This window comes from Bos taurus, chromosome X (assembly GCF_002263795.3).
Source record: "Bos taurus isolate L1 Dominette 01449 registration number 42190680 breed Hereford chromosome X, ARS-UCD2.0, whole genome shotgun sequence".
NCBI lineage: Eukaryota > Metazoa > Chordata > Mammalia > Artiodactyla > Bovidae > Bos > Bos taurus.
The window spans coordinates 43,816,953-43,961,131 of NC_037357.1; positions in this window are offsets into that span (position 1 = coordinate 43,816,953).

Sequence of the window (144,179 nt, forward strand, 5' to 3'; positions counted from 1 at the left end):
ACCAACTAGACCAAGTATGTAAAACACATGCATTTTCATTTCACTAAAAAGAACAGGTTCAACAGAGCATTAAAGAACATATTACTACAGAGACAGGCCTATGTCAGCATATCAAATCAGGATATCTTCCTGATTTATGGGTCCCACAGCATCCTTCTGCCAAGGTTGAGTCCAATGAGAAGAGAGGCAGATTAACCCTAAAGGCATAAGTCATCTTTCATTTTTCCCCCATTCTCCAACAATTATAAATGAGATACTAACATCTAAAGGATGATCAAATTAAGAGCTATAAATACTGCAGGCCTGGTCTAGATCTCAGGAAAACAAACCTAAATCGGGTATACCATGTTCCCGAAAATACAAATATTATGACAGTCTGCATGCATTATAGCACTTGGTCTCCCTACCCTCAAAGCAGAAAATCCTGACTTCATATCTCTAGCTTCTGTGTCACTTGTTCTGTGATTTATTTTGTTTGCTTTTACAAGTAGTCCACATTTGTAAAAATACCTTTGATGACTGTCTGGGTGCCGAACATTTATTCATTCATTTATCCACTTCCTAACAAAGAAATCTCCAGTTCCTTCAATTCTCCAATATACATATTTTGATTTAATGTGGAATAAGAATAAATTACAAGTCAGAATTATGGATACTGTACTGCTCATAAGGAAAGTTAACATTAGGAACTTGATGCCAATATTTCGGTACCTAAAATATATTAAGTTGTGTGGCACTGTTGCCATGGGAAACTAAAGCTAAACAGTATAGATTTTAATTTCTTTAGACATGGCAGTTGGAAAGGAGTCATTTTAAAACATTTTAGACAGTTAAAGATCATGGATCATGTTGTGTGGGAAAAGAGTACCTCAGTGAGCATAATAATTCTCATTAGGGGACAAGGTGTAGACACAACCTTTTTAAAAATATTCTTTTTTACTGCCTCAGAAGTAATTACAGTAGTGATGTATTGTCTTTTGGTAACCAAGATGACACTATTGACCCAAGATCAGTAGGTTAAATGCTTTGAATTGTGTATCCAGAAGTGAGGACTGTCTTTTCACTGGTTCATTTACATGTAGCCCTCTGACCCAGCATCCCCAGGAACAAGCATTTGCAAGGCTAAGGACTAGGGTCATGAGTGCAGCCTGTAGCCATGTAATTGAATAAAGCTAACCAACCCACAAAGGGGTCAAACTATGACATCAGCCATAGCCTAATTAGAAAAAGAGCCAAGGTAAATAAGCCATCAGGGTGTCTCATTAATTTAGAAACACAGAGGGTAAAATGCCCCTAAGATTCTCATTCTAGTGAAAGCAGGAGCTAAATGGAGCTTTGGCTTCTTTGTGGTTATTTCAATTGGTTTACAAATGACCCCAAAATAAGAAAATTTCAATAGCATAGCCTCTTCCATAAGAAGATAGGTCAGCTCTCCAAAGGGAAAGTAAAAGTTGCTCAGTTGTGTTTGACTCTTTGTGATCCCACACACTATACAGTCCATGGAATTCTCTAGGCCAGAATACTGGAGTGGGTAGCCATTTCCTTCTCCAGGTGATCTTCCTAGCCCTGGGATCGAACCCGGGTCTCCCGCATTGCAGGTGGATTCTTTACCAGCTGAGCCACCAGGGAAGCCTGAGAATACTGGAGTGGGTAGCCTATCCTTTCTCCAGTGGATCTTCTAGACCCAGAAATCAAACTGGGGTATCCTGCATCACAGGCAGATTCTTTACCAGCTGAGCTACCAGGGAAGCAGATCTCCAAAACTGTGGCAAATCAGCATTCAAGAAGTAATCTGCAACAGGTTCATCCTCCCAGAGGCCAGTTAAACCAAGTATTTATTAAAAATGTGGTCCTCAGAATTCTAGTGTTTTGTTTATTTCAACAAGCATTTAGTGAGTTTCTTAAAAACAAACACACACACACAAGAAAAAACTGTACCAGATATTATATATATATATTATGCTTTGTGTTGAAACCTTTAGGTTAAGTATGGCACGGTGTCCATGAGAAGCTCACAAACAGACACATACATATGCACCTTGATGAAAATGTATAAAAGGGATGTAAAATGTTCACAGAGGGAAGCTATAAAGATTAGGCTGACAGGATGGGGATAGGGTGGTTGGCTGAGGAGAACATAAAGGCATTTGAGGAAGAATGTTCAGAATGAACAAAGGCATAGGTGTGTGGAACATCTGAGATATGGGAGCAGCTGGGGCTTCAAATAGTTTATAATTAAGGTGTGAGCCAAAGATTTTTTTTTCCCCTAGAGTTTTTAGTTTTACCTTTGTTGTGAAATAATTCATTTTCACTATGGTTTAATTTCATAGAGGGAGTTTTTAAAATACAGTTCCCTTTTTCTTATCTCCAAATGATGGCAAATACACATATTTGTGGAGAGAAAGAAGCAGGTATTATTATTAACAATATGATTTTTTTTTAATGAGTAATTGCAGAAATTCACTGAGAACAAGTGTGTAGAGACGGAATCTGTGGTGTGGTGCCATGGAGGAATTAAAAAACCCTCCTCTCAAAAAATCAAATATTTGAAAGAAGACAAACACAAATTACTCAATTATATTGGATAGGCAGGTCTTCCCTGGTGGGCCAGATAGTAAAGGATCTATCTGCAATGCAGGAGACCTGGGTTTAATCCCTGGGTCAGGAAGCTCCCCGGAGAGGGGAATGGCTACCCAATCCAGTATTCTTGATACGCAACATAAGGGAAAAAGTAGCTAAACTAAGCATTCAAAATATTGAGTTTTTGTCTTCAAATGAAAGGAAAAGTTAATTCTCAATATTCAGTAATCTAGACAGTTATGATGAACTTATCTATACTGACTCACCATGCTAGAAATCAGAAATGCAAATGACCACCAGAAAAATCCCTTATACTTATTTTAACTATGATGCAGATATGGAATAATATAACAATACCAATGCTTTCAAATATTATTCTAGAGAGATAAACAAAATATATATCCATGCAATGTAATATTATTCAGCCATGAAAAAGGATAAAATATTGAAACATGCCCCAACATGGATGACCCTTGAAAACAGTGGGCTAAGTGAAAGAAACCAGACACAAAGGGTCAGAACTGTATGATTTGCGAGGGTTGAGGGGAAAATGAGGAGTGACTAATTAATGGGGTACGGAATTTCTTCTCAGAGTATAAACAGTTTCTAAACTTAGCTAGTGGTAATGATCTGAACAAATACACAAATATTCTAAAGAGGTCAGAATGGTGAATCCAATGGTATGTAAAGTACGTCAAAACAAAGCTTTTTTTTTTTTTTTTTTAATTTTAATGTGATTTTTAGATCCCTTCAGCACAACCTGTGCTTCCCTGGTAGCTCGGCTGGTAAAGAATCCTCCTGCAATGCAGGAGACCCCGGTTTGATTCCTGGGTCAGGAAGATGTGCTGGAGAAGGAATAGGCTACCCACTTCAGTATTCTTGGGCTTCTCTGGTGGCTTAGCTGATAAAGAATCCACCAGCAATGCTGGATACCTGGGGTTCGATCCCAGGGTTAGAAAGATCCCCTGGAAAAGGGAACCACTACTTACTCCAGTATTCTGGCCTGGAGAATTCCATGGACTATACATGGGTCACAGAGTCAGACACAACTGGGCGCCTTTCACTTTCACTTTTCAACATAACCTGCAGGCATTGTGCTTTCCCTGTAGTCCGCTTTTCAGTCTATCCACCTCACCTCCATTCCCATCCCTGACCCCAAATATTGCTGCGGACAGGAAAAGGACGGAAAGGAGAGCAATGAACAAGTGGTCATTGAGACATGCAGGCTTCATCTTGAAGAAACTAACAAGTTTTAACAAAACTTAAGAGATGCCATCTGAAAAGAACAAGATGAGGAGTTGCTGCGACTCCTGACAAACTTTCTTTTTATTGAGTTATTATTTTTTTCTTAAGGACAGAAACTTCACATGCCCGAAGCAAACCAACTTCCGCCAGGCAAATCCCGCTCACTCTCACATACAACCAGGCACTCTCCTCAGAGCTCATTTCAAAGCTCAAACCACTCACTCCCAAGATCTCACGTCACCACATCCCTGTTTCATCATTTTCCCGCCAATTCCCATATCCCCCTTCTCTGTCAGTTGAGCCTCAGTCAGCTTTTAGTCAGTGACACGGCTCTGCAGCCACCAGCCTCTCTTCAGAGATGCCATGAGCTTCACGATTAGCAAAATCAAAGAGAAACAGCTCCTTGAGGAATCCCAAATCAAAGCCACCAAGAATCAGAATGATGCCCGTAAAATGTTTATCGAGGGAATAGCACATAATATCACTAAGCAAGCTCTTCTCTAATACTTGACCCAATTTGGTGAGATCATAGACTTTACTCTTAAAACCCATCCAGACACTGGACTTTCCAGAAGCTTGGCATTTGTGCTTTTCAAAAATAAGGCCGCCATTGAAAAGTTAAAGAGCACAAACTGGATGGCAAAGTGATCAATCTTAAAAGGGCTAAAGCCTTGGACTCGTAATTCCCCTCAAGAAAAATTTTTGTGGGGGGGAGTTGAATCCTCGGATGTCTGAAGAAAAATATCAGAGAGTGTTTTGGGGCATTTGGCATGATTCATAATATTGAGCTTCTACTGTGTCCAAGAACAAACCAAAGACAAGCTTTCGGTTTTATCACGTACACTGACAAAAAACAAGTGAGAAGATGCTCAACATCACTCATTATCAGAGAAATGCAAATCAAAACCACTATGAGGTACCATTTCACACCAGTCAGAATGGCTGTGATCCAAAAGTCTACAAGCAATAAATGCTGGAGAGGGTGTGGAGAAAAGGGAACCCTCTTACACTGTTGGTGGGAATGCAAACTAGTACAGCCACTATGGAGAACAGTGTGGAGATTCCTTAAAAAACTGGAAATAGAACTGCCTTATGATCCAGCAATCCCACTGCTGGGCATACACACTGAGGAAACCAGAAGGGAAAGAGACACATGTACCCCAATGTTCATCGCAGCACTGTTTATAATAGCCAGGACATGGAAGCAACCTAGATTTCCACTGGCAAACAAATGGATAAGAAAGCTGTGGTACATATACACAATGGAGTATTACTCAGCCATTAAAAAGAATACATTTGAATCAATTCTAATGAGGTGGATGAAACTGGAGCCTATTATACAGAGTGAAGTAAGCCAGAAGGAAAAACACCAATACAGTATACTAACGCATATATATGGAATTTAGAAAGATGGTAACAATAACCCGGTGTACGAGACAGCAAAAGAGACACTGATGTATAGAACAGTCTTATGGACTCTGAGGGAGAGGGAGAGGGTGGGAAGATTTGGGAGAATGGCATGGAAACATGTAAAATATCATGTATGAAATGAGATGCCAGTCCAGGTTCGATGCACGATACTGGATGCTTGGGGCTGGTGCACTGGGACCACCCAGAGGGATGGTATGGGGAGGGAGGAGGGAGGAGGGTTCAGGATGGGGAACACATGTATACCTGTGGCAGATTCATTTTGATATTTGGCAAAACTAATACAATTATGTAAAGTTTAAAAATAAAATAAAATTAATTAAAATTAAAAAAAAAAAAACAAGTGAGGAAGCTGTTAGAAACCAGATACCACCTGATTGGCTCTGGGCGGTGTGAAATTAAAATTATACTCCGGAAAGAATATGCAAAGTCACAGCCTAGGGGAGTTAGAGAGATTCCATTTGCCAGGCAAGGTAACCGCTGGGGAGGAATAGGCTCCTAGGCAAACCTGATTCCTTGCAGCCCAAACCCAATGCCATGCAAAGCAAACCCCATGCCTTGCAGAACAAACCTGATGCCTTTCAGCAGCGGACCAAACCCGACACCTTGCAGCGCAAAGCAAACCGGATGTCTTTCCTCCGCGGACCAAACCTGATGCCTTTCGATGCAAACCACATGCCTGGCGGGGCAAACCCAAACGTCTTTGGTGCAGATCCAAGTGTTTATGGGGCGGCAGTTGGAGGTGCCGGTAGTAGAAACACTCCTATCGTGTTTCTACCTGTTCCCTTCTCAGCCAGTAATAAAAGGTTTAATTTTTCTGATCAAATGTATGGCGATTTCCACAATGCCTACAATGATCAGTCAATTTTTAATACCTATGGTGGAGATTGTTCTGTTGGATATAACTATGGGCTTCAAGGGTTCGGAGCTCCATTTACTAATTGCAATGCACAAATAAATGAAGCAGCTCCTTACAGTAATAGTTTCCAGGGACTTTGCCAGTGGGTAATGGTTTCCATTAAGGACTTCCGGTAAGGATTTCCTTGGTGGCTCAGACGGTAAAGCGTCTGCCTGCTATGCGACACCTGGGTTCAATCCCTGGGTCGGGAAGGTCTCCTGGAGAAGAAAATGGCAACCCACTCCAGTATTCTTGCCTGGAAAATTCCACGGACCGAGGAGCCTCATAGGCTATAGTCAGTCCATGATGTTGCAAAGAGTTGGACATGACTGAGTGACTTCACTTCACTAATAGTTTCCAGGGACTTTGCCAGCCTTTCTGAAGATGAAGAAAGAAGCCACCTCAGAGCCACTCTGTCCTCAAATGAAATGTTACGTTACTGAAATAAGGAATGACTGAATTTACTGAGTTTACTAGGACATTGTTACTAACTTTCTCTATTTCCAGCTGCTTTTAAGAACTAGTGTTTTTCCCCCCATAACCTTTGGACACTGTAATGACAAGACGATAACACAAGGATTTGAGACTTTTATTTTATGAAAGTTAATATTTTCTCAAAAATAAATGTTTACTGGTTTTATATGCAACTTTATACTGGCTTGTTTCCTGTTTTTTTTTTTGTTTTGTTTGTTTGTTTTGTTTGTTTCTGGGGGGAATGTGGGGTCTGTTTTTTTTTTTTTTTTTTTCGTCTAGGGTGGTTGGTTGGGGTAAGAGGTATATCTACATTCAGAACTTAAAGTTTCTCTTTAGATTTGATATTCAACCAGGTATTTCTTGCATTTATTCAACAAACATTAATAATTATTCTAAGCCAGAAAGATGTTCAAAGCAGGAGATTCAGAGAAGCAGCCCCCGGGCTTAAAAGAGGAAGAATTTGTAAACAAGAAACACAATACAGTATGGTAAGTCTTAGATAAGGCTTTGTGAAGGATGATGTGGTATTACAGACACAGGGCATCTAAAAGAGGTCTTCAGAGTGGTCCAAGGTGGAGTGCAGTGGGTAGGCTTTTCCCAATGTGCTAAAATGAGAGAGAATACCAAGCAGACATGCAAAGAAATCAAAGCAGGAACTTAGCACACACTTTTGGAAGAGGGCAAAAAGACTTTTTAAAGGTAGAAACAAAGTTCATGTGGAAAATAAGGGAAAGGAGGTGGGCAGGGACTTCAGCATGTTCACCGGTATCACAGGTAAGCTACATATGTAATTTAAAATTTTCTAATTGTATTTTTAAAAGCAGAAAAAAAATGTATTTTAAGAATAAACTGTATTTAATATAAACAGAATTTCATTTCAAGGTAATTATTCATGAGACCTTTTACAGCATAGTTTTGGTACTGAGTCATCGGAATCTAATGTGTATTTTACAGCACATCTCAGTTCAGACTAGCCATATTTCAAGTGCTCAATACATGTGACTAGTGGCTTAAATTACAAAGGCCCTAGCCTATATGCTGAAGGATTGAATTCTATCTTTAAGTCAATGAGAGATTAAAGGATTTAAAACAGGAAGTGACATGAAACAGCAAACATGTAGTACATGAGTAACACTGAGCTCCATGCTAGGAATCAAAAATCAATGAGACTCAATCTCTGCCTTCAGGTAATTCATTGTCAAGAAGGAAAGACAGACATGAAATCAAGATTCTGGTGGGACTAAATTTAAAAGGTGAGGAAGAAGTCAATTTTACTTAGAAAGAATCATAATGTCTTTACTTTTTTATTAGAATACAAATATTCTGAGGCCAATATATTGCATTCTTGTTTTTTCCTTAACCTGTAGCAAGCTAGCTAGCTCTATAGCAAAAACAAACTATACCTCTTGCACAAAGCAGGAACTTAAAAACAAATATTGTATAATAACACAGGAGCAAAGCTCAGGAGCAGATACACCATCATGAATAAGAGAAAGAAACAGGAGGAGACAACATAAAGAAAACATGAGGTAATTATTTCATTTTTAGTAGGAAATGTTTATTCAAATATCTAAGCAAGTGCTATCACTTTGATGGTGGAAGAATTTCAAATATATAATATGTAATAATTACACTTTGTTAAATATATGGAGATGGAGATTAAATGAAATAATAGACGTGAAACTGCTTTGAAAAGTTGAAATAACTGTACCAAAATCAGGTGTTATACACACACATCCCAGAATAGGCTTGCAATGGAGATTTTGATGTTTATTGCCCTTTGGTATTAGAAGTTATACCAAATACCAAACTGCAGTTTGAAAATTCCAGATCAACCAATTGAATTAATTGAAATACTCTTCCACATAATGCTTTTTAGAAAAATCTATAAAATCAGGCATGTTGTATTGGCACAAAGTAAAAGAAAATTCCTAGGTAGACTAATAAAAAATCCATAAAACTAATTGGTATTTTGTAATATTTGAAATCATGAATGTCTGTCTGTATATATTCCAGACCAAGGACAAATATACAGATTGTTCCAACAGAAAATGTTCAGGAGGAATCAGCTTTAATTTACCAGAGTTAACTCAATGAAGCTAGGTGACTTTTGATTAAGAGCTTTTGTTCCTGGTCGCTCTGAGAACTAACTTGTCTATTGAACCAGACAAAATATAGCTATATCCACATTTGGTTGTTTGAACTAAAAAGTTAAACTAAAGTTTCAACCAATTCAGAATCAGTGTGGCAGATGTTTTGATATTTCAGTTTTGTCCTGCATTGATATTTATTTTTTAGAAGCTATATAATTTTTTTTCCCAGTTCCAGCTGGTTCATTTGTTGATTTAGGTTAAAAATCTCAGTAGAAAAAAGTATGGATTGGTTCAGATTTCAGTATATTATATAAGCTCAGCAAATTAGCATAAATTTGTTATTTTTTAATGGGGGGTGCAGTTCATGCTTAGTGTCAGGATGTTATTTTAGTTGTTAGAAAATTATTTGGCAGTTATGTCAAAACAACTGTTTCTGATCACAGTGACCCAATTAACCCTCAGACAGCAATATATGTATTTATGTATATGCATGTATTTAGATGCTATCTAAAAACATAAGATGTGAAAGCCACAGTCCAAGAGTTTGTTGCTATTCTTAGGGTAATGGCTAAGTCATATTTTCATTGGGTCTGGATTGACTGTCAGTTCAGTTTAGTTGATCAGTCGTGTCCTACTCTTTGTGACCCCATGGACTGCAGCCTGTCCATGACCAATCCCCAGAGCTTGCTCAAACGCTTGTCCATCACATTGGTGATGCCATCCAACCATCTCATCCTCTGTCATCCCCTTCTCCTCCTGCTTTCAATCTTTCCCAGCATCAGGGTCTTTTCTAATGAGTCAGTTCTTCACATCAGGTGGCCAAAGTATTGGAGCTTCAGCTTCAGGATCAGTGTCTCCAGTGAATATTAAGGACTGATTTCCCTTAGGATGGACTGGTTTGATTTCCTTCCAGTCCAAGGGATTCTCAAGGGTCTTCTCCAAAACCACAGTTCAAAAGCATCAATTCTTCAGGGCTCAGCTTTCTTTATAGTCCAACTCTCACATCCGTACATAACTACTGGATAAACGATAGCTTTGATTAGATGGACCTTTGTTGGTAAAGTAATGTCTCTGCTTTTTAATATGCTGTCTAGGTTGCTCATAGCTTTTCTTCCAAGGAACAAGTGTCTTTTAATTTAATGGCTGCAGTCACCATCTGCAGTGATTTTGGAGCCCAAGGAAACAAAGTCTCTCACTATTTCCATCATTTCCCCATTATTTGCCATGAAGTGATGGGACTGGATGCCATGATATTAGTTTTTTGAATGTTAATTTTTAAGCCAACTTTTTCACTCTCCTCTTTTACTTTCATCAAGAGGCTCTTTAGTTCCTCATAGCTTTCTGCCATAAGTGTGGTGTCATCTGAGGTTATTGATATTTCCCCTGGAAAACTCGATTTCAGCCTGTAAACACTGTAGAAATGCTTAAATAATAATAAGCCTCAATGGCTGACCCAAACTGAAACTGCCAATTTTAAATATCTGATGTTAGAAATGGATATTCTAGTAAGACTAGTTATTAGTCAACTTTATTCTTCTCAGAGTTTGTATGTTACTGGTTTTTACATCAGCATATTTGAAGAAACTAGATTTTTGAGAAAAGCAAATGCGATTAAAGAGTTTAAAAATTGGATATATAAGAAAAAGGGACTGATTTGTTATAGAGAAAAAGTACTGAAAGGATAATTAAATGCAACCCTTTAATATTTTTAGTACTTCCTAAAGAAAAATGAGCAAAGCTAAATGGCTGTTTCTGAAGTGTGTCAAACTGGAGGCTATTAGTTTTTTTCTTGCAGGAAAGACACATTTTAAAATTATTTAAAATTATGTCATAACTGTGTAATTCTAGATACATATTATCTATGGACTTAGTGGAATTCCCACATTGGAATACAGTTAGAGATAAACTCTATTGTCTTTGGCCTAAATCCATGGTTTCAAACCTGGTTTGTCATAAGAATTCCTTAAAGGCACTGGAAAAAATTTCCTGTACTCTACAACTCCTGGAAAATTTTATTGAGTAGGTTTGTTTTGGTACCAGGAATCTGTTTTTTAAAGCTCCTCATATATGGTAATGAACCATATATGAGACCAATGAAGACAACTAAATAGAAGTCCAAGATCAAGATGTTGGGAGATTTAGTGTCTAGTAATGGCTTCCTGGTTCAAAGCTGACCCTCTTTTAACTCTGCTCGTAAGACAGAAGGTTTAAGGGATCTTTGTTAGGTCTCTTTTATAAAGGAGAGGGCTCCCACTCCTGAGGGCTCTGTACCCATGACCTAATCATCTCCCAAAGTCCCCACCTTCAGATTCCATCAACACTGAGGATCAAGTTTCAACAAATGAATTTGAAGGGGAAAACATCCAGTTTATGGCAAAAACATTTTAACCCTCAGATTCTTAATTCTGTGATGTGTCTTATGAAGACCTCATTCAACTCTAGGGCTTTATGATTATAGTGTTAATATTCACATGAACCAGTCAGTTTTTATTTCATATATACCCTAAAGATCCTCAATTATGTAAGACAGCATCAGTTTCAAATTTTTATAGTAGCCCTTGAAGCATAATTTGATTGAATTTCAGTTATATGAAAAATCAAACATCTCTTTTCAGAGAAGTAGAGGAGAGCGCCCCCCACCCCACTGTGTAAACTAGCAGGGTTCCTGCTAAGTAACACAGTATGATACATTAGTATTGTAAGGCATGCTTTTTTTTTTTTTTTTTTAAAGATGGACCTTGGAGATGAAATTGAGTTTAGAAAATAGTAAAATTTCTAATTTATGGAATAAATGACATTTTCTATATTTTATATATATATATATATATATATATATATATATATATATATATGTTGAAATATATATATATATTTCCCCTTTCCCCAATCCATTAGGTTTCTCACTTGCTAATTCTGCAATCTGTAGTCTTACAAATACATGATAAATCTTCCCAATTGTCTGCTAGGAAACTAGCCCTGAAGTGCAGACAAGATTCTATAATTTATGCTAATGATTGCTTAGAGTCCTTTTTAGGGGTACATAGCTTTAAAACACGGAGAAGGCAATGGCACCCCACTCTAGTACTCTTGCTTGGAAAATCCATAGACAGAGGAGCCTGGTAGACTGCAGTCCATGGGGTCTCTAAGAGTCGGACATGACTGAGCGGCTTCACTTTCACTTTTTGCTTTCATACATTGGAGAAGGAAATGGCAACCCACTCCAGTGTTCTTGCCTGGAGAACCCCAGGGACGGGGGAACCTGGTGGGCTACTGTCTATGGGGTCGCACAGAGTTGGACACAAATGAAGCGACTTAGCAGCAGCAGCAGCTTTAAAACATTCTTCTATAGTTAAGAGTCCAAGCACAAGTGTAAATAAATGTTTGCCACCTCTAAAAATATGTCCTAGCCAAAGCCTATTCTCATACTATGGAAAAGAGCTCTGATGTGATGATACTTGAGATGAATGTAGTTGGTTTCCTGAGTTGATAAAAATCCCTTAATATCCACTTATTCAGTATAATATGTTTTACGATCACTGTCGACCTTGAAAGACAGTAACTGGTAGGTGTTAATTAATTCTTCTCCATTTACACTTTTCCATAATCTGCAACATTCTTTCTCACATACACAAATATGTAAAAGCAGGGCTTTAATAAGTAATAGCAGTCAATTTTGCTAGCTATAGTCCTGCTATAAAACTATATAATTCACTGGTCTGCAAAAAAACTATAATATAAAATATATTAAAGGTTATATATAAATGCAAATACAACAAAAAACACAATTGATATTTATGGATTTTGAGTCTTATATATAAGTAAAATCTGTGTAGATTACTAGACACAGTCTGATAAAATATCAAAATGGTTCCCTAAGGAAAATCAAAATGATGTTTCAGCATACCATTTTTAACAGCCCCCACTGTTCTTTGATACTCCCTGATTTGCCTGGGGAAACGGTTGTCACAGAAATGTTAAAAAGGCACCTACAAAAAATAAAACCATAAGCAGATATTGCTAACAGGGAAAAGACACATGGTAGCTGTCTCCAAGATTTCTCAGCTGAAATTCACTTTTGTAATTACATTTATACAGTCACATGAACATATAGGACTTCTAAACTGATTAATTAAGACCATAATAAAGGTTTCATTTCAAAACAATAAATAACTATCACTACAACCTAGTACTTACAGATTTTTATATGGTCAACATCTTTGGAGAAAACTAATCGGCTAATAGCCATCACTATTCCATACATAGATTATTTATTTCTTCCATATATACAAAGAGAAAGATTTGAGTAATTTTCCTAGCCTTTGGAGGCAATCAAGGATAATATTGAAATCTATTTCCAACCCCTTGTATCAGTCAGTAGAGCAGGCTGCTTAGTTCTTCCTGGTCTCTCAATCTAAAAAAACAGCAAAGAAGAATCCCCACCCCAAACAAAACACAATGGTAAGAATAAAAATAACAGTAACTACCATATTCCAAGTACCACCTATTTGCCAGACCTGAACTAGATGTTTACATCTGTTATTTTATTTAATTTAACCTACACAATGACTACTTGAAGGAACAGATGACTGTTTACATTATATAAATGAGGAAGCCACAGTTATTGGTGTATAAACCCACATCTAGTCAGTGGCAGACTTGGGCTGTTTGTGAATGCAGCTGTTTATATTTCTCCAGGGCTTGTCATTCTTCCTGAATGACACTTCCTCTCTCAGCATAACATCGCGTGCAAACTTAGACTAACACTTTCAAGGTTTTCTAAGAAAACAGTAGTCAGGTAAACATAAGAATAAGGTCCAGAAATAAGGGTAAGTGAAGTCGCTCAGTTGTGTCCTACCAGGCTCTTCTGTCCATGGGATTTTCCAGGCAAGAATACTGGAGTGGGTTGCCATTTCCTTCTTCAGGAGATCTTCCAGATCCAGGGATTGAACCTGGGTCTCCCACATTGTAGGCAGACGGTTAACCGTCTGAGCCACCAGGGAAGTTCAGAAATATATAGATTAAATATAAAGTGGTTAGGACAGGAGGTGAGATGGCAGTGGTAACAAAAGTGAAAATAAATTGGACATCAAGAAACCACTTTGAAATGTAGACAAAGGATATATTTTCAAATTGTGAAACTGCCAGGAAAGTAAATTTTTCTATTAAAAAAAAAAATTAAAGTGAAAGTCACTTAGTCATGTCCGATTCTTTGTGACCCCATGGAACTCTCCAGGCCAGAATACTGGAGTGGGTAGCCATTCCCTTCTCCAGGGGATCTTCCCAACCCAGGGACCGAACCCAGGTCCCACATTGCAGGCAGATTCTTTACCAGCTGAGCCACCAAGGAAACCCCTAAAAAAGAATTAAGTTTCAAGAAAAAAAGATGATACTTTTGATGCTTGGTCCTGAATATTCAACTGACCAAAAATATATTTTTAAAAAGTGTTGTTTTGGTACAAAGAAAAAAAAAAGAAGAAGGGAGGGCACAACACCAAAATTAGTTTAAAGAGACTAATCCTTTTGTCTGGTATTAGGAAACTTAATCTTTAAAACTTCATCAAATATTATTTTCAAATATTCCCAAAATATAAAAGGTCAATGGAGAGCAAATTTGTGAAAAGTTTGAGGGAGACAGCAAGCTGAACTCATTTCTTGGTATTGTAGTGAGGAAACATTCCTAATTCTGATATGCTAGCCTCTTTATTGGATTATCTTTATATTTTGGCTATACCTTAAAGTAACAATGTTAAAAAACTGTCTAGAATAATAATGTCATCACAAACTATACTGGCTTATATGTTATTTCTAGCTGGTATTCCCACCTATGTATAAAGAGATGACTCTTAAATCACATTAATCTGTGCATAGTTCAGTTCAGTTCAGTTCAATTGCTCAGGTGTGTCCGACTCTTTGCGACCCCATGAACCGCAGTCCACCAGGCCTCCCTGTCCATCACTAATTCCCAGAGGTTACCCATACTCATATCCATTGAGTTGGTGATGCTATCCAACCATCTCATCCTCTGTCCTCCCCTGCTCTTCCTGCCCTCAATCTTTCCCAGCATCACGGTGTTTTCAAAAGAGTCAGCACTTCGCACCAGGTGGCCAAAGTATCAGAGTTTCAGCGTCAACATCAGTCCTTCTAATGAACACCCAGCACTGATCTCCTTTAGGATGGACTGGTTGGATCTCCTTGCAGTCCAAGGAACTCTCAAGAGTCTTCTCCAACACCAGAGTTTAAAAGCATCAATTCTTCGGAGCTCAGCTTTCTTTATAGTCCAACTCTCACATCCATACATGACTACCGGAAAAACCATAGCCTTGACTAGACAGACCTTTGTTGACAAAGTAATGTCTCTGCTTTTTAATATGCTGTCTAGGTTGGTCATAACTTTCCTTCCAAGGAGTAAGCGTCTTTTAATTTCATGGTTGCAATCATCATCTGCAGTGATAAAGTCAGACACTGTTTCCACTGTCTATTTATCATGAAGTGATGGGACCAGATGCCATGAACTTTGTTTTCTGAATGTTGAGCCTTAAGCCAACTTTTTCTCTCTCCTCTTTCACTTTCATCAAGAGGTTCTTTAGTTCTTCTTCACTTTCTGCCATCAAGGTGGTGTCACTTGCATATCTGAAGTTACTGATATTTCTCCCAGCAATCCTGATTCCAGCTTGTGCCTCCTCCAGCCCAGCATCTCTCATGATATACTCTGCATAGAAGTTAAATAAGCAGGGTGACAATATACAGCCTTGACGTACTCCTTTTCCTATTTGGAACCAGTCTGTTGTTCCATGTCCAGTTCTAACTTTTGCTTCCTGACCTGCATACAGGTTTCTCAAGAGGCATGTCAGGTGGTCTGGTATTCCCATCTCCTTCAAAATTTTCCAGTTTATTGTGATCCATACAGTCAAAGGCTTTGGCATAGTCAATAAAGCATAAATAGATGTACTTATGGAACTCTCTTGCTTTTTTGATGATCCAGCAGATGTTGGATATTTGATCTCTGGTTCCTCTGCCTTTTCTAAAACCAGCTTGAACATCTGGAAGTTCACGGTTCACATATTGCTGAAACCTGGCTTGGAGAATTTTAAGTATTACTTTACTAGCGTGTGAGATGAGTGCAATTGTGTGGTAGTTTAAGCATTCTTTGGCATTGCCTTTCTTTGGGATTGGAATGAACACTGACCTTTTCTAGTCCTGTGGCCACTGCTGAGTTTTCCAAATTTGTTGGCATATTCAGTGCAGCACTTTCACAGCATCATCTTTCAGGATTTGAAATAGCTCAACTGGAATTCCATCACCTCCACAAGCTTTGTTCATAGTGATGCTTCCTAAGCCCCACTTGACTTCACATTCCAGGATGTCTGGCTCTAGATGAGCGATCATACCATCGTGATTATCTGGCTCATGAAGATCTTTTTTGTACAGTTCTTCTGTGTATTCTTGCCACCTCTTCTTAATATCTTCTGCTTGTTTTAGTTCCATACCTTTTCTGTCCTTTATTGAGCCCATCTTTGTATGAAATGTTCCCTTGATATCTCTATTTTTCTTGAAGAGATCTCTAGTCTTTCCCATTCTGTTGTTTTCCTCTATTTCTTTGCATTGATCTCTGAAGAAGGCTTTCTTATCTCTTCTTGCTATTCTTTGGAACTCTGCATTCAAATGGGTATATATTTCCTTTTCTCCTTTGCTTTTCACTTCTCTTCTTTTCACAGCTATTTGTAACGCCTCTTCAGACAGCCATTTTGCTTTTTTGCATTTCTTTTTCTTGGGGATGGTCTTGATCCCTGTCCCTGTACAATGTCACGAACCTCTGTCCATAGTTCATCAGGCACTCTGTCTATCAGATCTAGTCCCTTAAATCTGTTTCTCACTTCCACTCTATAATCATAAGGAATTTGATTTAGGTCATACCTGAATGGTCTAGTGGTTTTCCCCACTTTCTTCAATTTAAGTCTGAATTTGGCAATAAGGATTTCATGATATGAGCCACAGTCAGTTCCTGGTCTTGTGATTGCTGACTCTACAGAGCTTCTCCATCTTTGGCTGCAAAGAATATAATCAATCTGATTTTGGTGTTGACCATCTGGTGATGTCCATGTGAAGAGTCTTCTCTTGTGTTGTTGGAAGAGGTTGTTTGCTATGACCAGTGTGTTCTCTTGGCAAAACTCTATTAGCCTTTGCCATGCTTCATTCTGTACTCCAAGGCCAAATTATATCAAGCTGCACCCAAAACTAGGGATTTTTTTTGCCAGTGATTTCCTTTAAGACTATTTCCACTTATATGTGCACATGTACATGTATGCATGTATAAAAAGCTTTATTCCAAACCTAAAGTTTGCAGCAAAAATTAGATTAGATGATGTTTCCTCAGTAAAATACAGTACACACACAAAAAAAATTCAAGAGACGCTAGTTTTAGAAGATAAAGACAGAGTGAATTAAAATCTCTGAACATGGACTCAAGTCTCTTAATACAACAACAGCTAGTGTCTTCAGAGAAAACACCTTCCCCCACAAGCTACACTAGGATAGAAAAGGGACATGGTATAACCAAAAAAGAAAAAGGCAGGGGGCACTTACTGAAGCTTAAATACTCTTTCTGCCACTGAGTCACCTTGAAAATAACAAATGAAGTAGATGGAGGGGAAAAAAATCATATCTGTGTGTATCCTATGTGAACAGATATATGGCAGGGCATAGAAAGATGTGTGTTTGTATATACATATTCACAAACACAAATTCTCCTAAAGGACTTCTGAACTCTCAAGCACCTGTGCAAGTAATGTCTATGATATGGGAAAAACTCATGTTCTTGAAAATGAACTGAAAAGAGAGACTTGCTTTTAATCCACCAACAATATGCTATCTCCAAAGTCAAGGTCTTATATAGACTTTGAGGTTATCAGGAAAATTATTATCTGTTTCTCTTACTTTAGAGAGTACCCTGCAGAAACAAACCAGGGAGATTCAGGTGGGAAATGAGAATAGGAGGAAGTTTTACATTAAAAAACTGTATTGCAATACAAGAAGCATTAAACACTAGATTAGTAAACAAAATTGCAACCAAACTTAGCCATGTGATATTTCATACATTATATGAGCAAAGATTCAATTTTGAGGTTTTAGGGAAATGCACAATCAATTACATGCTATAATCTGGATCTCGTATAAAGATAGCCTTTGAAGTATACTTTAAAAGATTGCTTCTCCATTAACACTATCCCAAACAGTTATCACAGGGCTCCATTTTAAACTTCTGATATTTTATTTGGTGGTAACTACAGTGATTCACAGAGAGTACCTGCACGATACCTATGGCTTGAAGCTACAAATGTCCTTGCCAACACCCTCAAGACATTTGATCATTTATTCAGTCTTTAGTAAATAACTTCTCTAAACAGTTCTGGACTAGGAGATTGTGTGTGTGCTTGTGTGTGCAGGAAGAAAGAAAGTTAATAGGAAGGAGACAGAAGCACAGTTCCCATTGTTGGGAAGATTATAATTTAACTGGAGGGAAAACACGGCCACATGGGCATCCTGACATTATGACTAGAATAAATTCATCACTGGATTACAAATCACTGAAGAAATAATTATCCATTATCATAATAATAAATAGCTAAATAAATACATAAATAAATAGATGAGGAGTGGGATAATCCATGATAGGTATACCTGTGGCGGATTCATTTTGATATTTGGTAAAACTAATACAATATTGTAAAGTTTAAAAATAAAATAAAAATTTTAAAAAAAGTTATAGGGATTGCTACAGTTAGGAAAATAATCATTTGCAACTGTCATAGTAAAGATTGATACAGACAAAGATTATCAGTGTATACTAAATCTGGAAGAGCCAACGTGATCAGGCAGGACTAGAACATTTTTATGCTCTTAAAATGTCTTCCCACAGATTACCTATTATTTGAAAAAAAATTAAAAAAGTTTACTATTGAGAAATTAGCCACACTTTCTCTAAATGATAAAATTAACAACACCATTAATGTGCAGAGGTACATTGTGTGTCTAGGGATGTCACACTCTAAGAAGGATACATCACTTATGTAGCATTTCACCCCAGGTTGTATAATCTGGATCTAATCATCAGGAAACAAGAGGTAAACTCAAAATGCCTATTAGTATTTTTAAAGCCCTGCCTTCTTCAAAGCTGTAAACATCTTAAAAGACACAGAAACTCAGAGGAATTATTCCCAGCTAAAAATGCATGATTAGGCAAACTGAAAAAATTCAGAACACAGATGGACATCCTCATTCTTAGTCAATGCAAACTGAAGTATTTACTTTCAGTGGTTCAGAAAAAGTGTGTGTGTGTGTGTGTGTGCATGTGTGAGAGAGAGAAAGAGAGTAGGGGAACCAAATGAGGCAAAGCAAATGAGTCAAACTGTTAATAGTCAAATTCAGTAAAGGAGATGCAGGTATTCATTATACTATTCTTATAACTTGCCTCAGTGTTTGAAATTATTTTCAAATAAAAGTAAAAACTGAGTGAATTTAGTGCTTCACTTTTTCTCCTCTCCAACATACACACATAACATATATACAAAGTGTTGATTTCAACTTATTTTATACTCTGTAACTTGTTTGGTTGTAAGTCCACATCCACCCAGAAACCTAAGCCAGAAATTTGGGAATTTTATTTTACTTGCCCTTTAGTATTATTAGCAAATCTATCATCCAGAGACTAGCATGCTTCTCTAGACAACAACAATATCATCAAAATGCCAGTGTTCCCTAAATCAACTTATAAATATGTAAACTGCTTGAAATACCAACAGGTTTTTAAACTAGACATACAGATTCTTGAGTTCATATGGAAAAATAAGCAAAAAATAATCATGAAAAATTGAAAACAGAAGGGCAAGCAGGAGAAACCAGCCTTTCTAGGTATTAAAATTTAATATAAAGCCCTAAAGTAAAACACAGTCATGTAGTTGCATGAATTGACAGACAGATCAATGCAACAGAAAGAAATGCAGAAATTGAGCCAATGCATAGTGACATGGAAAAATACAGAATAAACAAATTAGCAACAGTTAAATGTGAAATGTGAGGTAGGACCTAGGTACAGGAGTTAATAGGAGACTTTTCACTTTGTTTATAGTTGTTCATTGTTAAGCCATGTGAATATTTTCACAGAATTAAATTAATTAAGTGTAAAAAATCAAACAAAAACAAAACATTCATTGTGTTAAAGTTACTGAATTTGTAATTGTGCCAGAGTGAGACAGTAGGTAACTCTTTCCATGTGTAACACTGCTCTGAAATCAAACCAGACTGTACAAAAAGAAACTAGTGGCTGCACTTTCAGGGTCATATTGCAAAGTGCATCTAACAGTTGGTTTCAATATATTCAATACAAGAGTCATCGAAAGGAATCTAACTTTGCCTTTACTTTCCCTAAGCTCAAACAAAGGAAGAGGGTTTTAATCATGTTATATGGAATATAAATTCTCTAACAGCATCCCATTAAAATCACAATACATCTAATGTTTAGGAATACTTGAATGTCCATAACCCTTTAAGACATCTGTGAGGCATTTAGAGGTAGAAAAGGTGTGACAGCCAACAGACTACCTGCTTAAATTCATTATAATATATATCATATGTCATATATATGAAAAAAGTTTATTTCTTTCTCTGATAGTTACTTTATAAAAGGTGCTTTAGGTTAAGAGGATAGACAAACCATATAATGGAGAGCCTAAGGGATGCCAGTGGAAAATATTAGAAACTCTAATTATATATATGACTAACCTTAAGTTATTTAGGATTGACTAGAGCTTAATCAACTGCAAAGGTGTCAATCACCCAAACAATAAGACCTGGATGATTGACATTCTGTATTTCACATCAGAGCACGTGGATTCAAGTTTAGATAACATACTTTTCAAGCTTAATATTGTCTTTCCAGTAGGTACAGTATCTAGACAATAGTAGCGAGGGTCACTGGTTCAATCATCTCATCCCATAAAATCTGGAGATCATATATGAAATGCATTGGTGTTGCTGAATGTGAAAGGACTCAAGGTTGGGTCTATTCTCTGACCAGTAGTTATTTTTAGGGACCTACCCTCTGATAATCAGTGAAGCAGAAAAACTTTCCTCAGAAAGAAAGTGCAGTTTTTAACTCCTACTGCTTTAAATCATAACATATAATTTTATATAAAAAAATTACATCTTCCCAAAATTTAAGTACTTATGATATGAAAAGCACCAGTAATGCAAATCATCAAAGAGAATTTTCTCAGTTCACCCAACAGGTCATCTTCCAACATTGTAAAATGTAAAGAGTATAGTAACAGATGTTATATACAGTAAAAAAAAAAAAAAAAAAATCCCCAAAGTAATAATGCCACATTAGAGAATTATATACATGTTTAACATTTTTTTCATCCAGCTATGATTCAGCTGGCCTTTGAATAATGCCTTTTGAAATTCATTGTGAGGAGTTTTTACCCTCCTGTTCTTGAGTTTTTTATTTTTTAATTAACTGATTTTAATTGAATGATAATTGCTTTACAGAATTTTGCTGTTTTCTGTCAAACCTCTACATGAATCAGCCATGCTGCTGCTAAGTCGCTTCAGTTGTGTCCAACTCTGTGTGACCCCATAGATGGCAGTCCACCAGGCTCCCCCGTCCCTGGGGTTCTCCAGGCAAGAACACTGGAATGGGTTGCCATTTCCTTCTCCAATGCATGAAAGTGAAAAGTGAAAGTGAAGTCGCTCAGTCGTGTCCGACTCTTAGCGACCCCATGGACTGCAGCCTACCAGGCTCCTCGGTCCATGGAATTTTCCAGGCAAGAGTACTGGAGTGGGGTGCCATTGCCTTCTCCTGAATCAGCCATAGGTATACATATATCCCCTAGTTTTTGAACCTCCCTCCCATCTCTCTCCCCATTCCACCCCTCTAGGTTGATACAGAGCCCCTGTTTGAGTTTCCTGAGCCATATAGCACATTCTCCTTGGCTATTTATTTTACATATGGTAATGTAAGTTTCCATGTTACTCTTTCCACGTTACTCTTTCCATACATCTCACCCTCTCCTCCCCTCTCCCTATGTCCATAAGTCTATTCTCTATGTCTGTTTCTCCATTGTTGCCCTGTAAATAAGTTCTTCAGTACCATTTTTCTAGATTCCATATATATGTGTTAGAAAACGGCATTTAACTTTCTCTTTCTGATTCACTTCACTCTGTATAATGAATCTAAGGTTCTAGGTTCATCCACCTCATTAGAACTGACTCAGAAGTGTTCCTTTTTGTGGCTGAGTACTATTCCATTGTGTATATGTACCGCAACTTCTTTATCCATTCATCTGTCGATGGACATCTAGGTTGTTTCTATGTTCTAGCTACTGTATATAGTGCTGCAATGAACAAACGGATACATGTGTCTCTTTCAATTTTGGTTTCCTCAAGGTATATACCTAAGAGTGGGATTGCTGTGTCATATGGTGCTTTTATTTCTAGATTTTAAGGAATCTCCACACCAGCTTCCATAGTGGCTGTATCAATTTACATTCCCACCAACAGTGCAAGAGTGTCCCCTTTTCTCCACATCTTCTGCAGCATTTATTGTTTGTAGACTTTTTGAAGTGGGCCATTCTGACCAGTGTGAGGTGATAACTCACTGTAGTTTTGTTTTGCATTTCTCTAATAATGAGCAATATTGAGCATCTTTTCATGTGTTTGTTAGCCATCTGTATGTCTTCTTTGGAGAAATGTCTGTTTAGGTCTTTTCCCCACTTTTTGATTGGGTTGTTTGTTTTCCTGGTATTGAGTTGTATTAGCTGATTGTATATTTTGGAAATTAATCCTATGTCAGTTGTTTCGCTTGCTATCATTTTCTCCCATTCTGAGGGTTGACTTTTCACCTTGTGTATAGTTTCCTTTGCTGTGAAAAAGCTTTTAAGTTTAATCAGGTCCCATTTGTTTACTTTTGTTTTTATTTCTGTTACTCTAGGAAGTGGGTCATAGAGGATCTTGCATTGATTTATGTCATTGAGTGTTCTGCCAATGTTTCCTCTAAGAGTTTTATAGTTTCTGGTCTTACATTTAGGTCTTTAATCTATTTTGAGCTTATCTATGTGTATAGTGTTAGGGAGTGTTCTAATTCCATTCTTTTCATGGAGCTGTCCTGTTTTCCCAGCACCATTTATTGCAGAGGCTGTCTTTCCCCCACTGTATATTCTTGCCTCCTTGGTCAAAAATAAAGGACCCATAGGTGCATGGGTTATTTCTGGGCTTTCTATCTTGTTCTATTGGTCTATATCTCTTTTTTTCTGTGCCAGTACCATACTGTCTTGATGACTGTAGGTTTGTAGTATAACCTGAAGTCAGAAAGGTTGTTTCCTCCAGCTCCATTCTTCTTTCTTAAGACTGCTTTGGCTATTTGGGGTCTTTTGTGTTTCCATATGAATTGTGAACTTTTTTCTCTAGTTCTGTGAAAATATTGATAATTTGAATCTATAGATTGCATTTGGTACTAGAATCATTTTCAAAATATTGATTCTTCCTACCCAGGAACATGGAATATCTCTCCACCTGTTTATGTCATCTTTGATTTCTTTCATTAGTGTCTTATAATTTTCTGTGTACAGTTCTTTAGTCTTCTTAGGTAAGTTTATTCCTAGATATTTAATTCTTTTTGTTGTAATGGTGAATGGGATTGATACCTTAATTTCTCTTTCTGAGTTTTCATTGTTAGTATATAGAAATGCAAGTGATTTATTTGTATTGATTTTGTATCCTGCAACTTTGCTAAATTCACTGATTAGCTCTAGTAATTTTCTGATACTATCTTTAGGGTTTTCTGTGTACAGTATCATGTCATCTGCAAATAGTGAGATTTTTACTTCTTCTTTTCCAATCTGGATCCCTTTTATGTTGTTTTCTTCTCTGATTGCTATAGCTAGGACTTCCAGAACTATGTTGAACAATAGTGGTGAAAGTGGACACCCTTGTATTGTTCCTGACCTTAGGGGGAATATTCTCAGTTTTTCACCATTGAAGAATGTTTGCTGTAGGCTTATCATATATGACCTTTACTATGTTGAGGTAGGTTCCTTCTATGCCCATTTTTTAAGAGTTTTAATCATAAATGGGTGCTGAATTTTGTCAAAGGCTTTTTCTGCATCTATTGAGATTATCATATGATTTGCATATTTCTATTTTTTAATATGGTGTTTCATATTGATTGATTTCCATGTATTGAAGAATCCTTACATCCCTGAAATAAACCCAACTTGGTCATGGTGTATGAGCTTTTTGATATGTTGCTGAATTCTGTATGCTAAAATTTTGCTGAGGATTTTTGCATCTATGTTCATCAGTGATATTGGCCTCTAATTTTCTTTTTGTGTGTGTGTTGTCTTTGTCTGGTTTTGGTATCAGGGTGATGGTTGCCTCGTAGAATAAATTTGGAAGTGTTCCTTCTTCTGCAATATTTTGAAAGAGTTTTAGAAGGATAGGCATTAGCTCTTGTCTAAATGTTAGATAGAATTCTCCTGTGAAGCCATCTGGTCCTGGGCTTTTTTATGGGAGATTTCTGATCAGAGCTTCAATTTCAGTGCATGTAATTGGGTTGTTCATAATTTCTACTTCTTCCTGGTTCAGTCTTGGAAGACTGAACTTTTCTAAGAATCTGTCCATTTCTTCCAGGTTATCCATTTTATTGCCATGTAGTTTTTCATTATAGTCTCTTATAATCCTTTGTATTTCTGCATTGTCTGTTGTAACCTCTCTTTTTTCATATCTAATTTTGTTGATTTGATTCTTCTTTTTTTTTTTTTTTTCTTGATGAGTCTGGCTACGGGTTTGTTGATTTTGTTTATCTTCTCAAAGAACCAGCTTTTAGTTTTATTAATCTTTACTATTGTTTCTTTCTTTTTTTCTCATGTATTTCTGCTCAGATCTTTAGGATTTCTTTCCTTCTATTAATTTTGCAGTGTTTTTGTTCCTCTTTTTCCAGTTGTCCTAGGTGTAAAGTTAGGTTGTCTACTCGATGGTTTTCTTGTTTCTTGAGGTAGGATTGTATTAGTATAAACTTCCCTCTTAGAACTGCTTTTGCTGCATCCCATAGGTTTAGAGTTGTCATGTTTTCATTGTCATTTGTTTCTAGAAATTTATTGATTTTCCTTTTGATTTTTTCAGTAACCTGTTGGTTATTTAGAAACGTGTTGTTAAATCTCCATGTGTTTGTGTTTCTTACAGTGTTTTCCTTGTAATTGATATCTAGTCTTATAGTGTTGTGGTCAGAGAAGATGCTTGATATGATTTAAATTTTCTTAAATTTACTGAGATTTGATTTATGACCCAGGTGGTGGTCTATCCTGGAGAATGTTTCATGTGCACTTGAGAAGAAGGTGTATTCTTCTGCATTTAGATGGAATGTCTTGAAAATATCAATGAGATTCATTTCATCTAATATATCATTTAAGGCTTGTGCTTCCTTATTAATTTTCTGTTTTGATGATCTGTTCATTGGTGTGAGTGGGATGTTAAAGTCTCCTACTATTATTGTGTTACTGTCAATTTATCCTTTTATGTCTGTTACTGTTTGTCTTATGTATTGAAGTACCCTATGCTGGGAGCATAGAAATTTACAGTTGTTATGTCTTCCTCTTGGATTGATCCTTTGATCATTATGTAGTGTCCTTCCTTATCTCTTATAATCTTCTGTATTTTAAGGTCTATTTTGTCTGATATGAGGATTGCTACCCCAGCTTTCTTTTGCTTCCCATTTGCATGGAATATATTTTTCCATCCTCTCACTTTCAGTCTATATGTGTCTTGAGGTCTGAAGTGAATTTTTGATAGACAGCATATATATGGGTCTTATTTTTGTGTCCATTTAACCAGTCCGTGTCTTTTGGTTGGAGCATTTAATCCATTTACATTTAAAATAATTATTGATATATATATATATATATATATATATATATATATATATATATTTCTATTGCCATTTTCTTAATTGTTTGGGGTTGATTTTCAGATTTTTTTTTCTTCTGTTGTATTTCTTGACTATAGAAGTCCATTTAACATTTGTTGTAAAGCTGGTTCAGTGGTACTGAATTCTCTTAACTTTTGCTTGTCTGAAAAGCTTTTGATTTCTTCATCAATTTTGAATGAGATCCTTGCCAGATACAGTAATCTTGGTTGTAGATTTTTCCCTTTCAGTGCTTTAAATATATCCTGCCATTCCCTTCTGGCTTGCAGATTTTCTGCTGAAAAATCAGCTGTTAAGAGTATGGGGTTTCCCTTGTATGTTACTTGTTGCTTTTCCCTTTCTGCTTTTAATAGTCTTTGTTAGTTTGATTAGTATGTGTCTTGGACTGTTTCCCCTTGGGTTTATCCTGTATGGGACTCTTTGTGCCTCTTGAACCCTGAGTTTTTTTCATGATGATAGAATTGTTCAAATTCTTCCTCTTGATTTTGTTTTCTACTTACCATGTTTCTTTCAGGATCCTTCTTTATTTAGTCATTGTCATATGCAGAATTCTAGGATATCCTCAAATAAGTCAAGCCTTTGTATAATCTCCTTTCCTTGAGAACTGGCAGAACATATCATTCCTTTCTAGTTAACGAAGTATGTCAAAGGACTCCCTTCATCAGGTTATGCTATATGGCAAAGGTGTCATGTTACTTTATATGCCTGTTTTAGCTGACTGGAATGAGGTATTCTCCTGGGGGCTTTAAAGAAATAAGCCACCATGTTGTGAGGCAGCTTGTGAGCAAAGTGACCAGGAACTGCAGGGTGAGTCCTATAACTGCAAGTAACAGATTTCTCCCCATAACCACGAGTTTGTATTAATAAAATGACTTTAGTACCAATTCCAATGTGTGGTGAGGATTTTTCACACCACAAAGCAATTCTCTGACACCAGCTGGGTGTCCTACACTTCATCTCAATTCTGACACTATTTATCTGGAGCTAAAATTAGATTCCACAGGTTTAGGGTTCAGTCCCACAAGACTGCCCCTACTTCAGATGCTGATTGAAAGCCCACGTTGTTACCTGTGCTTCTGACCCATTGACCATAAATCAGAGCTTCTGACAATTTCCTCCTTAGGTTTGATTAATTTGTTAAAGTGGTTTACAGAACTCTGAGAAACATTTACTTACTAGATTGCCAGTTTATTATATATAAACATATAAATAACTCAATAACAACCAGATAGAAGAAATGAATGGAGAGGTAATGAATGGGGAATGAGCACAGAGCTCTGCATCTTCTCTGAGAGTACCATTCTCTCCAAATATTCATGTGTTCACCAACCCATAAGCACTTGGAACCCTGTATTTTGGTTTGCTATGGAGGCTTCATTACACAGGCATGATTGAATAAGTCATCGGCTACTATGATTGAACTCAATCTTCAGACCCTCTCCTCCCTGGAGAATGGAGGTCAGGGGCTGGGACTAAATATTTAAACCCTCTAATAACAGAGTTGGCTCTCCAGACAACCAGCTGCAATTCTTAGCTGCTTTTCAAAAGTCACCAACATAACAAAAGACATTTTTTGCCTCTCATCACTTAGAAAGTTCCAAGGATTTTAGGAGCTCTGTGCCAGAAACCATGAGTGGAGATCAAACACATAGTTTTTCCATTATAAGTCACAATATCAGAGCTTGTTTCCTCCAGAAATGATACAACCTTGACAAGCCTTGAGTGCAGCCTTATGAGACCCTGAGATCTCTGATCCTTTGACTAAGATCAAAGATCTTGTGACTCAAGGCCATATTAAGATTCCTGAATCAGAAAAGTTATGAGATAGTAAACATATGCTATTTTTAAACCACTGAATTTGTGGTAATTTTTTAAGCAGTATATAAATTGGGCTTCCCTAGCGGCTCAGATGGTAAAGAATCCACCTGCAATGCAGGAGACCTGGGTTTTATCCCTGGGTCAGAAAGATCTCCTGGAGAAGGGAATGTCAGCCCACTCCAGTATTCTTGCCTGGAGAAGTTCATGGACAGAGGAACCTGGTGGGTTATAGTCCATGGGGTTGCATAGAGTTGGACGCGACTATCACATATAAAACTGATCAACAGGAATCTCAGTTAAAAAGACCTAGGTAACCAGAAGCAGGACCTCTTATGCCGTGTGATAATAGCAGAGCCCAACAGGAAGAGGAGAGACTCCTCTTCTTTCCTGGCAAGGACTCAGCCCAATGAAAATCCACAGACTCTTTGTTTCCTACAGCCTTTCCACCTTTCTTCTCCCCTCTATAGAAGCAGTCTCTTTTCCTTGCCATGCCAGGATTTGCACATGGCTTGACATGGTTGCAGATTCTGAATTGCAATTCTCTGCTAAGTATCTGGCAGTATATTTGTTTCAGGCCAACAAGTAACAGAAAACTAACCCAGTCACTGAATTTTCACTTCTAAGAAACTTTCAGTCTTCTAATCAATGAAGTCTCACTTCTAAGAACCTCTTCTTAAATAACAGGAAGATCTCCTTGATTTCATTCCTCTGTCGATGGACATTTAGGTTGTTTCCACATACTGGCTATTGTAAATGTGGTACATATATACACATATTACTTACACATTGAAAAAAGAACTAAATAATGCCATTGGCAGCAACATGGATGGACAAAGAGATTCTCAAACTAAGTAACTCAGACAAAGAGACAAATATCATATGGTACTGCTTATATGTGAGATCTTAAAAAATGATACAAACATATTTACAAGACATAAATAGAGTCACAGATATTAAAAAAAAGAAAAAAAAACTTATGGTTACCAGAGAGGAATAAGAGGGAGTGACAATTTGAGACATTGGGATTGACATATATACACTGTTATATATACAACAGATAACTAATAAGGACATACTATATAGCAAAGGGTACTCTACTCAATACTCTGTCATGACCTATATGGGAAAATAATTTTAAAAATAGTGGATACATGTATATGTGTAACTTATTCACTTTGCTGTATGCTATAAATCACACAGCAAAGTGAATCAGTTATACTGACACTAAAATATAACATTGTAAATCAACTGTAAACCAATAAATTTTAAAAAATAAATAACAGGAAGATGAGTAGAAAATCCCCCAAGATTCTAAATGGGCAACACCTATGGCAATCCTTAAACTGATTTATTCAGCCATAGCATTGAGGCAGGCCTTTTTAAAGTGGGGGTTATTGGTTATCTTTATTTTATAGTCACATTTCATATATCATATAGAGAAAACCAGAGCTTTGTGAAGAAAGCTGAGCACCAAAGAATTGAAGCTTTTGAACTGTGGTGTTGGAGAAGACTCTTGAGAGTCCCTTGGACTGCAAGGAGATCCAGCCAGTCTGTTCTAAAGGAGATAAGCCCTGGGTGTTTTTTGGAAGGAATGATGCTAAAGCTGAAACTCCAGTACTTTGGCCACCTCATGCAAAGAGCTGACTCATTGGAAAAGACTCTGATGCTGGGAGGGATTGGGGGCAGGAGGAGAAGGGGATAACAGAGGATGAGATGATTGGATGGCATCACCGACTCGATGGACGTGAGTTTGAGAGAACTCCGGGAGTTGGTGACGGACAGGGAGGCCTGGCCTGCTGCGATCATGGGGGTCGCAAAGAGTCGGACACGACTGAGCGACTGAACTGAACTGAACTGAGAGCTTTGGGTGCATGTTAAACAGAGAAGAGATTTGTCAAAGTGGGCTCCTGGACAGCCTGCATCTGCATCACTTGGGCATTTCTTTTTAAAATGTGAAGTCCTAGGCCCATTCTCATACACACTAAATGTGAAAGTCTGGGGCTTAGACATCTACCTTTTTAACTAGCTCCCCAGCTAATTATTTCTGCATAAAATTTTTAGAACAAATGAGTTAGCACTGGTTTATAACACTAGCTCTCCATTAGTTATACCTAAAGAGCTTAAAAAAAAAATACCAGTCCCTAAGCCCCACTCAATTAATGGAGACTCTGTTGTACTGGGGGTTCCCAGGTGCTGTTGTTGTTGTTCAGTCACTTAGTCGTGTCTGACTCCTTGTGACCCCACGGACTGCAACATGTCAGGCTTCCCTGTCCTTCACTATTTCCTGGAGTTCACTCAAACTCATGTCCATTGAATTGATGATGCCATCCTTCTCCTCATGCCCTCAATCTTTCCCAGCATCAGGGTCTTTTCCAATGAGTCGGCTCTTCCCATCAGGTGGCCAAAGTATTGGAGCTTCAACTTTAGTATCAGTCCTTCCAATGAATATTCGAAGTTGATTTCCTTTAAAAGTGACTGTTTTGATCTTGTTATCCAAGAGACCTTCAAGGATTTTCTCCAGCGCCACAGTTCAAAAGCAGCAGTTCTTCAGTGCTCAGCCTTCTTTATGGTCCAGCCCTCACATCTGTAAATGACTACTGGAAAAAGCATAGCTTTGTCTAGACAGACCTTTGTTGGCAAAGTGATGTGGTAAAGAATCCACCTGCCAATCCAGGAGATGCAAGAGATGTGAGATGAATCCCTGGGTCAGGAAGATTCCCTGGAGTAGGAAATGGCAACCCACTCCAGGATTCTTGCCTAGAAAAGTCCATGGATAGAGGAGCCTGGCAGGCTACAGTCCATGGGGTTGCAAAGAGCAACTGAGTGCACACACACACACACACACACACACACACACACACCCCTATTGGGAGTAGGCATAGGCAGATGTAAAATCTCCTAACATGTGCTTCTTTGAGGAGCCATGGTTAAGAATTAGTGCTTCAGTAGGTGTATTGGAGCCTGTTAATCATGATGAATCTAGGCAATGATTACATAAATATCAGGTAGATTGACTTCTCTTTCACCTAAGAGTTTGTGCTAAAAAGAAAACAGAAGACTAAACCCTTAGGATATAGACTGATGTAGAGAAAGTACCCTCAGGAAAATAGAACAGAGAAGACAAGCTAGAATTGCTGTTATATTCCTTTGACTCTATCCTTATCGCTCCTCTTATATCTTTTCTGTCTTAAGTCTACCTTCTGTACCCCATTTATACACCATACTAACTTTTATTCTCTCCATATACATAGTTCTTCCTCTTAACATTTCCATGTTGCTGCTGCTGCTGCTGCTAAGTTGCTTCGGTCGTGTCCAACTCTGTGTGACCCCACAGATGGCAGCCCTCCAGGCCCTGCCATCCCTGGGATTCTCTAGGCAAGAACACTGGAGTGGGTTGCCATTTCCTCCTCCAATGCATGAAAGTGAAAAGTGAAAGTGAAGTCACTCAGTCATGTCCGACTCTTAGCGACCCCATGGACTGCAGCCTACCAGGCTCCTCCATCCGTGGGATTTTCCAGGCAAGAGTACTGGAGTGGGTTGCCATTGCCTTCTCCGATTTCCATGTTACCGTTGTCCATTTCCTGTTATAAGGACATCTAATTTATTAAAGGTTTTACTTCATGCATTGTTTGCCCAAGGTGCTTTTTCGGGGGGAAGGTGGTGTGGGGGTAGGTAGGGGCAGTCATATTCATAAGGGGTAAGCTGGGTGGATTCAGCCTAGGTAATCAGTTAGGAATGAGCTACAGAGTGAAGTGAGTGGAAAATAAGATGTGCTTCTACTGTGGGAAGTAAACAAATTAAACATCCATATATATGCAATTTATCAATATGTTCATTTGTTAGTATGCCTTTGACATTGCCTTCTTAGCTTTGGAGTTGCTTGAGATCAGGCTTCCAAATCATGGATAAGATCCTACGTCTTGAATAAAATCCACAAGAATGTAAACTTTTACATGTTCTTTGATGATAGTTTCCTTTTAAATTAAGCTGTACCTGGTTTATCTTACCTTTCTTTTTTCTAAAGGTTTTACTTTATATATGTATATGTATATATGTATATATATGTACTGAACCATTTAGCTGAATGCTGGTTTCTTCTTGGTCTAATGCAATGCACTGCTGCATATTATTGCATTAGACCAAGAAGAAACCAGCATTCAGCTAAATGGTTCAGTTTGTACTCTCCTATCTGCATAGATTTTCTTTAAGTTCCCAATCATTTTATTACATCTCACTGTTGCTAAAGTCTCAATCACACCTGCCACTGTTTTCTAATAATTTGATCCTAATCTTTGCTTGAAGACAATTCACCTAAGCAAACTCCTTACTCTGATGGAGATTTGTCTTTGGAAGATAGGAAATTTTCTTTAGCTTTTTATCTTGGTCTAGTCTCCTATACTTGGATTAATGTGTCCACTTCCTAGCAATGTTTTCAACAGCATGACTACTTGCTGGAGCTCAGACAGCTTCCTTGCCCTGGCCTGAATCCAACTTTCTTTGCACTTTCCTGGAAATGAATTCATGTCAATTATTATTGGAGAAGAGGAGAGATACTTTAACCAAGGCCTAAGGTTTGTGAATTATAAGTATCTATCGCACAAATTCTCCATGGGTAAGAATAGAATAGCCCTTTAGAAATGCTTATTTTACTTTGTTTTCTTATGTTTAATGAAAGTCTTGCCATTCTTCCAATAACTACTTCTTATTTACCTTATCAGTTTATAGGGGGTGAAAATTAATATCAGTTCTTGCAGAAATGTTCTGTTTATTTCCCCCAAAGCTTAATTTGTAGTCCTAGTTTGTATATATGTAGTGCTTTGATGTTGTTTACAAAGACATCATGTATAAGTCTTAAAATGTGAATGGTTCATTTTCATTATTTTTTTGAAAACCATCCATGAAAACTTGATATGATGGTGGTGAAACAAAAACTCTGTGCCTTACTTCAGCTACATTCCATTAGGTGATTCAACATTACTTTTCATATTAGTTACTATTTACCTTTCTTGCATCTTGTGAGATAGATTTGAGGGCTTTCCTGTACTCTGATATGGGTAGAAACTACATCTCAGTTCCAAATGAATACAAATGTTTACATGAGTGAGTTACATATCCATTATATCAAAAAGGGTATCTGCATTTGAAATATTCCCTTATGGGGATAAATCTCTGCCCTATCTCCAATAACAGGGATAAAATTTTTTATAGAAGTGCATTCAGATCTCCACTGTATGACTAAGGGAAAAGATAACAAGGACCTATACTTCCAATAAGTACAATTATATACACCTGATCTATATGGACCAGACCTGAACAATAACACCAGGTGTTTAATGGAATTAACTACAAAAAGAAATGATACATCTTATGCCTGTGCTGTGCTGTGTTTAATTGCTTAGTTGTATCCAACTCTTTGCAACCCCATGGACTGTAGCCCAACAGGCTCCTTTGTCCATGGGGATTCTCCAGGGAAGAATACTGGAGTAGGTTGCCATGCCCTCCTCCAGGGGATCTTTCCAACCCAAGAATCGAACCCAGGTCTCCTGCATTGCAGGTGGATTCTTTACTGTCTGAGCCACCAGGGAAGCTGACATTGTGTGCCTAGTCAGGGGCCAAAATGGTATTAGTGACCTGTGCTTGTTTGTCCTGAAAGTTTTGCTGCCTGAGTTTGGGTTATCCTGAGTGCCTTAAAAGGCACCTTCCCTCTCCTTAATTCAGGCATAATAAAGGATCAAGCCCAGTGTATGTAAAATGGGCAAATGATTCTATGTTTCATTTTGCCCCAATGAAATTTTGTGTGTGGAATTTAGAATACAAGGATTTATTGGGGATAACTCTAAAGTCAAGGTGACAGTCAAGTATCTGAGAAAGTATAGAAGATTACCCTGATAAAAGGATGGTTGTCTACATAATATTTTGAGGCTTTTCTTGAAAGTGATTAGGTGATATTTTAACCTCCTTTAGGGAGCATATATAGCACATTTCCAGTCCATAAAAGAAGCCCACATATCACTTAACCACTTTTAACAAATAAGTCCTAGTCGAAGAGGAAGTAAGAAGAAATGAAAAATATAGAAAGGGAAGCATATTTTGGAGAATCTATTTTTATTCCATGGAAAAATAGTTAATAGGTTACTTGAATGCTCCTACAGTATTATAGTTAAAGCTGGGTGCTTTTAATCTCACACAGAATACAAACGTACACCCTCCTGGTTTTACTTTTTCATGAGTTATTTATTCTTTAATTCTCCTGAAACAAGGTGAGAACAGTTTTATAGTTAGAAAACCTACTTTTTCCTGTTTGATATTTATCATCTACAGAACCAACTACACTCAGTAGAATGAATTGGTATCCCATCTTTAAAAATTCATTGTGACATAAATACAGTATACTAACGCATATATATGGAATTTAGAAAGATGGTAACAATAACCTGGTGTACGAGATAGCAAAAGAGACACTGATGTATAGAACAGTCTTATGGACTCTGTGGGAGAGGGAGAGGGTGGGAAGATTTGGGAGAGTGACCTTGAAACATGTAGAATATCATGTAAGAAACGAGTTGCCAGTCCAGGTTCGATGCGTAATACTGGATGCTTGGGGCTGGTGCACTGGGACGACCCAGAGGGATGGTATGGGGAGGGAGGAGGGAGGAGGGTTCAGGATTGGGAACACATGTATGCCTGTGGCGGATTCATTTTGATATTTGGCAAAACTAATACAATTATGTAAAGTTTAAAAATAAAATAAAATTTAAAAGAAAAAAAATAAATAAAAATTCATTGTGACTTATAAAATAAGATCAGTGAAATTTGGTTTACTGTCACTTCTGAAAGTCATAAAATGCCACTTCAATATGGTCTAAATAGTAAAGCATTTTATAATAACTTAACCCCCTTTTTCTCTTTTTAAGAACAAAAAATAATTTAGCATGACATCAAAGAAAAGTTTAAAAATCTGAAGATCAGAGTTCAAATTTATATTGCTGACCTTATTCACAGAAAGATACCTTTATAGTTACTGCACACTCTAATTTGTCATATCCATAAGCAATGAAACTCCACAGAAAATACTGTTGGTAAAAACAAACACCTCAGCATTTACTGGAATGATGTTACTTGGTGGCAAGTAAAAACCAAAAACAGAAAAAGAAATCATATGTATGGGATATGACTAAATAACTTTATTCATGGCATACTGGAAGCTACATCAATTGATTCAACTCTGAAGGGATTTAGTAAATGACAGGATTGAAGATACCAAATCATAGGACACAGTCCAATTTAATCTTGGATTATATAACCAATTTCCACTAAACAAACAAACAAACAAACAAACAAACAAACTAAAAATAAACCCTCCTTTTTCTTTGACCTTTTTTTCCTATTAACTTTTATGTTTCAAAGATGATGCCATTACTGTTTATTAAATTATAGAGCTGAGGAGACTAATGCAGGATGACAAATACAATTTGGAAGATGAATAAACTTCTAGTTGAAGACTCTATTTGGGGGGAATTCTGATTCTGTTTTAAAGATGGCTGCCCCAACCTCAATTGCTGGACACCAAGTCCATCAGTCTGCTGTTGCTTCCCTAATGTCTACACATCACCCTAATAGTTTGAAATTATAGTCAAGAAGTTTGAGGGTACTTTTGCAATTACCCTACTTGGCATCACTGACTCAATGGACATGAGTATGAGCAAACTCCAGGAGATAGTGAAGGACAGGAAACCTGGTGTGCCACAGTCCATGGGGTTGCAAAGAGTCAGACACAACTCAGCTACTGAACAACAACAAACTCACAATAGCAAAACTGCTTTGGGATCTTTGCTGCCATCTAATTACATGTATTTTGCCTAATGGAACTTGCCATGACAAGTAAATGATGCTAGTATTACTTTGAAGATCTACCTCTATGATTACATGAAGCAGGAAGAATGATCATTTCTTCTACTTCTTCCTGCTGCTGCTGCTAAGTCGCTTCAGTTGTGTACGACTCTGTAAGACCCCAAATACAGCAGCCCACCAGGCTCCCCAGTCCCTGGGATTCTTCAGGCAAGAACACTGGAGTGGGTTGCCATTTCCTTCTCCAATGCATGAAAGTTAAAAGTGAAAGTGAAGTCGCTCAGTTGTGTCTGACTCTTATCGACCCCATGGACTGCAGCCTACCAGGCTCCTCCATCCGTGGGATTTTCCAGGCAAGAGTACTGGAGTGGGGTGCCACTACCTTATCCTCTATTTCTTCCTATCAGTGGTTAAAAGGCACTGTAAGATTCTACAGGAAAAAAATAGTACCACTCTTTCCATAGCAATTTGAATACATGTCTGAAGAAAGGATCACCCATATGAGATGCTCCATGGTTTTGAGGCACATTTACATTGTCCTCTGGACCAGGGCAGAAAACAAAGTGGAAAGTAGAAGCTCTTCCCCTACATACTTTCCAACATGCTTCCCCTTACCCTTCATTCCCTCTGCCTGACAACCACACTGTGTCCTCATGTTGCTGTCTATCTTTCACCACCATCCCTATTTGTTGTCCTATCTTACCCCAGAAATATTCATAATTCCTATCTCCTTCAATATACAGATAGTTCCACATTCTCTTAGCAGGAGCCTTGCTTCTTAAAAAGTTGAGATTATCTGAGTGGGCCTATCGTAATCATAGGCACTCTTAAAAGGTGAAAACTTTCTCCAGCTGACAGCAGGAGAGTAAGAGAAAAGCATGTGGAATTTGAACCAGGAGAAGGATTTGGCCATTGTTGGGTTCAAGATGGAAGGGGTTATGGAGAGGAAACGTGAGACGCTTTCAGGAACTAACAGACGATCCCAATTGACAACTGGAAAGAGAATGGGGATCTCAGTCCTACAAATGCAAGAAAATGAATGTGACCAAACACCTGAAAAACCCTGGAAGTAGACTTTTCCCCAGAATATCCAGATAAGAACTCAACCCAACAGACACTTGGATTTTAGTCTTGTGAAACCCTCAGCAGAGAATCAGTTGAGCTTTGCTGGACTTCTGACCTACAGAACTATGAGCTAATAAATTTGTGTGCTGCTTTCAACTATAATATTTATGAGATATATATATATATAATGTAGCAATACAAAACTAATACAATAGTTGAATTAGATAAATGCATCTTCACTAAATACGCTACCTGGTTAATGCGTGATCTCTCTAAGAAACAAATTGTCTAAAAACACTTAAAATTCATATGTTGCAAAGATACATTAATCAAACTCAAAAGTAACATGTTAGGAATGGCATTATGAATATAATAAAAGTAAAATTTGGAGCAAATGTATTAAAGGAGATAAGGAGGGTCATTTTCTAGTGATATGAGCTATAATCAATAATGAAGATATAACATTATTAAAATATATATGCCTATAGCAAATCCCTAAGGAATGAGCCTAAGCATGTGAATTAGAAAATTTACATAGGGATTGGACTTCAAATCACATCACATAAGCATCTATCTCTTCTACCTTTGAATAAGGCCAGTCTTGCTTAGATGCAAATTTGGGGAGATAACCCATGATTAGAAAATGAATCAGCACTGAAAAGTGAATGACTACTTGTAAATCAATATGCCCAACACTGTGGTAACAGACATGACACAGTTAATTTACAATGCATGTCAAATTATTTGCACAGCTCACCTAGAATAGCAGAGGCTAACCAGATCCCCGGAGAAGGCAGTAGCACCCCACTCCAGTACTCTTGCCTGGAAAATCCCATGGACAGAGGAGCCTGGTGGGCTGCAGTGATGGGGTCGCTAAGAGTTGGACACGACTGAGCAACTTCACTTTCACTTTTCACTTTCATGCATTGGAGAAGGAAATGGCAACCCACTCTAGTCTTCTTGCCTGGAGAATCCCAGAGATGGGGGAGCCTTGTGGGCTGCCATCTATGGGGTTGCATAGAGTCAGACACGACTGAAGTGACTTAGCAGCAGCAGCAGCCAGAATCCCATGAAAGAACCTTTCTTCACACCTGGAGACTGCAGAGTATCAAGTACTATGGATTTCACTGGCAGAAAATTTCATAACTCTTTAGAAGTGATAGGCAGCCTTGCCTAACTCCAAGAATTCACAGATCAGCAAAAATAAAACCCAAATGTAAGAACCACACAAAATGAAACTGGCCTGAAACTTGATGAGATAGTTTGGGATAGTAGAAAGAATATTCTAGTTCTTTTATTTGTGTAACCTTAATCATACTATTGGATAAGGCAATGGCACCCCACTCCAGTACTCTTGCCTGAAAAATCCCATGGATGGAGGAGCCTGGAAGGCTGCAGTCCATGGGGTCACTGAGGGTCGAACATGACTGAGCGACTTCACTTACACTTTTCACTTTCATGCATTGGAGAAGGAAATGGCAACCCACTCCAGTGTTCTTGCCTGGAGAATCCCAGGGACAGGGGAGCCTGGTGGGCTGCTGTCTATGGGTTCGCACAGAGTCGGACACAACTGAAGCGACGTAGTAGTAGTAATAGTAGTAGTAATCATACTATATCACTTCCCTAATCCTAGTTTCCCCATCAGTGAAATAAAAGGAAGCTGAAGTAGATAATATAAAAGTGTTCTCTTCACTCTGATACTTTTTTTTTTTTTTTATGATCCCTATGTCATGGTTATTTTATTTCCTCTCTTGATTTTTTAACTTGTTGTTTTATATTGGAGTATGGTTGATTAACAATGTTTGAAAGGACCATAGAACTTAGAATCCACTGCCCGTCAAATGTGCCAGAAATATTTTCCCTGACAGATACTCATTCTTATTGATCGGTGGTTGAGAATCCATCTGATAAATCTTCCCACTTGGCTATGTATCATAGAGTCAGACACGACTGAAGTGACTTAGCAGCAGCAGCAGGGCACAAGGTGAAACAGCAAATGTTGGTGGGTATTAGCCCACAGATTCACTTGTTTGGCCAATATATTATTTTCTTAAGAATCTGAATTTGACCGCCTTCAAACATACATTTCATTCTCCAGGTTGCCACAGACCCCATCACTCAACAATGGTCTTACACTATATGGTTCACATATACATGCTTTGCAAGTATCCCATTTTATTTTATTTTTTAAGGCTGTCACCAGCCATAGTATTTCTTGGATCTTCAACCCCGAAGTCTAATTGTGGACTACAATGCAGTTTCCATAATTATAAATGCATGTTCAGAGCCTCCTGTTAAAATGATTTTCACTACTGTTTACAATAGGAAAATATGGGATAACAAATTAAGAGACATCGATTAACCAGTTCCTCCTCAAAAGTACATTCTCTTCTCAAATCTCCTGAAGCTTTATTATTTACTGCATTCCTGGAGAGAAGAGAAGTGCTATTTAACCTTGTCTACTTCTTCTGATACAAGATTTATTTTAAATGGCATTTTTATTAGAGAAACAACCTACCATCTTCTAGTTTATTCTCCTTATACACAAACAAGAAAACTACATAATAAAGGTAACTGCTAAAATGACTATAAGAGAGGAGGAGCTAAGATGGCAGAGGAGTAGGACAGGGAGAACACTTTCTCCCCCACAAATTCATCAAAAGAACATTTAAACGCTGAGTAAATTCCACAAAACAACTTCTGAATGCCGGCAGAGGACATCAGGCACCCAGAAAAGCAACCCAAGTCTTCGAAAGAAGGTAGGAAAAAATATAAAAGACAAAAAAAAAGGACAAAAGTGAGAGGGATGGAGTTCCGTCCCAGGAAAGGAGTCTTAAAAAGAGAGAAGTTTCCAAACACCAGGAAACCTTCTCACTGCCGAATCTGTGCCGAGCCTTGGAAGCACAGAGGGCAACATAACAGGGAGGAAAAATAAATAATTAAAACCCGCACATCGCGAGCCCTATGGTAACTCCCCCAGGGGAGAAGCAGCGCAGACGCCTGCATCCGCCATTAGCAAGCGGGGGCTGGGCAGGGAGGCGTGGCGCGGGCTGCATCGCAAGAATCTGGCCTGAATACCCCGAGTGCTATCTGAGTGAAATAATTTGGGCTAGCAAACCAGACTGTGGGATATCTACCACGTGAAAAGCCAGCCCTAACCTATGATACCGCCAGGCCCGCACACGGAACAAAGGACTGAACAGAGATAGCCGGCGGCAGACCATCCCCCTCTGGTGATAGGCAGCCAGAGCTGGAAGGGGACAATCGCAGCCCCAGAGAGACATTATCTATAAAACTGTAAGCAGGCTTCTTTGCTAACTAAAACTTCTTGGGGGTCTGGATGGTCAACATCTGCCTGAGAAGGTGTGCCGGTGCACAACTAGATAACCGAGCGGCGGGGAGGCGATAAGTCGCAGCAGTCGTGCGTGCAAAACACCTCATCACCTGAGCTGCTCGGATCTGGGAAGGGCACAAAACGCAGGCCCAACCGAGAGTCTGCGCCTCTGAGGACTACCCGAGTGCCTGAACCTGAGTGGCTTGGACCTGGGAAGTACAGGCAGCCCAGGGCCAGCCACGGATGGTTCCCAGTGGAGCAACCTAGAGCTTGAGCAGCATGGGCAGAGAGGCTACACGCGCCATGAACGGCGGGCAGACCCAGTGTGGCTGAGGCACTGTGAGCACAGGCCAGTGTTATTTGTTTGCAGCATCCCTCCCTACCTCCCCTCAGCGTGACTGAACAAGTAAGCCTTAAAAAAAAAAAGTGTCCTCCACCGTCCCCTTTGTGTCAGGACGGAAACCAGACACTGAAGAGACCAGCAAACAGAAGAAGCTATAACAGAGGGAACCGACTTGGAAGCTACAGGCAATAGATTAAAACCCTGTGGTCACTACCATCTACATAGGAAGGGGCCTATAGATCTTGAGAAATATAAGTCGGACCAAGGAAATAGCCAAAAATGAACTGAACCCACAATACTCACAACAAAACCGGAGAAAGTCCTAGATATATTTTTACTATTTGTACGATCATTCTTTCTTTCTTTTTTTTAAATTATTTTTTTAATTAAAAAAATTTTAAGTCCTCTATTATTCCTTTTATTTCCACTTTTATAACTGCTTACTTTGCAAAAAAAAGAAGACCCTATTTTTTAAAAGCAAACTTCATATATATATATATTTTATAATTTTTAAACTTTTTTTCCTTATTCCTTCTTTTCTTTAACATTGTATTTTTGAAATTCCAAACTCTACTCTAGATTTTTAATTTTAGTTTTTTAGTATTTGTTATCAATTTTGTGACTATAGTTTTTGTTTTTGTTTTTATATAATTTCTGTGACCCTTTTTTCTTTTTTCTTTTTCGCTGTTTCTTTCTCTTCTTCTTTTAAATAACATTTTATATCTGAAATTCCAAACTCTACTCTAGATTTTTAATTTATGCTTTTTGGTATTTGTTATCAATTTTGTACCTGTATTTTTTTTAATAATTTATGCGACTTTGTTTATTCTTGTTTTTTTTTTTCTCTCTTTCTTTTTCTTCTTTTTTTAACATTGTATTTTTGAAATTCCACACTCTACTCTAGATTTTTAACTTTTGCTTTTTGGTATTAGTTATCAACTTTGTACCTATATTTTCTTTATAATTTTTGCGACCTAGTTTGTATTTGTTTGTTTGTTTTTTCTCTCTTTCTTTTCCTTCTTCTTTCCTTTAACATCGTATTTTTGAAATTCCAAACTCTACTCTAGATTTTTAATTTTTGCTTTTATGTATTTGTTACCAATTTTGTACCTTTAAGAACCCAAACTTCAGTACCCATTTTTCACTAGGGAGTGAGATTACTGGCTTAACTGCTCTCTCTCCCTTTGGACTCTCCTTTTTCTCCACTAGGTCGCCTGTGTCTCCTCCCTAACCCCTCTCTATTCTACCCAACTCTGTGAATTTCTGTGTGTTCCAAATGCTGGAGAACACTTAGGGAACTGATTACTGGCTGGATCTGTCTCCCTCCTTTTCATTCCCCCCATTTATCCTCCTGGCCACCTCTGCCACCTTTCTCCTTCTTCTCTTCTAACTCTGTGAACAACTCTGAGCCGTCCAGTTGTGGAGTGCACATAAGGAAGAGATTACTGAATAGCCCACTCTCTCCTCTATTGACTCCACCTCAACTCATTCGGGTCACCTCTAACTCCCTCCTCACTCTTATCTTCGCCATATAACGCTATAAACCTCTCTGGGTGAAACAAGTTTCAGGGCAAGACATACCAAGCAAATTCTCCAGCAGCAAGGAACACAGCCCTGAGCTCCAAGATACAGGCAGCCCAAAGTCACCCAAAAACCACAGACATCCCATAACTCATTACTGGACATTTCATTGCACTCCAGAGAGAAGAAATACAGCTCTACCCACCAGAACACCGACACAAGCTTCTCTAACCAATAAACCTTGACAAGCCACCTGTACAAACCCACACAGAGTGAGGAAACGCCACAATAAAGAGAACTCCACAAACTGCCAGAATACAGAAAGGACACACCAAACTCAGCAATTTAAACAAGATGAAGAGACAGAGGAATACCCAGCAGATAAGGGAACAGGATAAATGCCCACCAAACCAAACAAAAGAGGAAGAGATAGGGAAATCTACCTGATAAAGAATTCCAAATAACGACAGTGAAATTGATCCAAAATCTTGAAATCAAAATGGAATCACAGATAAATAGCTTGGAGACAAAGATTGAGAAGATGCAAGAAAGGTTAAACAAGGACCTAGAAGAAATAAAAGAGTCAACATAAAATGAATAATGTAATAAATGAAATTAAAAACACTCTGGAGGCAACAAATAGTAGAATAACAGAGGCAGAAGATAGGATTAGTGAATTAGAAGATAGAATGGTACAAATAAATGAATCAAAGAGGATAAAAGAAAAACGAATTAAAAGAAATGAGGACAATCTCAGAGACCTCCAGGACAATATTAAATGCTACAACATTCGAATCATAGGGGTCCCAGAAGAAGAAGACAAAAAGAAAGACGATGAGAAAATACTTGAAGAGATAATAGTTGAAAACTTCCCTAAAATGGGGAAGGAAATAATCACCCAAGTCCAAGAAACCCAGAGAGTCCCAAAGAGGATAAACCCAAGGCGAAACACCCCAAGACACATATTAATCAAATTAACAAAGATCAAACACAAAGAACAAATATTAAAAGCAGCAAGGGAAAAACAACAAATAACACACAAGGGAATTCCCATAAGGATAACAGCTGATCTTCCAATAGAAACTCTTCAACCCAGGAGGGAATGGCAAGACATACTCAAAGTGATGAAAGAAAATAACCTACAGCCCAGATTATTGTACCCAGCAAGGATCTCATTCAAATATGAAGGAGAAATCAAAAGCTTCTCAGACAAGCAAAAGTTGAGAGAATTCAGCACCACCAAACCAGCTCTCCAACAAATACTAAAGGATATTCTCTAGACAGGAAACACAAAAACAGTGTATAAACTCGAACCCAAAACAATAAAGTAAATGGCAATGGGATCATACTTATCAGTAATTACCTTAAATGTAAATGGGTTGAATGCCCCAACCAAAAGACAAAGACTGGCTGAATGGATACAAAAACAAGACCCCTACATATGTTGTCTACAAGAGACCCACCTCAAAATAGGGGACACATACAGACTGAAAGTGAAGGGCTGGAAAAAGATTTTCCATGTAAATAGGGACCAAAAGAAAGCAGGAGTAGCAATACTTAGATAAAATAGACTTTAAAACAAAGGTTGTGAAAAGAGACAAAGAAGGTCACTACCTAATGATCAAAGGATCAATCCAAGAAGAAGATATAACAATTATAAATATATATGCATCCAACACGGGAGTGCCGCAATATGTAAGACAAATGCTAATGAGTATGAAAGGAGAAATTAACAATAACACAATAATAGTGGGAGACTTTAATACCCCACTCACACCAATGGATAGATCAACTAAACAGAAAATTAATAAGGAAACACAAACTTTAAACGATACAATAGACCAGTTAGACCTAATTGATATCTATAGGACATTTCATCCCAAAACAATGAAGTTCACCTTTTTCTCAAGGGCACATGGAACCTTCTCCACGATAGATCACATCCTGGGCCATAAAGCTGGCCTTGGTAAATTCAAAAAAATAGAAATCATTCCAAGCATCTTTTCTGACCACAGTGCAGTAAGATTAGATCTCAATTACAGGAGAAAAACTATTAAAAATTCCAACATATGGAGGCTGAACAACACACTGCTGAATAACCAACAAATCACAGAAGAAATCAAAAAAGAAATCAATATTTGCATAGAAACTAATGAAGATGAAAACACAACAACTCAAAACCTGTGGGACACTTTAAAAGCAGTCCTAAGGGTAAAGTTCATAGCAATACAGGCATACCTCAAGAAACAAGAAAAAAGTCAAATAAATAACCTAACTCTACACCTAAAGCAACTAGAAAAGGAAGAAATGAAGAACCCCAGGGTTAGTAGAAGGAAAGAAATCTTAAAAATTAGGGCAGAAATAAATGCAAAAGAAACAAAAGAGACCATAGCAAAAATCAACAAAGCCAAAAGCTGGTTCTTTGAAAGGATAAATAAAATTGACAAACCATTAGCCAGACTAATCAAGAAACAAAGGGAAAAAAATCAAATCAATAAAATTAGAAATGAAAATGGAGAGATCACAACAGACAACACAGAAATACAAAGGATCGTAAGAGACTACTATATGCTAATAAAATGGACAACGAGGAAGAAATGGACAAATTCTTAGAAAAGTACAACTTTCCGAAACTCAACCAGGAAGAAATAGAAAATCTTAACAGATCCATCACAAGCATGGAAATTGAAACTGTAATAAAAAATCTTCCAGCAAACAAAAGCCCAGGTCCAGATGGCTTCACAGCTGAATTCTACCAAAAATTTAGAGAAGAGCTAACACCTATCCTGCTCAAACTCTTCCAGAAAATTGCAGAGGAAGGTAAACTTCCAAACTCATTCTATGAGGCCACCATCACCCTAATACCAAAACCTGACAAAGATCCCACAAAAAAAAAAGAAAACTACAGGCCAATATCACTGGTGAACATAGGTGCAAAAATCCTTAACAAAATTCTAGCAATCAGAATCCAACAACACATTAAAAAGATCATACACCATGACCAAGTGGGCTTTATCCCAGGGATGCAAGGATTCTTCAAAATCCGCAAATCAATCGTTATACACCACATTAAAAAATTGAAAAATAAAAACCATATGATTATCTCAGTAGATGCAGAGAAAACCTTTGACAAAATTCAACACCCATTTATGATAAAAGCTCTCCAGAAAGCAGGAATAGAAGGAACATACCTCAACATAATAAAAGCTATATATGACAAACCCACAGCAAACATTATCCTCAATGGTGAAAAATTGAAAGCATTTCCTCTAAAGTCAGGAACAAGACAAGGGTGCCCACTTTCACCATTATTATTCAACATAGTTTTGGAAGTTTTGGCCACAGCAATCAGAGCAGAAAAAGAAATAAAAGGAATCCAAATTGGAAAAGAAGAAGTAAAACTCTCACTATTTGCAGATGACATGATCCTCTACATAGAAAACCCTAAAGACTCCACCAAAAAATTACTAGAACTAATCAATGATTATAGTAAAGTTTCAGGATATAAAATCAACACACAGAAATCACTTGCATTCCTATACACTAATAATGAAAAAACTGAAAGAGAAATTAAGGAAACAATTCCATTCACCATTGCAACGGAAAGAATAAAATACTTAGGAATATATCTATCCACCTAAAGAAACTAAAGACCTATATATAGAAAACTATAAAACACTGGTGAAAGAAATCAAACAGGACACTATAGATGGAGAAATATACCATGTTCATGGATTGGAAGAATCAATATAGTGAAAATGAGTGTACTACCCAAAGCAATGTATAGATTCAATGCAATCCCTATCAAGCGACCAACGGTATTCTTCACAGAGCTAGAACAAATAATTTCACAATTTGTATGGAAATACAAAAAACCTTGAATAGCCAAAGCTATCTTGAGAAAGAAGAATGGAACTGGAGGTATCAAACTACCTGACTTCAGGCTCTATTACAAAGGCACAGTTATCAAGACAGTATGGTACTGGCACAAAGACAGAAATATTGTTCAATGGAACAAAATAGAAAGCCCGGAGATAAATCCATGCACATATCGACACCTTATCTTTGACAAAGGAGGCAAGACTATACAGTGGAGAAAAGACAATCTCTTTAACAAGTGGTGCTGGGAAAACTAGTCAACCACTTGTAAAAGAATGAAACTAGAACACTTTCTAACACCATACACAAAAATAAACTCAAAATGGATTAAAGATCTCAACATAAGACCAGAAACTATAAAACTCCTAGAGGAGAACATAGGCAAAACACTCTCCAACATACGTCACAGCAAGATCCTTCATGACCCACCTCCCATAATATTGGAAATAAAAGCAAAAATAAACAAATGGGACCTAATTAAATTTAAAAGCTTCTGCACAACAAAGGAAACTATTAGCAAGGTGAAAAGGCAGCCTTCAGAATGGGAGAAAATAATAGCAAATGAAGCAACCGACAAACAACTAATCTCAAAAATATAGAAGCAACTCCTACAGCTCAACTCCAGAAAAATAAATGACCCAATCAACAAATGGGCCAAAGAACTAAATAGACATTTCTCCAAAGAAGACATACGGATGGCTAACAAACACATGAAAAGATGCTCAACATCACTCATTATCAGAGAAAGGCAAATCAAAACCACAATGAGGTACCATTTCATGCCAGTCAGAATGGCTGCAATCCATAAGTCTACAAGCAATAAATGCTGGAGAGGGTGTGGAGAAAAGGGAACTCTCTTACAGTGTTGGTGGGAATGCAAACTAGTACAGCCACTATGGAGAACAGTGTGGAGATTCCTTAAAAAACTGGAAATAGAACTGCCATATGATCCAGCAATCCCACTGCTGGGCATACACACTGAGGAAACCAGAAGGGAAAGAGACACGTGTACCCCAATGTTCATCGCAGCACTGTTTATAATAGCCAGGACATGGAAGCAACCTAGATGTCCATCAGCAGATGAATGGATAAGAATGCAGTGGTATATACACACAATGGAGTATTACTCAGCCATTAAAAAGAATACATTTGAATCAGTTCTAATGAGATGGATGAAACTGGAACCTATTATACAGAGTGAAGTAAGCCAGAAAGAAAAACACCAATACAGTATACTAATGCATATATATGGAATTTAGAAAGATGGCAACAAAAACCCTGTGTACGAGACAGCAAAAGAGACACTGATGTATAGATCAGTCTTATGGACTCTGTGGGAGAGGGAGAGGGTGGAGAGATTTGGGAGAATGGCATTGAAACATGTATAATATCATGTATGAAACGAGTCGCCAGTCCAGGTTCGATGCAGGATACTGGATGCTTGGGGCTGGTGCACTGGGACGACCCAGAGGGATGGTATGGGGAGGGAGGAGGGAGGAGGGTTCAGGATGGGGAACACAGGTATACCTGTGGCGGATTCATTTTGATATTTGGCAAAACTAATACAATGTTGTAAAGTTTAAAAATAAAATAAAATAAAAAACAAACAATAACAAAAAAAAAAAAAACCTACAATCACCCCAGGTAAATAAAAAATAAAAATAAAAAAAAAATAAAATAAAATGACTATAAAATTTTTGTTTCCTTTTGAACTAAAACTAAATAAAAGAAACTACATGTCATTCAATTTTTAAGTACTCCAATTCAGGATTTGTTCCATTAAAACTTTGAACTACTATCCCTTATTTCTATTTTCTTTTTGAGATTCAGTCTTGCATTCTGCCAGGGCTTTAGGATTGCACAGCTAGTGGTAATGATCTAAGAACGCTTTAATTTCCTTCTCTACTGTTCCCCCAAAGATGTGATATGTCACATTAAATTAATTTCACTAACAGAGCAGCATCTTTTTCTGCTCAAAAGAATTTAACCTAGTAGAGATGAAGAAGAGAGATATTTGAATTTCAGCAAAAATTTCATGCTGCACTTCTTTACGAGATTATCTCTGTTTTGTTTCTGTTTTGTATGCTGCTGCTTTTTATTGGTGACTTTCTGCTAGCATTTTTTAAGAAGCAAAGATATATATTTGCTGAGCTCACTCTAGTCCCCAGGCAGTCAGCATTTCTCCCACCACCAAATGCAGAAAAATGCTTCTCTTTTGCTGAGCAGAGTTGCATGTAATTAAAATTTGGCAAAAGCAGAGCAGGTGCTACAAGGATTTGCTAAACTTAACACTACTGTGAATTGAAGCTAGTTAAATAAAATTTTTAGCAGGATACTTTATTTTTTTATCATACTGCAAGTTGAGGTGACATGGAGATGATACCTTAGATCATCAAGAGGACTTCCATATCTAAAAAGGCCACAAAGCTCTCCATCCAAGGTACACTGAGTTATTCATGCACATGTGTAGTTAATTCCAGAAAAGTGTGAAAGGGCCAGCCTGGCACCCCCTCACTTCCCCATTACCAGTATTCATTGCATCCTCTCTCCTTCTACACATTCCAAGTTCCTATGTTAGATGATGTTTCTATCGATTTAACTAGGAATTTATTGGAAGCAAATTAAGTCATGATCCCTCTGATGGAATAATTGCTTTAAAATAGCTAAAGCCTTCAGTGTGGTAGACTCTAGGGATATCTTAAGGGTGGATTATTTATTTGAGGACAGTACCTCCTTAAAGCCCATTCCTAGTCTAGTTACTCCTAAGTCCAAATTCCTATTATCTAAGGAAATGTATTATGGGCAAAAAAAGTCCTCATTTGAGACTGATGCCATATTCAAAATTTTACTTTTTTTTTTTTTCTTATAAGGCGTGTCACAATGTTCCATAGTTCCTACTTAGAACCTAAAAGAACACCTTCCTTAAAACAAACAAGCAAATAAAACCCGTTTTATCTCTGAAACTAAACAGGCTTAACACAGCTAATATACAGAGGGTTTCCAGTAGACTTCTTCTAGCATAAGAGTTTTTTATTAAAAATTTGAAATTGATTATACATTCACACATTAAACCATTGACCACTGCTTAAAATCCATTCTAGTCAAATTCTATATATCTCAGCTTTCATAGACTGAAAATGATTTGTTTGTATTTTATTCTTGGCAAACAAAGCCTTATGTGAAAATCACATAAGTATTATTTTAATTATTCCATATCAAGAAATGGCAAAGTCAACCAGTGGGACTACTCAAAAGCTTCTGCACAGCAAAAGAAACAACACAATGAAAAGATAATCTACAGAATGGGAAAAAGAAAACATATCTCAGATAAGGAATTAATATTCAAAAATGTAGAATGAACCCAAACAACTTAATAAAAAAGAAAGCAATCCAATTAAAATGGGCAGAAGAACTAAATAGTTCTTTTTCCAAAGAGGGACATCAAAATGGCCAAAAGGCACATGAAAAGATGCTAATCATTGAGAAAATGCAAATCAAAACCATAGTGAGATGTCATCCCACACCTGTTAAAATAGCTGTTATGAAGACGACAATACAAAAGGTGTTATTGAGGATATGGTGAAAAGGGAACCCTTATACATCATTGGTGGGAATGTAAATTGGTCCAGCCCTTATGGAAAACAATATGGAGGTTCTTCAAAAAATTGAAAAATGTCTCTGTTTTCTTCTCCTTCCTTAGTAACTGAATCAACGGGTATCACTATACACAAAATCATGTTGAGTCAGTAAAAGTTAATTATTAATTTCCATGTGACTATATATCATGAAACTAGTCATCTCTGTCATGGTTTTAATTACAAAAACAAGTTACCATATTCATATTTTAACTCATTTTTTTCATATTTTAACTTATTGACGTCCTAGGGAATGCATTTCATCAAAAAGAAAAGGCATATTTCTATTCAAAAAGTTAAGAAATATCCAGAAAAAATACAAACAAGTATTCTAATCATGAAACAGAATAAAAGAGCAGTGGATGGTCACATTTCTGGCTGGCAATAATGACTGAACATTTTATTTATTTATTTTGACTGAACATTTTAAAATGATAAACATGTCAAATATACTCTTAAATTACTGAGAGTAAATTTTCACTCTAGCTATTTGCCATGCTTTTATTGATCTCTACCAATTGTATTAAATGACTTCATAAAATTAAATCATTCATGCAGAAAGTATTATGCACACTTACACTTAAGAATCACATATGTGGGCCGCCGGGAGGACCAGGAGGATGAGCGCTGAGAAAAAAAAAAAAAAAAAAGAAGAAGAATCACATATGTGTTGAAGCTATAATTCATTTTTCCCTTAATATTTAGTATCATGACTTTGCATCAATAACTTAGTAAGTACTTTTTGGGTTTTATGTTCACCAAAAGGAGTAATTACTTATAACTTTGAAAACTGCTAGAGAATATATTCTGGAAGGCCAACCATAATTTCTACTTGTATTAAAGAGAATCACCAAGGTGGGAATGCAAATTGGTGTAGTCACTATGGGAAAAAAGTATGGCGGTTCCTCAAAAATCTAAACATTGAGTTTCCATATGATCCAGCAATCCTACTTCTGGGCATATATCCAGACAAAACTATAATTTGAAAATATACATGCACCCTTAAGAACATATCTTAGCAACACTATTCACAATAACCAAGACATGGAAACAATCTTAATGTTCATTAACAGATGAACAGATAAAGAAGATGTGGTACATATATATAATGGAATACTACTCAGCCATAAAAATGAATGAAAGAATGTCATTTGCAGCAACATGGTTGGATTGATGAGATTATCATACTAAGTGAAGTAAGTCAAACAAAGAAAGACAAATATGATGTAACATCTATGTGGAATCTCAAATGCAACATAAACGAACATATCTATGAAACAGAAATAGATTCAGAGATATAGAGAACAGACTTGTGGTTCCTAAGGAAGGGGGAGTGGGGGAAGGAAGGGTTTGGAGTTTGAGATTAACAGATACAAACTATTATATATAGACTGGATAAATAAAAAGGTCCTATTGTATAGCACAAAGAACTATATTCAATATCCTGTGATAAACCATAATCACAAAGAATATGAAAAAGAATATATGCACATATGAACCACTTTGTTGTACAGCAGAAATTAAGTGGTGTCCCTGTTCAGGCGCCACTTGCCGGAGTCCAGCTCCAGCAGCCAGGGATTCAACCTGAAGAGATGGACGGTGTCAGCGATGATGATGTAGCCTCTGACTCATAGTACAGGACTACATCCGGTGGACAATGATGTAGCCTCTAACTCAAAGTATGGGACTACATGTTTATTTCAAGCTTCAGGTTCTCTTTTATACTTTGAAAAAAGCATTAGGTCAGAGGTTTGACGTTTTTAGCTTCCCCCACCCAGATTTACTGTACTTAACTTGTTGATTACATTGTAATTCCTCAGTTTATTCCTCAGCTACATTCCTCAGTTTATTTCTTATCTTTATAAATCCTGTTTTTCCCTAGCATCTTAAGATCAGTATCTCCTAAAAAGGCTTCTAGTTATTCTTAATTAACCCTAAACCCAGCAAACTTCTTTTACCATAAACAGTCCCCTCAAAAACAGGTCTCAGATAATAATCCTTCCTGTTGCCTCAAGCTGCAGCCTACGTGCTCATCCTGGAACATTCTTTGTAAAGATACTTAAACAGATTATTTTCTGGGCACAACTGCAAAAGGCTTTGTGCTTTCTCATGTTTCTCTCAAGCACAATAAGCACCTTAACATTCTTTCCAGCCAACTCAACTGAAGAAAGGAAAGAACAAGTCAAAATCACAAGGCCTAACTCCTTCATCCCAGGACCGTGCCTGTGAGATGAGGAGAGGGGGTTGGGGCCGTGCCTCCATTTTGTCAGTAATGCCTAATATGGCTTCCAACAGTAAACCAACTATATTTTAACAAAATTTTTAAGACAAGAGAAATGCCAAGGTAATAGCAAGGGATGTTACATAAACTCAAAGTTCCAAAAACATTTAGTTCACTTTTAAAATACTGAACATTGTCTTCCTTTCTTGTAGACCAATATAAGTGACTAGGTCATTTTAATTATAGTTTAAATATTAAGGTTGAAATCCAACTATGTTGTTCCATGGCTTTTTAATCCAATAATATTTTCTGCTCTTCTCTACTCAACCAGCAAGACCCAAAGTATAGACTGCATCCTCCAAAAACCTTCTTTTCCACAGCACGAGTATAAATCTTACCTGACATCCTACATCATATTCTATATTATCTAGCATTTGCTCATGCTATCTTTTAAACACTTCACTAATAGCTTCATATTTGCTAGTCTAACCTCTCTAAAGTAGCTTTACATGCCTGGGTTAGGAATCAGTGTCTTCTATTTCTCTTGAGTCAGATCATATGACCTTAAGCCTGTAAAAATCCAAAGGGCATTCATCCTGTGACCTTTCCTCATTGTACATATGCTGAGACAATTGAGATTCAGGGAAGACTGTAACAAGATTTGAATCCAAATCTCTCGACTTCCAATTCCTGTTCTTATCACTACACTATGTTCTTTTCTCTGTTCTCCTTAGCATCTAGCTCACTGATGGACTCCCAGGAAGCTGCTCAGGAACCTTGTGCAATGAAGCAAACTTCAGGGACCTGTAGTCTATACTTATTGCTACTGTCTCCAAACACTGCCAAGTTCTATACTCAGCTAAGAATGCTTCATAAGCTCCATCTAGAATTCTCTGAAAATTGTGACATTCATCATTTATATTTTAATATTCCTTCTTCGTTTTTTTAATGTTATTTGAGCTATTGTGGTGATCTGATAAATGTATGTATATGTGTATTATATGTATATACCTATGCATGGATTATTTTAACACGGAAATATGAAGGAAACATGGCTTGAATTAAATTGTTGGTTTTAGAGTGGGATAAATCTCTCACAGTTTTGAAAGCTGGTACCAGATAGCCTGGGGAAAAATGCCACAAACCCTAAAAATTCTGAAGTTTAGGTTAAAAACAACTTTCTTAGGCCTTCAGGGATTTCAGGTTCATCTTTCTTATAACTTTCTTAGGCCTTCAGGGATTTCAGGTTCATCTTTCTTATACACGTACACATCTACTGAAAATGGCCAGCACATAATAGGTTTTTACAAATAGACTAGAATGTGTATCTTCTTGTTTTGGGGGAGTGGGGGAAAATGGGGGCCTGTGAGCTCTTTGTTGCAGTGCATGGGCTTCTCTAGTTGTGGTCTGAGGGCTCTAGAGCACAAGCTCAGTACTTGCAGCTCAAGAGCTTAGTTGCCCTGTGACATGGAATCTTAGTTCCCTGACCAGGGACCAAACCCATATCCCCTGCATTGGATGGTGGATTTTTGACCACTGGATCACTGGGGAAGTCTGTAGAATGTGTATCTTCTTAAAGCAACTGAAACAATTGCAAGAAATACCTGTCATAGTTCACAAAGACATGTTATACCTCACAAAAGCATTTTGCCCCTATTTCCATTAAACAAGAATACAGCTGACACTTAGGGGTAAAACAACAACAGCAACAACCACCACCACATCTACACCACCACAAAATCTGCTGAGGGATGGATATTTGCCCTCTCCTTTCTTTTCTTTGAGTGAATGGTAAAGAAGTTGACTGCACCACACACTATATGAGCTAGAATGAATGAATCTCTATTGGTGTTCAGCCAAATTGAAAATTACATCGAAGCTATGCAATCTCAGTCCAATCAAATGCAAAGCTGATTAAATGGTCCTTTGTTTAGGAGTTGTAAGTGACTTGGCAAGGATTGAATTGAATCCAGATATTGAAGTACTTTTGAAGTACCTACCTCATAGATTTTCTAATCTTAATGATTGATAACCCTAGGTATGCTGGCATTTTTACTCATCCTTGAATTATAACTGTTACCTATGCTTTTCACATTCCAATCTTTACTGTTAGCTTCTTATCCAAGTGATCACAACAGATTCATCAGGTAGCCCACTCTGCCTCAGTATTAATGAAAATTCTTAAACAATATTTAGGGGTTAGGTATTATTTCTTTTGAAATGAAAAGAAACAGTTTTTAGGAAGTAAACAGGCAACACAACCTATCTGTATTAATGTGCCTAAGTTATAGCTTTAATATTCTGCCATGTATCTAGGATCAGTTGTACAACAACAACCAGGAAGGTGATTTATTTTTCATTTATTTGTTTCAGTCAAGCCGAAAGCTGCAATGATCTTGGAAACTGGAGCAGCCTCTGGATCGAATATGATCAGTTTAAAGGGACTCAGTATAAATACTACCCATAACTCTTACATCCTAGTTAATAATAAGCTCTGAGATAGTTTAGCTTAAGTCTAGGGCTTCCCTGGTGGCTCAGATGGTAAAGAATCTGCCTGTAATGCAGGAGACCGGGTTCAATCCCTGGGTCAGGAAGACCCCCTAGAGAAGGAAATGGCTACCCACTCCAGTATTTTTGCCTGGAAAACCCCATAGACAGAGGAGTCTGGCAGGCTACAGTCTATGAGGTTGCCAAGAGTCAGACACGATTGAGCAAATAACACTTTCATCTATCAGGGAACTGTAAATTTCAGTGTATTCGGCCAATTAAGGAAGTTAAGAAGAGATATTCACCAGAATTTTAAATTATTTCTCATAAATGACCAAAATAGAATTTTACTGAAATTGCTCCTTAATTGTCTGCATCCAAAACTGAATTACAACATCTTGGGATGTTGGTAGGCTATCCTTTTCATTGTCATACTCCACCTGCAACACATACTTATTGGCACTCAATAAATAATTACATTGAATTAGATCTTCAGTATCTTGAGGTATTTGACACCCATAGTGAGAAAGTACCATTTATATGGGCTTCCCTGATGGCTGAGATGGTAAAGAATCTGCCTATTGCAAGAGGCCCAGGTTTGATCCCTGTGTCAGGAAGATACCCTGGAGGAGGGCATGGCAACCCACTCCAGGATTCTTGTCTGGAAAATCCCATGGACAGAAGAGCCTGGCGGATTACAGTCTATGTGGTCCCAAAGAGATGGACACTACTGAGAAAATAACACTTTCACTTTCTTCACCCAGTTGTCTTTGTTGTTTTTAAATTATTAAACTTTCAAATTAAAAATAAAATAATTTTGACAACAGTATGGAGAGGACATATGTATACTTAATGGCTGATTCACGTTGTTGTATGGCAGAAACCAATGCAACATTGTAAAGGAATTATCCTCCAATTAAAAAATAATAAATAAATGAATATCATTTATCAATATTAGAAAAACATAATGATCTGGGTAACTTTAAGTTCCCTCACAATTCATGCAGATTATTTATGAGTTACTTTGTAAGAATGAATATTCCCTAATAAATAGTTGGTTTTCAAAAATTTGTATGAAGATATATAAAAATATAAAATCTCTATGGTCATCATTAGATAGCATGATATTTCTCCATATGCCCAATTTCTTTTCTCATTCCCTTGAATCTGTGTCATATTCTGTTTCTAAAGTTTATATTCAATTGCACATTTTCACAGCAGTCAATTTCTTGTCAAATAGAACAAATCAGATGAGAAGTGATCATGTATTCAAAAAAATAAGGCAGATTAACATAACTACATTAAAATGTCCTTCATCTGCTCTTGCCTTATTTCTGGAACTCAAGCTATTGGTACAATAAAATACTTTCTCAGGTCTTAACAAGTTATTTTAAGGACATCCAGACAAATTGACCAAATCAATTCTAGAGGATTTGGGAATCATATCAATAAGTCTATGCTTATTTTGCTAATATTATTCTACATTGACTCTTTCATTTTCTGGCTACTTTTATACTCACAATATTCAATATGTCTACTAAATGTATCACTGAAGTATATTAGACTAGAAAAATTCATATCTAAATCTATTGTTTTTACTACCTATAAAATAGACCATGGCCATTTAGAAAGGGTGACAAAAATGTAGTATCTTATTGACTCACAGACATAGAAAACAGACTTGTTGTTGCCAAGTGGGACAGGGTATGGGGGAAGGATGAATTGGGCATTTGAGATCAGCAGATGCAAGCAATTATATATAGAATTGATTAAAAAAATAAGGTTCTACTGTATAGCACAAGGAAATATATTTAATATTTTGCAGTTATCCATAATGGAAAAGAATATGAAAAATAATATACATATATATGTGCTATACAACACAAATTAACACAGCACTGTAAATCAACTATATATCAATACAATAAAAATTTTCTAAAAGTATGGTTCATTGTTCAAAGAAGTTTTAATAGCAGAGATGATCAATTTGAGCAATTCATGCTTGAATATCTTTTGGGTTTCATTTTTGTTTAGGAAATCTTCAACCATGCTCATATATATATATATATATATATATACACTTGTAAAACTTGGATATCAGTCTCTTCTTCCTAAAGAGGTGTTCAATTCAACCTTTTATTTATCAAAACAAATTACAAAAAAAACACAATTAATATATGTGACTTGCCTATAAAATATCAAGTACAAGACAGAACTCTGGGGATGAATATTCAACAATATCTCTAAATGTAATTTATTCACTTGGAAGAATTAGTGGGGGAAAGTTTATTTATAGAAAACAGAAGGGAGCTTCACTATGCAAATAAGCCATTTATTTCTCAGTCTGTACAAGGTAGTGAATGGCAGACCAAATATCTTGCCCCATCACTTCCTTTTCTTCATTATTTGCTATTTCTGAGAGAGGCTGCTAATCACAATAGACTAAGTTTAGAAGTTGTCATCATTATTATCATGTTTAGTTAATTTTGAGGCTATACTGTCAAAACCTTAATACTTTTAGGTTTACATCTATTTCAGAATATGTGAAACTCTTTGCTACCAAATGTAGAGCAAATTCCTGTGTTGGAAGGACTCAACATTATATCTATATCTCAGGATGCTGGCTGGATTGGTTTTAAATTATCACAATAATTCCAGGTTGAAGGCTTTTTCTTGGCATTCATTACACACATGAATGTTGCCATTTTAATCTTATGTGATTTCAGTCTAGTCTATTTTAAAGTTTATAATGGAAACCCCAGGGCTAGGATCTAGTTAGAAAACTACAAATGATATATACTGTATTGGAGAGTTCAGAGAAAAACTCAGAAACAATTCTTAAAAAATTCTTCATATTAGAATATTAACAAAGCAGTGTACTCATTTGCTTCCCCAGCAAAGATCCATACATTCATTCAGTCTCACTTTTCCAACGTCTCCAGGACACAGATGTACAATCATTCCTCTTCTATCTGAACTAAACTATCAACTAGAGATATTAACTCGTCTTTTCACACTCAAATTCATCAGGCTTACAGCTTCCAGACGGATTTTACTTAAATAACCCTTTGTCATGTCACTACTCTACCTAAGAATCTATTGCGTAACATATCAAATAGAAAGTCTTCCCCACTTTTGAAGGTTTTCAATTCTGTCTCCATAGGTAAACTTCCAAAAGGAAAACTTGAAAAAAAAGACAGCTCAGTATTTAAGCAGGGGGGATAACAGAGGATGAGATGGCTGGATGGCATCACTGACTCGATGGACGTGAGTCTGGGTGAACTCCGGGAGTTGGCAATGGACAGGGAGGCCTGGCATGCTGCAATTCATGGGGTCACAAAGAGTCGGACACGGCTGAGCAACTGAACTGAACTGAACTGAAGACAGAGACTCTGGAACTTCAAACATAGCTATAGGTAGGCAGGGTATGGATGAGGAGCCCAGATAACTGGAACATCTGAAGTTCTTATAGGTAAGAGCAACTTATCAATTCTAAGGAACTAAGCAAGGTTTGCAGGGATGGAAGTTCTTGAAGATAAAGACAGAAAATGGCTCCAAATACAGTAGGAATGTTGGTTATATGCTGCGTACCACCACATAAAGTAAATAAAGAACAACTCTTTATCAGTCTATGGGTCACTGGGTGGTTCTGCTGATCTAGGCCAACTGTGGCCGACTGCCACTGGGATCACTAATGTCTGTGTAGTCAGCTCATGGGTCAACCGGGGACTAGTTTGTGCAGCATGGGATCTTCTCAGATAACTTAACTTTCCTCCATTTGTTTCTGACATCTTTCCAGCAAGCCTGCCCAGACATCTTGTCATGACATTGGCAAAGGTCAAAGAAAGGAAACAAAAATGCACTTGAACTTTGAAAGTCTCTGCCTACATTAATCTTGTTAACATCTTATTTGCCAAAGCAAGTCACATAGCCAAGAGCAGAGTCAGTCTGGAAGAAAGTAGAGTGAAAGAAGCTTTAACCTTTATATTAGTATAGGCCTTACTTGCATCCTGCCTATTCTCCTTCCTCATTTCATTTGTAAAGAAGTGTGTTCAGGGGTGAAATATCTATGAGTTATAATTATAATAGCAGTTGCTGAGAATTTCCTAATATAACTTTGTGGCAAAAGTGTTTGTCCTGTATTTTATATATTCCCAGGAGTCATAGAAAGGAGGAATATACCACCTGGAAATGTTCCATGAAACTAATGCCTTGGGGAATTCATAAACATTTCACAGATGGGAGTGTTATATGAAAAAATAAGTGATTCTCAGTACTTCAAGATATAAAACCTATACTTCTAAACTAAATTTCAGTGTTGTTCAGAAAGGTAATGACTGTTCATTCTAGCTCTGGGCTTTTAGTCAGTCCTACCATTTTTCTAGCAAGTAGTATTTTAAATATTTACCCCAGAGTTCTCTCCCACCTTCTTACTTATTCCTAACCTACCTGTTTCCTAATTCTATTTCCACTGGGCTTTGAACTTTAAGCTTTTTGATCCTGAAGTAAATCTCCATCTCTGGATCCTGTGTATTTAGTTTTTCCTCAAGTATTTGAACAACCTTCAGTTAGTAGAAGAGTTGTGCCTTAGGTAGGCCTATCCCCTTTAAAACAAATCACCATCCCTAATAATTAGTCAAGTGATTCCATGGGAGGTGGGGTGCAGGCTGGTGTGGGAGCCACAGTGGTGACCAGGACAACCGTGGTGTCTGCCCTCACTAGAGCTTAAAATTTAGTGAAGACATATAACATTTAAATATAATTGAAGAAAGTAATCACAATCCTAAGCCATCACTTTTCTTCCCATTTCTTAATCACTGAAAACAGATACCTATAAAGGAAGTGAATGAGTAGGTCACAATGCATGTGACTAAAAACATAGCTGGACACTCTAGCTTGTCTATGTAAGTCTCCTAATATGTGAGAGCTCATTCTCTGTGTGTTTGTATATGTATGTGTTTAGTCCCTCAGTTGTGTCTGACCCTTTGCAACCCCATGGACTGTAGCCCACCAGGCTCCTCTTTCTATGGGGTTTCTCAGGCAAGAATACTGAAGTGGGTTGCCATTTTCCTCATCAGGGGATTTGCCTGACCCAGGGATCAAGCCTGCGGTTCCTGCCACGTTTCTTGCATTGCAGGCAGATTCTTTACCACTGAGCCACTGGGAAAACCTCATTCTATGTAAGGTATTGTATTTGGTAGAGTGGTAAAATAAAATAGGTGAAAGAAGAGAGTGAAAAAGCTGGCTTAAAATTAAACATTAAAAAAACAAAGATCCTGCCATCCGGTCCCATCACTTCATCATAAACAGATGGGGAAACAATGGAAACAATGACAGACTTTATTTCCTTGGGCTCCAAAACCACCGCGGAGTACAGCCATGAAGTTAAAAGATGCTTGCACATTGGAAGAAAAGCTATTACAAACCTAGACAGCATATTAAAAAGCAGAGACATTACTTTGCAGACAAAGGTCAATATAGTCAAAGTTATGGTTTTTCCAGTAGTCGTATATGAATGTGAGAGTTGGACCATAAAGAAAGCTGAGCACCAGAATTGATGCTTTTGAACTGTAGTGTTGGAGAAGACTCTTGAGAATTCCTTGGACTGCAGGGAGATCAAACCAGTAAATCCTAAAGGAAATCAACCCTGAATATTCATTGGAAGGATTGATGATGAAACTGAAGCTTCAATACTTTGGCCACCTGATGCAAAGAGACAACTCATTGGAAAAGACCCTGATGTTGGGAAAGATTGAAGGCAGCAGGAGAAGGGGATGACAGAGGATGAGATGGTTGAGTGAACTCCGGGAGATGGTGAAGCACAGGAAACCTGGCATGCTGCAGTCCAAGAGGTCACAAAGAGTTGTAAAGGACTGAGAGTTAAGAACAACAAAATAAAATGAGGCCCTGATATCTGCTCTTAAGGAGTTTACATGCTAGTAAGAAAGAAATACACTGTCTACTGATAGTTCAGATAGACAGATTCTAAAATCTTCAGAGTTCCAGCAGTAAAAAGATGATAAGATAATGTTCTTTTTCACCTGGAAAATGGATTTCCTTAAAAGTTTGCATGCCAATTATGAAGAGAGGTTTTCTCCAATAAGGAAAAAAAGACCATCAGATGGTGTTCATGGAGAAAATAATTTACAGATGTCTTAACCATGTAGTAATCTGCTTTGTATATCAAAAATTTTCCTATGAGAACAGAAAGAAGTTATAGGGACTGCAGAGAGTAGCCATGGAGAGAAAAACCTTTCACTTTTCTCACTGGTAGATTAGTAAAATAACAGTAGGTAAAATCTTGGTCTGCCTTAACAAATTGATGGGAAATATTTCTAAACAGTGGGGGGGGGGGGAGAAGTTTATCTTTAAAAACTACTGCTCTGACAGCCCCCCAAATCACTAATGCCCCCAAATGCATGTCCTATAATGTAAAGCTGCATCTGAGCCCCATCTACCTGCCCAAAAGCATCCCTTGCTATTCTTTACCTGGCTGACCGTACCACAAGACTACTGGCCTCATTTCAGCTTCTGAAACAGGCCTAAGCTCTCTACCATCTCAAAGTCTTTACATAGCCTGTTTTTTTTTTTTTTTTTTTTCTTCCTAGAGATCTGGTAGCTCAGCTGGTAAAGAATCTGCCTGCAGTACAGGAGACCTGGCTAGATTCCTGGGTTGGGAAGATCCCCTGGAGAAAGGACAAGCTAGCCACTCCAGTATTCTTGGGCTTCCCTGGTGACTCAGATGGTAAAGAATCTGCCTGAAATGCAGGAGACAGGAGTTTGATCCCAGGGTTGGGAAGATCCCCTGGAAGAGGGTGTGGCAGCCCACTCCAGTCTTCTTGCTTGGAGGATCCCATGGACAGAAGAGTCTGGCGGGTTGCAGTCCATGGGGTTGCAAAGAGTTAGATATGACTGAGCGACTAAGCACAAGCAGAGAGCTTGAAGCATTGAAGATCTTCAGAATCTCAATAGCCAGTTTTGACTTTACCCTAAAGCTTTCAACTTAGCTGTCACTTCCTTAGAGGGAATCCCTTTTTATCCTATCTAAATATTTTCCTGCTACCTTTTGCCACCACCACATTATTCTCTAATGATTTTCCTATTTAATTCCTTCCTAGTACTAATAGCTCATTATAAACTGTAATTAAATGTTTTCTTTATTTGTTTAACATAAGTCTTTTCCCCTAAACTGTAAGTTATGTGAGGGTAGGGACCTTGTCTATCATATTCACTGGTGCATACTCAAATCATAGCGGAGCACTTGGCACCAAATAGACATTCAAAAATACCTTTTGAATAAGTGAATGAAATATATATATATACACACACACACACACACACACACAGTAACTTGAAACCAATATTAAGTAATAGGTAATATTGATTTTATTTATCTTTTTGTTTAATCTTAGAAGAAAAAACATGGCAGGGCTTCCTCTGATTTGTTTCCATGATGATGGACTCATCTTCCAAATATTCTGAAGCTTTCGGTTGCTGTACACTAGGATGATATAACAGCTGTTCCTTGGCTTCCATAATAGATAGCAGCACTTGCCTCATGAATGACCAAGGTACATGATCTGTGCCTAGCAGGAACAAACCCTTCCCTAAGAAGCAGGCTTAAATTGATTATTATTTCTGTGTGAACAACAGTCTCAAATTATTGTCAAGATTCTTTTGGAAAGGTCATATTTAAATCATAAATAAAGCAAGTTATACATTGACATAGGTATTTCCTATACTTGTTTGCCACTGGATTATTGGTCATCAGCATCTGTTTATTTACTGGTAACAAGTCAGGTTTGCCAGTAGAATATTGACTCTTTTAGGCCATTCTTGCAGTTCTGTGAGTAAAACGTAAGGAGCATAAACACTCAACTTTGAATTAACATCATGCATACCACCAGTATTGGCAACCCACTCTAGTTCCCTGCTGGAAAATCCCATGGATGGAGGAGCCTGGTAGGCTGCAGTCCATGGGGTCGCTACGAGTGGGACATGACTGAGTGACTTTACTTTCACCTTTCACTTTCATGCATTGGAAAAGGAAATGGTAACCTTCTCCAGTGTTCTTGCCTGGAGAATCCCAGGGACGGGGGAACCTGATGGGCTGCCATCTATGGGGTCGCACAGAGTCGGACACGACTGAAGCGACTTAGCAGTAGCAGCAGCAGCATACCACCAGTATTTGCTAGAAGAAGCTATTTTCGTAGTTTATAAGTGACCAACTATATCTAAATCAAACACCTATGTCTTAAACTGATAGAATTGGTAATTTATGTCAGGTTAGAATGAATGGCATTCTTTCATGTTCAGCATTTTCTAGGGTTTGTGTTCCTACACCTCACCTATCCCACCCAAGCCTTAATACACACGAGACACTAGTCTTCTAACAATAGTGAAAGATTGTGTGTGTCTGTCTCCACCAACTAGAAAACAGCTTTCATTCTACAGTTAAAAAAAAAAAAAAAAACTTTTCATTTAAGAAAATTTTCTCCCCCTAATTCATTTAATGATGGACTAATTTACATAATAGATACCCCCATGCTGTATATTGGAAAATTCTTAAGCTTTACTCAATATCATCTCAGAATCTTAATGCTACATGTATTAAATGATTGTAATCAGAGGACTTACAAACAGTGTGAGGACTTCCCTTGTAGCTCAGCTGGTAAAGAATCCACTTGCAATGCAGGAGACCCCAGTTCAATTCCTGGGTCAGGAAGATCCACTGGAGAAGGGATAGGCTACCCACCCCAATATTTTCAAGGTTCCCTGGTGGCTCAGTTGGTAAAGAATCTGCCTGCAATGCCAGAGACCTGGGTTCAATCCCTGGATTAGGAGAATCCCTTGGAGAAGGGAATGGCTACCCATTCCAGTATTCTGGCCTAGAGAATCCCATGGACTGTATAGTCCATGGCGTCCCAAAGAGTCGGACACGATTGAGTGACTTTCACTTTCCCTTTCAACAGTATATTCTTTAAAGTGTTGTTGTTGTTGTTTTTGTAAGCAAAATTTAAGGTTTGGGAATATGACCAGCCTAAGAAAAAAAATTAGATTCTGTACATGTAATAATTAGTTCCATAGCAAAGTTCTATGCTACTTAATATCACACATTTTCTTTTACTGTAGTCTTATTTTGGTGCCACAGAGACATAGTCTCCTTAGCTCTTGTATAACTTCTTTCAACCGTTTAAAATCTGGTAATTTGATATTTTTTCTTCCATGTAGATTAATTTAAAAGTCAAATATATTTGGCATTTACAAAAGTCATAACTCTTCTTCTTCTTGGAAATTCTCTGAAACCTTACATTTTGTTAATAAAATTCATCTACAGTAGCATAAAAATTCACAATTCCAATTCTGTTTAAGTTTTGAATGACAAATTGTCCTATTGCCTCATTTCTTTCTTGCTTCACTTGACTAAACAAATGCCCTATAGTAGGAACATCTGCTTGTGAAGAAAAGATTAATCCATCTTTTTAAGAACTCTGTAATAAAATCTTTATAATCCCCCAAACCAGTGAAAGTAGTGAATACTTCATATCTAGTTTCACAATTCTATTAAAAGCATCACAGACATTCATATTTTTATAAATCAAAAACACAGAGGATCACCTGTTTTACCTTGCTGAAACCTACCATTTTTAAATTTCAAAATATTTAAGCAATGAATAGAAGTCTTCTTTTAAATTTCAGAGCCTATCTTCCTTTTTTAAAGGATCTTTCTTCTAAATATAAAATGGATATTTCTTAGCAACAGTAAGTAGCATTTAGGTCTTAAATTATTTTGCATTTTTTAACCTAAAAATTAAAAGAGCTACAAAATACTTTGTGTTTACTTGCAAATATATATTTTTAATTTGATACCTCCCCCCAAAATCTCCTCTTATTTTCTCTTCTCTCTCAGATGATTTCATTTGCTACTATTATTTTTGGCATTTGTAGCATTTAACTAAATGTTCTACTAAGTACCTAGACTGGATAGATAGTTTTTAATCACTGATGTAGCAAATAATTAATCTTTCCAAAAATAATAGGAAAAGAGAAACAAGTTGTGACAACAGTAAGGAGGGAAGAAACAATGTAAAATCATGTGCATCTGGGAACCCATCTTGAATCTTTTTTGCTGATGACTAAAATAATTAAAAGATGGAAATAAGGAAAGTTACGACCAACCTAGATAGCATATTCAAAAGCAGAGACATTACTTTGCCCACAAAGGTCCATCTAGTCAAGGCTATGGTTTTTCCAGTGGTCATGTATGGATGTGAGAGTTGGACTATGAAGAAAGCTGAGCACCGAAGAATTGAAGCTTTTGAACTGTGGTGTTGGAGAAGACTCTTGAGAGTCCCTTGGACTGCAAGGAGATCCAACCAGTCCATTCTAAAGGAGATCAGTCCTGGTTGTTCTTTGGAAGGAATCATGCTAAAGCTGAAACTCCAGTACTTTGGCCATCTCATGCGAAGAGTTGACTCATTGGAAAAGACTATGATGCTGGGAGGGATTGGGGGCAGGAGAAGAAGGGGACGACGGAGGATGAGATGGCTGGATGGCATCACCAACTCGATGGACATGAGTTTGAGTGAACTCCGGGAGTTGGTGATGGACAGGGAGGCCTGGCGTGCTGCAGTTCATGGGGTTGCAAAGAGTCGGACATGACTGAATGACTGAACTGAACTGAAAAATATATATGGGTCAAAAAATATGCAACATAGCAAATATGAAAAATTTGCATCTACCTGATTGTATGCTACTGCTACTAAGTCACTTCAGTCATGTCCGACTCTGTGTGACCCCATAGACGGCAGCCCACCAGGCTCCCCCATCCCTGGGATTCTCCAGGCAAGAACACTGGAGTGGGTTGCCATTTCCTTCTCCAATGCATGAAAGTGAAAAGTAAAAGTGAAGTCGTTCAGTTGTGTCCAACCCTCAGAGACCCCATGGACTGCAGCCTACCAGGCTCCTCCATCCATGGGATTTTCCAGGCAAGAGTACGGGATTGAGGTACCATTGCTTTCTCTGACCTAATTGTATAAGTTATGCTAGATGCTGTAACACTCTTAGAGGAAAGTATAGGCAGAACACTTTATCATAAATTGCACCAACATGTTTTTTGATCCAACTCTAAGAGTAGTGAAAATAAAAATGAAAAATATGAGACCTAATTAAACTGAAAATTTTTTGTATAGCAAAAGAAACCATAAGCAAAAAGAAAAGACAGCCCTCAAAATAGGAGAAAATATTTGCAAACGAAATTAGCAAGGGATTTATCTCTAAAATATACAAACAGCTCGTGCATTTCAATGTAAAAAAACTAACCAACCAATCAGCTTCCCTGGTGGCTCAGATGGTGAAGAATCTGCTTGCAAAGTGAGAGACCCAGGTTTGATCTCTGGATTTGGGAAGATCCCCTGGAGAAGGAAATGGCAACCCATTTCAATATTCTTGCTTGGAGAATTCCATGGACAGAGGAGCTTAGCAGTCTACAGTCCATGGGTTTGCAAAGAGTCAGACATGACTGAGCAACTAACACTTTCAGTTTTCACTTTTTTTTTTTTTCCAACAACCTAATCAAAATATGGTCATACTAACTAAATAGACATTTCTGCAAAGAATACATAGAGATGGCTGGAAATTACATGAAAACATGCTCAACATCACTAATTATCAGAGAATTGTATATCAAATCTACAGTGAGTCACCAGTCAGAATGGCCATCATCAAAAGGCCTACAGACAACAAATGCTCGAGAGGGTGTGGAAAAAGGGAACCCTCTCATACTGTTGGTGGGATTGTAAATTGGTACAACCACTATGGAGAACAGTATGGAGGTTCCTTAAAAACTAAAAATAGAGCTACCATATGATCCAGCAATCCCATTCCTGGGCATGTATCTGGAGAAACTCACGATTCAAAAGTGTACATGTACCCCAGTGTTCATTGCAGTGCTGTTTACAACAGCCAAGATATAAAAACAACTTAAATGTCCATCCACAGAGGAATGAATAAAGAAGAAGTGGTATGTATGTACAATGGAATATTACTCAGCCATAAAAATAATGAAATAATGCCATTTCCAGCAACATAGATGGACCCAGAAATTATCATACTGAGTGAAGCAAGCCAGACAAAGACAAATATACCACTTATGTATGGAATCTAAAAACATGATGCAAATTAACTTATTTAGAAAATAGAAACAGACTTCAAAATCAAACTTATGGTTACCAAGAAGGTAATATCGGGGGCAGGATGGATTGGGAGTTTGGGATTAACACATAAATGCTGCTGCTGCTGCTAAGTCACTTCAGTCGTGTCTGTGCGACCCCATAGACTGCATAGACTGCAGCCCACTAGGTTCCTCTGTCCCTGGGATTCTCCAGGCAAGAATACTGAAATGGGTTGCCATTTCCTTCTCCAATGCATGAAAGTGAAAAGTGAAAGTGAAGTCGCTCAGTCCTGCCCGACTCTTAGCGACCCATGGACTGCAGTCTACCAGGCTCCTCCATCCATGGGATTTTCCAGGCAAGAGTACTGGAGTGGGTTGTCATTGCCTTTTCTGTAACATACAAATACTACCATATAAAAGATAGATAATCAACAGGGACCTACTGTATAGCACAAGGAACCTTACTCAATATTCTGTAATAACCGATATGGGAAAAAAATCTGAAAAAGAATAGATGTATGTATATGTATAACTGAATCACTTTGCTGTACAGCAGAAACTAGCACAACATTGTAATTCAACTATTGTTGTTGTTGTTTTAGTCACTAAGTTCTATCTGACTCTTTTGTGACCCCATATACTGCAGCCTGTGAGTTTCCTCTGTCAATGGGATTTCCCAGGCAAGAATACTGGAATGGGTTGCAATTTCCTTCACCAAGGGATCTTCCAGATCCAGGGCTCAAACTTCTGCTTGGCAGGTGGATTCTTTACCACTGAGCCACCATGGAAAACTCCAACATAAAAAAAAGAAAAGAAAAGAAAAGAAAAAGAAAGCTTAATGAATCTAGGATAGTAAATCTTCAGCATTAGAATGGGTATGTTTTCTAAAGTGCAAACTCCTAGAATCATCATTTTTATTTTATATTTCACATATCTTGTTATCATACAGAAGTCAAAAATTTTTTTCAAAGAAAACATTTGCTTCAAGACTACTTTCTCATGGCTCGAAAGTCATACAGTTCCTTACAGAATAGAACTGTAATTTAAGAGGTCCATCTATTTAGGAGCAATTTTGAACATAGCATTTTACTATTATGCTCTTATTTTCTCATATTTTACTTAAAATATCATTAGTGCTTACTTTTTAAAAGCCATACTGAGACTAACAAAGTAAATTTTAGTAGCGCCATTTTTCTCATTGAAATGCAAAGTAGAGATATTCTAACAACCTTTACTATAAGCTGCCCTTTGTTTGGGCTTCCCTTGTGTCTCAGCTGGTAAAGAATCCGCCTGCAATGTGGGAGACCTGGGTTGGGAAGATCCCCTGGAGAAAGGAAGGACTACCCACTGCAATATTCTGGCCTGGAGAATTCCATGGGCTGTATAGTCCACGGGGTGGCAAAGAGTCAGACATGACTGAGAGACTTTCACTTTCACCCTTTGTTTAAGATTTGTGAGGATAAAAAAATAAATTTATTCATTCTGGGATTTTTGTAGTGGATAATGATAAAAGTATATTAAAACTAGAATCAATGAAATTAATCAAACTGACACAAAATAGAAGAGTGGCATTTAAATGTACTGCATCAATGACAAAAGAGGTAAAACTTTTCAAGAAGTTAAAATAAGAAAAATGTTAATTGAATATAAAAATAAAATAAGTGATCTCAATGTTTAGAATACTAGACATATAGACTAATTTATAGACATGTTTTTAAATATCTGCAGGAAATCTTAATTGTTTTTTGGATCATAACCTCTCCTACAAAATTTGAGGTTATAGAATCCAATTCAAGAATTGAAAGAGACGTGTTTACCCCAATGTTCATTGCAGCACTGTTTATAATAGCCAGGACATGGAAGCAACCTAGATGGCCATCAGCAGATGAATGGATAAGAAAGTTGTGGTACATATACACAATGAAGAATTACTCAGCCATTAAAAAGAATACATTTGAATCAGTTCTAATGAGGTGGATGAAACTGGAGCCCATTATACAGAGTGAAGTAAGCCAGAAAGAAAAACACCAATACAGTATACTAATGCATATATATGGAATTTAGAAAGATGGTAACTATAACCCTGTATGTGAGACAGCAAAAGAGACACAGATGTATAGAACAGTCTTTTGGACTCTGTGGGAGAGGTCAAGGGTGGGATGATTTGGGAGAATGGCATTGAAACATGTATAATATCATATAATAAATGAGAAAACAATAATTTTGAAACATGCAAAAATATAAAGGTTAAAACATTCTGGGAAAAAAAAAATCCAATGCAAATAAGCTTTATTACATTTGAGACTTTCTGATAAAACTTTAGATCAGATTTACATTAATTCTCATAAAGTTTCAATTTGTGATTTATTCAATCCTTGTTATTACTAGATGTGCAATTTTATATCTGTAATTCAGTACATATAAATATCCAGAGGTTACCATTCATTTCAGATGTGCACTTACTCAATGTATCATGGCTCCTATTACTGTTAGGATCCCATTCCCTTTTTGTTTATTTTCTGACAAGGAACATAACTCTTCCTGATGTTAATAGCATTGTAGGAGACCAGAGAGACTTTGTTCCTTTCAAGGGGAGTAACTGAAGTCATTAAAGATAAGCTGAGATAGCGAGGCAAAGAGCCAAATGAGGTAGAAAATATAAAAGTAGCTAGACTCGTAGATTTATTCCTTTATTCTTCCATGTTCAAGAAAAGGATTTAACATATACTGATAGGTTGGGGGGACATGATCTTAGCTATATTCATATTAGGAATAGAACAGTGGTCATGACTAAGGTATTCAGGGTTCTGTTAATCTTCAACTGGAATTGAGAAATAGTGATGATAAGACACCACCATCACGCCAACATGTAGATGTTTCTAAAGGTAGAGCACTGTGTTAATAATTTTTGTAGTACCTCAAGAAGGACTATGCCTCAATAAGCATAGAATGTTTTGAGAATCCAGTTTTGTTTCAGGCTTATGGGAGAGTGGTAGATAGACTAAATTCCCATATATTATAGGCATATCATCCCTGTCCTGAGCTGGAAGAACTGGAGAGGGTCAGAGAAAGATAGAAACACTAATCCAAACATTGAGGCCAGGAAGAATAATGGTGGTGTTAGAATACGATCCCAACTTCTTTTTTTCATGACATTTAAGATAGGGTGGAGTTCATAGTATTTGAAAATTTTCAATAGGAACATTGTAAAAGTCAGCAAATGCCTTGAATTAACCTGTATATTTGATGTATAGAGGTATCTGATATTAAAATTTCATGTCAGTAATTTATCTTATATTGTTATTTTGTATTCATTATCCTTACATGTTGAAAGCTTCCCACAGATTCTGAAATTGAGGAAACAGAGCATTCTAAAGCAGATTTTCTCATTTCTCTACTGGATTCTACAAATTTCACACATTCAAAGACTGTGTAGTAGGCTGAATAATGGCCACACAGGGATATCTGGTTCTCATCCATGGAATCTATGAATGTTACCTTATAAGAAAAAGGAGTCTTTTCAAATGGGGACTAAATTTTAAGGATCTTGAAATGGAGAGATTATTTTGGACTCTCCATGTGGGCTCTATAACAAATCACCAGTGAGAGAGGCAGAAGGGGGTTTTGATACATATGGAAGAGGAGAAGGTGATGTAATCATGGAGGTGGAAACTTGGAGTGATACAGCCACAAGGCAAGAAAGACAAGGAATACCAACAGCTACAAGTAGCTGGAAGAGGCAAGGAAATAGTTTTCCTCCTTTCAGCCTCCAGAGAGAGGGCAGACCTGCTGACACCTTGATTTCAGCCCAGTACTATTGGTTTCAGATTTCTGATTTTAGTGAGAGAATAAATTTCTCTTCTTAAAATTCACTAAATTTGTGGTAATTTATTAAAGCAGATTGATGTCCCCTCCACCTCCTACTACTAAAGATATCCACACCCTAATTCCCAGAACACATGAATATGCTATATTACATAGCAAAGGGGAACTAAGGTTGCAGATGGAATTAAGTTTCCTAATCAGCTGACCTTAAAATAAGGAGATTATCCATGATTCTCCAAATGAGCTCAAAGTAATCAAAAGGGTCCTTAAATTGAAAAAATAAAAGAGGGCAGAACAATCAAACCATATAGATGGTATCATAAGAAAGACATAACCAGCCACTGTAGGCTTTGAAGATGGAGGAAGGGATACCGAGTTGAGAAATGCAAGTAGCCTCTAGAAGCTGCCAGTCAAGAAAATGGATTCTCTCCTAAAATCTCCAGAAAAGAACACAGCCCTGCCAACACCTTTATTTAAGCTCATTGAAACCCACTTGACTTCCAGAACTGTAAGATGATAAATACTGTTGTTTTAAGCCCCCAAGTCTGTGATACTATGTTATAGCAGCCACAGGCGCTAATACACTATCCCATAAGAAGAAAATGTAGGGAATTCCCTGGTGGTCCAGTGGCTAAAACTCTGTGCTCCCAATGCTGGGGGCCTGGGTTACATCCCTGATCAGGGAACTAGATACCATGACTAAGAGTTCAAATGCTGCAACTAAAGATCCCATGTGCCACAACTAAGACCTGGCACAGCCAAATACATTAATTTTTAAAAAAGAAGAAAATGCATGTAAAAGTAAAGTGAAGACATGTACATTTATGCTGAAAACTGTTCAAAGTATGTAACAAACATACAAAATATTAGTACATTTTCTGTAATTACAATATCCCATCTGCATCCCCTGATACTCTATAGTTTCCTTTTCACATCTAATGATGGCACATATACTAGCACATAAAAGTATAACTTCCTTGACTATTAAACACTAAGAATTTCACTAGTCCCATCGATTTTTAATTCAAAATCAAATCTAACTTTTAATTCAAAAGTCAAATGTAAACATTACCAGTTAACCAACTTACCCAGATAGTGTTAATTTTATGTGTCCATTTGATTGGATGACAGAGTACCCAAATATTTAGCTAAACGTTATTTCTCAGTGTGTCTGTAAGAGAATTTCCAGGTGAAGCTGGTATGTGAAAGGGGGAACTCAGTTAAGCAGTGTACTATCATCAGTTTGTGTAGGCATCATCCAATCTGTTGAGAGCCTACATATTTCAAAAAGACAAAGGAAGGAAGAAGTCAGCCTCAAACATTCCTGCCTTATTTCTTGAGATGAAGCATCAGTCCTCTCACTCCTTCTCTTGGCACTCCTGGTTCTCAGAAATAATGGTTAAGTTGGACTTCATTAAAAATAAAAAAATAAAGAAACTTCTGCCCCATGAAAGGTAATAGCAAGAGAATTAGAAGACAAGCCATAGACTAGGAGAAAATATTTGCAAAAGATACATGGTAAAGTACTGTCATTCAAAATATACAAAGAACACTTAAAACTCAACAATATGAAAATGAGCCACCCATTTAAAAAATGTTATGGGCCAAAGACCATAACAGACACTTCATCGAACCCAGGTCTTCCACATTGCAGGTGGATTCTTTATCATCTGAGTCACAAGGGAAGCCCAAGAATACTGGAGTGGGTAGCCTATTATTAAATTATTAAATGTGTATTACTCAGTGAAAGAAGCCAATCTGAAAGGACTGCATAATGTGCAATTCCAACTATATAACATTCTGGAAAAAGCATAGTTTTATGGGGACAACAAAAAGATCAATGATTGCCAAGGGTGGATAGCACAGGGAAATGAATAGTCAGAGCAGAGAGGATTTTTAGGGCAGTAAAAATATTATATGTGATATTATAATGATGGTTATATGTCATTATACATCTATCTAAAACCATAGAAAATACAACACCAAGAATAAACTCTAAGATAAACTCTGGACTTTAAGTGACTATGACATATCAATGTAGGTTCACCCTTGATGAAAGAACGTGCCATTCTGGTGTGTAACGTTAATAATGGGGGAAGCTATATATGTGAGGAGATAGATGGTACACAAGAATGCTCTGTACCTTCATCTCAATTTTCTTGTAAACTTAAAACTACTCTAAAATTTAAGGTCTTTACAGGAAAATAAAAGAAAATATAAAAGTACAAGTTTCAACATTTGGGTTTGTTTGTAGGAATTAGAAACAAAGATTCTTTGCACACGTCATGACTTAACATTTGATGTTTCCAATTGAGTTTGACTATTAAATTCAAATAAGTATCTAAATTTAGATACCAAACAAAAACATTATCCATTAGTCAAGCAAATGCAATGTAAATATAAATTTAATTATTAACAACGTACCTCACACGATTCTACTATCTTATACTGCTAAGCACAGTCAGGCAACACAAACACCTTCCCCAAAGATATTCTAATACTTAAATTATAATTTTCAGTTGTCTAACATTTCACAGTAATCAAACATGCAAAATACAAATATATAAATCACAATTTGTAACCAAAATTAGTCTTCTCTGAAACTAGCTCCTATGTCTTAATTGCAACACCTTGCTTAGATTTTTACAAAGTGTGATCTTTCTCCTAACTAGTTTTACTAAAAATAATGTTTTCCTAATGCTTATTCAGGCTTCCCATGTGGCACTAGTAGTAAAGAACCTACCTGCCAATGCAGGAAATGTAAGAGATGCTGGTTCAATCCCTGGGTAGGTAAGATCCCCTGGAGGAGGACATAGCAATGCACTCCAGTATTCTTGCCTGGAGAATCCCATGGACAGAGGAGCCTTGTGGGTTACAGTCCACATAGTCACAAAGGGTCTGACACAACTGAAGCGACTTAGCACACAGCATGTGTGCACACAGAGCACAATGCTTATTCAATTTTTATTCAAAATCCCTTCTAACTAATATCTGATATGTGGTTACTGAGCTATTTCATATTTCCTCTCTATAAATACAGAAAGGGAATGCTATCATTTCCTGTAAATGTATTTTTTAAACAATCAGCTATACTTCCAGATTTTATTATTGCTATTACTATTGAAACCCTTAGGTAATATGACTTTATCCTACATTTTTTCTTATGACTATCTTGAATTTTGCATTATGGATTTCTGTCACAATTCTATTTATGTCATCAAGTCACTGCATAACTTGTCTGTGACTTTGGAAGTCTTTCCAAGGAAGCCACACATTTATCAAAGTCAACTACACTGTAATTTCTCAAGATACGGCCAAACATTTCATTAATCTGGGGTATGCTAAACACAATAGAGTCAATCATGTTTTACAAGAAGTTTATTTTTTTAGGTAAAGAGCCACCATGGAAGGTCAACTTTTTGATACTCAATTAGTAAGAATCACATGATTTGAAATTTGTATTCAAGTACTCAATACTCCAATGACCTATTAGATGACTTTATGTCATAATAGACAGGAGTTTTCAACTCAAGAATTTGCTCCAACAGTGCTGTAAAAACTAGCAAGATTGTGGGAATGATTCTAAGTGGACTCTGAGAATGTCTTTGATGTAACCAATACCACCATTAATCATGATGGTATGGTTACTCACCTAGAGCTAGATATCCTGGAATGGGAAATTGAGTGGGCCTTAGGAAGCATCACTATGAGCAAAGAAAGTGGAGGTGATGGAATTCCAGTTGAGCTATTTCAAATCCTAAAATATGATGCTGCTAAAGTGCTGCACCCAATCTGTCAGCAAATTTGGAAAACTCAGCAGTGGCCACGGGACTGGAAAAGTTCAGTTTTCATTCCAGTCCCAAAGAAAGGCAATGCTAAATAATGCACAAACTACCACACAATTGCACTCATCTCACACACTAGTAAAGTAATGCTCAAAATTCTCCAAACCAAGCTTCAACAGTGTGTGAACCATGAAATCCCAGATGTTCAAGCTGAATCTAGAAAAGTTAGAAGAACCAAAGATCAAATTACCAACATCTCTTGGATTATCGAAAAAGTAAGCGAGTTCCAGAAAAAACATGTACTTCTGCTTTATTGACTATGTCAAAGCCTTTGACTATGTGGATCACCACAAACTGTGGAAAATTCTGAAAGAGATGGAAATACCAGACCACCTGACCTGCCTCTTGAGAAATCTGTATGCAGGAAGCAACAGTTAGGATTGGACATGAAACAACAGACTGGCACCAAATTGGGAAAGGAGTATGTCGAGGCTGTATATTGCCACCCTGCTTATTTTACTTATATGCGGAGTACATCATAAGAAATGATGGGCTGGATGAAACACAAGTTGGAGTCAAGATTGCCAGGAGAAACATCAATAACCTCAGATATGCAGAAGACACCATCCTTATGGCAGAAACCGAAGAAGAACTAAAGAGCCTCTTGATGAAAGTGAAAGAGGAGAGTGAAAATGTTGGCTTAAAGCTCAACATTCAGAAAACTATCACTTCATAGCAAATAGAGGGGAAAAAGTGGAAACAGTGACAAACTTTATTATCTTGGGCTCCAAAATCACTGCAGATGGTGACTGCAGCCATGAAATTAAAAAACCGCTTACTCCTTGGAATAAAAGTTATGACCAACCTAGACAGCATATTAAAAAGCAGAGACATTATTTTACCAAAAATGGTGCATCTAGTCAAAGCTATGGTTTTTCCAATAGTCATGTATGGATATGAGAGTTGGACTATATAGAACGCTGAACACAGAAAAATTGATGCTTTTGAGCTGTGGTATTGAAGAAGACTCTTGAGAGTCTCTTGGGCTGCAAGGAGATCCAACCAGTCCATCCTAAAGGAAATCAGTCCTGAATACTCACTGGAAGGACTGATACTGAAGCTGAAACTTCAATACTTCAATACTTTGGCCACCTGATAGGAAGAATTGACTGATTTGAGAAGACCCTGATGCTGTGAAAGACTGAGGATGGGAGAAGAAGGGGATGACAGAGGATGAGATGGTTGGATGACATCACGGACTCAATGGACATGAGTTTGAGTAAACTCCGGCAGTTGGTGATGGACAGGGAGTCCTGGCATGCTGCAGTCCATGGGGTCGCAAAGAGTCAGACATGACTAAGTGACTGAACTGAACTGAAGTGATGGGCTGGTTGGTGCACTGTAAGACAAATACCCTTTTTAGAAAGGATCAGCAAGCACATCAACACGCATTTCATTTCTGATCCTTCCTTCCTTGGGTTATACTAAATATGGCAGCAAAGTCTAACACATTTTAATAATTGGTAGCCATATTATTTTTCAAATGTCATGAGCCAGAGAGACATAGTAAACAAATTTGGATAATAAATCACAATCACAGAAACAAATCTAACAGACCTAAGATGTCCCCAAATTTCATCATTTAAAGGGATCAGGTCATTTAACACTAAAATGTATGTATCCTCAGGCTAAATAATAACATCTGTGAAGCAGCACCCAGCAACATTATGAAGTTAAGAATATCTAATTGAGACATTAGAAGGAATTACAGCTGTTAGACCTGAATCATGAAGGATCCAATGACATCTAATGTCTCACAAACCATAAGTAGGATAAGTTAACTTCAAGAAAGTGACAAACTATGAGAGAAAAATTCCAGAGTGAAGTGTATATGCCCAGTCAATTGAAATTGAGAAGGCAAATATTTATCTGGTAAGAGTGATAGCTGCTGACTCACCTAATATTTGAATCCAAAATATTTATCTAAAGAGGATGACTCATTCTTATACCTCTCCCAGAACCCTCAGTCCAGCAATAGTTCTTTAAGAAACGAATCGCCAGTCCAGGTTCCATGAGGGATACAGGAAGCTTGGGGCTGGTGCACTGGGATGACCCAGAGGGATGGTATAGGGAGGGATGTGGGAGGGAGGTTCAGGATGGGGAACATGTATACATCCATGGCGGACGCATGTTGATGTATGGCAAAACCAATACAATATTGTAAAGTAAAATAATAATAGTAAAAAATAAACAGAAAAGAAAAAGAAATTTTAAGAGCTATTAAAATAAACAGAAAAGAAAAAGAAATTTTAAGAGCTATTTATTCAATCAGAGACCAGGGTTCATCCTAAGACCCATCCAATTCCCGCCTCTTAAAGAAAAACAAAAATTTAGAGCTAGAATGTACTTGCAAAATTGCCTATTTCAATACCAATTAAAGTACAAACAGGGAACACAGTGTACTCAAAACATAGCAATTAAGTAATCAAGTTAGGACTATAGAGTAAGGGCAGCTGGGGTCTCAGTGTAGGGCACTTTCTACTTTATTGTCTATTTTTGCTGTTTCTATTGATGATAATAGTCACCTAGACAGAGAATCAGGAATCCAGTGTTTTTTTCCAGATATCACTAACTTTCAATTTGCCCTTATACAGATCACATTTGCCTTTACTAAATTATAATGTTTTAAAAAGCATGACTGTGACAGTGGTTTGAAATGGATATGTACTGTCATAGTTCAGTCATGGGCATACTTACCTGAACTACATAATGATGATATGGTTGACACTGTAGGCTACCTTACCTCATAAATATTAGAAGTGGTCAGGTTCAAAACTATTATGATACCCTTTATGGTATGATGGTCAATATAAAGTTTAGGAATTCTCTGTGTCATTGACAACCTGGTGGTGGGAGTAGAAAATACTATACAGATAATGTACTAAGGTGCTTGAAATGACTGACTCAATGCAGAATTTATGAGAAAAGGCTAAGACAGCAATTACAGATAAGTGGAGTATTAAGTATCAAAGGAAATAAAACTTGGATTTATTTATTCATTGAAAGAGAAAAGCAACTGAGTGTATAGAGAAGGAAGCACAGACTCACTGATCCCTGACTACCTGGTTTATAGCTACATCTAGTTTATAAACTACTAGTTGATATAGCACAGCAAAACAAGGACATAAAATGAAAGTATTTTCAGAAATGAGGAAATCCAAAAGAAAGAGTTTGGAAAATTAAACTGACTAAAAATAAAGAATCATATAAAATGTGGTAGTCACCAACTTATAAGAAAATAAAAGAAAGTAAGAGTCATTCAGGTTTCATGAGACATTGCCACTAGTTCTATAAATGGAATGGAATAAAACAAAGAGATTGAGCCTGGACACACTGTAGCAATTTAAAGAGGATTCTTACTGAAAGCAGAGTGAGAAGAAAACAGAACATAAATATCGTCAGTCAAGGCTTTCCTAGAAAGGGGTAAAGTTGGAAAAGAAGAAAAGTAATTCAGTCAGTCAGTAGTCCTATAAAGGATATAAAAATGGATTTTTTCAAATAGACTAGAAATTCTAAAGAAAAAGCAGGTCAATGAATATTTAAATAGGAAAAGAGAAAAACTAAACCGACCAATCTCCATTTCATAAATTGCCTATATCATATTATAGATTGGTATTCTTAAATATTAAGCACCAACATTATGATATGATATAACTTTTACTATATCCAGATACATACATTATGCATATGCTGAAAATTTTTGAATATAAAATAACCTAAAACATCTTTTTTCAAATAAAAAACAAAGCCAAGGGATGAAAAGAGGTTTACCTAATGAACAAATAATTTTAAGAAAGCAATGAAGCCAAAATAGGACTAGACCAACACCAAATGGGGAACAACAATTGGAGCAAGTTATTGCTAGACAATATTTAATACATAAGGATTTTAGAGCATGAAACTGAATAGTCATATATACAGATAATAATGGGCAGAGTCAGTTTCCTTCAGATCAGTCACTCAGTCGTGTCCGACTCTTTGCAATCCCCGTGAACTGCAGCACACCAGGCCTCCTTGTCCATCACCAACTCCTGGAGTTTACCCAAACTCATGTCCATTGAGTCGGTGATGCCATCCAACCATCTCATCCCCTGTCGTCCCCTTCTCCTCCTGCCCTCAATCTTTCCCACCATCAGGGTCTTTTCAAATAAATCAGCTCTTCGCATCAGGTGGCCAAAGTATTGGAGTTTCAGTTTCAACATCAGTCCTTCCAATGAACACCCAGGACTGATCTCCTTTAGGATGGACTGGTTGGATCTCCTTGAAATCCAAGGGACTCTCAAGAGTCTTCTTCACACTACAGTTCAAAAGCATCAATTCTTCAGTGCTCAGCTTTCTTTATAGTCCAACTCTCACATCCATACATAACTATTGGAAAAACCATAGCCTTGACTAGATGGACCTTTGTTGGCAAAGGGATGCCTCTGCTTTTGAATACGCTGTCTAGGTTGGTCATAGCTTTTCTTCCAAGGAGCAAGCATCTTTAAATTTCATGGCTGCAGTCCACCGTGATTTTGGAGCCCATGAAAATAAAATAGGTTACTGTTTTCATTGTTTCCCCATCTATTTTCCATGAAGTGATGGGACCAGATGCCATGACCTGAGTTTTTTGAATGTTGAGTTTTACCATTTAGCTTTGGTAAAACTTTTTATGGACTGATACTTGAGAACTAGAATTCAACACTGGTTCTTCCATTGTTTTAAATTGAAATATAGTTGATCTACTGTATTATATAGTTTCAGGTATACATATAGTAAATCAATATTTTTATAGGTTATACTCCATTTAAAGTTATAAAATATTGGCCATATTCCTTGTGCTGTACAGTAGATCCTTATATCTTATTTTATATATTGTAGTTTGTACCTCTTAACCCCCTACCCCTGTTTTGACCTTCCTCTTTTCCCCTCTCCCCACTGGTAACCACTTGTTTGTTCTCTATATCTATGAGTTTGCTTCTATTTTACCATATTCACTGCTTGTTTTATTGTTTAGATTCTGCATTGATACCATTCTTTATGTGTCTTTCTCTGTATTCAAACTTCACTAAGCATTTTACCTTCCAAGTCCAGCCATATTGTTGCAAATTTCATGGCTGAGTAGTATTCCATTGTGAGTGTGTGTGTATGTGAGTGTGTGTGTGTACATGTGTCTGTGTGTACATCCTCTTTATCTGTTTGTTTTGATGGGCATTTATGTTGTTTCCATATCTTGGCTATTGTAAATAATACTGCTATGAAAATGGAGGTGCATGTATTTTTTTCAAATTAGTGTTTTCTTTTCCTTCTGATATATAACCAAGAGTGGAATTGCTGGATCATATTGTTGTTTAATCACTAAGTCTTGTCTAACTCTGCAACCCCATGGACTATAGCATGCCAGGCTCCTCTGTCCTCCACTGTCTCCCAGTTCCCTCAAATTCATGTCCATTGAGTTGGTGATGCTATCTAACTATGTCAACTTCTGTTGCCTGTTTCTCCTTTTATCTTCTATCTTCCCCAGCATGAGAGTTTTTTCCAATGAATGGGCTCTTTGAATCAGGTGGCCAAAGTATTGGAGCTTCAGATTCAGCAACAGTTCTTTCAATGACTATTCAGGGTTGATTTCCCATGGGACTGACTGGTTTAATCTCCTTGCAATTTGGATCATGTGGTAGTTTTATTTTATTTATTTATTTATTTTTTTGAGGAAACTCCATATTGTTTTTCATAGTGGCTATACCAATTTACATTTCCACCAACAGTGTACTAGGGTTCCCTTTTCTCCACATCCTTGCAAACATTTGTTATTTTGCTCTTTTTATACCATTCTGACAGACATGAAGTGATATCTCATTGAGGTTCTGAATTGCATTTCTTTGATGATTAGTGATGTTGGGCATCTTTTTATACGCCTCTTGGCTATCTGTATGTTTTCTTTGGAAAAAAGACTATTCATATTTCCTTCCCACTTTTTTAATCAGTTTTTTTGTTTGTTTGTTTGTTTTTTGCTATTAGGTTGTATTAGCTGTTTATATATTTTGAATATTAACCTCTTATCAGTCATATCATTAGCAAATATTATTCATTAGGTTGTATTTTCATTTTCTCAATGGTTTCCTTTGGTGTGCAAAAGCTTTCAAGTTTAGTTAGGTCTCATTTGTTGATTTTTATGCTCCCTTTGTCTCAAGAGACAGATCCAATAAATTATAGCTACAAGTTATGTCAAAGCGATTTCTGCCTATGTTTTCCTCTAGGAGTTTTTATAGATTTCAGTCTTACATTCAGGTCTTTTATCCATTTTGATTTTATTTTTGTATATGATATTCAAGAATGTTCTAATCTCATTGTTTTAAATATATCTGTCCTGTTCCCCAACACTGTTTACTGAAGAGGCTTTTTCCTATTGTATATTATTTCCTCCTTTGCCATAGATTAATTAACTAAATGTGCATTAATTTATTTCTGGGCTGTCTATTTTGTTCCATTGATTTATGGGTCTGTTATTGTGCCAGTACAATACTGCTTTGATCACTGTAGCTTTGTAGTGTAGTCTGAGTTCAAGAAGCATGATACCTCCAGCTTTGATCTTTTTGCTTATGATTGCTTTGTCTATTTGTGGTCTTTTGTGGTTTCATATAAACTGTAGGATTATTTATTCTAGTTCTGTGAAAAATGTCATAAGTATTCTGATAGGAATTGCGTTAAATCTGTAGATTACTTGGGTAGTGTGGACATTTTAGCAATATTAGTTCTCTCAATCAATGAACATAAGACATCTTTCTATTTCTTTGTGTTTTCTTCAACTTCCTCCATCAGTGTTTTATAGTTTTCAGAGTATAAGTCTTTCAACTCTTTGGTTAAGTCTGTTCCTTTGTATTTTATTCTTTTTGATGAGGTTTCAAGCAAGATTATTTTCTTGGTTCTTGAATTTTTAAAAAAAGTTAAACTTTAGGGACTTCCTTACTGGTCCAGTAGTTAAGAATCTACCTTCCAATGTAGAGGATGCAGATTCAATCCCTGGTCAGGGAACTAAGATCCCACATGCCACAGGGTGACTGCATGCCACAACTAGAGAAGACTGTTCTCTATGAGCCTCAAAGAGAGACTCTCCATGCCACAATGAAGATATCCTGTGCTTCAACCAAGACCTGATGCAGCAAAATAAATAAATAAATACATATATATTTTTAAAGTTAACCTTTAGATCTCCCCAAAGGGATGGCTTTCATTTTTCACAAAGTATTTAGTTTTGGATCTATTTTCCTTAAAAATATCCACAGATAAGTGAAAGGTCCTATTCAAGTCTTGGAAAAGAGTGTTTAGAGCTCAATCTTTCTCTCTCTTTCTTTCTTTCACACATACAGAGTCTTTTCTTACTGCATATCAAATAAAATATTGATAGGCCATAATTCAAATACTCAAAATTTTGAGCAAACCAGTAACACACACACACACACACACACATATATATATATATATTTACATACACACAACTTGGTCAAAGTTCTGGAGCTCCAGAGTCAGTAAAAATTTAGCTCAATCCTTTAATCCCTCAAAATATATAGGACTGAAACATGAGGCAGGACACAACCTTTCAAAGAATGACATAGCCTGAGAACACAACATAAACTTGTTAGAATCAAATGGACCCTAGATGGCAGCAAAGTTAGCTTCAACGAGACCTCAGTATAAGCTCATTGTAATGTATCAGCAAGCTAAATGATACACCCAGAAACACCATGACAGTTCCAAGGCCAACCATCAAAGTTCAAAACGTGGTCCAGTTCCTGGAAATCTCTGCTCTTTCCCCAAAATAGTTGGAATAATAATCCTCCTACTCATTAGCTTATGATATTACCCAACCCATAAAAGCTAACCACACTACATTTTGAGGCCACACTCACCCTCTGTGATGGCCCACACTCTTGTCTGTGGAGTATGTTTCTCCCAAGGCTACTCTCACCTTCTGTGATGGCCCACACTCTGTCTATGGAGTGTGTTTCTGTCTAAATAAATTCACTTATCTATCACTTTGTCTCTCACTGAATTCTTTCTGTGATGAGACATCAAGAACCAGAGCTACATTAGGTCCTGAAACCAGGTGGGTGACCTCAGTTTGAAGATCGTGGGTTTTGGCTGGGTCTGAGTCCCGGCCATGTGGATTACAGTCCCAAACTGGGTTTTGGCTGGGTTTGAGTCCTGGCCATGTGAGTTCAAGTACCAAGCAGGGTTTTGGCTGGGTATGTCTAAAGTGAGGCCCAGAAATCTCTATTTAAATGAACAAATTACCAAGCAAACCCTGCATAGCTCAGTAGGTAAAGCATCTGCCTGCAATGTGGGAGGCCTGGCTTCAATTCCTGGGTTGGGACATTCCCCTGGAGAAGCAAATGGCAACCCACTCCAGTTTTCTTGCCTGGAGAATCTCATGGACAGAGGAACCTGGAAGGCTACAGGTACATGGGTTACTTTAAAAGAGGAAGCTGTAAAGGACTTTCTTCGTGGACCAGTGGTTAAGACTATGTGTTCCCAATGCAGGTGGCATGGATTTAATACCTGGCTGGGAAACTAAGGCTCTCCAAGCTGTGTGGAGAAAAAAAGGAGCTGTAAATGTTTTTTAAGTACATAAACATGTCATAACAATATATTGTATTTGTTCTTTGCTTATCCAAGTTATTGCATTTTGAATAAGAGTTCTTTAAAAGAATGTTGGACAGGAAACATGACAGTTTGAATTCTCTTAAAATTTATTTTCAATATCCCTTGCTAATACAAATAATATTTTACACAATTTTGACATACTGTTTTTGTTTGCTTATTTATTTACAGTAGAGCATATGCTTACACTTAATTCATTAAGGGTTTCAGGTTGATCAGATTTGTCTGTGTATTTTTTAAACTAATAATAAATCATTTTGTTGATGGCTCAATCAATTTTTGCCATTTATTATTCCATTTCATCACCTACTTAATTCTCCAAATCAATCTTTATTTGTAAAAAAGCTTGTCCTCTTCCCCCTCTGTGTCATAATTCATGCTATACATTTTGATCCTTATGGACCAAGGACAGAGCCAGAATGTGGAAGTAGATACAGAGTACAACAGAAAAAGCAGAGACACTATTTGGCCACATGCTGGAGTAGAAAACATAGTATATCAAAATTATCTTGCTGCTGCTGCTTCTGCTAAGTCGTGTCAGTTGTGTCCGACTCTGTGCGACCCCGTAGACGAAAGCCCACCAGGCTCCTCTGTCCCTGGGATTCTCCAGGCAAGAACACTGTAGTGGGTTGCCATTTCCTTCTCCAATGCATGAAAGTGAAAAGTGAAAGTGAAGTCGCTCAGTCGTGTCCAACTCTTAGCGACCCCATGGACTGTAGCCTACGAGGCTCCTCCATCCATGGGATTTCCCAGGCAAGAGTATTGGAGTGGGGTGCCGTTGCCTTCTCTTAGCTTCATTTAAAGAGAAACCTTTCTTACAATTATTAATTTTACAATTGTGCCATTTTTCAAAAAGTTAATAAAACTATGTCATTTGGTAATATAATTTATAAACTGGAGCTGGGCATATTATCTAATATCTAAAATCTGTGACTACATTTATAATTCATTCAATTTTCTTATAGAAAAGTAAAGCTTCTGTCTCTGGAAATAATAAATCCTCTTTCTGATAGTTTATTTCCACATTTCAATGTTCAAAGTTTGTTTGGAATTAAAAAAAAATTCTAATACTTATTTGTTGTTTAAGTTAAAACCAATAATATAGTATAATTTCTAACACCCATTTGTAATTTTTATTATATTCATTCATTCCATTAAGCATTTATTTTATCATCTACTATATGCCAGACACTGATCCGTCTGTACTTTTAAAATTTTAATATACATATGCATAAACTCTAAAATACAGATTCTGCACTGCTAACAAACCAGATTATACCAACTGTACTTTGAGTAGCAAGGGTCTAATCCATATTGAGGCAGGAGGCAGATGAGAGAAGCCCCATGAGTTCCCCAGGGTAAAGTAATTGGAGATTCATTCTCTATTGACCAAAACTCCAAGATAAGTATAGTAGGGCAATTAAGGGAGGAGGCTGGGCCTTGCATAGACCACATATTTCTCATTCCCAAAGTTAGGAGACCTCCCTGACCACACATGCACAGAAAATGCTTCTTGGAAGCCAAAGGGGAGTCATGTTAAGGGGTGTTCTACCCAGAGACCTTTTTGGTAGGATCCATCTTGGCTAACAGATACCTGCACATACATGGAAGTAACCTGAGATATACCCAATATGAACTATGCATCAGGCAAATCAAAATGACTGACCAAAGGAAACCCAGAAAAAATGTCGCACATAATTGATTTAAACTACTATGTGGGGTGACTCAGACTCTCCTTCTGAGTCTGCCTGTATGTCTTTCCACATGTATTGTACTCTTTCTTCTCCTAGTAAATACTTTACTTGCTTCACTACTTTCCATCTTTGTGGAAATTCTTTTCTGGAAAGCCAAAGGGCCAGGGTTCTTGTCACTGACCAGTGGTCTAGTGGATAGGATCTGGTGCTTTCACCACTGTGAGCGAGCCCCAGTCTCTGGCTGGGAACCCAAGCCCGGCTTCAAGCCATTGCAGGCTGAGGCCACCTGAGATCAATATGTCTAACTTGAAAAGAATAAAGAAAACATCTCAATAATACCATCCTAGAAGAATATGTAATCTGTCATTGTAGACTGCAGTCAAACTATTGATTGTAGTAAGGATTGTTGTAGTTTTAAAACTACTACAAAAGCTGTGCTGTGCTTAGTTGCTCAGTCTTGTCCGTCTCTTTGTGACCCCATGGACTGTAGCCTGCCAGGCCCCTCTGTCCATGGGGATTGTCCAGGCAAGAATACTGGAATAGGTTACCATGCCCTCCTCCAGGAGATCTTCCCAACCCAGGGATTGAACCCAGGTTTCCCGCATTTCAGGCAGATTCTTTACCAGCTGAGCCATAAGGGAAAGCCATGAATACTGGAGTGGGTAGCCTATCCTTTCTCCAGGGTATCTTCTAGACCCAGGAATTGAACCAGAGTCTCTTGAATTGCAGGCGGATGCTTTACCAGCTGAGCTACCATGGAAGCCCACAAGAACAGCTAAGGAATTTAATATGACCCAGTACACAAAAGACAATTAATACTACCAGAACATAATGACTAGTGCCAGTGTCAGAGAGAAAAATATAATACAGAGATAACTGTATATTTCAAGGATTAATAACTTATTGCTAGTTGAGATAACTTATTGCTATCATAGGAATTTTAAAAATTTAAGGATAGAAGGAGGGAGCTTGGCTGACCCTGAAAGCAAACAATAAACGCTTGCTAAAGAATGATGGATCTCATGGCACTGTACTCTCAGGCTAAAAGGGAATCTCTATAGTCAACTTTAGCTGTTGACCTAATGAGAACTGTGATGTATTCCTATTATTGGAGAAAAATGTCATAGAGCAACTAAGGAATATTTTCCCAAGTAAACAGAGAATACAAGTAGAAAAGCAACACCACCTGGGCCGTAGCAAATTTTAGAAAACAGGGTACAGCATTGCTCTCCTCTTTCTCCAAAGCAGTCAGTATGCTTTTTTTGGTTATGGATTAAAAGGAATTAGACATACAAATAGGAATGTGTTTCAAGAATAGTAACACATACACATGTTTATTTTTTGTGTATTTACACTTACTTATATATGGATCTAATTGAATATTCATTGGAATAATTATGAGTACCATTTAAGGAATTGGCATTAACACTCAAATTAAGTTTTTGGATATTAGTCTGTTCTCATATAAGATAATCTGACTTTCAATCAGAATTAATAGTGAAGGAAAAATAAGGTGTATAATATCATTGTCATGATGATAAAAATTTTCACTTCTAAACAAGTCCAGAAGAGCAGAAAAAGAAATAAAAGGAATCCAGATTGGTAAAGAAGTAAAACTTTCACTGTTTGCAGATGACATGATCCTCTACATAGAAAACCCTAAAGACTCCACCAGAAAATTATTAGAGCTAATCAATGAATATAGTAAAGTTGTGGGATATAAAATTAACAGAGAGAAATCCCTTGAATTCTTACATACTAACAATGAGAAAAAAGAAAGAGAAATTAAGGAAACAGTTCCTGATGTGATGTATGTTGGAGAGTGTTTTGCCTATGTTCTCTCTCCTCTAAGATTTTTATAGTTTCTGGTCTTATGTTTAGATCTTTAATCCATTTTGAGTTTATTTTTGTGTATGGTGTTAGAAAGTGTTCTAGCTTCATTCTTTTGCAAGTAGTTGACCAGTTTCCCCAGCACCACTTGTTAAAGAGATTGTCTTTTCTCCACTGTATATTCTTGCTTCCTTTGTCAAAGATAAGCTGTCCATAGGTGCATAGATTTATCTCTGGGCTTTGTATTTTGTTCCATTGATCTATATTTCTGTCTTTGTGCCAGTACCATACTGTCTTGATGACTGTGGCTTTGTAGTAGAGCCTGAAGTAAGGCAGGTTGATTCCTCCAGTTCCATTTTTCTTTCTCAAGATTGCTTTGGCTATTTGAGGTTTTTTGCATTTCCATACAAATTGTGAAATTATTTGTTCTAGCTCTGTGAAAAATACCGTTGGTAGCTTGATAGGGATGGCATTGAATCTATACATTGCTTTGGGTAATATACTCATTTTCACTATATTGATTCTTCCAATCCCTGAACATGGTATATTTCTCCATCTATTAGCATCCTCTTTGATTTCTTTCACCAGTGTTTTATAGTTTTCTATATATAGGTCTTTAGTTTTTTTAGGTAGATATATTCCTAAGTATTTTATTCTTTTCGTTGCAATGGTGAATGGAATTGTTTCCTTAATTTTTCTTTCTATTTTCTCATTATTAGTGTATAGGAATGCAAGGGGTTTCTGAGTGTTAATTTTATATCCTGCAACTTTACTATATTCATTGATTATCTCTAGTAATTTTCTGGTGGAGTCTTTAGGGTTTTCTATATAGAGGATCATGTAATCTGCAAACAGTGAGAGTTTTACTTCTTCTTTTCCAATTTGGATTCCTTTTATTTCTTTTTCTACTCTGATTGCTGTGGCCAAAACTTCCAAAACTATGTTGAATAGTAATGGTGAAAGTGGGCACCTTGTCTTGTTCCTGACTTTAGGGAAAATGCTTTCAGTTTTTCACCATTGAGGATAATGTTTGCTGTGGGTTTGTCATATATAGCTTTTATTATGTTGAGGTATGTTCCTTCTATTCCTGCTTTCTGTAGAGTTTTTATCATAAATGGATGTTGAATTTTGTCAAAGGCTTTCTCTTCATCTATTGAGATGATCATATGGCTTTTATTTTTCAATTTGTTAATGTGGTATATTACATTGATTGATTTGCAGATATTGAAAAATCCTTGCATCCCTGGGATAAAGCCCACTTGGTCATGGTGTATGATCTTTTTAATGTGTTGTTGGATTCTGATTGATAGAATTTTATTAAGGATTTTTACATCTATGTTCAGCAGTGATATTGGCCTGTACTTCTCTTTTTTTTGTGGGATCTTTGTCAGGTTTTGGTATTAGGGTGATGGTGGCCTTATAGAATGAGTTTGGAAATTTACCTTCCTCTGCAATTTTCTGGAAGAGTTTGTGTGGGATAGGTCACAGCAAGATACCCTATGACCCACCTACCAGAATATTGGAAAAAAAACAAAAATAAACAAATGGGATCTAATTAATATAAAAAGTTTCTGCACAACAGAAGAAACTATAAGCAAGGTGAAAAGACAGCTAATCAATGAATATAGTAATAGCAAATTAATATAGGAATAGCAGCAATTAGAGAAGAAAAAGAAATAAAAGGAACACAAATTGGAAAAGAAGAAGTAAAATTCTCACTGTTTGCAGATGACATGATCCTCTACATAGAAAACCCTAAAGACTTCACCAGAAAATTACTAGAGCTAATCAATGAATATAGTAATAGCAAATGAAGCAACTGACAAACAACTAATCTAAAAAATATATAGGCAACCCCTGAAGCTCAATTCCAGAAAAATAAACGACCCAATCAAAAAATGGGCCAAGAACTAAATAGAAATTTCTTCAAAGAAAACATACATATGGCTAACAAACACATGAAAAGATGCTAAACATCACTCATTCTCAGAGAAGTGTAAGTCAAAACCACAATGAGGTACATTTAACACTAGTCAGAATGGCTGCTATCCAAAAGTCTACAAGCAATAAATGCTGGAGAGGGTGTGGAGAAAAGGGAACTCTCTTACACTGTTGGTGGGAATGCAAACTAGTACAGCCACTATGGAGAACAGTGTGGAGATTCCTTTAAAAACTGGAAAGAGAACTGCCATACGACCCAGATATCTGGGTCTGCTGGGCATACACACCGAGGAAACCAGAACTGAAAGAAACACGTGTACTTCAATGTTCATCACAGCACTGTTTATGATAGCCAGGACATGGAAGCAACCTAGATGTCCATCAGCAGATGAATGGGTAAGAAAGCTGTGGTACATATACACAATGGAGTATTCAGATCAGATCAGTCACTCAGTTCTGTGCGACTACTTGCAACCCCATGAATCGCAGCACGCCAGGCCTCCCTGTCCATCACCAACTCCCAGAGTTCACTCAGACTCACATCCATCGAGTCAGCAATGCCATTCAGCCATCTCATCCTCTGTTGTCACCTTCTCCTCCTGCCCCCAATCCCTCCCAGCATCACAGTCTTTTCCAATGAGTCAACACTTCGCATGAGGTGGCCAAAGTACTGGACTCTCAGCTTTAGCATCATTCCTTCCAAAGCAATCCCAGGGCTGATATCTTTCAGAATGGACTGGTTGGAACTTCTTGCAGTCCAAGGGACTCTCAAGAGTCTTCTCCAACACCACAGTTCAAAAGCATCAATTCTTCGGCACTCAGCCTTCTTCACAGTCCAACTTTCACATCCATACATGACCACAGGAAAAACCATAGCCTTGACTAGACGAATCTTTGTTGGAAAAGTAATGTCTCTGCTTTTGAATATGCTATCTAGGTTGGTCATAACTTCCCTTCCAAGGAGTAAGCTTCTTTTAATTTCATGGCTGCAGTCACCATCCACAATGATTTTGGAGCCGAGAAAAAATAAAGTCTGACACTGTTGCCTCATCTATTTCCCATGAAGTGGTGGGACCAGATGCCATGATCTTTGTGTTCTGTATGTTGAGCTTTAAGCCAACTTTTTCACTCTCGACTTTCAGTTTCATCAAGAAGCTTTTGAGTTCCTCTTCACTTTCTGCCATAAGGGTGATGTCATCTGCATATTTGAGGTTATTGATATTTCTCCCAGTGATCTTGATTCCAGTTTGTGTTTCATCCAGTCCAGCGTTTCTCATGATGTACTCTGCATATAAGTTAAATAAACAGTGTGACAATATACAGCCTTGATGAACTCCTTTTCCTATTTGGAACCAGTCTGTTGTTCCATGTCCAGTTCTAACTGTTGCTTCCTGACTTGCATACAAATTTCTCAAGAGGCAGGTCAGGTGGTCTGGTATTCCCATCTCTTTTAGAATTTTCCACAGTTTATTGTGATCCGCACAGTCAAAGGCTTTGGTATAGTCAATAAAGCAGAAATAGATGTTTTTCTGGAACTCTCTTGCTTTTTTGATGGTCCAGCGCATGTTGGCAATTTGATCTCTGGTTCCTCTGCCTTTTCTAAAACCAGCTTGAACATCAGGAAGTTCATGGTTCACATATTGCTGAAGCCTGGCTTGGAGAATTTTAAGCATTACTTTACAAGCGTGTGAGGTGTGTGCAATTGTGTGGTAGTTTGAGCATTCTTTGGCATTGCCTTTCTTTGGGACTGGAATGAAAACTGACCTTTCCCAGTCCTGTGGCCACTGTTGAGTTTTCCAAATTTACTGGCATATTGAGTGCAGCACTTTCACAGCATCATCTCTCAGGATTTGGAATACTTCAACTGGAATTCCATCACCTCCACTAGCTTTGTTCATACTGATGCTTTCTAAGGCCCACTTGACTTCACATTCCAGGATGTCTGGCTCTAGGTCAGTGATCACACCATTGTGATTATCTGGGTCATGAAGATCTTTTTTGTACAGTTCTTCTGTGTATTCTTGCCATCTCTTCTTAATATCTTCTGCTTCTGTTAGGTCCATACCATTTCTGTCCTTTATCGAGTCCATCTTTGCATGGAATGTTCCTTTGGTATCTCTGATTTTCTTGATGAAATCCCTAGTCTTTCCCATTCTGTTGTTTTCCTCTATTTCTTTGCATTGATCATTGAAGAAGGCTTTCTTATCTCTTCTTGCTATTCTTTGGTACTCTGCATTCAGATGTTTATATCTTTCCTTTTCTCCTTTTCTTTTCACTTCTCTTCTTTTCACAGCTATTTGTAAGGCCTCCCTAGACAGCCATTTTGCTTTTTTGCATTTATTTTCTATGGTAATGGCCTTGATCCCTGTCTCCTGTACAGTGTCACGAACCTCATTCCATAGTTCATCAGGCAGTCTATCTGTCAGATCTAGGCCCTTAAATCTATTTCTCACTTTCACGGTAAAATCATAAGGGATTTGATTTAGGTCATACCTGAATGGTACAGTGGTTTTCCCTACTTTCTTCTATTTAAGTCTGAATTTGGCAATAAGGATTCACGGTCTGAGCCACAGTCAGCGCCCAGTCTTGTTTTTGCTGACTGTATAGAATTTCTCCACCTTTGGCTGCAACGAATATAATCAATCTGATTTCGGGGTTGACCATCTGGTGATGTCCATGTATAGAGTCTTCTCTTGTGTTGTTGGAAGAGGGTGTTTGTTATGACCAGTGCATTTTCTTGGCAAAACACTATTAGTCTTTGCCCTGCTTCATTCCGTATTCCAAGGCCAAATTTGTCTGTTCCTCCAGGTGTTTCTTGACTTCCTACTTTTGCATTCTAGTCCCCTATAATGAAAAGTACATTTTTTTTGTTTGTTAGTTCTAAAAGGCCTTATAGGTCTTCATAGAACCGTTCAACTTCAATTTCTTCAGCATTACTGGTTGGGGCATAGACTTGGATTACTGTGATATTGAATGGTTTGCCTTGGAAATGAACAGAGATTATTCTGTCGTTTTTGAGATTTCATCTAAGTACTGCATTTCGGACTCTTTTGTTGACCATGGTGGCCACTCCGTTTCTTCTGAGGGATTCCTGCCTGCAGTAGTAGATATAATGGTCATCTGACCATATCTGAGTTAAATTCACCCATTCCAGTCCATTTCAGTTCGCTGATTCCTAGAATGTCGACATTCACTTTTGCCATCTCTTGTTTGACCACTTCCAATTTGCCTTGATTCACGGACCTGACATTCCAGGTTCTTATGCAATATTGCTCTTGCAGCATCGGACCTTGCTTCTATCACCAGTCACATCCACAGCTGGGTATTGTTTTTGCTTTGGCTCCATGCCTTCATTCTTTCTGGAGTTATTTCTCCACTGATCTCCAGTAGCATATTGGACACTACTGACCTGGGGAGTTCCTCTTTCAGTATCCTATCATTTCGCCTTTTCATACTGTTCATGGGGTTCTCAAGGCAAGAATACTGAAGTGGTTTGCCTTTCCCTTCTCCAGTGGACCACATTCTGTCAGATCTCTCCACCATGACCCGCCCATCTTGGGTTGCCCCACGGGCATGGCTCAATTTCATTGAGTTAGACAATGCTGTGGTCCTAGTGTGATTAGATTGACTAGTTTTCTGTGAGTATGGTTTCAGTGTGTTTGCCCTCTGATGCCCTCTTGCAACTCCTACCGTCTTACTTGGGTTTCTCTTACCTTGGGCGTGGGGTATCTCTTCACGGCTGCTCCAGCAAAGCACAGCCATTGCTCATTACCTTGGACGAGGGGCATCTCCTCACCACTGTCCTTCCTGACCTTCAATGTGGGATAGCTCCTCTAGGCCCTCCTGTGCCCGTGCAGCCACGGCTCCTTGGATGTGAGTTTGGTCCTCCTGGCCACCGCCCCTGGCCTCGGTCATGTGGTGCTCCTCCCCACCGCCGCCCTTGGCCTCGGGCTTAGGGGCATTGGGTATCTCCTCCAGCCCGCCACCCCTGGCATCAGGCTTGGGGCGTGGGGTATCTCCTCCCCACCACCGCCCCTGGCCTTGGGCGTGGAGGCGTGGGGTAGCTTCTCCCGGCCGCCATCCCTGACCTCGGACGCTGGGTATCTCCTCTCGGCTGCCCCCCCGACCTCGGATGCGGGGTAGCTCCTCTTGGCCGTTCCTGTGCCGTTGCAGTCTGGTACTCTTCGCCGCTGCCCCTGACCTCGGACGTGGGGTAACTCCTCTTGGCCACTGCCTTTCGGGCATGGGGTCCTCCCGGCTTCTGCCCCTGACCTTGGACGTGGGATGGCTCCTCTCGGTCGTGCTATGGCACCCCTGTCGCAGCCGCCTGCGCTATCACGTGCCCGTAGCAACCGCCTGTGGTATACTCAGCCATTAAAAAGAATACATTTGAGTCAGTCCTAATGAGGTGGGTGAAACTGGAGCCTATTACACAGAGTGAAGTAAGCCAGAAAGAAAAACACGAATACCATATACTAATGCATATATATGGAATTTAGAAAGATGGTAATGACAACCGTGTATGCAAGACAGCAAAAGAGACACAGATGTATAGAACAATCTTTTGGACTCTGTGGGAGAGGGAGGGGTGATAATTTGGGAGAATGGCATTAAAACATGTATAATAGCATATAAGAAATGAATCGCCAGTCCAGGTTTGATGCAGGATACAGGAAGCTTAGGGCTGATGCACTGGGATGACCCAGAGGGATGGTATGGGGAGGGAGGTGGGGGGGAAGGTTCAGGATGGGGAACACGTGTATACCCATAGCGGATGCATGTTGATGTATGGTAAAACCAATACAATATTGTAAAGTAAAAATAAAATAAAATAAAATAATACATGTTAAGAAAAAAAGAAAGAAAGAAAACAGTTCCATTCACCATTGAAATGAAAAGAATAAAATACTTAAGAATAAATCCACCTAAAGAAACAAAAGACCTATATATAGAAAACTATAAAACACTGATGAAAGAAATCAAAGATGATACAAATAGATGGAGAAATATACCATATTCAAGGATTGGAAGAATCAATATACTGAAAATGAGTATACTACCCAAAGCAATCTATAGATTCAATGCAATCCCTATCAAGCTAACAACAGTATTTTTCACAGAACTAGAACAAATAATTTCACAATTTGTATGGAAATACAAAAAACCTTGAGTAGCCAAAGCAATCTTGAGAAAGAAGAATGGAACTGGAGGAATCAACCTGTCTGACTTCAGACTCTACTACAAAGCCACAGTCATCAAGACATTATGCTTTGGCACAAAGACAGAAATATAGATAAATGGAACAAAATAGAAAGCCCAGAGATAAATCCACACATGTATGGACACCCTATCTTTGACAAAGGAGGCAAGAATATACAACGGAGAAAAGACAATCTCTTTAACAAGTGGTGCTGGGAAAACTGGTCTGTTGCTGCTGCTAAGTCACGTCAGTCATGTCTGATTTTTTGCGACCCCATTGACGGCACCCCACCAGGCTCCAACCACTTCTAAAAGAATGAAACTAGAACACTTTCTAACACCATACACAAAAGTAAACTCAAAATGGATTAAAGATCTAAATGTAAGACCAGAAATGATAAACCTCCTAGAGGAAAACATAGGCAAACACTCTCTGACATAAATCACAGCAGGATCCTCTATGACCCACCTCCCAGGGTAATAGAAATAAAAGCAAAAACAAACAAATGGAACCTAAATGAACTTAAAAGCTTTTGCACAACAAAGGAAACTATAAACAAGGTGAAAAGACAACCTTCAGAATGGGAGAATATAATAGCAAATGAAACAACTGACAAAGAATTAATTTCATTACAGCTCAATTCCAGAAAAAATAAACGACCCAATCAAAAAATGGGCCAAAGAACTAAACAGACATTTCTCCAAAGAAGACATACAGATGGCTAACAAACACATGAAAAGATGCTCAACCTCACTCATTCTCAGAGAAATGCAAATCAAAACCACAATGAGGTACCATTTCACACCAGTCAGAATGGCTGCTATCCAAAAGTCTACAAACTATAAATGCTGGAGAGGGTGTGGAGAAAAGGGAACCCTCTTACACTGCTGGTGGGAATGCAAACTAGTACAGCCAGTATGGAGAACAATGTGGAGATTCCTTAAAAATGAAGTGGATGAAACTGGAGCCTATAATTCAGAGTGAAGTAAGCCAGAAAGAAAAACACCAATACAGTATACTAACGCATATACATGGAATTTAGAAAGATGATAACAATAACCCTGTATCAGTCAGTCAGTTCAGTTCAGTTCAGTCGCTCAGTCATGTCCGACTCTTTGAGATCCCGTGAATTGCAGTACGCCAGGCCTCCCTGTCCATCACCAACTCCCGGAGTTCACTCAGACTCACGTCCATTGAGTCAGTGATGCCAGCCAGCCATCTCAACCTCTGTCATCCCCTTCTACTCCTGCCCCCAATCCCTCCCAGCATCAGAATCTTTTCCAATGAGTCAATTCTTCACATGAGGTGGCCACAGTACTGGAGTTTCAGCTTTAGCATCATTCCTTCCAAAGAAATCCCAGGGCTGATCTCTTTTAGAATGGACTGGTTGGATCTCCTTGCAGTCTTCTCCAACACCACAGTTCAAAAGCATCAATTCTTTGGTGCTCAGCCTTCTTCACAGTCCAACTCTCACATCCATACATGACCACAGAATAACCATAGCCTTCACTAGACGAGCCTTTGTTGGCAAAGTAATGTATCTACTTTTCAATATGCTATCTAGGTTGGTCATAACTTTCCTTCCAAGGAGTAAGCGTCTTTTAATTTCATGGCTTCAATCACCATCTGTAGTGATTTTGGAGCCCCCCAAAATAAAGTCTGACACTGTTTCCACTGTTTCCCCATCTATTTCCCATGAAGTGATGGGACCGGATCCCATGGTCTTCATTTTCTGAATGTTGAGCTTTAAGTCAATTTTTTCACTCTCCATTTTCACTTTCATCAAGAGGCTTTTTAGTTTCTCTTCACTTTCTGCCATAAGGGTGTGTCATCTGCATATCTGAGGTTATTGATATTTCTCCCAGCAATCTTGATTCCAGCTTGTGCTGCTTCTAGCCCAGCATTTCTCATGATGTACTCTGGTGCTGCTGCTCCTGCTGCTAAGTCGCTTCAGTTGTGCCCAACTCTGTGCGACCCCATAGATGGAAGCCCACCAGGCTCCCCCGTCCCTGGGATTCTCCAGGCAAGAACACTGGAGTGGGTTGCCATTTCCTTCTCCAGTGCATGAAAGTGAAAAGTAAAAGGGAAGGCGCTCAGTCGTGTCTGACTCTTTGTGACCTCGTGGACTGCAGCCTACCAGGCTCCACCATCCATGGGATTTTTCAGGCAAGGGTACTGGAGTGGGGTGCCATTGCCTTCTCCGGATGTACTCTGCATATAAGTTAAATAAGCAGAGTGACAATATACAGCCTTGACATACTCCTTTTCCTATTTGGAACCAGTCTGTTGTTCCATGTCCAGTTCTAACTGTTCCTTCCTGACCTGCATACAAATTTCTCAAGAGGCAGATCAGGTGGTCTGGTATTCCCATCTCTTTCAGAATTTTCCACAGTTTATTGTGATCCACACAGTCAAAGGCTTTGGCATAGTCAATAGACACTGATGTATAAAGCAATCTTTTGAACTCTATGGGAGAGGGAGAGGGTGGGATGATTTGGGAGAATGGCATTGAAACATGTATAATATCATATATGAAACGAGTCACCAGTCCAGGTTCGATGCACGATACTGGATGCTTGGGGCTGGTACACTAGGAAAACCCAGAGGAATGGTACGGGGACGGAGGAGGAAGGAGGGTTCAGGATGGGGAACACGTGTATACCTGTGGTGGATTCATATTGATATATGGCAAAACCAATGCATTATTGTAAAGTCAAAAAAAAAAAAAAAAAACAAACTGCCTTATGATCCAGCAATCCCACTGCTGGGCATACACACTGAGGAAACCAGAAGGGAAACAGACACGTGTACCCCAGTGTTCATCACAGCACTGTTCATAATAGCCAGGACATGGAAGCAGCCTAGATGTCCATCAGCAGATGAATGGATAAGAAAGCTGTGGTACATATACACAATGGAATATTACTCAGCCATTAAAAAGAATACATTTGAATCAGTTCTAATGAGGTGGATGAAACTGGATTCTATTATACAGAGTGAAGTAATCCAGAAAGAAAAACACCAATACAGTATACGAACGCATATATATGAAATTTAGAAAGGTGGTAACAATAACCCTATCTGTGAGACAGCAAAAGAGACACAGACGTATAGAACAGTCTTTTGGACTCAGTGTGAGAGGGCAAGGATGAGATTATTTGGGAGAATGGCATTTAAACATGTATATTATCATATATGAAACAGTTCGCCAGTCCAGGTTCGATGCATGAGACAGGGTACTCGGGAATGTTGCACTGAGATGACCCAGAGGGATGCGATGGGGAGGGAGGTGAGAGGGGGTTTCAGGATGGGGAACACATGTACACCTGTGGCAGATCCATGTGAATGTATGGCAAAACCAATACAATCTTGTAAAGTAACTAGCCTCCAATTAAGATAAATAAGTTTATATTAAAAATAAATAAGTAAATGAACTAGTCCAGAGAATACATTTATTGTTGACCAAACCCAGACTCATTACTCTGCTCATTTGCCAAAGCTTCCACTCAGACCACCAAAGTCTAGCCTTTAACTTTTATCTCTTTTTACATCTTTATGAATCACAGGCACAAGCCATTTGTCTTGGGAAAAATCAGAAGCATTTAGATAAACACAAGAATTTTCTATATCATTAATCCCTATAATATATGCAGCTAAGCTAAAATTGGTCTACTGTATTTTCTGATTGCCTCAGTTTGAGGTACTTTGTGTTGAACTGTGATTCATGAGTTGTTGAAAACTAATCAATATACTGCTTAGTTTCAAACAAAAATTTAAAACAAAGCCATTTATGATAAATAACTGAAGTAAAAAGGCAAAGATTTCCATTGCATTGTATTATTTCAATTTGAATGATCCTTTGTGACTGATTTGCAGGTGGTAATGACTTGCAAATTAAGTTGTCTGGAAACTGGGCTGTGGTGACCCAGTAACCAAGATTTCACAGAGCTAACAATGAACACTGGGCATTCGGAGGCTTCAGACTTTATTGCTTATGTGCAGGATGAGAATGCTTTTTTGCAGCTTTCTTCAAAGAACATCACTAATGAATATTGTCAGTCTACCATTTCATAGTTAGATGACAAGAGGTTAGCATCTCTGCCTCAACACTAATTGACTGGTTGAAGTGCTTGACCAGGAAATTATTTCTTTTCCTTTTCAGTATCTTCTCAGTAAAAAAGATTGCTACCTTTTAACACCAACTCCACTTAACATCACAGTCATGCTCTTTTAGAAATGAAACTCAATATAAAATTTCAATTTACATACAGAGTACACACCCCTGGGTTCAATTAATCTTTGAACTTTGCACAGATGTTCATTCAGTCATAACAGTGTAAGATGGTTCAAGGGAGCCAAGAGTCTTTGAAGAATTGAACAAAAAAGAGGAGATATCTAGTCTAAAAAAAAATGAACAATGTCGTCACTCAGATGCTATTTGTAGATTCTATACACCAGCTGACACATTTCCTTTTTAAATAATTTCAATCTACCAATAGTTAGAGCTTTCACTGACAGGGTTTTTCAAAGTACATGATTTACCAAACAGGAAATTTATCACGTGTATGTTTCAGCTTAGAGGGCTGATGTCTAATTCTTGCTGCACCTAAATGTAAATGTGCACATGTGAAAGCAACAAGTTGAGCTGAAGAAAATGTCGACTGAAAAAAAAATGCACAGTCTAAAAGTTGAGAGTTATGTTTTATTTGGTGGATATTCTGAGGACTTCAAGCCTGGAACACAGCATCTCTATTAACTCTGAGAAATGGTTCCAAAGAGGCAAGTGGAGACCCAGGATATATTAGAGTTTTTGCAACAAAAGACTAGGTAGTAGGAACAGCAAAAGATTATTGTTTATAAAAGAAAACCAAATATCTCAATGTAATGCTCAAAATTCTCCAAGCCAGGCTCCAGTAATACATGAACCATGAACTTCCAGTTGTTCAAGCTGGTTTTAGAAAAGGCAGAGGAAGCAGAGATCAAATTGCCAACATCCATTGGATCATCGAAAAAGTAAGAGAGTTCCAGAAAAACATCTACTTCTGCTTCATTGACTGTGCCAAAGTCTTTGACTGTGTAGATCACAATAAACTGTGGGAAATTCTTCAAGAGATGGGAATACCAGACCACCTGACCTGCCTCTTGAGAAACCTATATGAAGGTCAGGAAGCAACAGTTAGAACTGGACATAGAACAACAGACTGGTTCCAAATAGGAAAAGGAATATGTCAAGGCTGTATATTGTCACCCTGCTTATTTAACTTATATGCAGAGTACATCATGAGAAATGTTGGGCTGGATGAAGCAAAAGCTGGAATCAAGATCACCGGGAGAAATATCAATAACCTCAGATATGCAGATGACACCACCCTTATGGCAGAAAGTGAAGAGGAACTCAAAAGCCTCTTGATGAAAGTGAAAGAGGAGAGTGAAAAAGTTGGCTTAAAGCTCAACATTCAGAAAACTAAGATCATAGCATCTGGTCCCATCACTTCATGGGAAATAGATGGGGAAACAGTGTCAGACTTTATTTTTGGGGGCTCCAAAATCACTACAGATGGTGATTGAAGCCATGAAATTAAAAGAGGCTTACTCCTTGGAAGAAAAGTTATGACCAACCTAGATAGCATATTGAAAAGCAGAGACATTACTTTGCCAACAAAGGTCCATCTAGTCAAGGCTATGTTTTTTCCAGTAGTCATGTATGGATGTGAGAGTTGGACTATGAAGAAAGCTGAACACCGAAGAACTGATGCTTTTGAACTGTGGTGTTGGAGAAGACTCTTGAGAGTCCCTTGGACTGCAAGGAGATCTAACCAGTGCATTCTAAAGGATATCAGTCCTGGGTGTTCTTTAGAAGGAATGATGCTAAAGCTGAAACTCCAGTACTTTGGCCACCTCATGTGAAGAGTTGACTCATTGGGAAAGACTCTGATGCTGGGAGGGATTGGGGGCAGGAGGAAAAGGTGACGAAAGAGGCTGAGATGGCTGGATGGCATTGCGGACTCAATGAACGTGAGTTTGAGTGAACTCCGGGAGTTGGTGATGGACAGGGAAGCCTGGCCTGCTTCAGTTCATGGGGTCGTAAAGAGTCGGACACGACTGAGCCACTGAACTGAATTGAACTGAAGCAATTCAGTGCTTTTCTACATATAGGAAGATGCAAGAGTCCGGGCTTAGGGAGAGCTTCCCTGGTGGCTCAGACCGTAAAGAATCTGCCTGCAATGTGGGAGACCTGGGTTCAATCCCTGGGTTGGGAAGCTCCCCTGGGGAAGGGAACGGCTACCCACTCCAGTATTCTGGCCTGGGGAATCCCATGGACAGAAGGCTCACTGAGATCATTCCTTTGCTATCTCAGCTATCTGGAGCCAGCATCCTGTGCTTTCTCATCCTGTCTCCTCAGGGTACACCATCAGGGGTTTCCTATAGCAGTTGACTGCTAGATGGGTGGCACCCTTTATTTCCTTCCTGAGTTCCCTCAGGGCTCACCATCTGCACAGCTATAATGTGGTGGCTTGATGGCTGCACATCCTTTGTTTATTGATATGGCAGTCAATATTTTAGTTCACAAAAAGGAAAGATGATAGGAAAATAACCTTTATTGAACAGGATCATCTAAGTTCATCCTACTTTATGTGCTTTATCCATTTTAACTTTTGCAAACATCCTGTAATTATATTTGGCTGACCCAAAGTGCAATTGGGTTTTTCGTAACTTCTTTTGGAAAAACCCAAACACACTTTTTGGCCAACCCAGTTATTAGTACTCACATACATCCCTCAGCTGGTTTTGAAGTTATACAGCCATTAAGTACTAATGCCTTGCTCATATCCAGCCCTGTTCCATTTAGCTCAATCATTACTTCCTTCAGAAATTCTTTTTTTTTAAATTTTATTTTATTTTTAAACTTTACAATATTGTATTGGTTTTGCCAAATATCGAAATGAATCTGCCACAGGTATACATGTGTTCCCCATCCTGAACCCTCCTCCCTCCTCCCTCCCCATGTACCTCCCATCCCAGTGTACCAGCCCCAAGCATCCAGTATTGTGCATCAAACCTGGACTGGCGACTCGTTTCATATATGATATTATACATGTTTCAATGTCACTCTCCCAAATCATCACCCTCTCCCTCTCCCACAGAGTCCATAAATGCTGGAGAGAGTGTGGAGAAAAGGGAACCCTCTTACACTGTTGGTGGGAATGCAAACTAGTACAGCCACTATGGAGAACAGTGTGGAGACTCCTTAAAAACCTGGAAATAGAACTGCCTTATGATCCAGCAATCCCACTGCTGGGCATACACACTGAGGAAACCAGAAGGGAAACAGACATGTGTACCCCAATGTTCATCGCAGCACTGTTTATAATAGCCAGGACATGGAAGCAACCTAGATGTCCATCAGCAGATGAATGGATAAGAAAGCTGTGGTACATATACACAATGGAGTATTACTCAGCCATTAAAAAGAATACATTTGAATCAGAACAGGCTTATGGACTCTGTGGGAGAGGGAGAGGGTGGGAAGATTTGGGAGAATGGCATTGAAACATGTGAAATGTCATGTATGAAACGAGATGCCAGTCCAGGTTCAATGCATGATGCTGGATGCTTGGGGCTGGTGCACTGGGACGACCCAGAGGGATGGTAGGGGGAGGGAGGAGGGAGGAGGGTTCAGGATGGGGAACACATGAGAAATAAAGGAATAAAAAATTAAAAAAAAAAAGACTGTTCTATACATCAGTGTCTCTTTTGCTGTCTCGTACACCGGGTTATTGCTACCATCTTTCTAAATTCCATATATATGTGTTCGTATACTGTATTGGTGTTTTTCTTTCTGGCTTACTTCACTCTGTATAATAGACTCCAGTTTCATCCACCTCATTAGAACTGATTCAAATATATTCTTTTTAATGGCTGAGTAATACTCCATTGTGTATATGTACCACTGCTTTCTTCTCCATTCATCTGCTGATGGACATCTAGGTTGCTTCCATGTCCTGGCTATTATAAACAGTGCTGCGATGAACATTGGGGTACACATGTCTGTTTCCCTTCTGGTTTCCTCAGTGTGTATGCCCAGCAGTGGGATTGCTGGATCATAAGGCAGTTCTATTTCCAGGTTTTTAAGGAGTCTCCACACTGTTCTCCATAGTGGCTGTACTAGTTTGCATTCCCACCAACAGTGTAAGAGAGTTTCCTTTTCTCCACACCCTCTCCAGCATTTATTGCTTGTAGATTTTTGGATCACAGCCATTCTGACTGGCGTGAAATGGTACCTCATAGTGGTTTTGATTTGCATTTCTCTGATAATGAGTGATGTTGAGCATCTTTTCATGTGTTTGTTAGCCATCTGTATGTCTTATTTGGAGAAATGTCTATTTAGTTCTTTGGCCCATTTTTTTCAGGCTCTACTACAAAGCCACAGTCATCAAGACAGTATGGTACTGGCACAAAGACAGAAATATAGACCAGTGGAACAAAATAGAAAGCCCAGAGATAAATCCATGCACCTATGGACACCTTATCTTTGACAAAGGAGGCAAGAATATACAATGGATTAAAGATAATCTCTTTAACAAGTGGTGCTGGGAAAACTGGTCAACCACTTGCAAAAGAATGAAACTAGACCACTTTCTAACACCATACACAAAAATAAACTCAAAATGGATTAAAGATCTCAATGTAAGAGCAGAAACTATAAAACTCCTAGAGGAGAACATAGGCAAAACACTCTCCGACATACATCACAGCAGGATACTCTATGACCCACCTCCCAGAATCTTGGAAATGAAAGCAAAAATAAACAAATGGGACCTAATTAAACTTAAAAGCTTCTGCACAATAAAGGAAACTATTAGCAAGGTGAATAGACAGCCTTCAGAATGGGAGAAAATAATAGCAAATGAAGCAACTGACAAACAACTAATCTCAAAAATATACAAGCAACTCCTACAGCTCAATTCCAGAAATTCTTTCTTAACACCAAAAAGGCTGCTACTACTGTGTGTGTTTTTTCAGAAAAACCCCATTGGTGTTCAAGTATGCTGTGCTTCTTTCTGTGTTTCCAGGTTGTTTTCTAATTGTCCTTTTCTACATGTTTCTCCCACACCGGACTTTGTATTCTGAGAAAGTGAAGCTATGTCTTATATTTATTCCTTAGTGGGTCTAGCACAGTGTCTGACACACAGAGGACCCTCAGGAAATATTTGTTGAATGATGACAAAAATAACTTCAAAATTTATGAACATTAAGCTATTTCCTAATATTTTTATCTCCTAACCACACCAAATCAGAAGTCATATCTTGCTTTTCTGATCTTGTCAAAAAGTTTTTCATCTCTGAAGGCTTTTACTACTTATGGTCTAGTAGTATAGTTATTTTGCATTTGTCATGTTTTCTCTCCCATAACATAAACTTTTTGAGTATTGCTGATGTTCCCTTAGCAATCATCCACAGTGGCTCACTAAAGATAACTTTCCTACATATGTTGATTGAACACCTAGTCTGTCCTACTTTTCTTTGCTAGGTACTAGGTAGGGGCCATCAAAGTTAAACATTCAGCTTCCTCTCAAGGGGATAGTAGTCTAGTCACAATATTTATAATGGAGTATGAAAAATACATGACGGATGCATGAGCAAAGTGCTATAGAAGCATACAGAATAAGTTGTGTCTGCTTTCACAGAGGAGATGATATTTAAATGAAGGCTTAGGGCATTGGGTGATAATGTATGAAAAGCACTTTGTACATGCATGGCATGTGATAAACACTTCATAAATGGCAGTTGTTATTGTTACAAAGGTAAAAATATGAAATTTCACAAGCCTATCTGAAGTGGAGTGAGTAAATGAGTTATGTTAAAATCACAGGTTCATATACAAGAATAAATGAAAAAATCTGGGATGGTTGATAAAGGCTAATTTGTGATGGTTTTGAATGTCAGGCTAAGGAATTTAGATTTTATTAGAAAATGTTTTGCCTGGAGAATCCCAGGGACGGCGGATCCTGGTGGGCTGCCATCTATGGGGTCACACAGAGTCGGACATGTCTGAAACGACTTAGCAGTATCAGCAGAAAATATTTTACTAAAAATGTTCCATCTTCAGTTAAAATCCATTTATGGATTTACCACTTCAAGCCTCAGTAGTAAGATAGAATTTGAGAAAGGAGAAAGTAAGTGATTTCAAATATATAGTAATATTGCAGAGCAATAGTACAGGTTATTCTGGTTGTCTTACTCAAAAGTTTTATGAAATTAATCAATAGACACATTTTAAGACTTCCTTCTTTCCATACTGTATAAAATGTTTGTAATGTCCATTTTTACCTCCTCTCTGCTAGTCTGAGGGATTCTGTGATCTGGTTAACTGATGATAGTTCCTTTTCAAGTACTTAAGGCAACAACACAAGACTCATTTGATTCTGCAAGTTCCATTAAATTAAACCCCTAACAACACTATAAAGCATTAGTTCAGTTCAGTTCAGTCACTCAGTCGTGTCTGACTCTTTGTGACCTCATGAACTGCAGCACGCCAGGCCTCCCTGTCCATTACCAACTCCCAGAGCCCACCCAAACCCATGACCATTGAGTCAGTGATGTAATCTAACCATCTCAGCCTCTGACGTCCCCTTCTGCTCCTGCCCTCAATCTTTCCCAGCATCAGGGTCTTTTCTAGTGAGTCAGCTCTTTGCATCAGGTCACCAAAGTATTGGAGTTTCAGCTTCAACATCAGTCAAACCAATGAACACCCAGGACTGATCTCCTTTAGGATGGGCTTATTGGATCTCTTTGCAGTCCAAGGGACTCTCAAGAGTCTTCTCCAACACCACAGTTCAAAAGCATCAATTCTTCAGCGCTCAGCTTTCTTTACAGTCCAACTCTTGCATCCATACATGACCACTGGAAAAACCATAGCCTTGACTAGACAGACCTTTGTTGGCAAAGTAATGTGTCTGATTTTTAATATACTGTCTAGGTTGGTTATAACTTTCCTTCCAAGGAGTAAGTGTCTTTTAATTTCATGGCTACAATCACCATCTGCAGTGATTTTGGAGACCAGAAAAATAAAGTCAGCCACTGTTTCCACGGTTTCCCCATCTATTTCCCATAAAGTGATGGGACTGTATGCCATGATCTTAGTTTTCTATAGCACATGTAATTATAAATCTTTGGTATTTATCAGTGGGACACAATCTGAAAATGTCCACCTACCCAAGTGATGGCTCTACTATTCCATCTAATTGAAACAGGAAATAACAAAGGTGATATACAGCTAAGTATGCCACTTTCTACACTACTGAGACTAGGGGGAGACTATGCTAGAAATTGTCAGTGGTGCTGAATACTCTGTATACCAATTAGACACATGATAGCATAAAATCTAATAGAATAAGAAATGTACTTCTGAATCTAAGCTATTGAACTCTGATGAGCACAATATCAAGTTTATGTTAAAAAACAATCCCATATTTCATGATAAATTTTTGCAAGGGGAATAGATAAACTTATGCAGAATAGTGTGATTTTAATTTTAAGTTCCTTTGCTGACTGATTTAAAGCCTGAAAGTGAAAGTGAAGTCGTGTCCGACTCTTTGCGACCCCATGGACCGTAGCCTACCAGGCTCCTCTGTCCATAGGATTTTCCAGGCAACAGTACTGGAGTGGATTGCCATTTCCTTCTCCAGAGGATCTTCCCAAACCAGGGATTGAACCTGGGTCTCCCACATTGTAGACAGACACTTTACTGTCTGAGCCACAAGGGAAGTCCTGGTGATTTAAAGCCTAGTTTATTTCTAACTCTACAAGATGAAGATGTTTTACTTAAAGTAAAATCACAAAAAGCTCTAATATAGAAGTCATATTATAAAGTAATATATTAGGGTTGACAACTAGGATATGTTGATTTACCAACACCACTGACATTTAGCATTCACTTTAATTTCTGGACATCTCTGATGAGAATCTGAATCAGACATTCACTGTAAGAACTCTGAGCAATCTGAAGTGGATTGTTATCAAAATACATGTGGTGATCTATATATGGGGTTATTCAGTTATACCTTTCATATTTATATTCAATTGCCCTGCACCTCACATAGTGCAATATGGACCATCAAGCTTTGAAGAGGAAAAAAGTCTTTTCTTTGAATTCATTGTTCTGCTATCATGGGTTTACCTCAACTGTTTAATGATGATTTTCTTATTTTTTACTAAATAAAAATCTTTCAATTCTGGAACTCAACTTTTTACTTTACTTGCACTCATCAAAAGATACATTGGCATAAATTTAATGTCAATAACAAACTAAAAATTCATCTAACATGTAATATGACTTATGACTTCCAGCAGACAAAATCAGTAAAGTATTTTTTAACAGGAATTTGGTGGAGAATGGGATTGGAGTGTGTGAGATTGATTGGGAAGTGACTACAGGGGAGACCAGAAGTGACTTTCTGGGCAAAGAGAAAAGAGAAGGGTTAAAAAAAAAAAAAAACAGTGACACCACAAAAACAAAAAAACAGAGAGAGGAAAGATGGCAGAGGATGGAAGAAGAAAAAGAGGTACACACAGGTTCACATGCATGCACACACTAATAATTTCTTCTTTCTATTAAGACAAAAAACATGTGAGCTAAATATTTCACTGTGGCTTAGAAAACAGAGGGATTCACTCACAGGGGATCCCACAATATTGTGAGGTATAACACCAGGAGCTCAGTTGGATCCCATAGTAAATGCTTGAGAAAAATCCCCACAGGTTTTCAGCAGTGGGAATGGAAAAGGAACAATTTTTAAATACTTCAGAGCTCTCTATTCCTCTTAATAAGGTCTGCCCTCAGGAAAAACTAGTTAACTAGAGCTTAACCTGCTTGGGTATTATCAGAACCTAACTAACCTAACCTGCAGTAGTAGATATAATGGTCATCTGAGTTAAATTCACCCATTCCAGTCCATTTTAGTTTGCTGATTCCTAGAATGTCAGCATTAACTCTTGCCATCTCTTGTTTGACCACTTCCAATTTGCCTTGATTCATGGACCTGACATTCCAGGTTCCTATGCAATATTGCTCTTTACAGCATCGGACCTTGCTTCTATCACCAGTCACATCTACAGCTGGGTATTCTTTTTGCTTTGGCTCAATCCCTTCATCCTTTCTGGAGTTATTTCTCCACTGATCTCCAGTAGCATATTGGACACCTACTGACCTGGGGAGTTCCTCTTTCAGTATCCTATCATTTTGCCTTTTCATACTGTTCATGGGGTTCTCAAGGGAAGAATACTGAAGTGGTTTGCCTTTCGCTTCTCCAGTGGACCACATTCTGTCAGATCTCTCCACCATGACCCGCCCATCTTGGGTTGCCCCACAGGCATGGCTTAGTTTCATTGAGTTAGACAAGGCTGTGGTCCTAGTGTGATTAGATTGACTAGTCTTCTGTGAGTATGGTTTCAGTGTGTTTGCCCTCTGATGCCCTCTTGCAACACCTACCATCTTACTTGGGTTTCTCTTACCTTGGACGTGGGGTATTTCTTCACGGCTGCTCCAGCAAAGGGCAGCTGTTGCTCCTTACCATGGACTAGGGGTATCTCCTCACAGCCACCCTTGCTGACCTTCAAAGTGGGATAGCTCCTCTAGGCCCTCCTGCGGCCATACAGCCACGGCTCCTTGGACATGGGGTTGGTCCTCCCAGCTACCGCCCCTAGCCTCGGGCATGTGGTTGCTCCTCCCAGCCACCGTACTCGGCCTCGGGCGTGGGGGCATGGGATAGCTCCTGCCAGCCGCTGCCCCGGGCCTCAGGCTTGGAGACGTGTGGTAGCTCCTCCCAGCTGCCGCCCCTGAGCTCGGACACAGGGTAACTCCTCTCGTCACCGCCCCTGACCTTGTGGAGTAGCCATCATGGTCAACAAAAGAGGCTGAAATGAAGTACTTGGATGCAATCTCAAAAACGACAGAATGATCTCTGTTCGTTGCCAAGGCAAACCATTCAATATCACAGTAATCCAAGTCTATGCCCCAACCAGTAATGCTGAAGAAGCTGAAGTTGAACGGTTCTATAAAGACCTACAAGACCTTTTAGAATAACACCTCAAAAATATGTCCTTTTCATTATAGGGGACTGGAATACAAAAGTAGGAAGTCAAGAAACACCTGGAGTACCAGGCAAATTTGGCCTTGGAATATGGAATGAAGCAGGGCAAAGACTAATAGAGTTTTGCCAAGAAAACGCACTGGTCATAGCAAACACCCTCTTCCAACAATACAAGAGAAGACTCTACACATGGACATCACCAGATGGTCAACACTGAAATCAGTTTGATTATATTCTTTGAAGCCAAAGATGGAGAAGCTCTATACAGTCAACAAAAACAAGACCAGGAGCTGACTGTGACTCAGATCATGAACTCCTTATAGGCAAATCCAGACTTAAATTGAAGAAAGTAGGGAAAACCACTAGACCATTCAGGTATGAAATAAATCAAATCCCTTATGATTATACAGTGGAAGCGAGAAATAGATTTAAGGGCCTAGATCTGATAGAGTGCCTGATGAACTATGGAATGAGGTTTGTGACATTGTACAGGAGACAAGGATCAAGATCATCCCCATGGAAAAGAAATGCAAAAAAGCAAAATGGCTGTCTGCGGAGGTCTTACAAACAGCTGTGAAAAGAAGAGAAGCAAAAAGCAAAGGAGAAAAGGAAAGATATAAGCATCTGAATGCAGAGTTCCAAAGAATAGCAAGAAGAGATAAGAAAGCTTTCTTCAGCGATCAGTACAAATACATAGAGGAAAACAACAGAATGGGAAAGACTAGAGCTCTCTTCAAGAAAATTAGAGATACCAAGGGGACATTTCATGCAAAGATTGGCTTGATAAAGTACAGAAAAGGCATGAACCTAATAGAAGCAGAAGGTATTAAGAAGAGGTGGCAAGAATACACAGATGAACTGTACAAAAAAGATCTTCATGAGCCAGATAATCACGATGGTGTGATAACTCATCTAGAGCCATACATCCTGGAATGTGAAGTCCAGTGGGCCTTAGAAAGCATTACTACGAACAAAGCTAGTGGAGGTGATGGAATTCCAGTTGAGCTATTCCAAATCCTGAAAGATGATGCTGTGAAAGTGCTGCACTCAATATGCCAGCAAATTTGGAAAATTCAGCAGTGGCCACAGGACTGGAAAAGATCAGTTTTCATTCCAATCCCAAAGAAAGGCAATGTCAAAGAATGCTCAAACCACCACACAATTGCACTCACCTCACACGCTAGTAAAGTAATGCTCAAAATTCTCCAAGCCAGGCTTCAGCAATATGTGAACCATGAACTTCCTGATGTTCAAGCTGGTTTTAGAAAAGGCGGAGGAACCAGAGATCAAATTGCCGACATCTGCTGGATCATGGAAAAAGCAAGAGAGTTCCAGTAAATACATCTATTTCTGCTTTATTGACTATGCCAAAGCCTTTGACTGTGTGGATCACAATAAACTGTGGGCAATTCGGAAAGAGATGGGAATACCAGAGCACCTGATCTGCTTCTTGAGAAATTTCTATGCAGGTAAGGAAGCAACAGTTAGAACTGGACATGGAACAACAGACTGGTTCCAAATAGGAAAAGGAGTACATAAAGGCTTCATATTGTCACCCTTATATGTTAACTTACATGCAGAGTAAATGATGAGAAACGCTGGACTGGATGAAACACAAGGTGGAATCAAGTTTGCCAGGAGAAAGATCAATAACCTCAGATATGCAGATGACACCACCTTTATGGCAGAAAGTGAAGAGGAACTAAAAAGCCTCTTGATGAAGTGAAAGAGGAGAGTGAAAAAGTTGGCTTAAAGCTTAACATTCAGAAAACAAAGATCATGGCATCTGGTCCCATCACTTCATGGGAAATAGATGGGGAAACAGTGGAAACAGTGTCAGACTTTATTTTTTGGGGCTCCAAAATCACTGCAGATGGTGACTGCAGCCACAAAATTAAAAGACGCTTACTCCTTGGAAGAAAAGTTATGACCAACCTAGATAGCATATTCAAAAGCAGAGACATTACTTTGCCAACAAAGGTCCGTCTAGTTAAGGCTATGGTTTTTCCTGTGGTCATGTATGGATGTGAGAGTTGGACTGTGAAGAAGGCTGAGCACTGAAGAATTGATGCTTTTGAACTGTGGTGTTGGAGAAGACTCTTGAGAGTCCCTTGGACTGCAAGAAGATCCAACCAGTCCATTCTGAAGGAGATCAGCCCTGGGGTTTCTTTGGAAGGAATGATGCTAAAGCTGAAACTCCAGTACTTTGGCCACCTCATGCGAAGAGCTGACTCACTGGAAACGACTCTGATGCTGGGAGGGATTGGGGGCAGGAGGAGAAGGGGACGACAGAGGATGAGATGGCTGGATGGCATCACTGACTCGATGGACATGAGTCTGGGTGAACTCCTGGAGTTGGTGATGGACAGGGAGGCCTGGCGTGCTGTGATTCATTAGGTCGCAAAAAGTCGGACACGACTGAGTGACTGAACTATCCTGTGGGAAAGGAAACACCCAACTCTAGCCAGCTCTAGCCTCTCACATGGAAGAAGGAAAATACACAATTCCAGCCCACAGTAGCCATCCTCTCCCACTTAAGAAGGGAGAAAAAAACAGAAATACTTTTGTAGTTCACAGTCCAGAGGCATTAGCTCACTGAAAGACTAAGACTTAACCATACGGCTACAGAAACTTCCTCTACCCCTAACATTTGTTCCTCTCAGCCTATAGTTCATGGCCAACTATTAATAAAAAGCTACAAGGTATACACAAAAGGCAAAAAGTACATTGAAGAAACAGTGAAAGTGTTACTTGCTTAGTTGTGTCTGACTGTTATTTTTTTTTAATTTAAATTTATTTAATTGGAGGCTAATTACTTTACAATATTGTATTGGTTCTGCCACACAACAACATGAATCCACCACTGGCCTACACATGTTTCCCATCCTGAACCCCCCTCCCACTGCTCTCCCCATACCATTTCTCTGGGTCATCCCAGTGCACCAGCCCCAAGCATCCTGTATCAAACCTGGACTGGCGATTCATTTTTTAAATGATATTATACATGTTTCAATGCCATTCCCCCAAATCATCCCACCCTCCTCCTCACCCACTGAGTCCAAAAGACTGTTCTATACATCTGTGTCTCTTTTGCTGTCTCGCATACAGGGTTTTCGTAAACCATCTTTCTAAATTCCATAGATATGCATTAGTATACTATATTGGTATTTTTCTTTTTGGCTTACTTCACTCTGTATAATAGGCTCCTGCCAGGGTCCAGCCCCGGTGGATCCAGGGAATTCGAAGTGGGGACGGCGTCAGCAAGGATCAGGAAACAATTGCTTAATTAAACGTTAATTAAGGATATAAAGAGTAATAGAATGAGGATAGCTCAGTGAGGAAATTCAGTGGAGAAAAGAGGCTGAAATAAGGATAGCTCAGTGAGGAAATTCAGTGGAGAAAAGAGGCTGAATAATTCAGCCAGAAGTTAAGAGAAAGAACGACATGGTGAGACCAAGTTTCGGTGAACAAGGCCCGCACTTTATTTTCCAAAGTAGTTTTTATACCTTAAGTTATGCATAGAGGATAATGGGGGAAGGGGTAGAGTCATGCAGAAGCCAGGCTTTCTTCCTGCAAACTTATCATATGCAAAAGTTTAGGTGATTTGCATCATCTTCTGGCCTGGAGGCCTTTTTCTCTAAAGGTGATTATTCTAAAGTCAGGGGCCAGCCTCCAAAAAGCATTAGATAAAATTGCATTCCTACAGAGCAAAGGTGTGGTGGGCTATAACAAGAAAAAGAATTAACTCAAGGGTCCCAGGTTACAAACATTAAAGCTACTACTTACACCAATTATATTAATCAATACACTGCCAGGGACACAGCAGATAAGGGATATGGAAACTTAGCAGCAAACATTGGCCCAACAAGTGAAAATCCCTTCACCAATACAATTTCTAATCAATCTTTTAACTACTCAAAGGAATCTGTATTTAGACAGTTTAGAACATCTTCTGCCTCTCACAGTTGGGAGGCTCTGAACAGTCACACGTGGCCGGAAAAACCTATTCAGGCAGGCTAGAGGATTTCCAAAGGAGTTTGTAGGTTGAAACACTGTCACACCCAGGAATTATTAACTGGAGCTATAAGCTAACTCTTTTTTCAGAGAGGTAGTGGGGGACAGCCCCCCGTAAAGTCAGAGGTGTAGGTGAAAGCACAAAGCAGAAAGTAGGCAGACTCTGGTTTTGGGGGTAGATTGCTCGAGAATTTCCAGGGAGACTCCTGAGGCTTGATCCCGCCTTTGCGTATGCCAAGCCTCCTTCCTCATGACCTTTGCCAGGGGCGGAGCTCGCTCCCCGCAGCTCCAGTTTCATCCACCTCATTAGAACTGATTCAAATGTTTTCTTTTTAATGGCTGAGTAATACTCAATTGTGTATATGTACCACTGCTTTCTTATCCATTTGTCTGTTGATGGACATCTAGGTTGCTTCCATGTCCTGGCTATTATAAACAGTGCTATGATAAATATTGGGGCACATGTGTCTCTTTCAATTCTGGTTTCCTCGGTGTGTATGCCCAGCAGTGGGATTGCTGGGTCATAAGGCAGTTCTATTTCCAGTTTTTTAAGGAATCTCCACACTGTTCTCCATAGTGGCTGTACTAGTTTGCATTCCCACCAACAGTGTAAGAGGGTTTCCTTTTCTCCACACCCTCTCCAGCATTTATTGCTTGTAGACTTTTGGATTGCAGCCATTCTAACTGGCATGAAATGGTACCTCATTGTGGTTTTGATTTGCATTTCTCTGAGAATGAGTAATGTTGAACATCTTTTCATGTGTTTGTTAGGCATCTGTATGTCTTCTTTGGAGAAATGTCTATTTATTTCTTTGGCCCATTTTTTGATTGGGTCATTTATTTTTCTGGAATTGAGGTATAGGAGTTGCTTGTATATTTTTGAGATTAGTTGCTTGTCAGTTGCTTCATTTGCTATTATTTTCTCCCATTCTGAAGGCTGTCTTTTCACCTTGCTTATAGTTTCCTTTGTTGTGCAGAAGCTTTTAATTTTAATTAGGTCCCATTTGTTTATTTTTGCTTTTATTCCCAATATTCTGGGAGGTGGGTCATAGAGGACCCTGCTGTGATTTATGTCAGAGAGTATTTTGCCTATGTTCTCCTCTAGGAGTTTTATAGTTTCTAGTCTTTCATTTAGATCTTTAATCCATTTGGAGTTTATTTTAGTGTATGGTGTTAGCAAGTGTTCTAGTTTCATTCTTTCACAAGTGGCTGACCAATTTTCCCAGCACCACTTGTTAAAGAGATTGTCTTTTCTCCATTGTATAGTCTTGCCTCCTTTGTCAAAGATAAGGTGTCCATAGGTGCGTGGATTTATCTCTGGGCTTTGTATTTTGTTCCATTGGTCTATATTTCTGTCTTTGTGCCAGTACCATACTGTCTTGATGACTGTGTCTTTGTAGTAGAGCCTGAAGTCAGGCAGGTTGCTTCATCCAGTTCCATTCTTCTTTCTCAAGATTGCTTTGGCTATTCAAGATTTTTTGTATTTCCATATAAATTGTGAAATTATTTGTTCTAGCTCTATGAAAAATACCGTTGGTAGCTTGATAGGGATTGCATTGAATCTATAGATTGATTTGGGTAGTATACTCATTTTCACTATACTAATTCTTCCGATCCATGAACATGGTATATTTCTCCATTTGTTAGCGTCCTCTTTGATTTCTCTGACTCTTTACAACTCCATGGACCCCATGGAGGACCACCAGGCTCCTCTCTCCATGGGATCTCTAGACAAGAATACTGGAGTGGGTTTCCATTTCCTTTTCCAGGGGATCTTCCAGGAATTTAACTCACTTCTCCTGCATTGGTAGCCATATTCTTTACCATTTGAGCCACCAAGGAAGCCCCAGCAAACACCCAAACCAGAGAAGGCACTGATGTTATAATTATCAGACTAGATATTTCAAACAAGTTAAAAAAAAAAGTATATATGATACACTAAGAAAAAAGAGAAGATAGAATCCTATTAAATTTTCAATTAACACAACAAAAGACAAAAAAGTGGAAGATAAAATTAGGAACAAAGAATAAGGGCAACAAATAGAAAAGAGTGGTGAATCTGAGTGTTAGTCACTCAGTTATGTCCAACTCTTTGTGACACCATGGACTATAACTTGCCAGGCTCCTTTGTCCATGGAATTCTCTAGGCAAGAATACAAGAATGGGTTGCTGTTCCCTTCTTCGGGGGTCTTCCTAACCCAGGGATTGAACACAGGTCTCCTGCATTGCAGGCAGATTCTTTATCATTGAGACACCAAAATAAGTGAAGTCGCTCAGTCATGTCTGACTCTTTGCAACCCCATGGACTCTAGCCTATCAGGCTCCTCCATCCGTGGGATTTTCCAGGCAAGAGTGCTGGAGTGGATTGCCATTTCCTTCTCCAGGGGATCTTCCTGACCCAGGAAGCGTAGTAATGAATATGGTAGATATTAATCCAAATATATCAAAAATCACTTTGAATATCAGGACTTCCCTGTAGCTCATGATAAATCATTCCAGTATTCTTTCCTGGATAATTCTATGGACAGAGGTGCCTGAGGGGCTAAAGTCCATGGGGTCACAAAGAGTCAGACATGACTGAGTGACTAACACACACACCTACTTTGAATGTCAGTGGCTTAAATGTACAAATTAAATGACACTAGTATAAGAGTTGATTAAAAAGCGTAAGTCTTTTGGACTCTGTGGGAGAGGGCGAGGATGGGATGATTTGGGAGAATGGCATTGAAACATGTATAATATCTTATGTGAAACGAATTGCAGTCCAGGCTCAATGCATGATACAGGATGCTCGGGGCTGGTGCACTGGGATGACCCAGAGGGATGGTATGGGGAGGGAGGTAGGAAGGGGGTTCAGGATGGGGAACACGTGTACACCCATGGCAGATTCATGTTGATATATGGCAAAACCAATACAATATTATAAAGTAATTAGCCTTCAGTGAAAATAAACAAATTTATATTAAAAAAAGCATGATGCAAAATGTGTCATCAACAATAAACCCAATTTAAATACAAAGACACATATAGATTAAAGGGAAATGAATGGAGAAAAGTATATCATCCAAACCAATCAAAAGAAAGCAGGAATAGCTATATTAATTTCAGACAAAGTAGACTTCAAAGTAAGGAAAGTCACCAGGGTTAAAGGCCATTATATAGTGAGAAAGGGATCAAGTTATCTAAAAAGACATAAAAGTCCTTAATGTGTATAACAGCAGAGCATCAATCTATGTAATGCACAAACTGATAGAACCATGGGGAAAAATAAATGACTCTACTGTTATAGTTGGATACTCAACACCCTTCTCATAAATGGACAGATCCAGTGCATAGAAAATCAATAAGTACATAGTTGAATTCAACAATACCATCAACCAACTGGATATAATCAATATCTATAGACTCTTCATTCAACAACAGCAGAATATACATTTTTCTCAAGTTCACATGGGATATACACTAAGATAAACTACATTCTAAGTCATAAAACACAGCTGAACAAATTAAAAGAAGATAAATCATACAATGTCTTCCATCACACCACAATGGAATTAAGCTAGAAATCATTAACAAAAATAAAACTTGAAAAGCCCCAATATGTCAAATATTAAACAAAATACTTTGAAATAACACATAACTCAGAGAAGATATCTCAGTTGACATTTAAAAGTATTTTCAATTCAATGAAAATACAATGTATCAAAATTTGTAGAATGCAGTGAAAGCAGTGTTTAGAAAAATTTTTCTAACACTGAATATATACATTAGCAAAGAAGGAAGGTCTAAAATCAATCATCTGTTTCCACTAGAAAACAATCAAATTAAATCCCCAAAGCAAGCAAAAGAAAAGCAATAATAAAAATCAGAGCAGAAATCAATGAAACTGAAAACAGAAAAATAATGGAAAAAAATTAACAGAACCAAAAATTGGTAATTTGAAAAGATCAGTAAATCAATAAGCCTTTAGCCAGGATAAGAAAAGAGATAAGACACAAATTCCAATAACAGAAATGAAATGACTAACTACAGATTCCATGAACATCAAAACGACAATAATAGTTCAAACAAGACTATGCCCACAAATCTGATAACCTAGATGAAATTTAGTAATACTATGAAAGTCACAGTCTGCCAAAACACACAAAAAGAGATGGTCAGACTAAGCTTATATCCATTAATAAAACTGAACCAATAAATAATAACCTTCCCAAAGAGAAAGTATCAGACCCAGATAAATTTACTATTGAATTGTACCAAACAGTTAAAGAAGAAATTATGCCAATTAGCTACAATCTTTTCTCAGAGGACAAAAGCATAGGGAATAATTCCTAACTCATTTCCTGAGGCCAGTTTTACCTTAATCTAAAAACCAAACAAGACATTACAAGAAAAGAGTACTACAAACCAATGTATTATGAACACAGTTGGAAATATTCCCAATGAAATATTATCAAATCAAATATAAAAAAAAAAAAGAAAAAAAAATTATAAAAGCCTCACAGTGACTAAGTGGAACTTACCCTAGGTATAGGAGACTGGTTTAATATTTGAAAATCAAGTAATATAATCTACCATATCAACTGATTAAAAAGAATAAATAACACGATCATATCAATAGATGCAGGAAAAGCATTTAACAAAACCTGTCATTCATGATAAAACCTCTCAGCAAATTAAAAATTGGGGAGAACTTTCTCAGTTTGATTGAGACTATCTACAAAAACTCAAAGCTAACATATGCAATGATGAGAAGCTTAATACTCTGCCACTAAGATCAGGAACAAGGCAAGGATGTCCCCTCTCTTCTCTACTCCTTTCCAGTATTGTACTAGATGTCCTTGCCAATGCAACATAGCAAGAAAAGGAAATAAAAGGTATACAAATTGGGAAAGAAGATATAAAACTGTTTATGTTTGCTGATGACATGATCATCTACATAAAAAAATCTTAAATATTGACCAAAAAAATCCTGAAACTAATAAGCTATTAAAACAATTTTGCAAGATTAATACATGCATACAAAAATCAATTATTTTCCTATATATCAACAATGAACAAGTGGAGTTTGAAACTGAAACACAATGCCATTTACATTAGCATCCAACAAAGCAAAAAACTTAGGTGCCAATCTAATAAAATGTATGCAAGATCTATATAAGAAAAACTACTAATAAAAAGTTCTGATGAAATGAATAAAAAAAGAACTAAATAAATGTAAAGATATTCCATATTCATTGATAGGAAAAAAATCAATATTGTGACAATGTCAATTCTTTCCAAATTGATCTATAGATTCACTGAAATCCCAATCAAAATTCTAGCAAGTTATTTTATGGATATTGACAAATTGATTATAAAGTTTACATGGAGAGGCAAAACACACACAATGGTATTTGTGAAATGAAATGTTTTCTGCTTTAGGCTCTACCAGTGGACAAGTCTTTCTCAAACGCAAATATATGAGCCCAAGTAAAACAAAGTCAACGATTTGGAAGCAATCAGCTATCTCTTCCTTGGTAAGTGCTGAAGAGCTGTTGGGGATGTGAAAGGAGGCTGTCTGCCACATTCACCATCTCTTAGGGTAAATGAGGAATTAGTATATGAACAATAGAAAAAGCAGGATTGGTCCCAGATAGCTAGACACATATGCAAGACATCATTTCAGCAAGCCTGGATGCTTGCACCTTCGCATTCATCAGTTCAGTTCAGTCACTCAGTCGTGTCCGACTCTTTGCCACCCCATGAATTGCAGCACACCAGGCCTCCCTGTCCATCACCAACTGCCGAAGTTCACTCAGACTCACGTCCATTGAGTCAGTGATGCCATCCAGCCATCTCATACTCTGCCGTCCCCTTCTCCTCCTGCCCCCAATCCCTCCCAGCATCAGAGTCTTTTCCAAAGAGTCAACTCTTTGCATGAGGTGGCCAAAGTACTGCAGTTTCAGCTTTAGCATCATTCCGTCCAAAGAAATCCCAGGGCTGATCTCCTTCAGAATGGACTGCTTGGATATCCTTGCAGTCCAAGGGACTCTCCAGAGTCTTCTCCAACACCACAGTTCAAAAACATCAATTCTTCGGCCCTCAGCCTTCTTCACATTCCAACTCTCACATCCATACATGACCACAGGAAAAACCATAGACTTGGCTAGACGGACCTTTGTTGGCAAAGTAACATCTCTGCTTTTGAATATGCTATCTAGGTTGGTCATGACTTTTCTTCCAAGGAGTAAGCATCTTTTAATTTTGTGGCAGCAGTCACCATCTGCAGTGATATTGGAGCCCCCAAAAATAAAGTCTGACACAGTTTCCACTGTTTCCCCATCAATTTCCCATGAAGTGATGGGACTGGATGCCATGATCTTCGTTTTCTGAAAGTTGAGCTTTAAGCCAGCTTTTTCGCTCTTCACTTTCTCATTCATCAAGAGGTTTTTTAGTTCCTCTTCACTTTCTGCCATAAGGGTGGTGTCATCTGCATATCTGAGGTTATTCATATTTCTCCCAGCAATCTTGATTCCAGCTTGTGCTTCTTCCAGCTCAACATTTCTCATGATGTACTCTGCATATAAGTTAAACAAGCAGGGTAACAATATACAGCCTTGACACACTCTTTTTCCTATTTGGAACCAGTCTGTTTTTCCATGTCCAGTTCTAACTGTTGCTTCCTGACCTACATATAGGTTTCTTAAGAGGCAGATCAGGTGGTCTGGTATTCCCATCTCTTTCAGAATTTTCCACAGTTAATGGTGATCCACACAGTCAAAGGCTTTGGCATAGTCAATGAAGCAGAAATAGATGTTTTTCTGGAACTCTTGCATTTTCCATGATCCAGCGGATGTTGGCAATTTGATCTCTGGCTCCTCTGCCTTTTCTAAAACCAGCTTGAACAACTGGAAGTTCATGGTTCACATATTGCTGAAGCCTGGCTTGGAGAATTTTGAACATTACTTTACTAGCATGTGAGATGAGTGCAATTGTGCGATAGTTTGAGCATTCTTTGGCATTGCCTTTCTTTGGGATTGGAATGAAAACTGACCTTTTCCAGTCCTGTGGCCACTGCTGAGTTTTCCAAATTTGCTGGCATATTGAGTGTAGCACTTTCACAGCATCATCTCTCAGGATTTGAAATAGCTCAACTGGAATTCCATCACCTCCACTAGCTTTGTTCATAGTGATGCTTTCTAAGGCCCACTTGACTTCACATTCCAGGATGTATGGCTCTAGGTCAGTTATCACACCATAGTGATTATCTGGGTCATGAAGATCTTTTTTGTACAGTTCTTCTGTGTATTCTTGCCGCCTCTTCTTAATAACTTCTGCTTCTGTTAGGTCCATACCATTTCTGTGCTCTATCGAGCCCATCTTTGCATGAAATATTCCCTTGGTATCTCTAATTTTCTTGAAGAGAGCTCTAGTCTTTCCCATTCTGTTGTTTTCCTCTATTTCTTTGCATTGATCTCTGAAGAAGGCTTTCTTATGTCTTCTTGCTATTCTTTGGAACTCTGCATTCAGATGCTTATATCTTTCCTTTTCTCCTTTGCTTTTTGCTTCTCTTCTTTTTACAGCTATTTGTAAGGCTTCCCAGACAGCCATTTTGCTTTTTTGCATTTCTTTTCCATGGGTATGGTCTTGATCTCTGACTCCTGTACAATGTCACGAACCTCATTCCATAGTCCATAGTTCATCAGGCACTCTATATATCAGATCTAGGCCCTTAAATCTATTTCTCACTTCCACTGTGTAATCATAAGGCATTTGATTTAGGTCACACCTGAATGGTATAGTGGTTTTCCCTACTTTCTTCAATTTAAATCTGAATTTGATAATCAGGAGTTCATGATCTGAGCCACAGTCAGCTCCTGGTCTTGTTTTTGTTGACTGTATAGAGCTTTTCCACCTTGGCTTCAAAGAATATAATCAATCTGATTTTGGTGTTGATCATCAGGTGATGTCCATGTGTAGAGTATTCTCTTGTGTTGTTGGAAGAGTGTGTTTGCTATGACCAGTGCATTTTCTTGGCAAAACTCTATTAGTCTTTGCCCTGCTTCATTCCGTATTCCAAGGCCAAATTTGCCTGTTACTTCAGGTGTTTCTTGCCTTCATACTTTTGTATTCCAGTCCCCTATAATGAAAAGGACATCTTTTTGGGGTTTTATTTCTAAAAGGTCTTGTAGGTCTTCATACAAGACCTACAAGACCTTCAACTTCAGCTTTTTCAGCGTTACTGGTTGGGACATAGACTTGGATTACTGTAATATTGAATGTTTTGCCCTGGAAAGGAACAGAGATCATTCTGTCGTTTTTGAGGTTGCATCCAAGTACTGCATTTTGCACTCTTTTGTTGACCATGATGGCTACTCCATTTCTTCTGAGGGATTCCTGCCCACAGTAGTAGATATAATGGTCATCTTAGTTAAATTCACCCATTCCAGTCCATTTTAGTTCACTGATTCCTAGAGTGTTGACATTCACTCTTGCCATCTCTTGTTTGACCACTTCCAATTTGCCTTGATTCATGAACCTGACATTCCAGATTCCTATGCAGTATTGCTTTTTACATCATCGGACCTTGATTCTATCACCAATCACATCCACAACTGGGTATTTTTTATAGAAGATCACTAAAACTCTTTATGTGTGAGATTTAGTTTTCTCTTTATTAACAGTAATCTTTTCATACTCAGATTACCTGCCCCTTGCTGAAAACTTGTATATAGCCTGGCTCTTCCCCTGCCTCCTCAGAGTCAGCTCTCTTGGGCTCACTTGAGATACTTTTGCTGGGTTCAAGTCTTAACATTCTCACTGAATAAAATTTAATTCTCAACTTTTAGTTTGTATTTTTTTAGTTGACAGTTTTGGCAACCAACATGAAGGGACCCAGAGTAGATCTCTCTCCTCCACCTGAACTCTATGAGAAATCAGAGCCATGGTACCAGCAGAGGCCCCTTGTGCCCATCCATTTCCTTGGGAGTTTGGAATGGGTTTGAGAAGTCTGTCCTGATCCTCCGATCTCCCATATTTGTTGAGATCCTGAATTTTTATTTGGTGGAGTATAGCAGGTACCTGCCCACCTCTCATTTGAAGAAATGTAGTGGGCCCAGCTGAAAGACCACCAGGACATACCCACCTGGGACCTAGATACTGGGTGGGGCTCAGTTGAAGAATACTGATAAAATACCCACCCAGTAGAAAGGCACTGGTGAAGGCAGGCTCAGTCGTATGTTAAGGAGAAATATCTGGGGCTCTGTTGAGAAACACTGAGGTGGTTCTGTTCTAGAAAGACATGAGGAACAGAGCTCATGCTTGCAAGTACCTAGTTAACTGGAGAAATTAAATCTCTCCCTAAATATTGAGGGGGCTCTTTAGTGTGTAAGTAGTCAAAACTTAAAAAGCCAGCTTGGTAAAACCTTAAACAAGGCATTCTAGGGGGAAGCTCAGATTTCTCTGTGTCTTTGAGTTGTAAATGTTCTGTCTGATCTTCCTAGGTTGTTCTATTGTGTGTTGTGTTAGGCCTATAAGAGGTCTTTTTGCATTCTTAATCATTTGCATCTCTCTGGAGATATAATTTATTGGGGGCCAAATGGGATCCTTTGAAAATTAGAGAAATTAACAAATTCTTAAATCCAGAGCACTCTCATTGTAAACAATTGTTTTGTTTGAACCTATAAAACAAAAGTCAAATTGACCCAAGAACTTTTTATTTTAAAATGAGAAACTGGCTTAGGAAGCCTCATTGAGGCCTTCTCCTCAATGAGCCTTACAGATGCAATAAGAGCAATTGAGAATATCACCAAAAAGCTTGGGGGGAAAAAGTCTAGCTATTATTTCAATGACGTTTAAAAAAATTAAAAAGGAGTTACCCAAAATGAATTTTAAAACATTCTTCGGATGGTATTTAGAATGGTGTAAATAAAATAGACATTTATGTGATTAAAATAAGATTTGATATTACTGCACTACCTAAAGTTAATAAGCCAAGAGAGATCCCCCCTACTGGTCCCCAACATTAAAAACCAAAAAAGTTTGTTCTATTTACTCAGTTTACAGTTATATATTTAAGGGGCTAGAAAAATTTACACTGAAATGTCTGACCAACAATTATTTTGGGACAGTTAGGCCAAAGGGCCTGACTTCCTTTGCTCTAACCTACTCTGAGAATCCCAGAGCTTTCTATATAAAAGTAGGTAAAATAAGGATCAACAACAAAAAAACCTTCTAAACTCTCTTCTAAGATCAAGCAAAGCTTGTTAACTGGATCCTTACGAAAACTAATGTTAAAGGTATAGAAGTTGGTAGAATTTAGATAAAGGTATATAAATTAGTAGATTTAAAGGGGCTTGACATAAAGTCGTTATAGCTCTTATTTAATTATATTGTGGAATAAACAAGGCATATAGATTGCCACTAAGGAACTATTAACTAATCGTACCAAGGAAACCAACAGTTACCTGAGTAATACAAAGTAAGTAAACTGAGAACTAACATGTAAGGGTTAATATATTTTTTTTTAATAATGATTTTGCATTGATTTAATTTATAAACTCAGAGACATCTTTTTTAAATGCCTTATACAAACCTTTGAAGACATAATCAATTAAAACTCTAAAGTTATAAAACATGTTTGTTTGTGCTAAGTCACTTCATTCGTGTCTGACTTTGTGACCCCATGGACTGCAGCCTGCCAGGCTCCTCTGTCTGTGGGATTCTCCAACAAGAATACTGGAGTGGGTTGCCATGCCCTTTTCCAGGGGATCTTCCTAACCCAGGAATCGAATCCACATGTTTTATGTCTCCTGCATTGGCAGATGGGTTCTTTACCACTAGCGCCACCTGGGAAGCCTCTAAAAAAAAGTTACGAAAGTTTTAAAGCATAGAACTTCTTTTTTAAAAATTATTTATTTATTTTAATTAGAGGCTAATTATTTCTTAAATTAAATTTCAGTTTGATTAAAAATCTTACTTCTGATTTTAGTAACTTTAGATGGCAGAAAGGTTCTTTGGAAAACTGCTTTTGTCTCACATATGTCTAAACCAGAATATGAATAAGGCATCTAGGAGCTAAGACTAAGTCCAATTAAGCAATCAAGACTTGAGAAATCAAGGGGGGGAAAAGTGGCAGTTTTAAATTGAAACTGCTGAGTATGTTCCCTCAGCCAAACCTTACAGATAGTAAGCCTTAATCATATGAACAAGTAACTTTAAATTATTCCAACTGTTTAACTGTTTGTAAGTTGATATCAATATTGTAATATCTGGTTCATATCTAAGCTTTTAGTGAAGCCATGAGATCTCTAGATTGTCTATGTCTGTGTACACATTATACATATGAGATATCTCTACTTCTGAAAGGTATTATTAGAATCATATTTATAAAGAGCTCTATTTAATTTTAATAAAAAGCACTTAACATTTAAAGAAAACTGGCCAAGATGACTTTCAGGTTCAAGTGAATGGGAAATATTCACTATTAAGTTGATACCTGATGTTTAAGTCTGTGGATTGAAATTAACATATGTCAACTACAAATTGGCACTTACTGAGAGCATTGCCAATGACTGAACAACAAAGGCATTTGCCATCTGCCATGGAGATTGAACCCCATGCTGCTATAGCTGTTGACCTTCAACAACCCCTGAGGGAATTCAAGGTGGAGTGAGGTACTCTGTGCTCCAGAGAATCTAGTGAGACAGTCTTTAGATAGTTGGATGCTTTTAGGAATAGATTTTATGATTTCAATCTTTGCATCTCCTCATATCTAGAGAAGTACTAAATCCCTTCATGGTGACATCAGATCCTCATGACTAACAAAAAACCTTTTGTAAAATGAGTGCTTTATGGTATTGAACTCCCTCTTCACCAAAACCTTATGCATTGACCTTCCCCTACTGCCGCTCTGGAGCAGTCTCTTGGAGCTATATGAGATGCTGCCTCCCAGGCTGTAGTCCTTATTTTGCCTGAAATAAAACTTAACTTGCAACTCCCAAGTTGCACATCTTTTTTAGTTTACAATTATTGTGATAATGAAGGGACCCAGAGTGGACTTTCTTACTTCGACTGGACTCCAGGAGGAACTGAAACTATGGTACCAGCAGTGGCCCCTTGTGCCCATCTGCCTCCTTGGGGAGTGGAAATGAATTTGAGTAAGTCTTTCCTGGTTCTTGAATTTCCCATATTGGTTGAGATTCTGAATTTTATTTGGCAGTGGAGCAGGTTACCTGTCCCCTCCTAGTAGGAAAGATATGGGGGGAGGGATGAAACATCCGGGGCATACACACTTTTGGTCTAAACACTGAGTGGGACTCAGTTGAAAGATACTGAGAAATTCCTACCCAGGCAAAAGATACTGGATAGGGGACTGGCTGAAAGGCACCAGGTGAATTACCCACCCAGTGGAAAGGTACTGGGTAGGGGGGCTCGACTGGGGGAAAAAAATCAAAGAATACCCAGGGTTCAGCTGAAAGATGCCAAGGTCACTCCATTGTAGTGGACTGAATGGTATTGGCTGAGTGGTTAAGTAAGAGGCTGATCTGACATTTTCCCTCAATTCGACTGCCATTATAGAATTTGTCAGGATAAAAGTGAGGAGAATATGGAAGAGCTTTGGTCCAGAGAAAAAGGACAAGTCTCCTCCTGGCTGGTTTCGGTCTTCACAGGTGACTGAAAAATTTACAGGAGTGGTGGAGGCCTAGTCCTCATACCATGCAGTGGTCTCATTAATTAAAATACATGTTCATCCCAAGGTTGCACATAAGAACTGGCCATTTAGCGACCTGAGCAGCCATGGTGGTCTTAGATTGCTGGAGGCAGAATCCGAGATGTGTAAGACAAGCTAAAATGACTCTAGGGTGACTCCTGGAGGAGTTAAGCTCACAAGCAGCACACAGGCCCACTACAGAGTTCACTAGTGATTTTTATCCCTGACAAATTCAACCTAAAATGGGAAACAGAAACTCTCAAAAACGGAAACAAAGGGGTGTCAGAAAGCCAGTCTCTGACTAACAGTCCAGCCAGATTTACGTACAATACGTACAGAGCTCATACTTGCAAGTACCTAGTTAATTGAAGAAATTATACTGCAAGAGATCTCAACCTAAAATGGCCAAAATGGGATTCTTTTGATATTCCAAAATTGGTATTTTTGCATGCACAATTTAAAAAGGCCAATCATGCTTCCTTGACTGGTATCTAGAAACTTCTAAATGAGGAAATGATAGAGTAACTTCTTCACAGGAAGCCAACAAGAAATTGCTTGAAACTATATCAGAACTAAAAAGGCTGCTAACACTGACTCTGCTAGGTTGCAGGTCTAGTGGAACTGGGAAATCATGTTCGGCATGTTTGCCACTTGGCTTTTGATTTCTGGGCATCACTTTACCATCTTTTGGGGGTATTCTTGCCTCTTGGCTTTTGATTTCTGGGCATCTCTTTGCCTTTTGTTTCATTTGCAGTGTGACTCCTGTCTGGTGAAGTTCTGGTTCAGTTTGGTATTGTTAGTTTGGTTTGAGTGCACAGACATCTGGTACAAACTGCTGGAGCTAATATGGGAATTGCTCACTCTAAGGTTCCACATTCCACCTGGGAATCCTTTGGGAGAAAAAAAGTTTTTTTTTGACTGGTCAATCTATAGCTTTGATCCAATTACAAGAAAAATGGCTGAAAATATTAGAACTTCATTGACATAGGAAAATGGACTGAAGTTATGTCCAAGACTTTCTCCTATAATCAACAGCCTTGGGCTGATCAAATTGAGACCCCCACTTCCCCAGAGGGGCAGTCCCTGCTGGGATCAATCTGCAATTGTAATCAGGGCCAATTTGAACACTATCTGGTCTAAATTCTGGCTATAAAACTATTATCACAGAAAAATACGATTTTTGACAATGTTGTCGCAATATTCTTTAGACTCCAGAGAAAGTTTGAAGAAAAAAAAAATCTCTTTAAGAATTCTTTCCCTGAGGAAATAATTCCTCCTATACCTTTAGACCAGAGCTCTCTGGATCACTTATCTAGACCATCCCTAATTCCTGAAACCAAAAGGGGAAAAAAAGGAGGGACAAAACCTTTTAAAAACTTATTCCAATCATTTGTTTACAACTAGTGAGTTTCATGGAGAAGGCAATGGCAACCCACTCCACCATGGATGGAGGAACCTGGTAGGCTGCAGTCCATGGGGTCGTGAAAAGCCAGACACCACTGAAGCGACTTAGCAGCAGCAGCAGCAGTGAGTTTCATATTGTGCTATCTGATTCATAACTAAGTTTGAAAAACAAATTTATAGGATCTCTTGTCATGTCTATTTGGATATATGTATGTCTCAGTGTGTGTCTTTGTTTTGGGGAATAATATTGCTCATTGCTGAGATCAGTTTGTAAATGAGCTTTAATCTAATTGGCCTTTAAAAAAAAAAGTAAGTGCTTACAAACCAAATAATTCTAAATAGAAGATAAGTTAACCTAAATGAATTTCAGGTTCATGTGAACTGGGAAATATTCAGTATTAAATACCTTATATTAATGTTTGTTTGTTGATCTAACTAATATAGATGTATCTTAGAGTAATTAACATTAAGTAGAATATTTTCATTGTACCTAGGTTTAATAGAAGTTAAATATTATATCTGTTACAACTTTGTCAACAAGGAAATTACCTCGAGTGAAGAAACTTCTAAAAAATGTAAATGGGATATGAGCTGTACACAAAATCTATTAAGAATAATTATGCTTTAGGAATATCTGTCTAAAGTAGTCTCTCCAGAGTGGGGTAACTTGAATTTCTAAGGGCTGTGCTAGCTAAGTGTTGGAAGTCTATTGAACAGCTAGGTCATTTCCAAATAAAATAAGATTCTGAAATATTCATTACTTAACACTAACTTCCTCTTACAGAGAAACTAGAGATTATGGACTATTAATGAATAGTGTTTTGTGCCATCCTGAGAAGTTCTCTATAAGAAAGCAAATTTTTCTTTTGTTTCATTTTAGAAATTATTACTCTTATTTATGCTCTCCAATCTATAAATGCTAATAAAAGACAGTTCTTGGTTGCTAAAGGAAAGTATGAAATGTGTTTCCAGTAAAGAAGGTATGAGGAATAGAACTGTATTTTGTGAAGGGAAAAGGAAGTAAGCCTGACTTACAGGTGGCTTTTTTAGGATGAAAGAACAGAGTAATGGATACAGAAATTGATAAGGTTTGTGGAAACTGAACCATGAGGAAAGAGTTTTGTACATGGTTAGGACTAACTTTCAAATAAAGTTAATTAAGTTTACCTTTTAAGTAAAGTAAGCTGGGGAAAAAACTTGAATTTAACTTCTCTCTGTTAAGGGGACACATTTGCTTCAGATATTAAACTGCCTTTGATAATAGATTTAAGTTTCTTTATCTCTTAAATGATCTGTTCTGAAATCCTTTATTATAACTTTGGCTAAGTGAATAGCTATTATTTCTAAATGACCTTTATTTTAATCCTATCTGACTGAGTGTTCTAAACCTTTTTGATATTTGTTAACAAAGCTTCCTGGGGCTTCCCTTGGAGAAGGAAATGGCAACCCACTCCAGTGTTCTTGCCTGGAGAATCCCATGGATGGAGAAGCCTGGTAGGCTGCAGTCCATGGGGTTGCACAGAGTCAGACACGGCTGAAGAGACTAGGCGGCAGGCAGGGGCTTCCCTGGTGGCTCAGAGTTTAAAGCATCTGCCTGGAATGCAGGAGACCCGGGTTGATCCTTGGGTCAGGAAGATCCTCTGGAGAAGGAAATCGCAACCCACTCCAGTACTTTTGCTTGGAGAATCCCATGGAGGGAGGAGCCTGGTGGGCTACAGCTCATGGGGTCGCAAAGAATCGGACACAACTGAGCGACTTCACTTTAACAAAGCTTCCTAAATCATTCTAATGAACAACTTGATTTATAGCTAACTTTAGGATGCTTCAGAGGGTCCCTGAAATATCCCAAAGAGAGATATTACATTAATTAGGTTCATTTTGTATACAAAATTGGCTGTGCAGTGCTGGAGCAGTGGCTGCACAGTGCTGAAGTGACTTTGAGGAGATACCTTATGACCAAGGGTAAAGGAGAAGCCCCAGCAAGACAGTAGGAGGGGCAAAATCATGTTTAGAATTGAGTCAAACCTCATACCTGCCAGAGACACTCAGAGGGTTCAAACAAACCTTGGACCCAGAGACCACACAGAGACTGAGACAGAACTGTATTTAAGTGTTTCCTGCGGAGGTACAGGTCAGCAGTGGACTGCTGCAGGGGCAAGGGCTCTGGGTGCAGTAGACCTGGGTATGGCATAAGCCCTTTTGCAGGAGGTCACCATTAACCCCACCATAGAGCCTTCAGAACTTACACAGGACTGGGGAAACAGACTCTTGGAAGGCACAAACAAAACCTTGTGTGCACCAGGACCCAGGAGAAAGGAGCAGTGACTCCACAAGACACTGACTCAGACTTGCCCAGGAGTGTCCAGGAGTCTCTGGTGGAGGCATGGGTTGGCCGTGGCCTACTGCAGGCTTGGGGGCACAGAGTACAGCAGTACCTGCATGGGACTTTTGAAGGAGATTGCCAGTATCTACATTACTTCCACCATAGTTTTGCCTCAGATCAAATAACAGGGAGGGAACACAGCCCCAACCATCAACAGAAAATTGGATTAAAGATTTACTGAGCATGCCCCTGCCCATCAGAACAAGACCCAGTTTCCCCCTCAGTCAGTCTCTCCCATCAGGAAGCTTCCATAAGCCTCATCCTTCTCCATGAGAGGGTAGAAAGAATGAAAACCACAATCACAGAAAATTAACCAATCTGATCACAGGGACCACAGCCTTGTCTAACTCAATGAAACTTTGCACCATGCCATGCAGGGCCACCCAAGACAGACAGGTCATGGTGGAGAGTTCTGACAAAATGTGGTCCACTGGAGAAGGGAATAGCAATTGCCTTGAGAACCCCATGAACAGTAGGAAAAGGCAAAAAGATATGACACTGAAATATGAACTCCCCAGGTTGGTAGGTGCCCAACATGCTACTGGAGCTCAGTGCAGAAATAACTCCAGAAAGAATGAAGAGACAGAGCCAAAGCAAAACGACACACAGTTGTGGATGTGACTGGTGAAAGAAGCAAGGTCTGATGCTGTAAAGAGCAATACTGCATAAGAACCTGGAATGTTAGGTCCATGAATCAAGGCAAGTTGGAAGTGGACAAACAGGAGATGGCAAGAGTGAATGTCGACATTCTAGGAATCAGTGAACGAAAATGGACTGGAATCAGTGAATTTAACTCAGATGACCATTATATCTATCACTGAGGGTAAGAATCCCTTAGAAACAATGGAATAGCCATCATAGTCAACAAAAGAGTTAAAAATGCAGTATTTGGATGCAGTCTCAAGAACAACAGAATGATCTCTGTTTGTTTCCAAGGCAAACCATTCAAAATTACAGTAATCCAAGTCTATGTCCTGACCAGTGATGCTGAGGAAACTGAAGTTGAATGGTTCTATGAAGACCTACAAGACCTTCTACAACAAACAGTCAAAAAAATATGTCCTTTTCATTATAGGGGACTGGAATGCAAATGTAGGAACTCAAGAAATACCTGGAGTATTTGGCCTTGGAGTACAGAATGAAGCAGGGCAAAGGCCAATAGAGTTTTGCCAAGAGAATGCACTGGTCATAGCAAACACCTTGTTCCAACAACACAAGAGAAGACTACACATGGACATCACAAGATGGTCAATACTGAAATCAGATTGATTATATTCTTTGCAGTCAAAGATGGAGAATTTCTATACAGTCAGCAAAAACCAGACCGGGAGCTGACTGTGGCTAAAATCATGAACTTCTTATTGCCAAATTCACACTTAAAGAAAGTAGGGAAAACCACTAGAATATTCAGGTATGACTTAAATCAAATCCCTTAGGATTACACAATGGAAGTGACAAATAGATTCAAGGGATTAGATCTGATAGACAGAATGCCTGAAGATATACGGATGGAGGTTTGTGACATTGTACAAGATACAGGGATCAAGACCATTCTCAAAAAAAGAAATGCAAAAAGAGAAAATGGTTGCCTAAGGAGGCCTTACAAATAGCTGTGAAAAGAAGAGAAGCAAAAGGCAAAGGAGAAAAGGAAAGATATATCGATTTAAATGCAGAGTTCCAAAGAATAGCAAGGAGAGATAAGAAAGCCTTCCTCAGTGATCAGTGCAAAGAAATAGAGGACAACAATAGAATGGGAAAGACTAGAGATCTCTTCAAGAAAATTAGAGATGCCAAGGGAACATTTCAGGCAAAGATGGGCTCAATAAAAGACAGAAATGGTATGGACTTAACAGAAGCAGAAGACATGAAGAAGAGGTGGCAAGAATACACAGAAGAACTATACCAAAAAAAAAAAAAAATCTTCATGACCCAGATATTCATGATGGTGTGATCACTCACCTAGAGTCGAACATCCTGGAATGTGAAGTCAAGTGGGCCTTAGGAAGCATCACTATAAACAAAGCTAATATAAGTGATGGAATCCTCATTAAGCTATTTCAAATCCTAACAGATGATGCCGTGAAAGTGCTGCACTCAATATGCCAGCAAATTTGGAAAACTCAGCAAAACTGGAAAAGGTCAGTTTTCATTCCAATCCTAAAGAAAGGCAATGCCAGAGAATGCTCAAACTACCACACAATTGTACTCATCTCACATGCTAGGAAAGTAATGCTTAAAATTCTCCAAGCCAGGCTTCAACAGTACATGAACCATGAACTTCCAGTTGTTCAAGCTGGTTTTAGAAAAGGCAGATGAATGATAGATCAAATTGCCAACATCTGTTGGATCATTGAAAAAGCAAGAGAGTTCCAGAAAAACACCTGCTTTATTGACTATGCCAAAGTCTTTGACTGTGTGGCTCACTACAAACTGTGGGAAATTCTTAAGAAATGGGAATACCAGACCACCTGATCTGCCTCTTGAGAAATGTGTATTCAGGTAAAGAAGCAACAGTTAGAACTGGACATGGAACAACAGACTGGTTCCAAATCGAGAAAGGAGTACATTAAGGCTGTATACTGTCACTCTGCTTATTTAACATATGCAGTGTACATCATGAGAAATGCTGGGCTGGATGAAGCACAAGCTGGAATCAAGATTTCCAGGAGAAATATTAATTACCTCAGATATACATATGACATCACCCTTATGGCAGAAAGTGAAGAAGAACTAAAGAGCCTCTTGATGAAAATGAAAGAGGAGAGTGGAAAAAGTTGGCTTAAAACTCAACATTCAGAAAACTAAGATCACGGCATCTGGTCCCATTACTTCATGGCAAGTAGATGGGGAAAGAACGGAAATAGTGACAGACTTTGTTTTGGGGGGCTCCAAAATCACTGTAGATGGTGACTGCAGGCATGACATTAAAAGATGCTTGCTTCTTGGAAGAAAAGTTATGGCCAATCTAGACAGTTTAACACAAAGCAGAGACCTTACTTTGCCAACAAAGATCCACGTAGTCAAAACTATGGTTTTTCCAGTAGTCATGTATGGATGTGAGAGTTGGACTATAAAGAAAGCTGATCACAGAAGAATTTATACTTTTGAACTGTGATGTTGGAGAAGACTCTTGAAAGTCCCTCCATGTAATCAGTCCGTCCTAGTGGAATTAAGTCCTGAACATTCACTGGAAGGACTGATGCTGAAGCTTAAACTCCAATACTTTGGCCACCTAATGTGAAAAACTGGCTCATTTGAAAAACGCAATTCTGGGAAAGGTTGAAGGCGGGAGGAGAAGTGGACCTCAGAGGATGAGATGGTTGGATGTCAGGAAGCATTTAACAGGAGGCTTCCTGTGTGCTGTTTTGAATCTGTCAAGAATTCTCTGTTCCTTAGAGGAGAGGCAAGCCTCTCCAGGGGACTGAGGAATCCAGGCATTTCCTTCATTAGTGTTTCCATATGGTAATAAGTACCCTCTTTCTTCTTGTGATCCATATGGTAAAAGTGATTGTTTACAACTCTCTCTCTCTTTAATATTGATCGCCTATGTTTTGTAAGACTGGAATTTCAATCTTTATCTTTGCTGAGAATAACTACCTTGTAAGACAGTATATATGCCCACACCATGTAAATTAAAATACCTTTGCTCCATCAGAGCTCTGTTCCCCGTGTCTCTCTCTCTCCTTCCCTCCCTCCCTCTCTCTCTTTTTCAGGCTGATCCCCTGGAGCGCAGATGCTCTCTGAGTTCACTTTCTTGCCCAGGCTTCTAAGACCCTCCCGAGAAGGTGCTCAGCACCTTCACCCCATTGAGAGGGCACCTGAGGCCTTCGTGAACAATGCAAGCCCCGTGCAGGGGCTTTATTGGCTTTCTGTGTAAACCAAGGAATATCAGCCTCTTTCTCTCTCCTTTACTTTCTTATTGGTCAACTCCGGACCACTAGGTTCTGGTCCATTTAAGGACCTCAACAGTTGTATGGCATCACTGACTCAATGGACATGAGTTTGGGTAACCTCCAGGAGTTAGTAATGGACAGGGAGGCTTGGCATGCTGCCCTCCATGGGGTCAAAAAGAGTAGGGCATGAATGATCGACTGAACTGAACTGAACTGCATACAATATTACATGGGAAGTATTGTCAAGTGAGTAATACATCTCTGGTTATATTGTATGGTAATTACTAACATAGAATTCCTAGAAACTATATGGTGTTCCTAAAATTCTGATAGGTTTGGATAAAATGTTATTAGTCATAATTCTAGTTAGTATCTCAAAATTATTGTCACAGCAGTAACCAAGTTTGACAAAAATGCTTCCTCTTCACAAAGATTTATAGAAAGGACTTTTGGAAAAATACAAGTTTCTGAACTGGGTAAGGATTCTAATGGAAAACCTGATGACTTCACAAAGTTTAACAAAAGGACTGATTGAAATGGTGAATATGCTCATAATTTTTAAGGTTTCTATTTGAAAAATTGCTGATTTGAATCTGTGTTTTCCAGGTGTAAGAAAAACCTTCCCCTCAAACTAATTATGATAGTAATTCGGTAAGATTATGTTTTGTAAACAAATTAAAACATTTAATCTTTTCTCTCTATCTGAACCCTCCAGAGATTGGAATCTTTTAGTTTCCAGTAACTTTATTTATTCCTAACTTATTAAGATAAGTTAGGAAGATTATCTCATTAACAGGTACAGAAATATCAAGGAATTTTGGACACCTTGAGAAGGGCGAAATTAACTTAGATCTAATAGGCAAATCTGTGACAAGCCTTTGGTGTGATGTTCCTTGCTCTAAAAGTTTTGATGCAGGATACAGGAAGCATGGGGCTGGTGCACTGGGATAACCCAGAGGGATGGTATAGGGAGGGAGGTGGGAGGGGTGTCCAGGTTTGGGAACACGTGTACACCCGTGGTGGATTCATGTTGATGTATGGCAAAACCAATAAAATATTGTAAAGTAATTAGCCTCTAATTAAAATACAAAAATTTAAATTAAAAAATAAAAATAAAAGTTACAGCAAAGCAAAAAAGTCTATGATCAATTACGGTTAAATAAATCATCAGGCCAAGTCTACTGAGACCAGAACTATATCACAAACAACTCTTAATTTGGTTATAATAGTTGGTGAAAATGACACTGATTTTAGGGAAAAACAATGTTTCAATGACTGTTAAATCCCACTTTGCTAATGGAGATCTGCAATTACTAAAACTCATTTCCTGGGTAGAGTTTTGCTGTTAAGGTATATTAATGTAAAATTTAATTAAATTATTAAAGGGCACTAAAAGACTAACAGAGTTTTGCCAAGAAAATGCACTGGTCATAGCAAACACCCTCTTCCAACAACACAAGAGAAGACTCTACACATGGAAATCACCAGATGGTCAACACTGAAATCAGATTGATTATATTCTTTGCAACCAAAAATGGAGAAGCTCTATACAGTCAACAAAAACAAGACCAGGAGCTGACTGTGGCTCAGATCATGAACTCCTTATTGCCAAATCCAGACTTAAATTGAAGAAAGTAGGGAAAACCACTAGACCATTCAGGTATGACCTAAATCAAATCCCTTAAGATTATACAATGGAGGTGAGGAATAGATTTAAGGGCCTAGATCTGACAGATAGAGTGCCTGATGAACTACGGTCGGAGGTTCGAGACATTGTACAGGAGACAGGGATCAAGACAATCATCATGGAAAAGAAATCCAAAAAACCAAAATGAGTGTCTGAAGAGGCCTTATAAAGAGCTGTGAAAAGAAGAGAAGCAAAAAGCAAAGGAGAAAAGGAAAGATATAAGCATCTGAATGCAGAGTTCCAAAGAATAGCAAGAAGAGATAAGAAAGCCTTTCTCAGAGATCAATGATAAGAAATAGAGGAAAACAACAGAATGGGAAAAACTAGAAATCTCTTCAAGAAAATTAGAGATACCAAGGGAACATTTCATGTGAAGATGGGCTCGATAGAGCACAGAAATGGTATGGACCTAACAGAAGCAGAAGTTATTAAGAAGAGGTGGCTTCTTAGTATCAGGGATATCAGGGATACACAGAACTATACAAAAAAGATCTTCATGACCAAGATAATCACGAAGGTGTGATCACTCACCTAGAGCCAGACATCCTGGAATGTGAAGTCAAGTGGGCCTTGGAAAGCATCAATAGGAACAAGCTAGTGGAGGTGATGGAATTCCAGTTAAGCTATTTCAAATCCTGAAAGATGATGCTGTGAAAGTGCTGCACTCAATATGCCAGCAAATTTGGAAAACTCAGCAGTGGCCATAGGACAGGAAAAGGTCAGTTTTCATTCCAATCCCAAAGAAAGGCAATGCCAAAGAATGCTCAAACTACCACACAATTGCACTCATCTTACACGCTAGTAAAGTAATGCTCAAAATTGTCCAAGCCAGGCTTCAGCAGTACATGAACCATGAACTTCCAGATATTCAAGCTGGTTTTAGAAAAGGCAGAGGAAGCAGAGATCAAATTGCCAACATCCGCTTGATCATGGAAAAAGCAAGAGAGTTCCAGTAAAACCTCTATTTCTTCTTTATTGACTATGCCAAAGCCTTTGACTGTGTGGATGACAAAAAACCGTGGAAAATTCTGAAAGAGATGGGAATACCAGACCACCTGAACTGCCTCTTGAGAAACCTATATGCAGGTCATGAAGCAAGAGTTAGAACTGGACATGGAACAACAGACTGGTTCCAAATAGGAAAAGGAGTACGTCAAGGCTGTATATTGTCACCCTGCTTATTTAACTTATAGGCAGAGTACATCATGACAAAAGCTGGGCTGGAAGAAGCACAAGCTGGAATCAAGTTTGCCAGGAGAAATATCAATAACCTCAGATATGCAGATGACACCACCCTTATGGCAGAAAGTGAAGAGGAACTAAAAAGCCTCTTAAGAAAGTGAAAGTGGAGAGCAAAAAAGCTGATTTAAAGCTCAACATTCAGAAAATGAAGATCATGGCATCTGGTCCCATTACTTCATGGGAAATAGATGGGGAAACAGTGGAAACAGTGTCAGACTTTATTTTTCTGGGCTCCAAAGTCACTGCAGATGGTGATTGCGGACATGAAATTAAAAGATGCTTACTCCTTGGAAAAGTTATGACCAACCTAGATAGCATATCCAAAAGCAGAGACATTACTTTGCCAGCAAAGGTCAGTCTAGTCAAGGCTATGGTTTTTCCTGTGGTCATGTATGGATGTGAGAGTTGGACTGTGAAGAAAGCTGATCACCAAAGAATTGATGCTTTTGAACTGTGGTGTTGGAGAAGACTCTTGAGAGTCCCTTGCAAGGAGACTGCAAGGAGATCCACCCAGTGCATTCTGAAGGAGATCAGCCCTGGGGTTTCTTTGGAAGGAATGATGCTAAAGCTGAAACTCCAGTACTTTGGCCACCTCATGAAAGAGTTCACTCATTGGAAAAGAGTCTGACGCTGGGAGGGATTGGGGGCAGGAGGAGAAGGGGACGACAGAGGATGAGATGGCTCAATGGCATCACTGACTAAATGGACGTCAGTCTGACTGAACTCCAGGAGTTGGTGATGGACAGGGAGGCCTGGTGTGCTGCGATTCATGGGGTCACAAAGAGTCAGACAGGACTGAGCGACTGAACTGAACTGAACTTAGGTTAGCTTCTGAAGCTTATCTCAGTAATATATCTTTGAATGAAGATTAGATGCCTCACGCACGACCTCCAACCAAGACTGGAAAAAGACATAATTTAAGAAATTGTCTCCAACCTGGGTGGAAGGACCTTTCTCTTGAGTACTCTTAACTGACTCATGCACAGTGAAAGTGCAAGGAAATTGACTCTTGAATTAACTCCCACTTCCAAAGGCCCCTAAGCTGGACTGGTCTAAAGAGAGGCCTGCTGACCTCAATCTCACCTTATAACGAGTCTCAAAGAGAAAGCTGCACTACCCTAGAATGAGAATATGATGACGTCAGAAGTAGACAGCTTGCCCAAGATGCTGGACTTGATTCATATGATCATTTATAATGTTTTCTTAACTCCTTGGACCTGTGCCTACACATCAAATGTTTTCTATCATGGACACGATTCTATGCTAGTTTAAATCTCAATCCAATTGTTGAGTTGTGGCCAATTTCCTATCTCTAGTACTTCTGGGTTACCATGGTGAATGTCTCTCCTTCAGGGCTCTGATTAGATACCCTCTAGGAAATTTATTTTAAATGAAAGTTCAGCTCCGTCCTATCTATTCACAATGTTACTAGATGGGAATCCTCTAATCTGGCCAATTAATAATACCTGCTCTGATTCTGGCCATAAATTTAAGTTTTCTCTTAGGATCATTCAAACTCAATCAGAGTGACAAGCTAAGTCTCAAATTAAAAAAAAAAAAAATAAAACCCCCTCGTTTACTAAAAGGAAAACTCCCACAATTATGGGGTGGATCTATATGGTTAACACCAAGCTATGGTCATTTAAGTTTAAAAGGTCCTCTATGTTTGAAACAGTTAAATCATACTGAAAATGATCAACACATTAATTATGGGACAAGGCTGGGTACTTTATGAACTATGCCTATTATTACCCTTAGAGAGAGTGGTTGGTATGGAACTCAGTGGATTTGTGGCACTTTTATGGCCTTGATATCTACAGGGATGGATGCAAATGTGTGTCCTGGGATTCCCATAAATTTAAGGTCATACATGTTAAAAAATTAGAGGTAACCCCAACCAATCTATGATTGGTATGATACCAATGGGTCAAAGATCTGTATTCTGGTATGACCATTTAGCAGCTTTGTGTGTGTGTGTGTGTGTGTGTGTGTGTGTGTGTGTGTGTGTGCGTGCCTTCACTGGGGTTGAAGGATGTAATTTGCCATATTGAAGCCTTAACAACTTTCATAAGCTTTAAATGGTAGTAACTGAGCTATTAGCCTATTGAATTCTGAGATCTCTATGATGAGAAAGGAAGTGCTACACAACTGCAAGGTCCTTGACCCCTTACAGTATCTCAGGGAGATATTTGCACTATAATTCAAAGTGAATTCTATATTTTCATTCCTGATAAATCCTTTAATGTATCACACTTGATGAACCATATTAAAAATCAGATTTCTGCTTTAAGTGACCCATTCCCTAGTCTTGATGATCTTTTAGAAAACTGGCTTGTGAGTAAGGCTCATGGCTAAAATATTTACTTTAATTCCAGTATAGTTACTATTTGTACATTTGTATCACAAGATTATTATTTTTATAGTAATATCACAAATATTTGTATAGTAATATCACAAAATATACTATTTGTATATTTATGTCACAAGATTATTGTTTCTTATATTACCAAGTGTATGACTGACCCTCCAATGAAAATAATGATGACTAGACTTGAAGCAGTTAATCAAATGTATAGCTTGATATATGATCAATGATTGTAATAGTGTAACTTTAGATATGGGAAGATGCAATGAAAGGGAATACTTTCCTGGATCATAACTAGAAGACAGGTGTCCAGAGATCTTTAACCAAGATCTAATCCAGCAATAGCACATTGAGTGGCCTACCAGCAAAAACCTTTTTCAGAACTGGGAACGAGCCTTCCGAGCAATGCCAGACAAAATGGTCATGAAATGCTCCCCCCACCCAAAGTATAGTCAGATTTATGACCACAAGGGGGCTATGTCAACTACAAATTGGCACTTAACAAGAGCATAGTCAATGACTGAACAACAAAGGTATTTGCCATTTGCCATGGAGATTGAACCCCATGCTGCTATAGCTGTTGACTTTCAACAATCCCTGAGGGAATTCAAGGTGGAGTGAGGCACAATATGCTCCAGGGAATCTGGTAAGACAGGCCTTTAGGCTTTTAGGAACATATTTTATGATCTCAATTATTACATCTCCTCATATCTAGAGAAGCAATAAATCCCTTCATGGTGACATCAGATTCTCATAACTAAAAAAAAAAAAAAACCTTTTGTTAAATGAGTGCTTCATGATATTGAACTCCCTCTTCAGCAAAACCTCATATATTGACCTTCCCCCACTGCTGCTTTGGAGCAATCTTTAGAGCTATCTGAGATGCTGCCTCCCAGGCTGCAGTCCTCATTTTGCTTCAAATAAAGCTTAACTCGAAACTCTCAAGTTAAACAAAGGCATTTTAGTTTATAGTCAAGCAGAGGGGCAGGGTCCTCCAGGCAAGCCATTGAGTATGATTATGATAATAAAAGTAAGTCAAAGATATTGGCCTTTTGTCTTGACTTTGAAATCTTTTTGGAAATCCATGGGTGAGAACTCCTGTTTGTCTGGTGGTTTTTCTATTCCTCCCTTCCTCCATCCTTCCTTTCCTCTCTTCCTTCTCCTTCAGATTTATTGAATGATAATTTTAAAAGTTTTATATATTTAGGGATGTGGCCCTAAGATGGCAGAGGAATAGGACAGGGAGACCACTTTCTCCTGCAAAAACACATCGAAAGATCATTTGAATGCTGAGCCAATACCACAAAACAACTTCTGAATGCTGGTGGAGGACACCAGGCACCCAGAAAGGTAGCCCATTTTCTTCAAAAGGAGGTAGGACAAAATATACAAGATAAAAAGAGAGATAAAAGAGTTAGGGATGGAGAACCATCTCAAGGAAGGAGTCTTAAAAGAGAAGTTTCCAAACACCAGGAGACTATCTCACCGGTGGGCCTGTGGGGAGTTTTAGAATCTCAGAAGGCAACATAATGGAGAGGAAAAAAATAAATAAATAAATAAAACCCACAGATTGCGGGTCCAATTACAACTCCTAGTGCAAAAGTAACCCAGACGCTCATGTCTGCCACCAGCAAGCGGGGGCTGAACAGGGAGGTGCGGGCTGCACTCCTTAGGGTAAGGACCCGGCCTGAATGCCCTCAGGGCAATCTGAGATTTGAGGCAGCTAACGTGAGATAGCAACCCAAACCATGGGATAGCCAGAGAGGGAGAAAAAAAAAAAAAAAAAGAGGAAAGAGAGAGAGAAAACTTTTCCATGAAAAGCTCTAACCTAAGGCACTGCTGGGCTCGATCACAGAACAAAGGACTGAGCAAATACCAGAGGACAGCTAGCCCACTGCGGACTGGCCTATCCCCCGCCAGAGGCAAGGAGGCAGGCAGGCACCAGCCAGAGCTGGAAGGAAAGGGGCAAACTCAGCCTCAGAGACAGCATCCCCTACCAAACTGCAAGCAGGCTCTCAGTCACTAACCAAGTCTTCCTGGGATCCTGGGTGGTTGACATCCATCAGGAGGGTCTCAGCCAGAGATCAGCTCCCCTGAAGAGACACATGGCACACGTGAGATGCAGCTGTACACTCAGGATACTGAGCGGCTGGGACTGGGGTGGTGATAAGATGCAGTGCACCTGGGGAGTGTGCACTCGACAAGCACCTGGTCAACTGAGCTGCTCGGACCTAGGAAGGGCACAAAACGTGGGGACAAAACTCAGGCCCAACTGAGTCTGTGCCTTTGTGGAGTACCCAAGAACCTGAACCTGAGCAGCATAGATCTGGGAAGTGCACACAACCCAGGGCCCACCTCAGACAGTTACCAGCAGAGCAACCTGAAGCCTAAGCAGTGTAGACTGGGAAAGCACACACGCCGTGAGTGGGGGCAAACCTAGTGTGACCCAGACACTGCGAGCACTACCCACACACACCAGTGATATTTGTATGCAGTGTTCCTCCCTCCCCACAGCACAATTGAACAATTGAGCCTAAATAAATGACCACCTTTGCCCCCTTGTGTCAGGGTGGAAGTTAGATACTGAAGAGACTTGCAAACAGAGGAAGCCAAAACAAACAAAGAAGAGGGAACAGCTCTGGAAGTGATAGGTGCAACAGATTAAAACCCTGTAGTTAATACTGACTACATTGGAAGGGACTTATAGACCTTGAGAAGAAGTATAAGGTGGAACAAAGAACTATCTGAAACAAAACGGACCACACACTGCCCTCAACACCTCCAGAGAAATTCCCAGATATATTTTACTATTATAATTTTTTAACTTCTTTTTAATTGTTTTATTTTAAAGTTCTTTATTAATCTTTAACCTTCATTTTTAAAACCTACCTTGAAGAAAAAGACCCTATTTTTAAAGCAAATTTCGCATTTTTTACATAACTTTTGCAATTTTGTTTAATACTGTATTTTTGAGAGTCTAACCTCTACTCTAGATTTTTAATCTTTGCTTTTTGGTATTTTTTAATCAATTTTGTACCTTTAAGAATCTAATCTTCAGTACCCATTTTCACTTAAGAGTGTGATTACTGGCTTGATTGCTCTCTCCCCTTTTGACTCTCCTTTTTCTCCCCCAGGTCACCTCTATCTCCTCCCTTCCCCTTCTCTTCTCAGCTTAACTCTGTGAATCTCTTTGGGTGCTCCAGGCTGTGGAGAAAAATTAGGGAACTGATCACAGGCTAGACTGGTCTCTCTCCTTTTGACTCCCCCTCCTTTCCTTCTGGTCACCTATATCTCCTTCCTCCTTTTTTCTCTTCTCTATGGAACTCCATGAACCTCTCTGAGTGTTCAGACTGTAGAGAGCATATAGGAAATTGATTACTGGCTAGACTGCTATCCACTTTTGATTCCCTCTCTTCTCCTTCTGGTTTTCTCTATCTCCCTCCTCCCTCTTCTCTTCTTCATGTAACTCTGAACCTCTCTGGGTGTCACTCACTGTGGAGAATCTTTTCACCATTAACCTAAATGTTTTGCCATTGGTGTTGTATGGATGGAGAAATCTTGAGGCTACTACAAGAATAAGACTGAAAGCCAAAGGCAGGTGGCCTAAAACCAAAGCTTAAGATCACCAGAAATCTCCTGACTCCAGGGATCATTAATCAACAAAAGCTCATCCAAAAGCCTCCATACCTACACTGAAACCAAGCTCCACCCAAGAGCCAACAAGTTTCAGAGCGAGACATACCAAGCTAATTCTCCAACAAAGCAGGAACATAAACCTGAGCACAAAAATACAGGCGGCCAAAAGTCACACCAAACCACAGACGTCTCAAAACTCACTACTGGACACTTAATTGCACTCAAGAGAGAAGAGAGCCAGCTTCACCCACCAGCTTCCCTAACCAGGAAATCTTGGCAAGCCACTTGTCCAACCCCACCCACAGGGAGGAACCTCCACAAAAAAGAGGAGCCACAAACTTCCAGCATACAGAAAGGCCACTGCAAACACAGCAACCTAAACAAGATGAAAAGGCAGAGAAATATTCAGAAGGTAAAGGAACATGATAAAAGCCCATCAAACCAAACAAAAAAGGAGGAGATAGGGAGTCTAACTGAAAAAGAATTCAGAATCATGATAGTAAAAATGATACAAAATTTTGAAAACAAAATGGAGTTACAGATAAATAGTCTGGAGACAAGGATTGAGAAGATGCAAGAAAAGTTTAACAAAGAACTAGAAGAAATAAAAAAGAGTCATTCAATAATGAATAATGCAATAGCTGAGATCAAAAGCACTCTGGAGGGATCCAACAGTAGAATAACTGAGGCAGAAGATAGGATAAGTGAGGTGGAAGATAGAATGGTGGAAATCAATGAAGCAGAGAGCAAAACATAATTAAATGAAATGTGGACAACCTCAGAGACCTCTGGGACAATGTCAAACGCCCCAACATTCGAGTCATAGGAGTCTCAGAAAAAGAAGACAAAATGAAAGGCCTTGAGAAAATACTTGAGGAGATAATAGTTGAAAAATTCCTAAAATGGGGAAGGAAATAGCCATACAAGTTCAAGAAACCTAGAGAGTCTGAAACAGGATGAACCCAAGGCGAAATACCCCAATACACATATTAATCAAATTAACAAAGATCAAACACAAAGAACAAATATTAAAAGCATCAAGGGAAAAACAACAATTAACCCACAAGGGTGCCAGGGTCCAGCCCCGGCTGATCCAGGGAGTTCGAAGCGGGGACGGCGTCGGCGAGGATCAGGATACAATAGCTTCAATTAGATATTAATTAGAAATATAAAGAGTAACAGAATGAGGACAGCTCAGTAGGAAAACTCAGTGGAGAAAAGAGGCAGAGTGGCTTGGTTTATGTGGGAGACCAATAAAACTTCAAGACAAGAAGCTTGCACCACTTACATAGGCCGCAGGCGTCCTTCCATTCTCCCGAAGGAGAGGAGACACTGAGGCCTCCCCGGTCGGATCTTAGAAGCCCAGGCAAAATTAGTAAGCTTGGTGGGTTCCGTGCTCCAGATGGAGATTCAGCCAGAGTGAGAGAGAGAGAGAGAGACATGGGGAGACCAGTATTTCGAGAAACTGATCCCAATTCTTTATTTTCCATGGTCTACTTTTATACACTGAGATGTTATGCAAAAGTCATGTGGGGTCAGCAGTCCTGACTTTCATCAAAGTCAGGTGCTTCATACAAATGTATACAGAGGTCTTAGGGGTGTTACATCATCTTCTGGCCAGGGGGCCTGCTGACAATTTATGACCCTCTCCTTGTGACAGCAGTCAGTCAACCAGGACACTTATTTCTCCATGGGTGATTATTCTTAAAACAAACACCACCCAAATAAAGTTACATTCCTATAGGGTGAGGGTATAGTGGGTTTTAGTTAAGGAAAGAATTTACTTAGCCTAAGGTCTAACATGATTTATATCAAAGGTTAATACTTATTTCTTCTATATATTCATTAATGTGTGTAAGGGCAGGGGATGTGGAGACTTAGCAACAAACATTGGCTCAACAAATGAAAAACCCTTCACCAATACAATTTCTAATCAGCCCATTATACTTATACTAATAGTTTTCTAACTTTTCTAAGGAACCTGTTTTTAGAAGGTTTAAAGCATCTCGTGCCTCTCACAGTTGGGAGGCTGTGAGCAATCACATGTGGCTGGACAAGCCTGTCAGGCAGGCTAGAGAACCTTCAGAGGAGTTTGTAGGTTAAAACACTCTTGTCATGCCCAGGAGTTTTTATTAACTGGAGCTTTAAGTTAACTCCTTCTCCGAAAGAGGTGGTGGGGGACAGCTCCCCGTAAAGTCAGAGGTGTAGATGAGCACAAAGTAGTAAAGTAGGCAGGGTCTGGTTATGGGGGTAGATGCTCGAGGATTTCCAGGGGGACTCCTGAGGCTCGATCCCGCCTTTGCGTGTGTCGAACCTCCTTCCTCATGACCTTTGCCACGGGCAGAGTACCTCACTCTGGCTCCCAACACAAGGGGATCCCCATAAGGATAACAGCTGATCTGTCAATAGAAACTCTTCAAGCCAGAAGGTAATGGCAGGACATACTTAAAGTGATGAAAGAAAATAACCTACAACCCAGATTACTACACCCAGCAAGGATCTCATTCAATATGAAGGAGACATCAAAAGCTTTAAAGACAAGCAAAAGCTGAGAGAATTCAGCACCACCAAACCAGCTCTCCAACAAATCTAGACAGGAAGCACAAAAAAGGATTATAAACGTGAACCCAAAACAATAAAGTAAATGGCAATGGGATCATACTTATCAATACTTACCTTAAATGTAAATGGGTTGAATGCCCCAACCAAAAGACAAAGACTGGCTGAATGGATAAAAAAAATAAGACCCCTATATATGCTGTCTACAAGAGACCTACCTCAAACCTAGGGACACATACAGACTGAAAGTGAAGGGCTGGAAAAAAGATATTTCACGTAAACGGAGACTAAAAGAAAGCAGGAGCAGCAATACTCATATCAGATAAAATAGACTTTGAAATAAAGGCCATGAAAAGAGACAGAGAAGGACACTACATAATGATCAATCCAAGAAGATACAACAATTATAAATGTATATGCACCCAACATAGGAGCACCGCAATATGCAATGCAATGCTAACAAATATGAAAGGGGAAATTAACAGTAACACAATAATAGTGGGAGACTTTAATACCCCACTAACATCAATGGATAGATCAACTAAACAGAAAATTAGCAAGGAAACACAAACTTTAAATGATACAATGGACCTGCTAATTGATATCTATAGGACATTTCACCCTAAAACAACGAATTTCACCTTTTCCTAAGTGCACATGGAACCTTCTCCAGGATAGATCACATCCTGGGCCATGAATCTAGCCTTGGTAAATTAAAAAAAAAAAAAAAACTGAAATCATCTCAAGCATCTTTTCTGATCACAATGTATCAACTACAGGAAAAAAAAAAAAACTATGAAAAATACAAACATATGGAATGCAAACAACACACTCCTGAATAACCAACAAATCACAGAAGAAATCAAAAAAGAAATAAAAATATGCATAGAAACGAATGAAAATGAAAACACAACAACCCAAAACCTATGGGATTAAATAAAAGCAGTACTAAGGGGAACGTTCATAGCAATATGAGCCCACCTCAAGACATAGGAGAGAAATCAAATAAATAACCTAACTCTACACTGAAATCAACTAGAAAAGGAAGAAATGAAGAACCCCAGCATTAGTAGAAGGAAAGAAATCACAAAAAGTAGGGAAGAAATAAATGCAAAAGAAACAAAAGAGACCATAGCAAAAATGAACAAAACTAAATGCTGGTTCTTCAAGAAGATAAATAAAATAGACAAACCATTAGCCAGATTCATCAAGAAACAGAGA